The sequence below is a fragment of the Varanus komodoensis genome, unplaced genomic scaffold (assembly GCF_004798865.1).
Source record: "Varanus komodoensis strain SLA01 unplaced genomic scaffold, ASM479886v1 scaffold3, whole genome shotgun sequence".
NCBI lineage: Eukaryota > Metazoa > Chordata > Lepidosauria > Squamata > Varanidae > Varanus > Varanus komodoensis.
The window spans coordinates 57,222,016-57,366,194 of NW_025335761.1; the positions used below are offsets into that span (position 1 = coordinate 57,222,016).

At 46.3% G+C, this 144,179-nt stretch overlaps 1 protein-coding gene and 1 long non-coding RNA gene across 2 annotated transcripts; one reads left to right on the top strand and one right to left on the bottom strand.

The window, feature by feature from the left end:
• Nucleotides 1-25,895: 25,895 nt before the first annotated feature.
• Nucleotides 25,896-87,337, bottom strand: NUDT14 (nudix hydrolase 14). Its single transcript, XM_044437246.1, has 5 exons — nt 87,169-87,337; nt 60,502-60,545; nt 41,064-41,128; nt 35,258-35,495; nt 25,896-27,293 (listed from the first exon to the last, which is right to left on the bottom strand). The coding sequence occupies exons 1-5, from the start codon at nt 87,247-87,249 to the stop codon at nt 27,047-27,049; spliced, it is 675 nt and encodes a 224-aa protein (XP_044293181.1). The 5' UTR covers nt 87,250-87,337; the 3' UTR covers nt 25,896-27,046.
• A 2,301-nt stretch (nt 87,338-89,638) lies between these two features.
• On the top strand, nt 89,639-97,256 carry LOC123026972. The gene is made up of 3 exons (XR_006415425.1): nt 89,639-89,649; nt 95,645-95,649; nt 97,134-97,256. It is a non-coding gene; the product is annotated as an uncharacterized LOC123026972 (long non-coding RNA).
• Nucleotides 97,257-144,179: the final 46,923 nt, after the last annotated feature.

The window sequence follows — 144,179 nt, forward strand, 5'->3', positions numbered from 1 at the left end:
ACATACCTCACAGGAAGGTTGTTCAGATAAAACAGAGAAAACGGGGAACACCGTGGAAGCTGGGTATGGATCCCTTGCAAGAGGAAACAAGGCAGGATATAAACCGAATCAATCAAGTAATTAGACAAATAATAATCTATATGTGGAAGTGCTTGGGTGCGGGAGGTGACAAGGGAGGACGTTTCCTCCCGTTGAAACACCGAAGGGAGTCACACCTCAGATTGGCATGCAGATGAGCGTGCGAAAGCCCAAAGACAAATAAAGGCCCGGTCTAACAGGACGGGCACCGACGAGAGGGAGGGCCCTGATCAAAGCGTCTCCTGTCTACTGGTGGCTTGAGGCGGGCAGGAAGACTGCCAGGGGTGCTCCTCCACTGTGGCATTTTCTGCTAGATCAGTCCCTGAGGCCATCTAGCATCTTTGCCTTCCGGGGGTCAGGGCAAGCACAGGGAAGTTTGTAGATCAGTGGATCTTTTTCTGCTCACCAAGGCGCCCCTCCTCTCTCCATCCCTTTCCAAGGCCACAAAGCTGACCTTGGGAGAGGAAGCCCTACGGAGCATCCAGTAGCAGGTGAGGAGTGGGTGTCAATTCAAGCAGGGATTTCCTCTTCCGAGGCTACACAGCTCTGCTTACGCCTCGGGGGTACCTCCACCCACAGTATCCTGTGGCCTTGTGGGCACAGCCTAGAGGCCAAAGGCTGCTCTCTAAGGATGCAATCCTGCACATCTTTAGGCGGAAAAGGAGCTTTTTTCCTGTCACACGTAGGATGCAACATGCAACATGTCCTAAGGCCGCTGGCCGCTGTAAGAGGGCCAGAAAAGGGGCCTACAGCTCCCAGAATGCTACAGCCGGTCATGCTGGGAATTGTGGGCCGCTCTCTGTCTCACCTTGCAAGGCCTTGCGCCAGAGGTGTACCGCAGCGGGTGGCTGTACCCTGCCTCCGTCCAGTGCTGAGGGGACCCAAATTCCACTTCAGGACAAATTACATACAGGCTTTGGGCATTATGTGTTACCTTTTAAGGTGCTCCAGAAGCGTGTTTCTAAGCTGTTTGCAGTGCACACTAAACAAGAAAGACAAGTATCCAAGAAATGATGACCCTGTAACAAAAGGGCTGTCATCAAAATGAAGATCCTGGGCAGCCTTGATAAGCTTGAATGCTGGGCTGAAAGCAACGGAATGAGACTCAGTAGGGGCAAATGTCAAATTCTCTACCTAGGAAAAAGAAACCAAATGCATCGATACAAAATAGGGAATACGTGGCTCCGCAGAGCTGAAAAAGACCTTGGAGTTGTTGTGGACAACAGGCTAAATATAAGCCAACAATGTGATGTAGGTGCAAAAAGGGCAAATGCTATTTTGGGATGCATTAACAGAAGTATTACCGTATTTTTCTGTATATAAGATGCTACTTTTTCTTAAAAACATTTATTTAAAAATGAATGTGCGTCTTATACACGGGGGGAGGGGCCACGGGTGCACTGGTTGGGGGAGACTGGCACATGGGCGGGGGGTGGCATGTGCAGGCGAGGGGGTGGTGAGTGCGGGGGGCAGCGAAGTGGCATGCGTGTGGCAGCAGCTTGTTCACTGGAGATGGGTAGGAAAAGTGGGGGGCATCCTATATATTGGGGCATCTTATAGACAGAAAAATACAGTACTTCCAAACAGCAAGAAGTAGTAGTTTCCCTATGCTAGTCAGACCAAACCTGGAATACTCTGTCCAGTTCTGGGCACCAAGATTTAAGAAAGATGCAGAAAAATTAGGGTCCAGTGGAGGGCAACAGAAATGATCCAGGGTTTGGAAACACTGCCCTTTGAGGAGAGACTGAGAGAACTGGGCATGTTCAGCCTTGAGAAGAGAGGACTGAGGGGGACATGATGTCCCTCTATAAGTATCTCAAAGGCTGTCACAAGGAGGAAGGTCAAGATCTCCTCTTGCTGATGCCAGAATAATCAATTCAAGTTGCGACAACCCAGATTCAGGCTGGACATCAGGAAGAGCTTCCTCACTGTCAGAGCAATACGACAGTGGAACCAGCTGCCCAGAGCGGTGGTGGGCTATCCCACACTGGAGACATTCAGAAAGAAGCTGGACAGCCACCTGAGTGGGATGGTGTGACTTGGTGTCCTGCAGCAGCAGGGGTGGGGGGGTGGACCTGATGGCCTTCATGGCCCCTTCCAACTCTACTCTTCTGTGATTCTATGATAATCTGTAAAATGTCACAGAAGACAAGAATTAAAGCCATCTGCTTTCCAGACTGACATTTCCATCAATTCATGATGACATTATAGACTTTGCCATTGACTTTGCAAAGGGTCTGGACAAAATTTTGCAGGAGTGCTGCTGACCCTTAAGAAAACAAAAATCACAACTACAGAAGAACTATTCAACTTTAAGATCACCAGTGAAGCTGTTGAAGTGGTAAAATATTGTGTATGGCTTGGCTTAGTCGTCAATTCAGGGGGAAACAGAAGCCATGCAATTTGAAGAGGACGACGATTTGGAAGGGTAGCCATGAAGGACCTAGAAAAAAATCATCCCGTGTAAGGGCATTTTACTGGCGAACAAGCCCAAGGTCATCCACACGGTTCGCTTCCTGATCACTCCGTATGGATGTGAAGCTGGACAAGTGAGGAAAGCTGACAGAAAGAAAACCGATGCATTTGGAACATGGTGCTGGAGGAGAGCTTTGCAAGAACCTAGACTGACAAAAAGATGAACAAGGGGGTCCTAGAGCGAAACGAGGCAGGACTTGTCCTAGAAGCAAAAATGATGAGACGGAAGCTGTCATACCGTGGGCATATGATGAGAAAGCAAGACTCGTGGGGAAGACAGTCATGCTAGGGAAAGGCAAAGGCCAAAGAAGAAACGGAAGGCCAAATATGAGATGCATCGACTTACTCAAGGAAGCCTCCGTCTTGCAACTGCAGAATCTGAGCAGGGGAAGGTTGGTAGGTGGCATTTCTTTTTTACCCATCCTCGCTTCCCAGCAAATGCACGCAGAGACATTTCTTCCAGAGCTAGAAGCAAAGAATTCCAGAAGTGGCGGTGAGTCCAGCTGGAGGACGAATAATGAACGGCAGGGCGCTTTTCGGGGGAGAGTAAGTCTTTCTTTGGCCCAGCATCCACGTTCTTGGCAAATGTGAGTTGCTGGAACACGGATGCTGATAACATTTTCAGTGATAACAAAGGTTTTCAAGGTGCCACAAAATTCTTTGATGCAGATGCTGATAGAGTGTGTGGTTGCGTCCTAATTCAGCTTCAGATACATAGGTGCATGATATAAATCTGTTACCTTGTTTCTGGGTATCAGCCTTCATTTGCGGGAAAGAACCAGAATTCTCAGGAGATTTTTGTATGAATGCAACACCATTTCCTCCCGTTTTTGCTTTACACAGGTTTCTACCACATTGTTTTCTCCCTTTGTCTCATTTGATTTAGGCTGCAAAGTTTTTAAAAGCCAGGAGCAAAATTGCTGAAAGTGCCAAGTACACAGAGGTTGTTATGGAAATAAACAGGGATTTGTTTTTGGCTCATTTGATCTCTGTTCCCTGCATCCCAGCCTACCAAATGCTGGCAATGAAATGTTCACATAAAAAGGAAAAAAGGGGGGAAATGATGCTGAAATGTACCTTTTACACCAGTATTCTGCAGTGTCGCAATGAAAGTGAAGCAAAACCCAAGTGCATTATAGCGGTATGAGTTTCAGTGGCTGATGAACAATGACAGCTATGAAATAAAATACTTTGTCAGGTGTGATGCAACAGATGAGGAAACCAAAATAGCTCAGCTAAGCATTCTTTCTAGAGGCTCCGTTACACATGGTTTCTCACGGCATGCAATGTCAGTCCTACTGCAGACTCTCTGACAAACGCAACCAGTTTCTCATGACCGGATTCAGTTTCTGCAGGGTTTCCATGCATTCAGTGCCACGGAAGACAAAGCAGAAGCACTTGAGAATAGAAGCTGTGCTGGATCGGACCCAAGGCCCATCCAGGCCAGCGCTCTGCACCCACAGTGGCCAACCAGCTGCGGACAGGATCCCTCCAGCGGGATGGGTGCGAGGCCTCCGCCTGCTCAGCTCGGCAGCTGGTGTGTGCAAGCAGGCCATTTCGGGTGAAGGAGGAGCACATGGCCAGCAAGGCTAGTGGCCACAGCCAGCCTCCTCCCTCATGAATCTGCCCTAGTCAACCTAATATGCATGACACGTATATCCAAATGTATGCATATACATCCCACAAAGTCAAAGTACCATATAATGGCGCCAGAAATGACCACTGTTTTGTCAGGAAGGTCCCTCCAGACTCACATCCTCCTTCCAGCAGCACCCAGAACGTGTGTGCAGCAGGGCACCTGGCGGTCCATCCCTGCTCCCCAGCTTCCTTAATCATTTGCCACAATTACTCAAGCGTTGTCTTTGTTCCTCCGCTCTGGAAGCTCTCCATAAACTAATAAATCAAAGCAGAATGCACATTTAGACCAACAGCAGCCCTCTCTTCTTTTTCCTCAACCATCTAAAACCGCAGCAGAAAAAGAACACGATACACACTCATGAGTGCTTGCAACAAGAACGTCGCGCAACTGGCAAGCTGTAGCCGCCCAGAGAGCAGCTGCAGAGCATGGAAGAGGCACACTATGAGTGGGCACGCCGGACGCCATTCCCGCCCACCAACCTTCCCCCTCCGTGCCAGGCGGGCGAGAGGGCTGCCGCTTGCGCAGTGCATGGGGCCCGGTTCCTGCCGAGCCCCACACAACCCTGGGCGCCCTTGCCGGGAACTTGGCTCAAGGCCACTGGGCAAAGCGGAGCGGAGCCCCGGAAGCCAAGCCCAGGGAATCTGGTGGATTCCCACCTAACGGAATCCTCACTCATCCCTAGATATGAACCAGCAAAAAGGGGCCAGGGTGTTTTCCTACTGCAAGACTACTCCAGCGTTATGGTTCCACCACCAAGAAGGCCTTTGCCTGCCATGGCAACGTGGAGGTCTTTATGGGACCAAGGTACTTGATGTGCCAAGAGTCAACCCCACCCCAACATCAGAACACAGCAGGATCCCCGTATCTGCTGTCTCAATTACCGTGGTTTTACTAACCGAACTTGACTGTTGCCCCTCCACATTCGCAGGGTTTGGGGCCACAGGATCGCCATGAAAACGGAAAAAACACAAATATATCTAGGGAACCCTGCAAATATCTCTGGAAAACTACGCACTCTGTTCAGGGATGCCACACTTCTTGTCTTGGTACTAGCCGGCCTCGCTCACACGGTCTGTATTTCACCGGGCATGAAGGCTCTAGAGACACAAAGACTCTAGGGCTATTCATGTTTTTTCGCTAGAGACATTCCTATTTTTTCCCACTTTTGCGAGGCTCCTACACTCCGAAGACCTGCACATGTAGTGATCGCCACTCTGCAGTCCCAGGTGTCCACTGTGGGGCTTGCAACCTACCTCCACGGATATGGGGATCCTGCTGTATATAACTTAAAGCTCTCACCGCTAGTGACTAAGTCCTAGAAAAGTCAAGTCCAGGTTTTAGACTGGGGGAAATGCATAAAAGCTGGGAAACTGCCAAATGGTTGGTGGTTGGGGAAGGGGCAGGGGCAGGGAAAGGGGGCTTTGCCTACTGTGGACTCTGGTGGCAGTGGGGGGCGGGGGGGGGCAAACAAATTGGGACCTCCGCAGGGCCAGCGGTTCAATATCTTTGGACTACCGAGAGCCCCACCATCTATTACCAGGACCAGCCCTGCCACTAGGCAGGGTGGCGCCATTGCCCTGGGTAGGAGAAGCTAGAGGGGGCAGCGAGGCATTGGAAGAGAGCGCGGTGGGCCAAGCAGCCCCTTCCAAACCCCCATCCCAACCTGCTGTCTTCCGCTGCCGGGGAGGATGCCGTTCCGTTGCCAGCATTGAGGAGAGATTCAACTGCACTTAACCTGGCTTGTGTACATGGAAGGGGAGAGGCTGCCATCTTGCTTTTTGCCTCAGTCGGCAAGATGCCTTGGACCAGCCCTGCCCCCGATCATTAGCCATGTTATGTACAGTAGGTGGAACTTGGAGTCCAACCAATGGACGCTGCGCTCAAAATCTGGGCCTTCTCCTGAGTGCCAACTCCAAGGGTGGGGCTTTCTCTGTGGTGGCCCCATCCTTGGAATGATCTCCTCACTGCAGCCCACCTGGCGCTAACCCTGGCATCTTTTCAGTGTCAGCTTAAGACAACCTTTTATGCGGAGACTTTTAAAGATACACTTTGTTATCCACAGACTTGAGGGGATTACCCATCCTAGATGTTTCATTACTGGAGGGCCATTTTTCGTCATATGTTTTTGCCTATTCTTAATTTTTAATGTGCCTTCTCTTCTTTTGATAAGGTTTTATGGTACAGGCAGTCCTTTGGTTACAAGCAAGTTCTGTCCTGAAAAAACTGAGATTTGTTTTTAAGTTGATTTTGTATGTAAATTAGATCAAGAATAGCTGGCCCTTCACACTCATGGGAGTTGGAAGTGCAGGACCCCATGAAAATGGAAAAACCGCAAATATCTCTAGCCGTCCCCCCACAATTCACCAGTGCCTCCTCTTTGCCGCAAGAAAATGTCAGAGTTTTCCCTCTTCAGCTGGGCAGGGCAGGAAGGCCTGCTTTGGAGGTCTCCCTCTCTTTCCCTCCCTTCCTCCCTCACTCTCTCTGGAGATAACGATTTCCTGCAGTATTTTTTGATTGGTAAGGCTTTATGAGTTTGTTCCTAATAACAGTTTGTTCCTAACTCTAGTGTTTGTAATTTGGAGACTGCCTGTATTTGTATCCTATGGTATCGTATCATATCATATCGCATTATGTTTATATACTGCTGTAAACTGCCCATACAGTTTTGGCTATGGGGCAGTATTGAAATGATTTAATAATGATTTATTATTATTAATAATAATAGTATTAATAATACATCTGATAGTATATATACAATGGTAAATACTTGTGCACACATGCACATGGAAGGAATGAGTTTGAGCTTGTCAAAATTCCCCAAGCTTCACTTCAAAACACAGTTTGGCTTGTTCTCATTTTCGTTTGCAAACTGCTTTTCAGTTTGAATGGGGATAGTAAGTTTTGAACAGAGAAACTGTGCATCTCTGTGCACATTTTTCCCAAGTGCGCACTTTTCCTCATTGATTAACACATGTTTTCTGAACAATGCACATCTCAAAGTGCATATTCTCTCCCCTGACCCCATTCTGCATTTTTCAAATGCAACTGCAAGTTTGGGAAAGTGAGAACATATCATGAACAAAACGAACTCCCATTTGCACTTAGGGGTCTGAACGAGGCAAGTTGGAACTGCTGTGAACTGAAGAGTTCTCATCCGTCCCTGGCCTGACTTCTGCCACTGAAGCACTGCGCCACTGGGTGCTCCTCATGACTAGCAGGGCACCAGGACGGCGTCCCTCCCTCCCCACTGCGCAGGGAGAGTGCGCTTTGCAGATCTCAAGGGAAGGTCTGCCCATGGCCAAGGCACAGCTTTGCTGCACAGCTCGAATCAGAATTAAAAATGGTGGTTTCACTCAGCACTTAACAGAATAGTGTATTATCCAGCAATTCCCTTTTTGTGGCAAAGAGCAGTCTCTGAGGATGCCTGAAAAGTAAGTTCAATCCAGTTGAGGGTCTTGACTGCTGGAGTGGCCACTTGTGGATCACCAAGACGTGGACCACCTTCTGGCGGTTCTTTATCTTCATACTGGGCTAGGACTGGTTCGTACTTCAGATAAAGAACATCTTCAGTAATTGTCAGAAAGTCCTTGAGCAACCCCGAGGGTGTGGAATGGGCTTCCACGAGAGGGGGCTGAGGCCCCAGCGGTGCGGGTGTTCAAGGACAGGCTGGACGTCCACATGGTGGGCATGTCATGAGCGGAGCCGGCTGGTGCCGGAGGTCAGACTAGATGGCCCGGGAGGACCCTTCTGACTCACTCTGTTTCTATGTTTCTATATAACCCTTCAAATTGAGGACTGTCCCCTGTAAACAAGGGCCCATGACCACCTTAATTAAAACTACTGCTTGCCATTTCTGCCACTTTTATTTTCTGACATAGCATAGGATATTGGCATCTGAACAGTAGATAACACTTGTTGTATTATGCTAAAGGTTCCTGGCTCAAAAGTATTGGGATATTTTCCTTTTGGTTAGGACTGAGCCTACTTCCCTTTATATGTCTCGGTGGCATGGATTTTAGCTTTAGTTGTGCATTCTGCTCTGTATACTTCTAATTTTTGTGGCATAAGAGAGCAGGGAAAAACAGCTACAGATGTTTGCATGCCACTCTTTCTCCACCCCTGACCAGGAAAAATATTTCCTGAAGAAGTTTGTAAAGGTAGCATGAATGGAGAAAGGGATAAGGATGTAAACATCTGTGCAACTTCTGTTTCCTCCAGGAGAGCTGGAGAATGTGGAGGAAGGAAGGAGACTAAAAGGATGCATGGAGACAGTTAAACTTGTCAGTCCATGCATCTCCTGGCAAAGGTTTGCAGCAAGGAATGTGAACTGGAGGTAGATTGGACAAGCAACAGGCTGCCCCTGAAGAACATGTTTGAACAGGAACTGGAAGGCATACCTGCTCCTTGCTTCTGGGGAGTATGAATGTTTCAGAGAAATGCAGGGGAAGTATCTGGTCAGTTCTTCCAGGATTGATGGGACACAGTTCTGGAACGGTTCTTAAATCATGTCTTCTGCCTTGGAAAGATTTCTTTAAAGAGCGGTGGCAGGGCACTAGAGCAAAAAGGGGTGACGTGGGTTTATGTGTATGTTGCCATCAAAGTATAAAACACTTTACAAAATAAGACAAAAGGGGGAGGAGATTACAAACGGCATCGCAGTGGGGAAGGCATGTGAGTTGTTAGCCTAAATCTTTAACCATATCTTTACTGTTCCTAAATTGTATTTGCACTGGCTAGAGATGTTGAAGAAATCTGCAGTGGATTCAAACGAATTCAAATATCTATGATTCTGACCCACGGACTTGCAAACTGGCTTTTCCTGAGTCTGGATTCCACAGAATCACAGACCATTTTCCTTTTGCTTTTACAATTTTGCACAAAATGTAGTTGTAGAAAAATGTGAAAACATTTACACAATGAATGGAAATAACCATTTTCCCCATAGACTAAATCAGGAAAATGAATATTATGGGGAGATTGCCACATTTTTTGGAAGCGAATTTGCATTAAATGCATTCCTATGCATTTCCACTTTGAGTCAGTGAGCAGGTAAGCAAATGAAAGGTGCCAGAAAATCCACCAAATACAGACAAAATGTATAGTGCTATCACTACTACTACTACCAATAATAAAATCATGGTAACAGTGCAGAATAGCAAGAACACGCAGACCCTTCAAATCCCACATCTCAAACTTGTTGGGATATAAAACCCCCAAATATCAATTGGTGAATAAAGGAGATGTGTCTACAACACAGCATGGTCCCTGGGCCTGAGAGCCTTCATAAACAGAGAGTTTGCTCTGATTTTTGTTGCTCAGAAAGCCAGTTTCAATACTCCAGGAGTAATTGCAGTATCTGGGTTTGAGAGCAGATAATATTGCTTGGAGCGGGATGCCACAGCCCTTGGCCAGGAGAAGGAAAACTGCCAATGGTTTCAAAGACACCCTCACATTTCACAAAGTGCGCATCAATGAGATAATTTGGGGTTTCTGATTTTTCTGCAGTTGGTGCTGTCTCTCCCTGTCTCCCATGCCTGGCTTCTCTGTAAATAAAAAAGACAAGGCAGCAGAAATTGTAGCTCAGCAGAGTCAAGCCAGTTCGGTCTCCCTGGCGGCGTTTGCTTCCATGCTTCCTTGACGGCTTTGTCAGATCCAGCACTTAAGATGGCAGACGAGACAAAAAGCATCCACTCCAGCCGACAAGCGTAAATCAGCCAAGGCAGCCCAGGGCTGGCCGTCTGGTGAGGGCTGCGCTGGCTCCCTGAAGGCCTCTAACCCTCTGCTGCTTGGATCTGTTTGGCTTGAAAGAAATACATATAGGGAAATGAAGGGAGGAAATTCCCAAAGTCCCAAACTTCTCCACTCAACGCACACACCAGCGAGTGAGTGGCATGATTACCTTGGATGACAGGAGCTCTTTGGATTCTGTCCGTGCATGAGACTGGATTTGTTCAGCTGATTGAATTGGGGTAAAACCTCGGAGGCAAACGGGCAGCAGGAATGAATTAAATCCCTTTCCTTATCAACAGTATTTTGTGTGCTGTCTCCAGAATCTGTGTTACACTCCTGCCTCATTCACAAATGAAGATGCTTATGGCTGAAATGAAACCATTTCACAGTAATGTTTTGAACAGCACTAAACTTGCTTTGCCTTGTTTCTGCAGACTTGCTAAAATGCTCAGCTGGTCATTATGGGTCTCACACTCATTTCCTTTCTCTTCTCTTTTGTGATGTCATCCTATAGCTATTTCCGGTGACCCAGCACTGTGACCTCATCCTGTGCACTGCGTGATCTCTGATTGGGTGGCATCTGCCAGGTACCTAAGACGAGAAAGACTGTCCTGATAATTCTTTTAACATCCTCACTGGCATCATCACATACTCAAATCTGTGGGGAACTGCAGATGCTGCTGAGAGGATTTTCACTATTTATTTCATTTCTGTACGGCCCCATAGCTGAAGCTCTCTGGGAGGTTTACAACAACGTTGTAAACACTTGCGCCTCCACTGTGATGCTAATTCGTCTCCTGCAGGATCCCTGAAAGAGCAGTGTCGTTCTGTGCCATCAAGTTGCCTCTGGCTTGAGGGAACCCTATCAATGCAGGCCCCCAAAACGCCCCCTCCTTGCCAGCCCTGCTCAGCTCTTGCAAGCGCGAGGCTGTGGCTTCCCGGAGCGAGTCCATCCATCTCCTAGTCTTCCCCTTCTTCTCCTGCCTTTGACTTCCCCTGGCATGTCTTCTCCAGGGAGCCTCACCTTCTCACGATGTGCTCAAAGGATTGAGCAGGATGACATATATGTCCTTTCTAGGAAGGGAGAAAGTATCAGCAGGAAGAAGCAGTAGAAGCCAAACAGCATTGAAAACACTGAGGGATTGCATCTTGACGTTTTCAGGGAAGACTGTAGGCCCCACTCAAATTCCTAGCTTGACATGGCAATCAGAACAGCAGAGTATTTTGCACAGTTCTTTAATATATTTAATCATGAGACACTGTCCCATTTCTGGCAATCCCTCTTCACACAGCTGCTGGATAAGACAGAGCGACCATTGTACAATGGCCCACCCAAAGCTCTTTGGAGAGGCTTCTCGCGGGTCAGATACAGCAGGGAGGGAAGGGAAAGATTAATTGTAGGAGCTGCCTTTTGCTTACACAACTTCATCCTAACAAATAGATCTGACTAATCAACTAAGGCACAATCCTAACCATGTTTAAACAGAAAAAAAAATCCTCAGAAACCTAGCATGCTTCAGGCAGCCCTGCTGCGGGATGCTATGCTGGGTGGAGAATGCAGAGGTGCAGCAGGTTTTTCCTACCTAAACACACACAAAGTGCCACAGCCCTACCTAAAAGTCCTATTGTGCTTCTCTGGGCTTCGGAAATGTGACCAGAAATTGCACATATTCGTAGGGCTGTCTTCTTAGGTATATGGTCTAGGAACTGGAAAGCTGAGAATCACAGAATGCTGAACTCTAGAACCAATGTGGTGCTTTCCTTACACGAGGGGAACCAAGGAACCCCATTTTTGCTCACAAAGCATGCAAGCCAGTCCATCTGAAGTCCAAAACATGTGCATGTAGCTGCCGAAAATATTTGCCAGTTGTTGCGTGTGCTCACACTCATCTTGTTCCTGATTCCCTGTTCAGTTTGTGCACATTTAAGGAACATTCCTCAGCAGACGAATCAGTCCCCCCTCCCAAGTCTATTAAAGAAATTTGTACAAATTCGGGGAGATTTGCACAATTCTCCCATTCATCTCTGCTTGATTTGCACACCCTTCCTGCACAAGCCAAGTGAGCAGCAAAATGAGAATTGGAAAGCCAACAATATTTGGAAAATGCTAGCAATCTCAAGCAGATAATTTGCCTGTCCCTATTTCTGCGCTTGTCTCAGAATTGCGGAATGCACACTACCAGGAATGTCATCATAACCATTAAATTATTATTTTTTAAGAAGCATTCCTTTCAGCATAACAACAGCCCAGGTTCTTACAGAAATTGCATCACTGCATGAACCCTGCCACGGAAATGAAGATATCCCATCGTCTCCTGTGACTTGCTTTGATTTGGAGAAAGCAATCGTTCAGTTCCTTTAATAATTAAAAGGCATTTGAATGTTCTAAGCCTCAAGAAAGAGATAAGCTGCTTTCTTAGTACCAGAATTCAGATTGGTTTAATAAGGCGCATTTGTGGAATATGTCCTTGGTATTTAATAACACACAACATTTTGGATTTCTTGGGAAGAGAATGAACTCATAAAGCAGTGCATCGCCCCCAGATTAATATTTTAGCTTAAACAGTCTATAGAAGATAATTGTTGAGCTCTTGTTGTGAATCAAGATTGGGCTTGATTAAAAAAAATGAATGTAGGAAAAATAAAGCTGGCATTGCTTGCTCGGACAGATAAAATCCATAAGCATCTCAGCAGTTTAATACTGCAAGGGAGATGCAGAAAGGAAAAAATAGCTAGGGTGAAACACGAAACCCATAATTAAGGACTGCCTTACATTGCATGGAATGCATTTCTGGCTTTTTTGTTTTGTATCTTTTGGTTTCTGAAATCCCACCTTTGAATTTCCAGTGCCGGGATACAGATGTGTGATGCACACGCCACCCTTTTCAAATGATGAGGCTTTTGCCATGGCTCATTGGGCTGGAGGCCTTGCTGAACTGCATATGGATGGTCCATGGATGGGCTGAATCCTGCATCATTTGAGGCCACCGAATCGCTCTGGCCGGAGGCTCTCTCAGGTTCTGCAGCGCTCGGCCAGCTGACCTTGCTGCCTTCAAAGTGCTGTTCATGTTTTGCTAGGAATAATAGGGCTGGATCAAGATGAAGGAAAAGGGCAACTTTAACCTGCCCGGATGTCATCTCTAGCGACTAATTCTGACCAAGTCAGGCCCCATATACTGCAAAGAGGCCCTTTTAGAGTTTCTACGTATCTGAAAGCCATGGTTGCTTTCATTCTAGTGCTTAAGAGGACAGATCTAGGACTCCAGCAATCTGGGCTCTAGTCCCGCTCAGCCATGGAGCCAACTGGGTAAATCTGAGTTAGTCACAGACTCTCAGCCCAACCTCCCTTACAGGGTTGTTGTTGCAGGGATAAGACTGAGAGCAGCAGGAGGAGAATGATGTAAGCTGCTTTGAGTTTGTTAAAAAAGAAAAGGGCAGGATACAAATCCAATAAGTAAATAAATAAATCCCACGGCCATGACCTGACAGCAGAAAAAAATACAGAAAGGAGACTGTGTGACTCATTTGGAATTTCTGCCGCATTGTCTGGTGCTCATAAATGGGGCTACTTTGCTCCACGGCCATTGTTCAAGACACGGGCAGCTGAAAAATTGATGGAAGTTAATCCAATTATAAGCGACACATGAGATGATAGTGCTTAAACCTTTCAGCTGATGATGCAGGGCCCAGCTCTTCCCTTGCCCTTCTGCTTTCCAGATGTGGGCATGAAAACAGACAAAACCATCAGGTATAATCTGTAGGTGGCCGAGGGCAAAGGCCAGTCTGCAGAAGAGTTTCCTCTCCTTTCCTTTCCTCCTGAGCTGCTGCCCTTCTGCCTTTCCCATCAGCGGAATGCCACACACCTGGAAACATCCAGTGGGAACCCCACCTGGGACAGCACCATTTCTGGAGGCCACAGCAGGGAGGGAGGGCCACAGGCCTTGCTGACACATGTGGCCCTCGTGGGGCCGCCAGGTGGAGATGCCTCTTCCCCCTTTCACGTGATCATGTCCTGGTGTTTGGCAGAGTGTTTCACCGCTTCCTCAGGGGTGAAATGCTTCTCCTAAGACCTAGTTTCTAGCAACCAACCCCTGTATTTTTAGGGCAGGGGTCGGCTCCATCTCTTTGGCCATCGCACCTGTCCCCTTGCCTTTGGAGACCCTACGGAGCTTCCCCAAAATTACACCTGGCTCTCAGGGCCAAAGACATGTAGCAGAGGGTTGTGTGTGTGTGTGGAAAGGACACTTCCTGTGTGTGGAAAGCAAGCATGTCAGGGAAATGCGGGTGCCGCCACCCCAATCCACCCCGGCAATACCATCCAGGCTGCCAGAGCGCCCAGCAGGCACAGAGAAGGAGAAGGAAGGTTCCCGGATGGCTATTGGGAGGCGTCTCGCTTTCTTTATCGCTCCTAAGAGGGTTTGGGCATGTGGGTGATACGGTCACCGCACAGCGGTGGAAGCCACCGGCTCGCTAAGTAACTGATCATCCTGCTTACAGACTTGAATTAAAAAGCTTTGCCGATCCATCTTGGGGTCGGACAAAGGGCCAGGCGCTGGGATAAGCCCCGAATCGCCACCTGGCAGCCTGGCAGTTTAAAGCTCCTCTTTCCCCCTCGCCTGTTGTTATTCCCTCACCCCTCCCGCCCCCAGACCTATTAAACAAATGCTGCCATGCACTGCAGCCAGCAGCCACACAGGCAAGATGGTCTCCAGCACAGCAGTGGCAGGGGAGCCGATCAACGGAGCCACATCAGACAGGGATGGCCGCTGCTTCTTTAGCCACGGAGGAGGAAGCGGAAGGGCACCCGGGTCGTTGCTCCTGAGCCGCAGAGGCGAAAGTGCAGGAGGGAAGTGGGTGAGCCGCTCTGCCCAACTTGCTGCCCTTCAGGTGCATCGGACCACTGCCCCATCGCCCCGAGAGCCATGCTGTGGGGCTGAAGTGCAGGTGGGCGGCTCTGGAGCGGGGAGAGGGCAACCGGCTCCAGATGGGATTGACAACCCCTGAAGGAGCAGGCTGCAGCCTGGTGGTGGATCGATCATGGTCACCGTTGGACCAGGCCAATGCAGTCAACACGGGCTGGCAGCAAACCTCTCCAGGGTTTCAGGCAGGATCATCCCATCCTCCTCTCCTGGATAGCAGCTCCAGGCTGGAAGGGCTGGGCGAAGGGCAGCCCTTCCATTTCCTAGCCGCGCGTGTGCAGCCTCGTTTTCCACTGGTCTGTCTAAGATGGATGCATTGGCTGCCATGCAAGGATGCTCTGCATTGGCGGCTTGTGGCGGCTGCTTCCTTGTATTTATTTATTTCATTTTTATACCACCCAATAGCCGAAGCTTCCTTTTGCCTGTGAAGGGCCATTCTAGCCTCTTAAGAAAAAGAAATCTCAAAGGGATAAAAAGGCCATCATTGATCAGGGAAAGAGAGCCCCAAACAGGCCCTTTCCCTGGCAAATGGGGAGGGTTGCGTGCCGGATCTGAGGCTGGCGGTGGGGGGTGGCCAGGGCCAGCCTGCTCTGCCCCGTCCCCCAGTGTACGAGCCCGGGAGGCGTCTGCAGGCCACATCCTCCCACCGCCGAGCTCATCTGCAGCTGCAAGGACAGCTCTGCATTCCCTCTCCCCTCCTCACGAGAGCAGGTGCAGCAGCTGCGGCTGACCGCAGGGTGGCCCGCTGGATGCCCTCCTTTCCCACGGAGAATTGGCCAGCAGCCGCTCTGTGTTCAAAGCAACTGGAGGAGGTCTGAGAGAGCGAATGAGAGAGAGAGAGAGAGAGAGAGAGAGTCCTCTCCAGACAACTGACATGGCCTTGAGTGCCAAAAAGCAGCAGCTGTGGCACACCTGCTCGAGGGTTGGTGGGGGGAAGGCTTTCGGAAGGTGGCAGGTGGCGTCTCTCACCTGCAAGGCCTTCTGTGCGATGTGGGCGGCATTCACGGCCAGAGGGGGCCAGCCCTTCCCTCGGGGGAGAGGGCACGTTGAGTCTCACTGTACGGCGAGAGCCTTTGGGTGGGCTCAGGAGAACGACTGGGCAAAGAAACCCCCTGGGAGCAACCTCATGGGAGCCGGCCCTCCTGGGCTGAGCGGCCCCTGTGGCACACCAGCTGTGGATGAGCACATTCTCTTGCCTCTGCCACGGGCCAGTGAGGTGTCCTCAGCCAAGTCCCTTTGCCCCAGCTGCACCCCCATCGGCAATACGAGGGTGGCGACACGGAGGTAAGCGCATGTCCGAACAGGCAGGGAAGGCTCGGGTGTCAAGCAAGCAACAAGCAGCAACCACGAAGAGAAAGAGGCAGCCACACCTGGAGACCACAGTGGGGAGGGTATTTATTTATTAGATTTATATCCCTCCTTTTTTTTTAAGAACTCGAGGCAGCTTGCACCTTTCTCCTCCTCTTCCTCCCAGTCTTATCCCCACAACTACAACCCTGTGAGGCAGGTTGGGCTGAGAGTCTGTGACTGGCCCAAAGCCACCCAGTTGGCCCCTTGGCTGAGCAAGACGAGAACACGGATCCTGCAATCTTACCCAGGACCCCACTCTGGCCCTCACTGGGGTTGCCCAGGGGCCTCTTAAACTGGAACTGGCCGTGGCTGCCAAGCCTCTCCCCAGCCCTCTATCTTCCACCGAATCATGGCCAACCAAGACATTTGGTTGCCTAAGTCAAAGCAGCAAACGTCCTCTCCATCACCAGCTCAGTGTAACTAATATTCAAGGGCAACCAGGTTATTTTGACAACTGAGGCAGAAAACCCCTCAAAAAGATAATGGCAATGAATTAAAGAGCTTGCAATAGGCTGCCCTTTCAGGATATCCAGAGCCTGAGGCAGCCCTGAGGCCTCCTAGTGGCAGGGCCATGCAAGTGCCCCCTTACGTGCCTGATAGAGAGGGCTCTGGGCCATGAATGCACAGGGCTTTAATCTACCCCAAGACTCTTTGTTTTTCTGGCTGCGACGGAATACCCCGGCCTTTTAGCTATCAGGGCTACAATCCCATATCTTACCACTCACTTCCTCCAGCTTGATACCTTTTCCAGATGTGTTGGACTACAACTCCCAGCATGCTCCACTGGAATTTACCTGACTGTCCAGTCCCTGTGAACTCTGAAGAATTTTGAGTAGTCATCCTCTGGATTGTGCAATTTACGGCAACTCCCTAGCCCCTGATTGTCTGGCTCTTCATCTGCTTCTGCACCAAAGACAAGGCCTCTCCTCTCCTCTCCCCTCCTCTCCCTTCCCCTCTGACTATTACAGACCTGGGGAAGGGAACTCACCAGAAAAGAATTCTTGCAAGCCATTCCCCAAAGGGGAGAAGCCAGGATCATGTCCTGGGTTCTTTTGCTTGCTTGCTTGCTTGCTTGCTTGCTTGCTTTAATCTCTTGCAGCCATAAGACATCGGGGCAATAGTGCTGGAGAAGGGGGCAGAGAAAAAAGGGAGGTTTAACCCTTTCCCACTTCATTGTTTTCCTGTTGAAAATAATTGCCTCCCCAAAGAAATGGAGTCACTATTTATTTAAGCTGTTTCCGCCTCTTCCCAGAACTTGGATGTCTCATTTTCCCTGAAAAAGGAATCCACTGTTCTGAAAGGACGTGGGCTCAGTATATGTTCATTGTTGGCACTCTGGGTAACTCATGTCTCTTTGGGTATTTGTTCTGATTTTGTGTTTAGATTTTGATTGGGAGAACAGGGGAGTCCTGCCCTCTTTTCAGTCCAACTGTCCCTGTTCAGTGCTGACTCCACTCCTCTGGCAGATGCTAACAACACACACACACACACACACACACACACACACAGCGAGCGAATGAGCGAGCACCTGAACATGCAATGGATGGACAGATCCAGTGCATTTTTTGTAAGAAAAAAGGTGCTGGAACTCACATCTTGTTAATCTTTTATTTAAAAAATTATATATTCAGTTCTTAACATAATTTTAATTTATTGTATCAAGCAGCCCGCATGCACCGTTTTAATGATTTTGCCGCTGACCTGCTACGCTTGACAAGGCGATTCAAATCCACATGGACCAAACAACAAATTTTCAAAAGTTAATTTTAAAACTAGGAAAATCCGTCGAAAAAAGGTGCCGGAATGCTGTTCCGGTGCATTCTATGACAAAAAAAGCACTGCACAGATCTGTTGGTTTCATCTGCTCATTTTCCAATCTTACATTTGATTCATCTGGAACATTGCGAGATTCTTCTTAAAAGTTTGCATGAAAACTCAAAATCCCATTTGTACAAGTTCCTCCTAAAATGTGTGTTTGTATGCATGGTTGCCTCATGCATATTTATTTTGCAAATAATTACCCTAATGTAGTGCAATTCTGAATATCAGTTTCTTGATGTACACATATTTCTGATTGGGGAACTTCATTGCAAAATTCAGAGAAGTGCAAATTTCAAAAGATAACTGGGTTTTGGTTTGCCGAGTGATTTGAAAGCGTAAAGTTAGGCAAGTTGGCATTCAGAGGCGAACTGAACGAATTTCTCTCCCTTCCCCACCAAGCAATTCTATATTGTGCTGCCAATTATCAGTGTGCATTTTTAACATTTAGTTGTATTGTTTTACTATTTAAAACTGTTCTTGGAGGCCCCTTGGCATTACAAAGCAAGATAAACGTATCAAAGCCCATCAGCAAAAAGTATCCAAATTACACGTGCAGCTTCAAAGCCCTCCCCATGTTCCATAGTTAAGAAAGGCAGCTTTGTGCCTTGGCAAGATTTATCTGTCTTTGTCGGGAAGGGAAGAAACCGCAGTCCAGCCGCCGGAGCACAGGACGTGCCCCGTTGCTGCACTCGCCAGCCCAGCACCTGTCGACTGTTTGGAGGAGCATTGCAGACAGTGCCAGGTGTGCTGTTTGCAACGGATTTTATTGCTGGGCGTGCTGCAGATGTATTTTTAGGGTGGCCCAAGACACCAGCCCCGTCTCCTGCCCCAAGACGCCTGCCCCAAGGATTCCTCAGATGAGTTTAATGTGTGGGTCCTTCTCTGGCTGGTCTCGCCACTGGGCCTGCGCTCACGGGGAGGGTCCTGCGAGGGGCAAAGGACGTGGTCTTGGCCGTCAGGTGAAGGGGGTTCGGTTCTGCAGTTGCAAACTACCATGATGGCCAATTGCAGCTGGACAGAGAACTCCACTGGAGTGGGAAATTTGGAAGGAGGGGCACTCATCCTGGAGCACCCCATAGCCCCCAAGACTGTCCAAAATTCCAGGGAGTGGGGCCGAAACTCTAGCAGTTTTACCTCCGCAAGGAGAAGGTCACAGGTAAAGCGTCATTGTCTTAGTTGCTAGTCCAAGGTCAAGGCGGCCCCAAATTCTTTGCAGCACAACATGGACAACTATTCTGTGACTGGGAAAATTCCTTTTCTCCCCACAGTCACGGAGAAGATGGAGGCGACGCCTGCGCAAATGCTGAGAAGGATTCCACCGCTCTGTCCCTGCGAACCTGGTTCCACGGCACCGTGCCCCCGCCTTCCCCATCTGGTGCCCTCCAAATGCGCTGGACTGCACGCCTAGGGGCTGGGGATGATGGAGGTCGAAGTGCCAGATTGAGAAAGGCTGCACAGCAAGCTTCGGTGTCTGCCTTTTCCTACTGTGCCTCATGGGACCTGAGTATATGCAGAGGGCCAGCGAGGAGCGATGGTCGAGAGTGCGGTGCTGGGATTCAGCCGCTACGCATTTGGGCCCCACTCGGCCATGGTGCTCACGGGCCGGCTTTGCGCCAGTCACTCACTCTCAGCCCAACCTACCTCACAGGGTTGTTGTTGGGATGAGGAGGAAGAGGAGGGAAATTTTGTAAGCTGCCTTGAGTTCCTTGAAAGGGAAAAGGCAGCATATAGAAACATAGAAACAGAGCACGTCAGAAGGGGCCTCCCAGGCCATCTAGTTTGACCCCGGCTCCAGCCGGCTCCACTCACGACATGCCCATCATGTGCATGTCCAGCCTATCCTTACCCTCACTGATGGGGCTTCAACCACCTCCAGCAGAAGCCCATTCCATGCCCCAGGGGTCCTAACCATCAGGAAGTACTTCCTGGCATCCACCCTAAACCTTGCTTCCCTGAGCTTTGCTCCATTGGAGCGCCTCCTGCCCTCCAATGCAGGAGGGAAAAGGTCGTGTCCCACCTCTGCGTGGCACCCCCTCACACAGCTGTCTGTCGCTAACAGGTCCCCTCTGAGTCCCCTCCTCTCAAGGCTGAAAATACCCGGCTCCCTCGCTCTCTCCTCATATGGCACACCCTGCCACCATAAATACGTAAAATAAACGAATGATAAATATACAGCACAAAACACCTGCATCCCAATATAGGCACCTCCACTTGCTGTACATGGATGTGTGATATACATTTGCGCTCGTGATCAGTGGGGCCTCACCTTAATTTTCAGAACTGCAGAAGGAGCTGCGTATCTAGAACACCTTCCACCAAGAACCTCTGCATTGATTGCCCCCTGTTGCTGCCTGCATCACACGCAGATGCCATTTCCACGCATAGGACTAGGTTTTGTGTGTGTGTGCCTTAACACAGGCTGAGATATCCTGGATATTGAATTCGGCAGAACAATGGTGCACACCAGAACAGAGGCACAAAAGGAGAATACGGCTGCACCTTGTTGAAGGAGGTGAGAGCTGGAGCTGGAAAGAGGCAAAGCCCATTCTCAGCGAGCGACAGGTTCAAGCCCCAAAGGGTCAGGTAGCAGTTATGGGGGAAGCCCTTTGTTGCCAGACACCCTGAGGGCCTCGTAAGGTAAGGTGACCTCTTGAGCAAATTCCTTTGGGGTCCCAGAGCCCCCAGCATGGAATGCAAGCTGCAGATAGGAGTGGCCAGTGGCCAACTGCTGCATTCATTATTTTAGAAATGGTTCTTCAAAAGTGCAGTCTATTCTCACACCCAAGGTGCTGCTCACAATCCCGCCATCTTTAACGAGGGTTCATTTTAGTCTGCCTGGTTCAAGTCTGGTCTGAAGACGAAGAGCATGAGGAAGAGAGAGCATGTTGCCCATCCGTGGTTAGCCTCCACCCTTCGGGACATGCGACTCACCATAGGCGAGTTTAATGCAAACCGGCGCCCCTTTTAGTCTCCCTTAGGGGCTGAGGTGTGAGAGGCCACCTGAGAGAGGGGCCCTGGCTGGGTGCAGAACTGGGCCATCGCTTGGGCATGTCAGGGCATGCGAAGAATCCATCCGGGGGTGCGAATCCACCCACCGGCCTGGCTCAGCCCCCTGACGCCAGTCCGCCTTGTTGCAGCCGTGAATCCGAGTGCCTGGTGAGCACGCCACGGACCCCTGTGCAAACACTGCAGAAGCAGCGCCCCTCGTGCGTCCCGTGGAAGAAGCTTGCCCGACTCTGCAGAACTGCGTTGCAACACCAGGTAGCCCTTTAATCTTTGCCACTCATCCTTTAGCGCTGTCTAACTTGGGAGCAACATTCCCCAACCTGGTGCCCTCTTTTGGACTGCACTTGCGAGCATCGCTCTGCCTGCTCTGGAGAGCCCTGGGCAGGGGAGGCTGGTTAGCATGTCCGACCATGGAGGCAACATGAGGAAGCTGCATGTGCCAACAGGACCATGTGCAGCGCAGTGGAAATTCATGCTGATAAAGCCCGGTAAAATTACGCTCGTCTTCAAGGGCAAAATCATAAATATTAAATATACTTCAAGATGAGCCCAATTAGGATGTTAATTAGAATAGGAACAAATTTTACCCTTATTAAAGATTGACGGCTGGCAAGAGTGTGCTCAGCAAATTAGATTAATTATGCAAAATAATGTGCAATGTGGAGATTTCAAAGAACTAATTATAAGATGAAGGATACAGCTGATGGGCACAAGCCGCGCATTCTTCTCCCCACACAAGACATTCCTGTCCCTTTCTGGGGGGCTCCCGTCTGTGTTAAAGAAAAAGGCTTTGCCCAACAGCTTGATTGTGCTCAACATTTGACTCCCCTGATCGTTAAGCTGCCTCCGTGGCAGGCTTACGGGCAGACTTGGCAAACGTTCTTTACAGAGGAGACTGGAAGCGCCACAGCAGCCGTTCACCCATCCTCTCGGTCCTGTGCCGGCATTCAGCATTTGCAAATCTAAGGAGACCTAATTATGCTTTGCAAAAAAAATTCTACTCTCAGATGCAAGGATCTGTAGTTTTGCATAACATTATTATTTGGCATACTCTGAAACAATGTAGGGTTTACCGTATGCTTCCAAGGCCCCCCTGCCCTTTTATTTAATAAAAACATCCCAGGAATCAAACCACTATTGGTGGCCATTTGGTCCGGCTTAGGGAATAGGGCCTGTTGAGAAAGAGGTTGCACCAGGTGGCAACAGGGCGTGAAAAGGAAATGCAAAACTGAAAGCATGAAATGAAACAAAAATAAGAGCAGGAAAGTAAACTAGAGAAGGGACGCTAATCTCAGTCAGTGAAATGAAGGGTGATTGTCCAATGTTTCCAACGAAGGTGCTGTCATGGGGTCAAAGAAACACTGGCAGGAAAAGGTGAGAGCTGTAATGCACAGGCAGGGGCTGGGATGGGTCTCCTGCCTACAATTCCCATCTCTAGAAAGTTCTGTACAGGCACAAAACCAAAATATGTGTGGCTCAGAGAGGAGCCATGAGGAGCCATTGCAGCCATGGTTCCAGGTGTCCTAGCAGCCTTCCCCAACCAGATGCCTTCCAGATGTTCTGGTCTACAGCTCCCATCAGTGCTGACCATGGGCCTTGTTGGCTCAGCCTCATGGGGCTTCTATTTTACAGCAGTTGAGGGCACCTGGCCAGGAAGCCCCCAGCATTTCAGGGTAGATGGAAGAGGGTGCTTATCCCGCAGTGCACATGAATGCAACTGCAGACGCATGGAACAGCTGAGCATGGCCTGTCCTTTTACTGTACATGCTGAAGCTGGGAAGATTCATCTTAAATGGAGGAAGCGCAGTGCCTCAAGTTGGGCAGTTCAGTTTTTCCGTAATATCTGCAGCCTAAAGGAATCTCTTTGTATTTACTCCAGCAGAGGAACTCTGATCATTGTGATGCCACTGAATTTTGGAATTAGTCAACTCTCTGGGTGAAACACATCCCATTCATAATGCTCATAATGCTTGGATCGATGCATTGTGAATTTGGAAACGAATGCTAGATTTCAAGCATGTGTCATAAAGTGGTCCACAGATTCCTCTCCCCAAATTTTCAGCTGTTCTATCACTGTGGTCAAAAACACCCTTGAATCATTCTCCATAGCTGCCTCTCACTCTGAGGAGAGGGGCTCATCTTTATTCTGGCAACTGGCAATGGCGGGAGAATGTCACATCCCATCATCACGCAAGTGGGGCATGTGAACAGCAGCAATAAAGAGGAGGCCTAGCCTGAGGGCGCTTGCCATGCTGCATTCTGCAATGCCAAACTACAGCTCCCAAGATGCACCTTGATATTGCACATGCCCAAAACCTTGTATTCAAGGAACAAGGGTTTGCAATGGAAAAGTTTTGCCTGCGCTTGCATGGCCCAGTTTGCTCCTTTCCAAGTACATAATGAACTTAGCCTTTGCTAAGTAAGTCTGTAAATATATTTTTCAAGGCACAAGCGTCTGTGGACTGCAGTCCACTTCATCCAATCCATGAAGCATTAGCAGGAAGCAGAGAAACTAATTGTAAACAGCAGAGTCATATGACAATGGAATGCAAAAAGCAGAGATTTTGAGAATTCAGTTAAAACTGTGTGCAAGGGCCACTCTCAAGAGCATTCACAGGTGATAACGTAAGTGTTCCAACAAAGGAGTGGTGAGAAATGCTTCTCGGCAGGCATCCTCTCACAAGACCGTTCCTACAAACTTTTCCCATCCGAGAACCACATTTGGTGCAAGGATGCTTTAATTAAAATAGCGTAACGACCTCCCTGCACCGGTCTCAGGGTCAAGTAGCAGTACAAGGCCTGGACAAGGGTAACCTTTGCCTGTACTCACTGCAGCTCTCACAGAAGTTGTGCTCCATGTGCGTTAATCTGAACTAAAAGAATCTGGGGCAGTGTTGCTGGACCGACACACGGATTGGCTTAGTAAACACCTCTGGCTGGAAACGAAATATTTTCTGAAACATCCTTTCCTAGATCCCTGCACCAGTGTATGAACTTTTGGCCTGGGGCACTGCAGTGCCCCCGCCGTACCTGGACAGGTGTGCTGAGCTTTCAGGAGCCTTCCACAGCCAGCTCTGGGCCAACGTCTTCACCTGAGCAGCTCCTCAATTTCTACAAGCTAATTTGTGACTACTGTAGTCCATGCCTCTAAGCTGCCGCCCCAACAGGAAGCAAACAGATTCCTAGGAGAACGTAGCGTTGCTCAGAACACAACTCTGCTTGCTCTGCAGGGTGAAGGCATTCTTTGCAGCGATGGGTATGCAGAACAGCCTGTGTCGACCTGGCGCCCTCCAGATGTGCTGGACTAGTAGGGATGCAGGGAACACATCTGGAGCACATCACATGTGAGTGGGAAGGCTGGTGTGGGCGAAGCTATTTGTATGGGGCTTTGCTGACGCAGAGGTGCCATATATTGGCTTGAGGAGGAGGGCAGGATCCAGCGCAGGGCTGTGGCATGACAAGCCGTCGGATACTGTCCCAGGTGCACGGGCTCGGTGGGCAGCGTTGCTGCAGCACGCTCGCCTCTCGGACTGCTCTGGAGATTGGCTGCCCCTGAACATGCATTTTAAATTGCCCTGCTAGCCACTGCTATGGCCGTTAATGCTAGCCCAGCGGGCAGGGCCACATGACACAACACCCCACGGTGGCATTTCGTAGGATTGTCATGGTGTTTAAGTGTGGTTTGTCTTGCCATTAGAAAGCACAAGAAATTCTGTTCTGGGGTTTCGCTGTACCACAATGGCTGGCTGTGTCGTCTGAAGCTGGACAGTGCAGCCCATCACGCCAGGAGGCCAAGCACAGGAAAACATCTGGTCAGTCTGTCGTCGACTGCAGCTGCCAGAAGCATCCCTGCTCCAACCACCGCAAACTATCACCCACCCTCGCAGCCCCTGTTCCGCTCAGCTGGTTGCTTGCTCCCACCTGGGAGGGCCTGTGCAGGCAAGAACGAGGGAGGATCTGGGCCACACGAGGACACTCCCTTCTCGGTGGGTCCGCCTGACCCAGGTTCTCCCTTCTTCCTGGCCCAGGTTCTTGCCTGCCCGCGTGCCTTTCGTGGGAGCGGGAGCGAGCCAGGGGGCCCACACCGTCTCTGCACTGCCCTCCTGCTTGGGAGAGAGGTGCTCTGGGAGGCTCCGGGATGAGGAGGCCTTTCTCTCCCGCAGGGGCAAGGAAGAGGCTCCCAATCCCCCTTCTCCTCTCCCGCTGCAAAGAAAGGCACCTGGCACTGGAGAGGCAGAGCTGCCCCACCCGAGAGGGGCCAGGCACGCCACTCCTGCTCCGACCGCTTCTGCGCCCTCGCCGCTGCCTGATGGGGCCTGCGCTCCGCTGGCTCCACAGAGGCTGGACTTGGCTGCAGTCGTGGCTCGAAGATGCTGCCTGGAGGACCGAGAGGGAAGCAGGTGGGGGCGGGAGAAGAGTAGCTGCAACAGGCCTGCTCACTGGCTGGGCAGATTGAGGGTTAAGAAAAATGAACCATGGTCACCATGCAAGGTTAGGAACATAGAAACAGAGCGAGTCAGAAAGGGTCTCCTGGGCCATCTAGTCTGACCCCTGGCTCCTGTGGCGGGCATGTGCACGGTGGGCGTGGGCTGGTGAGGCGGCACCTGCGGGGGTGTGGCGAGGTGGCGGCGCCCGTAGGCTCAGCAAGCATGGTGCGGCGAGGGGAGTCCAAAACCTCTGAGGCGGGCCAGATCCAGCCCGTGGGCCGTAGTTTGAGGACCATGGTCTTAAGGAAGCACTTGCATGCAGCCACTGTGAAAGCGTGCCCAGTGGCACAGAGCTGCAAGGGGAGGGGGATGTAGGTGGGAAAACTGGTTTCTTCCAGTCTTTCATGCGGAGGAAGAAGTGAAAATAGATATAAAGAAACAAGGCCAGAGTCATTTTAAAGTAGTTTTTAATTTATGCAGGAATGTTTCCCAAGTTCTAACTCCCTTGCTATTTAATATATACATGAAACCTCTGGGAGATGTTGTGCACCGTTTGGGGTTTTGGTGCCTCCAGTTAGCTAATGAAGTCCGTTTCTCCTTTCCATCCAGATTCAAGGAATGCCAGTGTTGGTGCAGGACGCTATTGGTGGCTCATGGTGTTGATGCACTCGATGAGGGCAAGCAAATTATTTCTCCATTGAGCCCTGAGCTTTTCAGATAGAGATGCCAAGAACTTCCGTGTGCCAAGCACATGGTATGGTCTACCACCAACAAGAGCTGGTAGACAGGAGTAAAATTGGCTGGGAGGAAGTCAGGCCAGAGCTTCTCCCAAATACGTCAGAAAGGGGCATGGTCACTTCAAAGAACATTCTAAGAACAAGGTGGATGGGACAGAAGAGTCACAGGAAAGCCGCCACAGCCTGAAGACGTGAGAAGGGGCCAGCAACAAGGGGAGAAACTGAGGGCACAGAGCAGCATCTGCTACGCAGAAGCCAAACTCTGACTCGGGAAATCCCAAACTATGGGCCAGGGAATGTCTCCCATCTGCTCCTTTTTGGCCTCCTACCCTTCAAAAGGCACGACCAGATTGTTCATTTATGGAGACAGGGCAGAGTTCACCTGAGGGTCAGTGTCTTGCTCCTTCCTAATGTAGGAGGAAGCATTTCTACTGACGGGCCTGCAAGGGGTGAGAACTCGGTAGTTCTCTTTTGGAGGGAATGTACGAAAAATCTCCATACTGGCCACGCAAAAAGAACTGTTAGGGAAAGCTCTTGGGACTGGAATTACCTGCCAGGCTGTTACTACCTCGGGGTAATCTCATTCTGCATTCCCAGACTTGGCGGCTTTGATGGCATCCAGGGCTGTCTTCCATCCAATGAGAATAAAATCAAGGTCATCCAAGCCCATTCCCAGAGGTGGGGGCTGTGATGTGATGTGTGTGTGATTTGGGCAGTCCCCTTAAATGGTGGCAACAGAACAATATCCTTCCAAAAGATTCAGGTTCTTAATTTCCATTCTTTTCTTTGTGAATATTTCCTAAAGTGGGTCTCTGAAGTATATAAACCCAGGAAGATTGCAAATCTTTCTCCCCTCTCCAGTATCTACTCTTGTTTTCCTGGCAGCTTTGGAACAATGTTGGTCTGGAACCACATGAAGCTTAAGATGAGGCCAGTTGTTTTAGGGAAAGTCTCATCAAATGCAAAACTGATGGAGTCATGCAGAGGTATATTCACCACCTCGATCAGTTCGCCTTCTTCTGGTCGGCCACCTCCTTCACTGACTTTCATCTCATCAGTTACCTCAGCATAGAATAATGTCTGCTTTGATCCTGTCACACCAACTCCAGATCTTTAGGGATGAAAAAGAAAGAAAAAATGAGTATGAAAACTTTATATGAACATCTCTCAAGACAAGGAACGTTCCTCAATTGAGTATAATCAAACCGCTTTTCAGAAGTAAGATGGGTTGCTGACAAAAGTAGAAGCCCCATGTTGAATTCCTGTGCTTCCCTACTGTAATGTGTACTACAACATTCCTGCGTATTCCAGTAATTGAGCTTAATGTTTTCTTGCTTCTCTGGTCTCTCTAAAATGGGCAGGGTGGGAGGAACTAGACCAGTCTTTCCCAGGTTGGTGCCCTCCAGATGTTTTGGACTTCAACCCCCATCAGCACCAGCCAGCATGGGTAATGGTCAGGAATGCTGGGAGCTGAAGGCCAAAACATCCTGAGGACAGCGAGTTGGAGAAGCCAGAGCTAGGCTGCCATTTTTAGCAGCAGTCCCATGCTGCCTTGTGGTTCAGAGAAGGAGCACTAGACTGATCATGGGACCAAAGAATGTTCCCTGGGAAGAAAGGCTACCTTGATTAGGAAAAAAGGCAGTTAAAGGAGGAGATGCTAGAGGTGTCTAAAGTCATGCATGCTATGCACCTAGGGTAGAGTGAAAATGGGTTTTACTCGCATTTGCACAAGGCTGGAACACAGAATCATTCAGCAGCATTAATTTCCAAGACAAAAGGAAAGACCTTTTCACACCATACCAAGATAAAGCCATGATACCGACTTCCATAAGATGGCAGAGCTTTTGGAGGGTGTTCATTCACAGGCTGCAGTACATTGGGAATGACGAATCATTATGGTGCTGAACAACATGCAGTGCTGGGAGCAGAAAACTGGGCTAGCTGGGCCACTGCCCTGATCTAGGGGGGCTTTCCTTGGGTTGATGCTCTTATGCTGTGCAGCCCTGCAGCAAATTCGCCCGTCACTGATCTGTCGTTGCTCTGAGTCAGTATTATGAAAATGATATACAGGCAGGAGGCCTCTCCAAAAGCTGCATTACAGTGAAGTCCTTGCATAATTCAGCACTCATGTTTAAAAGTAGCTTTATAGAAACATAGAACCAGAGTGAGTCAGAAGGGGCCTCCTCGGCCATCTAGTCTGACCCCCGGCTCCAGCCAGCTCTGCTCATGACATGCCCACCATGTGCATGTCCAGCCTATCCTTGAACACCCACACCATTGGTGCTCAACAACCCCCCATGGAAGCCCATTCCACACCCTCGGGGTCTGAACTGTCAGGAAGTGCTTCCTGGCATCTAAATGGAACCTTGGCTCCCTGAGCTTTGCTCTGTTGGAGCATGTCCTGCCTTCTTCTGCTGGGGAGAACAGGTCTCTACCCACCTCTGTGTGACATCCCCTCACATACCTGTATGTTGCCAACAGATCCCCTCTGAGTCTCCTCTTCTCCAAGCTGAAGAGACCCAGTTCCCTCAATCTCACCTCATACGGCATCCCCTGCAATCTGACCACCAACCTTGTGGCCCTACACTGCACTGACTCTAACCTGGCTATATCCTTTCTGTAATGATGGTGCAAAACAGAGCTGCCAGGATGCTGACGGGGCCTGGGCGTTATTCTCATATAACCCCAGTCCTCTACCAGCTGCATTGGCTTCCCATCTAAGTATGGGCTCAATTCAAGGTGCTGGGTATTACCTATAAAGCCCTAAATGGCTTGGGACCAGGATACCTAAAGGAACGCCTTCTTCCCTATTTGCCCTCCTGCCCTCTGAGATCAGCAGCAGAAGCCCTCCTCTGGGAACCCTCTGTGAAAGATATTAGGAGACAGAGTACCCGGAGGAATGTATTCTTTTTCTTTTAAAGTGGTTTAGGTGAACGTTCAATTGGGTACACTGAGAAAGTATTGCACTATGCTCATAAACAAAGCTCCAAATCAGGGTGCATTCCAAATCCATGCACACACACAATGAATGGGCTGATGAGCAATTCAGGTAATTTTGCAATGTAATTTCTTCGGACCTTTGCACCGTCCTGAGGTTATAAGTGGCAGGTGCAGGAAAAACACACAGACAGACAGACAGAACAGAAGCAATTAACACAAAATTGTATTGTATTATACTATCTGCAGACAGGTGTACAGGCAGGTGATCGCCCTAATTATAAAGCAGTTCATTGTACTACAGCCATTTACAACAGTGCAATGAGGTTAAAATGGTAGTTAGCAGTGATGTCAGCACAGAGGGGACTTCCTTAACTTGGTGAGCTCCAGTGTCTTGGACTGCAACAGCCAGCATTCCCAGCCAGCGTGGCTGCGGCTGAGTGCACATCAGGTAAGACCAGACTGGGTGCACGGTATGTTACTGCTGGAAAACATCAATGCAACCCTGCTTGTTCAATGAAAAGCAAAAGAGAGGCCTGGCATAGGACCTAATGCTCTTCTGCAACGTGTTCACAATTTGGGCAGTGGGGTCTGTGTCCTCACATGCTCCTTGGAGGCACAACTCTAGCTGGAGACAAGAAACACTCATCTGGGCACCAGGCGTGTCCCCTGCATCATCATGGCTGAACGAGGGATCTACAGTTGCTCTTCCTTCAGCCTCTGGCCACATCTGGCCACCAGCACGGCCATCAAAACAACATGCCAGATCGAGAACACATGCATTACCCCACAGGCGTAAATGCAGATCTCCCAGCATCCTCTGCTCCGTATTTCCGTCTGGGTGTTGGTGACCACCACTTGGGGATTATTGCTGGATTCGATTGACGCGCTAGCCAGGCGTTCAATAGTCCAAGTGCGGAGGGGCTGTGAGGATGCACACTCTGGTCCTGTTCACTCCAGGCCTGACATGAACTGGAAGGTCTGAAGAGCTTTGCTGAGCTGTGCTAGAGTCTTCTGTGCAGCTGGGAAACCTGACTGCACAGAGTTCCCAACTTCACAGAGGACTTAACTGCTTTCAGCCAGATGCTGGTGCTACCTTCTGTCAAACTTCCCATGCACATGGCCACCTCTCCTCCACACAGGGCCCTCTGAGCACCTGAATTTAGCAAAAGAAGCCATGTAATACCAAGCTTGGAAGTTCTCACGGATCCAGCACTGTTCCTGGAAGGCCTGGGGATGGTGGCAACCACAGGGCCCGTGGTCGGCTGCAGCCTCCCTTGGGGCAGGAAGCCTTGGCCCCAGCGGTTCATGCCTTGATCGCCTTTTGTTGCAACACGCTGCACGTGAGGCCGTCCTTGAAAAGTATTCAGAAGCTAGTTGGACCATAAGGAAGGAGGGTGCCGAAGAACTGAGGCCTTTGAATTGTGGTGCTGGAGGAGACTCCTGCAAGTCCCTTGGACTGCAAGGCGATCAAACCGGTCAGTCCTAGAGGAGATCAACCCTGGCTGCTCTTTAGAAGGCCAGATACTGAAGATGAAGCTCAAATACTTTGGCCACCTAATGAGAAGGAAGGACTCCCTGGAGAAGCCCCTAATGCTGGGAACGATTGAGGGCAAAAGAAGAAGGGGGCAGCAGAGGATGAGGTGGCTGGATGGAGTCACTGAAGCAGTTGGGGTGAGCTTAGGTGGACTCTGGGGGATGGTGGAGGACAGGAAGGCCTGGAGGAATGTTGTCCATGGGGTTGCGATGAGTTGGACGCAACTTCATGACTAACAGCAGCAGGTTACAAACACAGTGCTGGACTTTTGTTGGGAGTGCGCCGCTTGGCAGACTAGAAGATACTGGTCCTGCAACCAACTCGTTTCTGGGAACTCCTGAAGATGTTGGTCCCAACTGCTTTGGATCCAGGATGTCTGAAGGACCCCCTTCTGCCACACAAACCTGTCCATTATTCAGCATTGTCCTTGGAGGCCCTGTTCCATGATCCACTACCTAAAGCAGCCAGGTTTGCGAGTACTTGAGCCAGAGCCTGTTTGGTAGCTGCTTGCTGAACTTCTCCTCGAGGGAGCTGAGATGGGCTTCTTCCTCACACCGGTTCAGATGGGTGGTGAGGAGTGTCCCCTTGGGCTTTTTATACTGTATCATGCTTTTAAAATTGGAAGTGGCTCTCAAATTTTACTATGCGGGGGATCGGGATGCGGTGGATATCTTTTTTTCTTGGTTGCAGAGGAATATTTAACCATCCTTTATTGCATAAGATTCTCAGTTCCTGGTAGGCAATTTATAATATCAAATAAATTCAGGAAAATGTGGGGCACAGCGCTCCAGGAAACTCTCTGACCTTTTATGCATCCCTCATTCCCATCACCGGAAGAGCGCAGGTCCACACACAGAAAGTGGTCTCCTGGCACTGATGTAGCCACAGCACATTTGTGGAATGGTAGATGAGATCCCCAGGGACAACGTCTAATCTGATCCGAGGCATGTCTCCTCAGAAGTAACTCCCACTGCATCCAGGGAGGATTCTTCCCAAGAACGTGCAGCCACTGCTGCCTTCCGTTTGCTCTGAGCAAAGCACCTTTTCGCCTAGCGTGCTGGTCCTCGGGTCTGACTCAAAGGAGCAGTGAGATGCCTCCCCTGTTCCACTCCCTTCCCCCAGCAAAGGCTTGTTAATCCAGCAGGAAATGCCATTTGCCAGGATTGACAACTGTGAATTTGCATTTAATTCCCAGTTTCTTTTTTTCTTCTTTTTTAAAGGCATGTCCACCTCAACAGAGTTGTCAAGAGAAAACGCAAGGAAAGTTTTCTTTTCTTCTAAAGTTGCCGCTTCTCCATAGATTTCGACATGCATCTCCAAGTATGACAACAGATGCTTTTTTCACAAGGCTACAATCTGGGGAGGCAGAAGGCTTAGAGCACATTTTCATTTTAGATTATTTAATTCTTGACATTTCCTTAATTCCAAATACTAGGCACATACAACACACAGTTGGCTTCTCCTCTCCATTCTGCTTGAAATTTCCACTTAAAAACAAATATTAAATCCCTTGTAAAAGAGCCTTCTTATGACAACAGCAACAGTGGGATAACAAAATGTATCCCCAAATGCATCTATTTTTTGTTTGTTTATTTCCGCTTTTTTCAAAGCCCTGAGATAACACCCCAAGGTCTAGAAAAGTGTTCTGAAAATTAATTCTAATATTTTTCTATTACAATATTAATATTCTAATGATTCTTAGACGGGCTGAGGGCATGCTGTACAAAACCGGATAATAAAAAAGTAACTCTCCCTAAGGGAAGGTATCCGACAGGTGTGCTACAAATAACCCAGAAAATACAGTACATGAAACCCTCATTTCTGAAAAAGAAACAAGCCAGTCCCAAGCCAGGTGCTCCCCTGACCTCCCTGAATCTGGCAACAAGCATTTCCACTTGTTTCAGGTTACTGTATTTTTCCGACTAGAAGACACCCCCATGTATAGGACGCCCCCCACTTTTACCGATCTCCAAGCGAGTGAGCAAGCTGCTGCTGCGCGTGTGCGCCCGCCACCTCCCTGCACACGCGGGCCCACACCAGTTTCCCCCTCTGGACGTGCACATGGTGGGCATGTCGTGAGCGGAGCCGGCTGGTGCCGGAGGCCAGACTAGATGGCCCGGGAGGCCCCTTCTGACTCGCGCTGTTTCTATGTTCCTCGCCTCCCCCCCGAGCGCGCCTGCAGTTTCCCTCTTGCCCCCCCATGTATAAGACGCCCCTCCATTTTTAGGTAAATATTTTAAAGAAAAAGTATTGTCTTATACATGGAAAAAGACGGTACTTTTAGAAGCTCAAAAGCTCCCCTGCATACGAGGTCCATCTCGCAAAACAGGTAAACACAATGTGACACCACTGCAGAGAATGTGGCACTGGGGCTGCAGGAATGTGTCTTTGGCATTGTCAAGGGTTCTTAATTTTAAAAAATAGCAGAAAAAAGGGCTGCAGGTAGTCAATGAACAAGTGAAGCCCTGCGGGATCAAAGCAAGGGCCGGCCTAGTCCCGCCGTCTGTTCATGCAGTGGCCGCCGGAAACTCACGGACAGGACAGGGATGCAACAGCACCCTCCTACCCATGTTCCCCAGCAACTGGTGCACAAAGGTGTAGTGAGTTTTCCCCACAAAGCAGTTCCTGCTTAAGTGGGACGTCATGCCATCCCATCTTCCCTGCCCTCTGCTAGCTAAGAAAGAGTGACATCACGGCACTGCTGTTGCATTAACCACCACTGTTGCGTCACAGCACAGCTACCGGGTAGTGACATCACAGTGCAGTTAAGTGCAGGGAGCAGTGGGGGGGGGGGGGGGGGGGGGGAGGGGAAACGCGACACAGAGCTGCCATTTTTGGTGGCCGCTTCATGCCAAACGGAACAACTTAGCTTTGCCCGGAGGGGCTTTGCACAGAGTCAAAACAGAAAAAGAAAAGCGTTTCAGCGATGAATGGTAAAGGGGGCATTGTTTGCCTTCTCTTTGTGGGATGAGGCATTGTAGCTCCTGTCTTAAAAAAGGAAGAAAGACGTCAGCCTGGAAATGGAGGCTTGCCAGTTACTTAACAGCAACAGGTGAAGGTAGGTGAAGACCCTCCTTTTCAGGCTCCCGTTGAAGCCAGGATCAAGCCTTCAGAGCTCTCCGTATCCTCCTCTTTGGTTTGCTTTATGTTCTATGGGGGATGTCGAGTGACCAGAGAAGGCCTGGGCAGAGCCGAAGTTCAGATTCAGTTCTGCAGCATGTCCAATAAGGAAGACAATCCCCCAAGAAAATTGCTCGGCAGGGGAAGACCTGATGACCTATTTATACCCTGCCTTTCTAACAGAAAATGGCACTTGCAGTACACCTGAAACGGACTAAAACAATCAAGCACAGGAGGACGGCAGAGAGGGAACTGCTCTGGCTTCCCCGGGAGGCATTGCAAAGCCTGGGACTAGACACCGAAAAGTCCTTCTTTCAGCGTTGCCACCTCTGGCCGGGACCGTCCCAGAAGGTCCTCTCCAGAAGACCTCAAAGACCAGGGAGAAGGTGGTCTGCCAGCCCGTTCCCAAGTCTTTTAGGGCTTGATGGGTCATTACCAGTCGTTCAAGTTATCCCTGGAAAAGGCAGGTTGCTTACCTGTAACTGTCATTCTTCGAGGGGCCACCTGTGCATTCACACCTTAGGGGTGCTGGGCTGCGCAGTGCCTGTAGCCAGGAAAGATCCAAAGCTCGCAGCACCCATAATGTGTGATGCACGGAGGCCACGGCGAAGAACAGACTGGCAGCCAGGAGCAGCTGCAACAAGGGGGTCACATGCTCCCTGCAACCAGCCGCAGGCAACCATCTGGCTGCAGCACCCCAGCCTGGCTGAAGGTTCTGAGAGTGGTGAAGCGGTGGGCTGGCACACAGGCGACTGGGGTCCCAGCCCCGCTCAGCCAAGCAGCTCACTGGGCGGCTTTGGGCCAGTCACAGACTCTCAGCCCAGCCTACCTCACAGGGTGGTTGTGGTGAGGAGAAGAACGAAAGGAGAAGAGACATGCTTCCCAGAGAGGTATGCCTGGTGCCATCTATGTTATCCTTTCAGCGCCAGGTGAAAATCTTTTTATTCTGCAGTCATTTTAATCACTGAGTCATGCAGGATTGTTTTAATTCTTAGATTTTATTATCTGTTGCTGCACCAAGAGGCTAAGTTATTGCTCAAACATTGACATTTACCATACTTGGCTCTTCTGTTGCGCAAGTCTGGCCACTACCTATTATATGGATTACGCTTATTTGTTTCACCTGTTTACTATGTCTTGAGGTCTGTCGTATTAGACAGTCTCAAGACAAATGGCATTCCCTTCTTCCTGCCCTCACCTCGCAAGCTCTTCTTGTACCTGTCCCTCCCCACAGTTGATGGATGCCTTTTTGTGGTCCAGAGTCCATTAACCACAGGTCACTGGTTACGCGTCGCAGTGGCCCACCGGGGGTTCAGTAATCATCTCCCATTTCTTGCCTGCCCTGGACTTCAGTTGAAAGGGATGTCCAAATATCTGGCAGGCTACCAGATCTGTTTGGGTGATGTTCTGCTTGGTGAGCTTCATGAAGGGTTGGCCTGCAAAGTGGTCCTTGAAAGATCAACACACTCAGATTTACTTACCTGTATGAAGTAATTCTCCTCAGCCTGTCCACAGGCACCTCATAGCCACACTCTTCTGCTATCTCTGTGCAAGCAATTTCTTCCAAAGACAGCTCTGGCTTGTCTACAATACCGGCACAGAGTTCGTACGTTACTCCTACAGAGGCCGGCAAGCCATCCGGTAGAGGACACCAGCCTTCCCGCGTTTTGCCTTCGAAGTCCTGAGGATGGTTCCGCTCCATTTCGCACATGTAGACGGCTGATAAAGAACAAAGAGGAAACTCAGTCACTTGCCACCTCTTGAGGAGAGGTGTTAAAACTCTTCCAGACCCAGGGTTGAATCCAGCTTTGGAGAAGCCCTGCAGAATACTGCTCAGTAATGGGCAAGGCTGAAGGCAAAAGAAGGCAGGCTTAGAACACCAAAAATATTGAAGCTTAAAGCTCTTGTGGCCAGCAATTCAGCTGTACCAGCAGCATTTCAGACTTTTAGGACAGGGCAAAAACATGCTGGGGAAGAATCCAGTGATTGCCCATCAAGAAAAAGGGGCCGGGGAAGGATGCGTGAGTGTCTGAAGAACCTCCGAGGGTGTGATTTGGCCCAAGAGCGCCAAGTCCTGCAGCCCTATTTCAAGGCATGGGTTTCACACGAGGACATGAAAACTACCACAGCAGCAAGAAGCTCTGCTGAGCACGGAGCCGACGTGCTCAGTCACAGGCCCTTTGTGCTTTGCATTTAAAAAAAAAAAGCATGGTGCACAGAGCACACTTTCCAACATGGGTGCGAATGACGAAGTCACTCCTGACACAGGGCTCAGGTGTCCATGAGAACGTTCACCAGATCCTGGACCACCTTCCCCCACCGCCTGCACACTGCTGCTGGTTCTTTGCCAGGTGAACTGGCACAAACATAGATCCTGCGGGGTCTCAACTTCATGGCTGGAGGTATTTCTAGATGGAGGAGCTCTTCATCCAGCCACCAAAAGGCACTGAGTGGGTTTAGATGACATGATAACCCAACTCAACCACTGAGGATGGGTTGAGTGGCTGTTGCTGGACCACAGGTTATCACACTGCCTGAAAGCAGCTACACTAGCAAGCAATGGCTTCCTAATTGTGAAGAGAACCCACGATTTGTTCCTGGGTTATTAACTGTGGGTTGTTTACCATAGTTGTTATTTCAGCAGGGTTCAGAAAACACAGTATCCCCATTTCAAAAATAACCCATGGTTCACCAAGAATGCACATTGAAGGCACATTTAACTCTTGAGCATGCATTAGCATGCTTTCCTAACTCAGTCATTGTGTTGGTGTTCTTTGGTTCTTTTTAAAATCAGATTTTCTGTATTAAAGAAGATGAAGGAAGAAATGGTGGGAAAAGACAGAAGGGTTATGAGTCGGAGAGGGTGATGTCAGATTCCCCCTGCCCCCATCGATGTCAGTGACTGAGACAAGGAGAGGGTCTCATCCAGAAGCACACCCAAAACTGCTGCTCTTAAAATAAACCACAAGGAAGCAGACCTGTCAATTAGATTGTTAACTCTGGATAATGGCTGAGGGTTGACGTTTCTTCAAGCAAATGGAAATATAGAAAGCAGAAAATTGGGATTCGGTGAAGATAACCAAATAATCTAGGCATGATCCTGTGAAAATTTAGACAGAAAAACGGTCTACAACTCTCAGCATGCCCCAGCTAGCATGCCGGGCGTTGTGGGCCTTTTTTCTATCTAAATTTGTAGGGCTGCAGACCATTTATCCATCCCTTTCATTGAAATCTATTGAGCAGAGCCACTTTCAGAATGCCCAAACATCTATTCAGGTAGCAAAAAGTTTTAAGGAGTCTACACAAATAACCTGACCTCTTTAACATGGCTTGCATATTACATGTCTCACAACTGAGTACACAACTAGCAAACCATAATAGCTGCACTTAGAAGGCACTGGAGCCCTTGATGTGTGGAAGAGAGGGGCTCATTTGCTGCTGTTTAGCACAACTGAAGGCATCTCAAAGGGTTTCTAGCATTTCATTCCTGCATATTTTTCCCCAGCATTCTTCCTATTTGGGGAGCAACTTCTGTTTCAAGGCAACTTCCATTTGTCCGCCAACATGAAGATTTCACAGGGTCCATGGACACTTGGTGGGACACTGGAGGGTACATAATGTACCATGTGCACAACGATGAGTGTTTCAGCCTGTCAACTCAGCTGCTGCTTCGGCAGAGTTATGAAAAGTATGCATGCATGTTCGAAAAGGCCCCTTTTGAACATAGACTGCCCACTTGCCCAGATTGCAGAGTGGAATTTGCAAAAGACCTTTTGTGTTAATCTATAAACAGCTGCTGTGATAATAGTCTGCTAAAGAAAATGCTAAGAGCCATGTAATGACATCAAAGGAAACACAAAGGGTCCCTCAATGTGTGGATAGTACGGATCCAGTCTAGGTTCATAGAATCACAGAATAGGAGAGTTGGAAGGGCCATGAAGGCCATCTAGTCCAACCCCCTGCTGCTGCAGGACACCAAGTCACACCCTCCCACTCAGGTGGCTGTCCAGGTTCTTTCTGAACGTCTCCAGTGTGGGAGAGCCACCACCTCCCTGGGCAGCTGATTCCACTGTCATATCGCTCTGACAGTGAGGAAGCGTTTCCCAATATCCAGCCTGAATCTGGGTCATCGAACAGGTCACCAAAAGAGGGACCACTACTACCAGCAGCCATCCTGACTGGGACCTTTATTAATGCAGCCCCACCACAAGCCTTTAACAACAGCTCGACATGCATAAACTAAGCCGGGAATTTTCCACCTGGCGGGTAAGCAGTAGGCAAAACTGAGAGCCAGTGTGGAGAAGTGGTTAAGAGCATGGGACTGGGACTCAGGTGTCCTGGGTTCTAGTCCCCACTTGGCCATGGAGCCAACTGGGCAACTTTGGGCCAGTCAGAAACTCTTACCCCAACCCACCCTACAGGGGATACGGTTGAGAACAGGAGGAGAATGACATAAGCCAATCTGAGCTCATAAGATAAAAGTGGGATAAAATAGAGATAGATAGATAGATAGATAGATAGATAGATAGATAGATAGATAGATAGATAGATCGATAGATAGATAGATAGATAGATAGGAAAACCATGACCTGCTAAGCTTTTGAGTGGCTCCACTCCTCAGACTGCACTGGAGTGGGCCCAATGAAAAAGGAGGCATTGCCATTTTGTGGTGTCCCTTTGGAAATATTGGTATGAAATCAAGGAGGTATAACACTTCAAAGCAAGCCAAGCAAGCAAGCAAGCAAGCAAGCAAGCAAGCAAGCAAGCAAGCAAGCAAGCTAGTTAGCTACTTATTTTTCAACAATGAATCCTGCCAGACTAATCTGATCTCAGTTTTTGATCAGGTAACCTGTAACCTGATCAGGTAACATGTACAATACTAGTTTCCCTCTACACAGCACTCTTTAAGGCCTCATCTGGAGTGCTACATCCAGTTCTGGACACCACAGTGTATGAAAGATGCGGACAAAATGGAAAAGGTTCAGAGGGGCAACGAAGATGACTGGAAACAAAGCCCTTGTGAAGAGAGCTGGAAAAATTGGACATGTTTAACCTTGAGAGGAGAAGGCTGAGGGGAGACATGGCGATGCCCTTCAAGGTTCCAACTGAACAGCTAGAAAAACTCCCTGACTCTTAGAGCAGCATGGCAATGAAACCAATGTCCAAGGGAGGTCATGGGGAGGCATTCAAAATGCAGCTGGACAGCCATCTTTAATATGGGCTCCTGTACTAAGCAGGGGCTCAGACCTGATGGCCTCTTCCAAGATTCTAGGATTCCATTTTGTAGGCCCTAACTTTGCAGCAAAATGGGTAAAGTAATTGACTCGCAGAGGAGAAACTTTCATGGTATGTCTTCCTAAAATGAGCAGACAAATCCTCATGTGGCCTCTTCTCTTCTCTTCTCTTCTCCTCTCCTCTCCTCTCCTCTCCTCTTCTCGTGTCCTATTGTCTTCTCCTGTTCTTCAGCAAGGATAAAGCCATTCTTTAGATTCTTTTGTCAACAGAAAGGTGAGTGGGTACTGGAAAGAGAGTGTCTTTTCTGCAGTACCATCTTCATGGTCACACCAGCCCCGGATATGCTTTTAATTAAAAACTATGTTTTCTGTATATTTTTACAGCTGCTAGTTTTACACTAAAGTCTTGTTTTTGTTCATTTTATTACTGCATTGTTTCTCTTAAGGGAGTTTCTGTTGTTTCTCTTAAGGGAGTTTCTGTTAAGTAAGTAATGGTCAGAAATGCAGTGCATAAGCCTAGTAGATTCTCCAAATACATGGAAAAGGGCGGGGGGGAGGGTCATGTTATTTGGGTTGAACACTCAAGAGGTACCCAACTAACTCTTGTTGCTGTCTGATGGCCCTTGGAAGGCTGCTGAAGACTTGGACTGGTGTTGGGGATAAAGAAGGGTAAACAAGCTAAGACTTAATCTAGACTTAATCTTAAATCGAGACTTAATCTAAGCACGATGAAGATACCAGGGGTATAGAAATCTCCTTATCTGGATGAAGGAAAACATCCAGTCTTAGAACTGCCTTTCCTCTGAAGGGCCACATGCCCATTTGTGGTCGCTCCTGGCCTTCACACCACCTGTGGAAGCTCAGACGGCAGCCGCGGCCAGGAGTATCTTTCACTGGCTTAGGCAGCAGCAAGTCTGTCTGGAGGGGGCTGATATTGGTTATGCTCTGATGACTTCTAGACTGAATGACTGTAATGACCTTTATGGGTGACCCTGTTCAAAGCCACAGCCCAGAAGCTTCAGCGGGTGCAGCATCCACCCACTCGTGTGACGCCATTACTGTGTCAGCTACCCCTGCGTTGCTAAGTCTAATTTAAAATACTGGTTTTAATCCTTAAAGCCGTGAACACATTGGCCCCACACATTAACTACACCAGCCTGACCACATCCTGCAGTCATCAGCAGATGTCCTTTCCCCCTTCTGGCTGCCAAGGGTGGTTAGGTTGTTACCTATGGGGCACTGCTACTCCTGAGGTGGCCCTGTGCCCGTTTCCATCAGGGGTTTGCCAAGCTCTTTCTTTGCAGTTCTTCAGGAATGCTTTTAAGACCCATCTGTTGCTTTGAGTACATGTTAGTCTTTTACATTTTACTTTCATCTTGCATTGTACTTTTTTTTAAAAAAAACCATGCATGCTGCTTTCAAAGGATTCCACTTTTAAATGGTGCATAAATAGAACTTTAAATGAATAAATAAATAAAAATCCCCCCCACAAAAAAAGAGGATATAGATTTGTGTAACATCGCATATGCTGATTTATAGGCATGGATGATAATTCAGAAATAATGATCACCACTGAAAGAGAAATGAAGCACATTTCAGCACAGAGGGAAGGGTTCTGCCAGGTGACCTGATGCACACTCGGGTTGCTGTCCAGGTGCCTACAGAGCCCCCCCCCCCTTCTCTTCCTCTGAGGGCTTCTCTCCAGGCATATTAAAAAGTCCTTTAAATAGACAGTGCTTGACTGGACAACCCTTTAAATAGGCAATGCCTTTAAAGAGATGGCTGTACTCTATTCCTTTTGGTGGAGAACCACCCTTTCCCCATGAATTTAAGGGGCATCAGCTGACAGAGGAAGCATCGGCCCTTAAGAGAGAAATTTCCCGAGGAAGATTACTGCACTGTAAATTATGAGACATTGACTGCAATTTCCTCTGGGTACAGAAAAAGACACGAATAATGCAACTCTCCGCAGGCCCACCCGCTTTTGAGTGTTAAGCCCATCACAGCTTTGCTTCCTTAGAGAACAAGAACTGACGTGAAGGAAGAAGATTACCTGGACGGAACTGCTTCACCACAACAAAGCACCGCCGAGAAATATTGAAGATCAGAATGGCCACGCTGAGGGAGAAGACAAAACAAAACAAAGCCCAGATCAATGCACATGTTAGCAAACAAAGAGCCGTGTTGGGGAGTCCCGGGTTTTAATGGCTTTTGGGCTAGGCTTGAGAAGGCAGGATGAATCAGGGACAGAGGAACTGTCGGGCGCAGCACCTGTGCCCCCACAGCTTTTATCGTCTCCACCAATTCTGTGGGGCGAGAGGTGGAGCCTGCCAATTCTACTGCACAAGTAGGATCTGCTTGTGCCACGGAGCTTTAATGCTTCCTAGAGGAAGCCCTGAAACAGGTAGAAATGCTTCCTTTGGCACAGGACAGTGGATGGAACTCCCCTGTGTGAGCTGCTCTGACCGTCTCCTCTGCAGAAATGAACACTTCCACTTGTCTGGGGTTGTCCCCAGAGAAACTGCATCTCTGCTCCACGAGTGGTAGGCAGCGTTTGGGGAAGGGAATTGGGGGGCACAGCAGGATGGTGGGGGGATAGCCTCCTGGGTATCACCCATAGTTATTAATAATAGCTGTATGAATGAGCAAGCTATTTTTGAAAAAAAATGCAGGTATTCAAGACCACCTGCTTTTGGAGCACATGTCAGGAGTCTGTTCAGTTGAAAGCTTGTCTACTTGCACATTCAAAAAGGACTGTCTGTGTTTACACAGCCAGGTCTTCAAACAAGTACCAACTACTTGAAAGTGGTTGTGTAAACACATGTGATCCTCAGATTATGTGATTATCAAATTATGTGGCACTAAAATCATCAGACCACAGAGCCTGGTCCAGTATTTGAGGCAGCCAGCAAGGTAATTAGAATGATCGCAAGTTGGAACAGTAAGAAGTTGCAATGGGATGTCAACCGCATAGCCATGCCCTCTCCCCGGATACTCCATTCCCTCTCCCTGTCCAGCCACACCAAACCCATGAATGTGAAGTCAGGTGGGCATTTGGAGCCATGGCCGCCCTTGCTTATTTCTATGAGGCTTCTCTGGAGTACCTGCACTCTCTCTGGGAATCTGAAGGGCAACTTTGATCAGAATGCACAAAAGATTTCGGCAGTCAGTTTGCGCCGGATACGGCAAAGACGCTGAGAAAATTCTTGGGGACAAGAATGTGTAAATAATCACTGACCGATTTTAAATCATCCACCAACATCATCTTATGAATTAATATTTATACTATGCCAACAATTACTAGCAGTATATTTTGAAGCTATAAACAGCCATCTGAACTCTGACACCCTCCAGATACTTTGGACTCTCATGGGCCCCAGCCAGCATGGCCTGTGGGAGGGGTGCAGGTGTTCTGGCCTGTTGGGGTACCCTGATCCAGCCTGTGTTCCTCTAGGAAGCAGGGCTGGGGCAGCAAGGTCACCCCCTCCGCTGTCATCTGCCCATGGACGGCTTGATGGGAGGCAATCCACCACCCAGTCACCATCCCAAAACACTTCCGCTCATCTGGCTTGTGGTCATGGATGATGGGAGCCATGGTCCAAAACATCTGGAGGGGACCAGGTTGAGAAAGGCCGTTATAAACCACTGAGAAGAGCATCTTCTCCATCTACCAGCTGACTCAGACACTCCTTAAACATCAGTAATCACAGGAAACCCTTCATCAATAGGTCTGTGCCGTTACACACGTGCTCTAAGATCTGGAATCTACTGTGCATGACACAAACTATGTGGCATGTGGCAAATGTGGACACGAAGCAAGTTGCTGCAAGACAAACTTTGAGTTCCCTTTGATAATGGCCAGTCCACACCCAAGGCTTTACTCAGAAGTATGTTCTCCTGAGTTCAATCCAACTTCCTCTTATGTACTCAAAGGGTGCAGTTATAAGCATTTGGAGAGGTGGCTTCCCAAACCTCATGTCCCTCAGGGATGTGTCAGGAATCTGTTTTGGGGGAGGGAATCTCCTGGGCTTGACTCCCTGGAGCCTCCTCCGCCTCGACGCAGCCGTGATCTGAGTCCCTGCTGAGCACTCCCGGTGCTTGCAAGGCACTCGCCAGGAGCAGGGCCATGCACGAACATGGTCTTTGGGATGCAAGTGTACTGAGAACATTAAAAGGGGCAGTTTGGTGGCTGCTCCCATGCTTTACAACTCTGACAAAGCTAGCAACTCCTTTGATGTAATTAAACAATAAATTCACCAACTGCAAATGTTCTGTTCAGTATAAAAAAAGTGCATCCACATGAAAGACAGAATAGCATCCATCTGATTAAAAACCCAATTCAGCCATACATCAGCTTAGGTGCCAAAAGCTGGTCCAAACACAAAGTCTTCATCACTTTATTTTGATAAGCCAGAAGTATATATGGCTTCTTATCTTCTGGCCAAAATTCCCCCACCAGAAAAAAGAGAAGAAATTTCCTGCATTCTTTTAATATAGGCTTTATCCTGTTTTCTTTTTGTTTTTCAGCCAGTGTTAATGCCAACATCCTGACAAACACATTTGTTAATTGATATGTAAGATTTCCATGATAGCTTGTTGACTACTTAATACTGAGTTTGTTATCTCGCCCCATCCCAAAGCCTCGGGAATCTGTACAGATGGCTGAATGGCTATAGCTGAAAACCAGTGCAGATAAAGAATATAAAATGCAGTCAGAATTCTAGTGTAGCCGCTTGCCTTTCATAAGGGTGCCCTCACAGGTCTGTGAATGGTGAGGGGTCATAAGATGTCAGCTGGAGAATATATAGTGCTTATTATTCCCATCCTCATCCTCATTATCACTACACTGGATTTACAGCCTGCCTTTTCTCCTCTTGCAAGGAATTCAACATAGCTTACATAGCCCCATTTCATCCTCACAACAACAACCCTGTGAGGAAGGTTAGGCTGAGAGTCTGTGACTGGCCCAAAGCCACCCAGTGACCTTCATGGCCAAGTGGGGACGAGAACCTGGATCTTCTGGGTCCCCAGTCCAGCACTCAAACCACCACACCACACTGGCTCTCTGTTTGAAGGAGCAGCCTCTTAACACACAAAATATTCAGGCTTCTGTATCATCACATTTCAATTACTTTATTTCCCCCACATTTACTGCAGTACCTCTTAACTTCCCTATACCTATTCTGGTTAATCCCCTAGCCTCGCCCCACCACTTCCTCAATCACCATAACATAGGACATTGACCAAGTGGGAGGAAGTGCTCTAGCCCAAAGGCCTGACCAAATGGGAATCCGGGCTCTGATAAGCATGGCAAACTCCGTCCACAGAAGAACCACTTAAAGACCCAGATTGAATATGGTCTCAATGCATACGGGTGCAAACTTCCTGCTATTAGTTGGGATCCAGGGCAAAAGGACCTGGAGCTTTCTATCCTCCTGGTTGGGCAGTATAGAGCCCAACAAGGAGAACAGGTAACTGTGTACACCGTGCCTCTCTGCACAGCCCCTCTTCCTCAGCATGGCTCCTGAAAAGGAAGTAGGCAAAGGAAGAAAAAATGTGCAGGCAGGAGCTGGGCTGGGGGATAAAAAATCCCAGCATTATTTTGAACCATCCAGAGAGCTTCAGCCACTGGGTGGTATTGAAATGAAAATGAGCAACAACGACAAAGAGGGGTCACCAATGGTGAAGGTTAGCCTTCCCCGTAACTGTATCTCTAATAAGGTGGCCATGTGTCCTACTTCGCAGAGAAAAGTCCTCAATCTGGAGTGCTGTCAGAAGACCATCTTCTACTCGAAGGCACCATTGTATTTAAAGCTTTATGAATCAGGTCCAGTTTATTGATGAATGAGTATGATTTGAGGATTAAGACTATGGGAAGGAGAGCAGAGGTCCTGAAGTTGACCATCCACAGTGGACCATCCAGGGACAGCTGACTGGGCAGGTGTACAAAGCACTCGCTCCTTCCCAGTTTGCATGCGTGTTTGTAAGTGAGCAGAGTGATGGCTGAAGCATTAGACTGGGGGCCTGGGAGATCTGAGTTCTAGTTCCAATACAGCCATGAAGCTCACAGGGTGATTTTGGTCCAGTCAGTCTCTCTCAGCTTATCCTACCTCACAGGGTTATTGGTGCGAGGATAAAAATGGGGTAGATAAGAACTATGGAAGCTGCCCTGGGTTTCTCAAAAGACAAAAAAGGGCAGGGTATAAATGCAGTGTAATAGTGATAGTAAAAACAAATCTGCATACTCATGGTGATACAGTCTGAGTTGCATAAATGGCCATCCAACTTTACGCCACACAGGTGAATGGATGCAAGGGATGCATATGAAGATGTATTCGGTATAGAATGTGATGGAGAAATTAGGACAACAGCCCCTCTGTACTTGATCTGAAATGGAAGGAGAGGAGAGGAGAGGAGAGGAGCAAGGAAAGGCGTTCCACTCCACTTATGAAGTATGTTCTCTTTCAGAATGTTGCGTGAATACCTTTTAAAGTACAGGTTTAAAAGAGGAACTCATTCAAAGGGAATAATGTTGGTAACTGTCTAATTGCTGCAGACTTCGACTGAATGTCTATACAGCCAAGACTTTCAGAACTTGATGCTCGAAAAAGCACTTTCAAAGACAGCCACATCCGGAACATCTCCAGCTATTAAGCTCAGGAGTGCATCTGGGGATTCTGCCTAGCATAGACAGCAGCAAATTTAGTTTAGGTTAGATAAGAAAGTTAAGTACTGTGTATATGTCAATTATCTGAAAGTGTATTTTATGCAAGAAAAAGAAAGGTGGAAGCAGGCGTGGGGAATGACACTTCTCTTCATGGCTTCAACATTTCCCCAAATTCTACATCTGTCATCCTTTGGTGGGACAATGTGCTTCTCTTCAACATGGCAATTAGGATTGGACACTCTGCTAGTAAAAAAGGTTTGAATCATCCTATGTATCCTTATTCAGATATACATCCTATAGAATTAAAGAGGATTTACTCACAAGTAAGTGTGCTTAGGCTTACAACCAAAAAAGGCTCATGAAATTAGAATGTGATATTCCAACAAAGAGAGGGAACACAAAATAGGGATTACTTGTAAATGAAGTAACGTGTGTCAACTTATTGAAGAATGGGCTATTATTTTTTTCTTAAGATTCAGTCACTTAAAAGACATGTACAGAACAGATGGGACAATCAGAACCAAGCTGTCGAAGTTAAGGAACAAGATCAAATTAAACTTGAATGAAATAGTGCTTCATTACAAATGTCTCCTCTCTGTGCCATCTTGAGCAAACCGGGAACACTGGAACATGAAAGATTTCTGAAACTTACTAATTTATCTGAGGAAAAAACACACACAAATGATCAATTAATTCAATTAATAGTTTACGTTTACTGAAAACTAATGAAAAGGACCAAAAGGGATTCTTTTCTTCAGAATCATTGACAAATATATTTATTTCTAGAGATTTAAGGCGGTTCATATACTTAAGGCTCAGATAATGTACCTTATTTATTGATCTGAAGCATTTTTGTTGTACAGATGAAAAGGGCTCTTGCAGAACAGCTTACGAAGATCAATATAAGACTTTCATGGCACACAGCAAATCTTCTTTGGACTGGACAAATGCCCATTTGTGTCAGAAAAATGAGAGGGGTAAGAAATATGAAAGGTATCAGGAATAGTAAGGTCTTACCAGATTCTCTGAAAAACCATTTTAGTTTTTTAAGGTCAAACTGAACACTGAGAAAATTTCAATGGGTTTTTTCAAATATTTCCCAGGAATGGTCAAAACACCCAAAACCAAACCCTCTGCCCCACCAAGCAACAGCCACAGCAACCTTGTACCTTGGAGGGGAGGGGGACAACAGGTTACATGGACAGATCAGAACCACATAGAAAAACGTGCACTTATCTGGTGGGATTATCCTCAAGTTAAAATTTAAAAAGCTTAGATATCGTACAATGAATAAAGGAGAGAACAGTGCACACTGCCCCTTAGTTCTTTTGTGAAAGACAGTAGACAGAGATGCTAAGGAAGAACATACGGTGTAGCTGATCACGGAATTGTTGTCATGTGGAGCCCCCCTTCCCGTCTGGTTCCATCTGGGGTCAGTGCAAAGAAGGCTGGGCCTGGCTCTCTGAACAGGAGGATTTTGCTGTTCAAGCCCCCCAACCCCAAAGTCATATACCACCTTGGCTTGAAACCACATAATTGATTTGGTGCTGCCTGATTTCCAGTTAACCAAGATTTCTTCAGGGCTGGAGCTTTGTCCATTGAATGAATGCATACTCGTTAAACATTTATTAAAACAGAAGAACGGATTTGATGTTTCCCATATATTGTAATGGCAACATATCTGGCAACATAATGCACAAAAAGATTAGCTCCAACCAAAGCATTATATTATCAGAATGCCAAAACGGAACACAAGAACAGGAAAAGAGTAGACTTTCCTTGGAATGTATGAGGCCTATAGAATTTAATCTGAAATTAACATCAAAAGATCCTGAACAATAGGTCTCATGTGCAAACATGCCAAAAATGCATACAGCTTGTTTTTGTCCTTGCTGCCTCCCAGGAGAATACAGTAAGTGCAACTTTGTTTCAGGGGCCCTGGGATGCCAAGAACCCTGTGAATCATTTCATAGTGTACCCAAGAGTCAACAGAAGAGAAAGTCCTCTGGTTGGCTGGGTGCTTTGATTTGCAGATGGAGCTCACATACCTGCATAGGCTTAACCATCAAAAAGTAAGGGATGTTTCTGTGTGCCTCCCTCTGGCCTTGGCAGCTCTTCCTCCCCCTTAAATCCTGAACGTTGAGGAGTTCTGCACGTGCATTAGAGGGCTCACGGCGTTCTGGAAGTGCTCGCTACCGTCAGCGATGCCAAAAGTTCACCCAGCAACCTCCTCCTGGGTTACAAGAGAGCGTTCCATCGCTGCCTGGCTGCCACCTTCGTTCAGCAAGTGGTTGTGATACGATGGTGTTGTCATTTTGCATAACTCCACCCTCACAAAAGGCAATTGGCTCATTCAGACCCCAACAGTGCATGAATGTGTTCCTTCACCATTGCACCATCTCTGTTCCTTCGCCTTGTCCTTTGCCTGGAGCTCAATCCTTGCCAGCCTCCGGGCTGGATGGATTCCTTGACTAGTAAGCTCGGCCCGCCTTTCAAACTGCTCACTGTGTGCTCCAGAGGGGCCTTCGCAAGTGACCCTCTCTCCATCTTCCTCCAGCATGGATGATTAATCAGTGCTTGAGGAATTTAAGAATCCATCCAGCCATGCCTATCTTCTCTTTGCACTTGGTCTCAATCCTGCAACTGTAAGAGCTGCTTGCAACCAAGTATATGGAAGCATTTTCAAGTCCTATTCTCTCCCCTGAGCTAGAGGATTTCCCAGCCAATCCTAGAATCTCATTAATAGCTACTACTCCCAGAAAAATACTGAAGGACGCTATTTCATCTTCATAAAGTACTAAAACTGAAATCCCCAAAGTACCAAGGGGGGGGGGGGAATGTAAATTTAGATTCCTTCAACTACTTCTAGGATTTTTTGAACAAATCAGTTCTCTAAGTTAGTTCCCAAGTGTTGAAATGATATGCATATTTGGCTGCATAGATAACAAGTGTGATGGAGACAGCTCAGGGAAGAGAACTCGGGAAAGCCAAGCAAAGATTCATGAGTTTAGACTCAAATGAATGCTTAAATTTTGAAGAAGATTAGTAAGAATGATACCTCTTGAATATACGGTGTGATATATGAAGTGATATTTATCCCCTTTTATCAGCAGACATGAATCAGTTTATGCTGGAGAAAACGCAGCCACCATCTTTGATTATTTACATGCGCCCTTCTTTGCTTTCCCGGGGCTTTAGCCATAATGTCGGCAGGCCCAAGATTAAATGTGTCCACGCTTGTGCAGCCTTGCTGGGTTCATTTGGAGCCCCTTCAAAGCATGTTCCATTCTCCTCTTCCAAAGGCAAACCACATTGCAAATGGCTGCTCGGAGGCAAGGCCAAAAACACTCTGCTTTTCATCGGAATCACAGATAAAAGTGTGGGCAATGGAGGGAGATAATCAGAGAGGTCAAAGGGGCTCTTTCCTGCAACCCATCAAAAAGGACACTTCGAAAATGTAATTCATTATTTAAACCTTTGCACTGGAAAAAAAGAAAAAGAAAAAGATATGAGGCAAGCATATTTCAACTGTCCTGCGCTCGTAAAAATCAAAGTACACAGCACTGTATTAAATCTGGTCATATGGCCAAATGGACATAATTTATTAAATTTCTAAACCCCCTACCAACTGCTGGGGTCATTGTATTTGACTCTAATATAAAATAAAATATGAAATTGTACAAAGGGTTATTGTTTATTTTGCAGAGGTAGAAGTGGTGCTATCCAGGGACTATAATGGCCCTCAATATTAATTTTTATGGGGTTTCATAGACTTGATTTATACGAGTGGAGAAAATTTAAAACGACCATTGTTGTTTGTTGTTGCTAGTCGTGAAGTCGTGTCCGACCCATTGTGACCCCATGGACCACATTCCTCCAGGCCTTCCTGTTCTCCACCATCCCCTGGAGTCCACCTAAGCTCACACCAACTGCTTCAGTATCTCCATCCAGCCACCTCATTCTCTGCCGTCCAAACCAACTGTAGTTTCTAACAACTATAATCCCCCATTCTGTTTGAATACAGGAAACTGTGGTTTGTTTACATCATAGTTGGTTGACAGACTAGAATATTAAACCACACAGGTAAGAAAAGAAGAAAGTACCTATGGTTTCTTTTTGCATCACAATTGCACCATAGACTCGATGGAGACCTCATCCATCCATCCATCCCTTCCTTTAACTCAACCCTCCAAATGTAAGAACAAAAAATACTGGCTCCTATTTGATGTTCAGTATCAGCATAAACTAAAATACAGCCCGATCCTATCATGGGGGAGTTCCTTGGGGAAACCATGACATTCTGGGTTCCCCCTTGTGACACTGTTACCACTTTGGGGGGTGGACATCACAGAGAGACACCTCCCATGTCTCCTCCCCCCCCCGACCACCACCACCGCAGGAGGGGTCACAGCATCTGCTCTCTGAGGTCACAAAAGCAGCCCTGGATGACGTCAGCAAGCTCAACCCTACAATGGGTTCTGGTAGGAGGGGAGTGGAAAAGAAAGGACGGGGCATGCAAAATCCCTTTACTAATCTGGCCTCAGCCATGCCCCTGATGAGTCACCTGCTCTAGCCAGGCTCAGAAAATTAAAAACAGGAGAAGGAAGAAGGGAAAATGGCCTCCATTGCCCCTTAATTTTTGCCAGCAGGAGCCAGGCAGGGCGTAGGATACTCAGAAGTGTCTGAGATCAGAGGTGTCTCCCTAGGGCCTGTTCACATGATTGGGTGGGGATCTTAGTGTTGTTAAATCAGACCTGACTATTTGGTACGTCTGGCTCTCCTTTTCATTTTAACTGGAGTCTGACTGACTACCAGACTTTTTTAGTTGAACACTTGTGTTCATTTGAACACACACAGTATCTTAAGCATAACAGAACAATCCTCTTCATTGTAGGAAAAAAATCATGGAGTGCTGGTTAGAGGAAACATTTTGTATATCCATATTCCTTTAGGATTAGTTATGACCCTAAATGGATGGCAGGCTTGATAAAAACAAACCTGTTTCTCAGGAAAGGCACTGGGGCAGGAAATTCCTTGGGACACCACAAGCAACAATCTCACTGTTCTAAGTATAATGCTTCCAAGAGAATGAGAAGTTACAATAAATTTTAAAATATGTTAGACATCCCATAAGCAGTTATCTTCGAATTTTAAACTACAGCTCCTTAATAATGTACCAGTTTGAGCCGCTTAACAATGTTTTATTTGATCAGCATATAAATTGAGGTGCTGGAGAAGAATTAAAATAAACATGCTGAGCAGCACCATTTCATGTGTAGTAATGGAGAAAATATAGAGTATAGAAATTCAGCAGCAACAACAAAAGGAAATGAACTGTCGGGCCAACTTTCTGTATACAATAACATTGCATTAATGAGAGCATTTTAAAGTGCAATATAAGCTCTGCATTTTGTGTGTGAGAGATACTTTGGCCCTGTCCCAGGATCCACAAGGCAATGAGACCTCATAGTTCAAGACATTTTCTGTCGTGGTGGGGAATTAAATCGGAAACCTATTGTGCTGTAGCTTCACTGAGTTCCTTGTGGATTAATCCTTGCAACACGAGCTGTAATGGCCCTTAACGATCTGTGAACACTGCTTCCCCAAAGTGATATTATGTGAATGCTCTAAACCTTAGAGCAGTGGTCTCCAAACATTCCCTCTTTCCTCTTGGGTGACAATCCTAGCGTGCCAACACCTCTTTCTTTGTATTAGGTCTATTACTCTATTGCAAATTTAAAATAAGGAATCACAGACTGGGCTCCCCCTGGACTGTTCCACTGCCCCAAGGCGGGCAGTACCACCCACTTTGAAAATGACTGCCTTAGAGAATCCAAAGGGGTAGCAGTACTTCCAACAAAGCTTTCACTAGTGCGACCACAGTGGCATCTTTAGAGGATGCTATCTGCTCTTTAGAAGGTCAGATACTGAAGATGAAACTCAAATCCTTTGGCCACCTAATGAGAAGGAAGGACTCCCTGGAGAAGCCCCTAATGCTGGGAACAACTGACGGCAAAAGGAGAAGGGGACGGCAGAGGATGAGGTGGCTGGATGGAGTCACTGCGGCAGTGGGTGTGAGCTTAAGTGGACTCCGGGGGATGGTGGAGGACGGGGGGCCTGGAGGAATGTTGTCTATGGGGTTGTGATGGGTTGGGCATGACTTTACAACTTAACAACAACCACAGTGGCAAATCTGCTGGTTCCAACCTGCAGATCTTATATGCAGAAAGTTCCATCGGAATGGAAATATTTATAATGTGGTGTGTTGGTGTGACACCCTAAACCCTACTTGAGTAATTCTAATAAATAAAAAAATAAGATTTAAATTCAAAGTCAATGTGTGCCAAATTCCAAGTGTGTGGGCACAAACAGAAGTCCTGACAGGTTCAAGCGCCATGAAAATTCAGACACACAGAAAGCTTTCTTACACTAGGTCAGATTATTAGTTCATCTGGCCCTGTATCCTTATTTACAGTAAGGTAAGTAAAGGGCTTGGCCTCCCTCCATCCACCCTCATTTGGAATGGGAGGGGAAACATCTCAGCATCAGGTGAGATCAAGTCCTTCAGAGATGTGGTAGAACCACCTGGCAGCTGCAGCTCTCCATGGACTACTCTCTGAGTTTGCTTCTTATTAGTCAGGACAAAGGTTGGATCAATGACTCATGTGGAAATGCAGGGTATCATGCCCTCTGATGAGTGACTACCATGTTCTCAAAGCTAAGTTTCTGAAGTGTTAAGAATGATGGGGGGCTCCTATTTTTATTCAGAAAATCTTCAAGTACTAGCAAAATTGTGTCATGAAATAGGCTTTAAGCAATGGCGCTTATGTCCATCTACTAAGGGTTGCAATTGCCAATACTGTGAAGCCAACCAGCTAGGTGTAACAGCATAACTTTGTGGATCCCTCTGCTGGCATCTTCCAGGGCAAGGCATGCCAGTCCGCTTGGTGCTAGTTCAAGAACCCAGAGGAACCAGCCTTCAGGACTGTACTCTAACCAGATGGAAATGCCTAAGAGTACCAACCCAGCATGTTCTGCTGGTTGGCATCTTCCATTCATCTTCTGACTCTGTCCAAGCCACACAGAAATGGATGGATGTTGCCCAGCAGTAATCCCAGAGGCAATGCACTTCACTGTTGTCAAGAGCATCCTATATTAGTTTGCAAAAAAAAAAACAGCATATGCTTCCCAGCTACAAATTTATGGTCTCAGAAATCAAGATGAATGACAAATGTAATAATATAACAGGACTCAATCCAGCTTGCATTGTGAAATTGCATTATTTCAGCTCCCACTGATGTTAAGAATATTAAACTGCAACTCGGATTCAAAAAGGAACACTATTTAAAAAAACAAACCCAACCAAACAAAGGTATGATTTCTAAATCAACACGCCAAGGTGTATGTTTATGGGTACAAGCAACAGTCAGTTTTTCAGCATTCGGACACACTGTGGAGCCCAGTGGAAACTAAGCAAAAGCTGCAGATGAAGGTCTAGGGTTGTGGAGGGGCTCCATCCACATAAGGATGGCCTCCATCTTCAAAGCCCTCCACACTACTGAATTTTATTGTGCAATACAAATAGGCTGTAACTTGGAGCAAAGGTGAGACTGGCTGAACCTGGTGGTGGAACCCAATCCTTTAATTAGATGCTGTCAGCAACAGCAGCAAGAAGCACCCAGTGATGCTTCTGATATATATTTCCTTGCATATAAGCAATTGGATGCAATTTATTAAAAAACAAAACAAAACACCACAGCACAACTCAGGACAACATTGCTGTGGTGGGTAAAACCACCCTACTTCTCTTGCTACTGGGTGGCCAAGTCTTCATGGCCCAAGCTTCCAAGGAAGGAGAATGCAATGTGACAGTGCGCATGAAGCGCAAGAGTCCCTTTCTCCATGCATCCTCTCTAGCATAACGAAACCACTGAATTCGTAAGGCAGACGACTGCATGCAGCACACTTTGCAGAGGCATCCGCCTCTCTTTGAAAGTTCACTTAACTTTTGTGCCTCCAAAATTTAAAAAAGGTCATTTCACAGTGTTGAGGACCTTGTGTACATTAATAGGCTACGATGCCAGTTAAATCCATTCCAATTCCAGGCAGTAACACACTGAAATGTCAAAGAGGGGATGGCTGTCCTTGCAGAAGCTGCCTTTCTTGCAGTACCACATCTTTTGATCCACATATTTATTTATTTATTTATTAGAACATTTCTATGCCGCCCCTTGCCGAAGCCTCGGGGCGGCTTACAACACAATAAAATACAATACAATGCAAAAATAACAATATAAAATTAAAATTAACAATATAAAATAAATAAAAATATAAAAGATATAAAAGAAGTTATAAAAGAAGTCGCCCTGGCCAGATAAATAAATAAATATTGTTAACAATTAAAATGACGTTTAAATAAAAAGGTCTTTACCTGGCGCCGAAAAACAAATAATGACGGCGCCAGGCAGACCTCTCTGGGGAGCATATTCCATAGATTGGGCGCCACCACAGAGAAAGCCCTCCTCCGAGTACCTACCCTCCCAATTTCTTTCACGGAGGGTTCCCGGAGAAGGGCCTCTCCTGCAGATCTCAAGGGGCGGTCGGGCATATATGGATGTAAGCGCTCCTTCAGGTAACCAGGACCCAAGCTGTTTAGGGCTTTAGACCATGCCAGGCCTGGTCTCTATTTCCTGCTCATGTTTTCTATCAGCAAAAGAATGCCAACATATACAGAAAGCTCTCTCTCCGCACTTCCTCACCCCATCCCTTACATTGCAGGCTGGTGCTAAAATGCTACATGCAATAAGTGATTTGACTCAGTTTAGGGTTGAGTGATTTGGGGACAGAGGTTCTTGGGTGCCCTTAATCTCTTTGGCCACCATATACAGCCAGAGTGCCTAAACTCCCTGCAGCTCCAGTCACCTAATGCTGGATTGTTGCGTCAATCTAACACGGCCCTGGAAGGACAGCCACTGTGCCTGTACAAAAAAGGTGCAGCCAAAGCTGGACTGAAAGTTGTTTCCAAAAGACAGCGGTGAACATGATATGGCAACAAATCAGATAATTACTTCAGCTGAAAGACATTTTGAACAGTTTCTCTGGCTCATTCCCCTCTACAAAGGCAGGATGAAATTCATTATCCCTGCATCATCCTTGATAAAGAGGTGTCAAGTCTACACTCGATTAGCTTCCACAATGTGGATTGCGCAACGGCCCTTCATAGCTTGTTCAAAATGCCTTTCCTTAATGTTTAACCTGAAATGTTCTGTCTTCAGCTTTAGACGTCGACTTGTTCTGTTCTCAATGGCCAAGTAATATAATTGATACCTGTCTCTTTCAAAGATCTATTTTCATGTTCACCAAAATTACGCTATCTCCCCTTAAGCCTTCACTGCCCAAGTTTCAACATGCTTTGCTCTCATAACGATTCTGCTTGTTTTGTTTTTGTTAAGTTTCCCGGGCTCCTTTGAACTCTCTTCCATTTGGAACAGGTTGATTCTAATAGTAAGAGCCATGACCAGAATGTGAGTGTTGGAGCCCTGCCGCCAGAAAGGGAAGGTGCGAGCCAGTGTGGTGGTGTGGTTAAGAGCTGGGACTGGGGCTCAGACGATCTGGGTTCTAGTCCCCGCTCAGCCATGAAGCCAACTGGGTGACTCTGGGCCAGTCATACGCTCTCAGCCCAACCTACCTCACAGGGTTGTTGTCGTGGGGATAAGATGGAGGAGGAGAATGACGTAAGCTGCCTTGAGCCCTTTGTGGGAAAAAGGCAGGATATAAATCGAAAAATAGATAAATATATTGGAATGACACACTGGCTTCCCAGTGTAGATAATAGTGTATGCACCGTTTCGCTGCTGGTTGGAGAATTCAAAGGATCCAGCCCTGAGACTGGGTCGTCGGTGAAGGCAGAGGCAAATTATAGTATGACCAACTCAGTGAAGTAAAGATGCCTGACCGAGTCCTAAACCAGTCTCTCCCTGCACGTGCAGCTCCATCTCCAGGGGAAGGATTGTGTTCTAATTTCTCCGCATTAATTCTGACATTTGGAAGAGAAGGCCAATTGTTCCACAGAAGTGCTGCAAAGCTGTAGATCGGCTGGTTCTATTCTCATTCCAGATAGTAACAATATGCCTGCTATTCTAAATTAGCCCAATGTGTCCACATTAGTTAAAAAAGAGAAACAAAAAGCATAGTAATACATAAACAAGCTAGGCCCATGTGGAAAAAGGAGTTTTCGGATCAATGCTCCTTTGGAAACACTTCCCGCTTTGTGAGAGAGCGTTTTTCACTATGTGCGTATAGACAAGCTCACACCCCCTCCTGAGCCAATGGCATAGCATGGCTGGCGGGAGAAATCTATATGTATAACAAAATCGCAGCCTATAAATCTACAGTGGTTTCTAAATGTTTACAGTACCTTATTTTCAAACTCCAACCCTGTTCACACCAAAGATGCTGGGAAGACAGTGAGTAAGTCTAGCGAGCGGCAGAACTGTGGCAGTCGCTCTGCATTATTCACGGGCTCTTCTGCACTGACACCATGTGAATTGCATAACAGTCTCCGTGTGGAGAACCTTTATTTTCTTTCTCAAGAGTTGCAGGCGTAATCTGTTAGAATGTGCATGCCAAATAATTGTGGGGAGGGGGAGGACAAAAGTGGACAAGACCACCCGTTTTCTTATCTGCTTCTGCCATCTCCTCCTCTTTTATGCTCTTTCTCTCTCCTTCCCCAGCCAGTGGACTGCCAGGAGGGACAAATAACATTTTTAAGATGTCAAAATGATGGTCTGTAGAGAGCTTTGAAACTAGGCTGAGGGCCACAGGTTGCTCACCTCTGAAGCAGGGGAAACAACTTATGAAGATCAAGGTTGGGCCTGACCCCATGAGCTCACCTCCTGCCTCCACAAATTCTCAACACCAGCTTGCTTGTGTAACAGGCACTGGCTGCCTATGACCACAGCGCTGGCTTAATCTACATAAACATGAGAGATCCTTACAGAGAAAGGTTCCTAACACCCTTTTTAGAAGGAAACACAAACCAACCTGCTGGAATTTTTATTGAAACATGCTTCACGTTTTACATGACTTTGCAAGAATGTGTTTGCACTGCATCGGTTTGCGCCTTCTCACATTTCTTTGCTTCTAATTTCCCTGGGTATTCTTTTGTATATGAAATGTATATTCATGTTTTCAAAAAGCCATGTGTCTTAAGGCAATGTGAAAGAGATGTGAACACTAATGTGGTGTGGTGAGAAAGAGTACAGGACTGGGACTCAAGAGATCCGGGTTCAAGTCCCCGCTCAGCCATGAAACTCAATGGGTGACCTTGCCCACTAGCAGAATGTCAACTAACCTACTTCACACAGTTGTTGTGAAGCTAAAGTGGAGAGGAAACTTGTAAACCACCTTAACTTCCTTGCCAGAGGAAGAAAAGCAAGATATAAATGCAATGCAATAAATAATAAGTGTGTGCATGATAGGTGTCCAACCTGACATGAAAATGCAGTGTTGGAAACATCAAGTTTCACTTCTGCCTCCAAAAGTTGAAGAGATCCCATGCCTTCTCTCCCAGGCCAACGCATTTTCCTGACTTCATGCATGTTGTTCTAATAGAAATGATCAGTAACAAGTACAATCTATGTGAACCTGGCATTCATGGTCAAATAGCTTTTGAATTTTGTTTGCTTAGTGGTTACTCAAATTCAGAATGTTGTGGGCACATTCAAAATCTCTCTTTGCAATCTTAATGTATCATTACTAAAAAAGGAAACGTGCTTATAATATGGACGCACAGCTTAACACACATTGCGTCACAACTAAGATCTCTAAGAAACAACCACCAAGTAATACTCTGCAACCAACCTTCAGTTCCATGAAAAAGAAGAGTAAATAAAGAGGAAAGATTCATGAATGGATTTGCAAAAAGATATAATGGCTTCACTCACTCAGATCTAAAACAGTACAGGCCACAAACGATTTGACTGTCAGGAGTATGTTTTACACAGAAATTAAGAAGAGTTGCTAGTGGTGTGTAGTGTTCACAATATAAATTTCTGATGCTTGTGTTGAGTTTCTGTTCTAGGAGAAGTTGCGCCTGCTCAGAGGATGAAACAGAAATACTAGAGGTTGGAACAATCCTTTCCTCTCCTACCAGGTAGCCTCAATTTTTGGCCACGGGAGTTTTCAGTGCATACGATGTTGCAGACGGAACATTCAGTCAAATGAGCCCCACCGGACCACACCTTCGGTGGCGACCCCACTCCATGGGGGCCTTCCCTGCTTCTTCTGAGCACAGCCTGTGTCCTGGGGACCCAGGGAGAGACGACGTCCTTCAAGGAAAGGCACAGCAGCCCCCCTAAGAAATGAATGCTCCTGCCACAGTGTAATAAGCACGGACAGCAGAGTGGGCGGTGCCGACTTCCAGCAGAGATCTTCAGCCACGCTTCATGGAGGCCATGAGCCAGGATTATGCCCTTCAACCAGACAGCCCTATACCCTAAAATGACGTGCTATAATGGAGTGTCAATGTAACAACATGGAGAGAGCGCTGGATGCGGACCAGGGAGATCTTGGCTCATCAGCCACACATCACAGAATGAGTTTAGGCCAGGTACAATGTCACTGAGAGACTCTGGGGCAGCCACAAGTTCTTAAGCTTGTGCCGATAAGGTACAGAAACTGAGCTAAGTAAATAAATAAAACCAGACGAGCCCATAATCTGCACTTTGGTAGAGCAGCATAACACGGCTGTGCTCAAACAAGGATGCACACGAAACAAGGTAGGATAATTTCAATGCAGAAAGTACTCACAGTGGGGTGTGCTCCAAAACAAAATTAAGTGAGCATCAAGAGGTCCAGATAAGAAATTGGAGGCACACGTGGGGTGAAAAGCCCTTTCTCATTCCTAAGAAATGGCAGGAAATCCAAAGTACGGAGCAAGATGGTTTGGCATTCTCTCTGATGAACGCCGCACTGTGCAGTCACTAAAAAAGTTGCAAGCTGACAGCTGCCACACACGTAAAGGCAACAAATGTTATGTGACCAGAGATGACTGGCGTGACATGTGCACCTTATGCAATCATGTTCCCAGCTATTTTAAAAATGTCCTGTGAAAAAATCCTTTAATGGTGTTGGTACCAAAAACAAAGAAACGACAAACCATCCTTCTGGAAAATAGATCTCCTGTGAGTTTTTCTCTGAAACCCTCTATTTAAACAAGTTCCATCAAGCATTATAAAGCAGTGATATTTATGGAGTGTTATTTAGCAGTGGAACAATATAGGCGTTATTACATTTTAGAACATTAAGTTGTAGAGGCAGAGCAAGGCAGCGAATTTCAAGGAATTCACTCATATGTGTCTTGTTTAATCCTAGATTTGAAACTCTTTTCCCTTGCTGGCATGAAAACAGCATGAACCGAGAATCAATTACTGAAAGCCACGTGACGGTCTCCCATCTTAGAGTGAATCTGGGAGAAGCTGAATGTTTGAGGATGTAGCTGTATTTGATCTTCTGTCTATGGCTTAAACGAATGTGTTATCCCAAAAGAAGATTTTCTCGTCTCCATGGGGCATGCTTCCCAACAGGTTGCCTTTGACAACAGGTTGTGGGTCCCATACAGAGAGGATCCTGACTTGCCATTGCAGAGATGGGGGACAAATTAATTTGGTTACCTTGGGCTGCACATTTGAACAGGAATCAAAACTCAATAATCCTTTAAAATTCATACTTCTCTGAATTTTGCAGGGAAGTTTTCCAGTCAAAGAATGTGTATGGAAATGCATGTATTGGGTAAAGCTTTCATAAAAGAGAGTCCTCAGACTTACTTCCTCAGATTCCTCTCCTTCCCACTCAGTTCTCCCACTCCTGGTACGTATTCCATCAGCCACTATGGCTGAAATCCCAAGGTGCACCATTCCCTATGCCATTTGCCTCTTCTGCACAGGTCCACACACAGAGGCTGGATGGCTGGAGTGGCTCCTACACTTGCACTCCTTCCAGAGGACTCTGTGGTAGTTGCATACCAGGGTTCAGGATTCAGACAGCATGACAAGCCATGGTGGTACAGAGAAACCATAGAACACACCATTGTTTCTTATCATGGATTCTAAAGACCATGGTGAAATACCACGACTAGGTTCAGACTACATGATAGACCAAAAATGGTTAAAAAAAAGTCTCACCATGGTTTGTTGTGCTGTCTGAACCCAGGCACTGTATACCTGTGTATGGTTTCAAATGCTATTGTATTTTATGTTATAAGTCAAGTGGGATGCCACAGATATGGCAAAAAGGCTGCAAATAAATAGGCTTCTAAATGAATACATAAACTCTGTTTGTTGACTCTACAAAATGTTGGCAATGACTGTAAAAGGAAAGGAGGAAAGCAATGTCAAGAGGGGTCAGTACTATAGGGAGATACTGAGTTTGATGGAGATTAGAAGCACTATCCTGGGATTCTAGAAAATCTACTTGTCCTCCCTTCATTTTCCAAATGAATGACCAGAGACAATAAAGGACAAGGTTCTTGTACCTGTAACAGCTGCATACAAACTTGTGATGTCTCTGTGCTAGTTGGCTAGCCTTTCCTAGGGCTGTCTTTCCTAGGGCTGTCTAGTCAGCCTCTCTCTCTCTCTGTCTCTCTCTCTCTCACTTTCAGCCTGTCTCCCTGTGTAAGCTTAACAAAATGGGCCCACATTGCAAGGTTGGTATGAAGCTTGTAACGAGATAATATATGTGCACTCTGAAAAACTGTAGAATGGATTACCTGAACAAAAGTAGGAAAGAAAATGCTTAGTCACCAGATAAAATCCGTGAAATTTACCTGTCATGTGATCTCATGAAGTCCCAAATCTTTGAAACGCCATTCTGAAAGACAAGAATCATCATTAACTATTAGTGCAGCATATTATTTTATTTATTTATTCATTCATTCATTCATTCAATTTATATCCTGCCTTTTTCCTACAAAGGGCTCAAGGCAGCTTTCTTCATTCTCCTCCTCCATCTTATCCCCACAACAACAACCCTGTGAGGTAGGTTGAGCTGAGAGTCTGTGACTGGCCCAAAGTCACCCAGTTGGCTCCGTGGCTGAGCGGGGACTAGAACCCAGATCGTCTGAGTCCCAATCCCATGCTCTTAACCATTACACCACACTGGCTCTCCTACAGTCAGATACCAGGCAAACCAATCAGTCAATCTTATATGCATACACACACGCATAGGCTGCATGCACACAGCACAAGTAACCCTGTGCGATTACCATGGTTTGCAGTTTTTTATCCTGATCTAGTGGGTGGACAATCAGCTGGTTTCTACTTCTACTTCTACATATAATTCCTCATGACAGACCTGAGTCTGTCCGACCCATCATGACCCCATGGACAACATTCCTCCAGGCCTTCCTGTCCTCCAGCATCCCCCAGAGTCCACCTAAACTCACGCTGACTGCTTCAGTGACGCCATCCAGCCACCTCATTCTCTGCCGTCCCCTTCTTCTTTTGCCATCTATTGTTCCCAGCATTAGGCTCTTCTCCAGGGAGTCCTTCCTTCTCATTCGGTGGCCAAAGTATTTATTTTATTATCTATTTATTAAAACATTTTTATGCCGCCCCATTCGCGAAGCCTCGGGGCGGCTTACAACAAGATGAAGTATTTGAGTTTCATCTTCAGTACCTGGCCTTCTAAAGAGCATTCAGGGTTGATCTCCTCTAGGACTGACCAGTTTGATCACCTTGCGGTCCAAGGGACTCGCAGGAGTCTCCTCCAGCACCACAATTCAAAGGCCTCAATCCTTCAGCTCTCAGCCTTCCTTATGGTCCAGCTTTCACAGCCATACATTGCAACTGGGAAAACCATAGCCTTGACTATACGCACTTTTGTTGGCAGGGTGATGTCTCTGCTTTTTAGTATGCTGTCTAGATGTGCCATAGCTTTCCTCCCCAGGAGCAAGCGTCTTTTAATTTCTTGGCTGCAGTCCCCGTCTGTGGTGATCTTGGAGCCCAGGAAAATAAAATCTGTCACTACCTCCATTTCTTCCCCATCTATTTGCCAGGAAGTGAGAGGACCGGATGCCCTGATCTTAGTTTTCTTAATGTTGAGTTTCAAGTTATCTTTTGCACTCTCCTCCTTCACCCACATCAAGAGGCTCTTTAGTTCTTCTTCACTTTCTGCCATGAGAGTGGTATCATCTGCATATCTGAGGTTGTTGATATTTCTCCCAGCAATCTTAATTCCAACTGGTGATTCATCTAGCCCCGCCTTTCTCATGATGTGCTCTGCATATAAGTTAAATAGGCAGGGCGACAGTATACAGCCTTGCTGAACTCCTCTCTCAATTTTGAACCAATCAGTGGTTCCGTGTCCAGTTCTCACTGTTGCTTCTTGACCCGCATATAGGTTTCTCAAGAGACAAGTAAGAAGGTCTGGCACTCTCATCTCTTTAAGAACTTGCCACAATTTGTTGTGATCCACACAATCAAAGGCTTTAGCATAGTCAATGAAGCAGAAGTAGATGTTTTTCTGGAACTCCCTAGCTTTCTCCATGATCCAGCGTATGTTGGCAATTTGATCTCTAGTTCCTCTCTCTCTTTGAAATCCTGCCTGTACTTCTGGTAGTTCTTGGTTCACATACTGCTGGAGCCTAGCTTGTAGGATTCTGTGCATAACTTTGCTAGCACATGAAATGAGTGCAATGGTGCGGTAGTTTGAACGTTCTTTTGGCATCGCCCTTCTTTGGGATCAAAATGTAAACTGACCTTTTCCAATCCTGTGGCCACTGTTGAGTTTTCCAAGTTTGCTGGCATATTGAGTGTAGCACTTTTACTGCATCGTCTTTTAAGATTTTGAATAGCTCAGCTGGAATACTGTCACCTCCACTAGCTTTGTTGTTGCTCAGACTTCCTAAGGCCCATTTGACTTCACATTCCAGGAGGTCTGGCTCAAGGCCAGTGACCACCCCATTGTGCTTATCAGGGACGTTAAGCTCTTTCTTGTATAGTTTGTTTGTTTATTTAAGGAACTTCTATGCCACCCCATTTGCCGAAGCCTCGGGGCGGCTCAAATAAAATGTTACAGTTGTCTACCTAAAAGTTAACATACCATTTAGTATTACTCATAGCACCAAAGAAACATGTATACAAAAATGTATAATTTAGGAGACATACACACACACACAAAATGTGTAGGAATTTTCATGCACACTTCATAAAAATCATGGCGTCCAGAACAGAATTTAAGACTGGAAAAAAATATAAAACTGAGAGAAATCAACACTGACAGATTCATCCATTCTTCTCTTCCAGAGAGTTAATCCCAGCTTGACCTGCCCCACCTCCACATTCAGGATGCACATCCTTACTACCATTTATTTATATTTTGCTTAACATGGAAAAAAGAAGCCAGGTTGTACCAGACAGTGGCAATGTGTTAACATGCCACATTTGGCAGCATGCTGACAATGTCAGGCCATGGGAGAAAGGAAAACGCCATGCCAGGTGTGTGAGCATGGCAAAGGAAGAAACTCAGTTGCTGGGTGGGCAAACGAGCCGCTTGGAAAAGGCAGGCCTGAAGGCAGATGAAGAGAATTTGTCAGGACAACTGAACACAGAACTGTTGGTGGGGATTAGCTGGCTGCCATATTGCCTCAGACAGTAAGCTTCTGAGCTTTATAAGTTCAACTGAACTTTTTCTCTTTAAGGATAAAAGTGAGCTGCTTTGCTGACAGTCCCACAATGGTAATTAAACAACAGTTGTCCCTTAGGGATGGGGTGAGATTTCACACTTTCAAAACAATACACAAACAGAAACTTGGGTATCGTTTGAAATGTGTGCTTCTCCAGATCCTGCAGTGGAGCTGTACAGTCAAAAACACATAAATGAGGGGAGCCCAGTGTCTGACTGGGGCATGCTGGGCATTGTAGGCCTTTCTGTGCTGAAATGTACTCAGGATTGCATGCGCAATCTAGTTGCTGTTGAACCAGTTGAAGTGGTAAAACTGTGCACATGGGTGAAGCAAGAGGCACATTTCGTTTTTCAATCGTGCCTGCTGTATCTCCATCACCCCTTTAGCCACCTGATGTGCCGTGCATTTCTAAGCTGGGCATGGAGAAGCCACTCACAGAAGTGGCTCCCTATCTGGGGAGAATGGGGCAGAAATCCCCCACCACCTCCCCACCTACCTGCGGCAAAGAACCTCCCCCCAGCCATGCACATGCTCCAATGCACAGCAGGCAGCTGTCGATTGCCTCGCACGATCATTTCCTGCCCTCCCCGGACGGTCTCGGTAGAATATCGAGTGCCTGCCCTGTTCCCCTCGGCCCCATTCCCAAGGAGCACTCAGCGCCTTTGCTCGGCACGCAGAAGGGACAAGCCGCTTCATCTCTTCTCGACCAGATGCTTCGCTCCCCAACAGGCCGTTCCTTCTTACATATGGCCACCAGGCACATGCTTAGAAAAATGCATGTTCATGAAGGTGGAAGCATCTTAAAAGGGGGACTCTCCCTTTTCTCATGCAGAGGAAAAATGCCTCTCTTAAATGGTGCCTGCCACCTGCATGAAAACCTCTCTCTATATCCCAGCCTTGTGTTTGAGAATGAGTCCGGGTATGTTCCGCCTTTCCTCCGCTGTCCTTCCACAAGCCAAGCTTGCTTTGCGGGGGTGGAGTGGGCAGGATAGTAACTCTTCTGGGCTTCTTTGCAGGACTGACAGATCTCCAGTTCCTAATTTGTTAGGAAGACCTTTTTGTCCATTGATCAAGTTGCATACCAACTGAACATTGTAGCCCTGCTTGAAACACTTCCGCGGTGTGTTGGTTCAGGTCTAACCTTTCTGGCCCTCCAAACTGGAGTGGGAAACCAGTGGGCCTCAAGATGCTGATGAAGTATTCCCGTCAACCCTCACCACTGGTCACCACTGGCTGTTTCTGATGGGACTTGGAATCCAACCTTATCTGGAGGGGTACAGGTTCCCCATGCCTGCTCCAAATGCAAATTCGGAGGGTCAGAGAGGAGCTCTGTCACCAGCTCCTCCCCTTTCCCATTCTGTCCTTTTGTCTAATGAGCAACTTCTTGGTTTGATCAAATGATTGCTGGCTGTAAATCTGTTCAATCCAAGCCTTAATTTGGTGGATCAGAAATGCTATCTCTGAAGCAAGCCTACACTCATATCTAGGAACAAACCTCACAGGGCTCAGAGGTTCTGAGCAGGCAAGAGGATAACTGCATTGTTAATCTCTGTTTCATGTCATGACCATCGCCTGAACTGCACCAGCTGGCTGTGTGCACAGCTCCCAGGTGGAGGCTCCAACTCATTGAAATGGCACTTCTTCAGGTGTGCCTAGCAACAGCCAGCACATTCCCAAGATGCTTGGAAAGGAGCCACCTGCTAATATGAACCTAATTCTGAGCTCACCTCTGTGTTGAGGTTCTTGGAGCAGTGCCTCTTGGTTCTCTCCCCCTCTTTTCACCTACTCCTTGGCCATGGTTCTGCTGGGCTATCCCAAAAGACATTTTCTCCACATACTTTGAGTAGGCAGCACACTACAATGGAAAAGCTCCCATGTTTGTAGGTTCTTTGATCTATGCTCAAGAAGCTGTAAATAGATTAACAGTCTGCTAGCCTTTGCATGATTCTGCGTCTCCCTCCACACTGATCTGATAGTGCTTGTAAAACTATGCCCTGCTTATCTATGAATAAGATCCAATTTTACTTGGCCCGCTTGCACCTGTCCAAATAAATAAGGCAATAAACAAATGAAACAGTCCAACATCCCATTGTTTGCAGTGGCAGAAACTCAAATGAGCACCATTTGCTGCTAGAGTCCTGGTGTAATGTGATTTGTTCTTGGCCGTATGCAGCTGAGTTTCTGTTGTGCTAAATGCCAGGCTCCTTGCTAACAGTTCAGTACGAAGGTTGCTAATTATTAATAGCAGGTAAACAGTTACCAATGGTTATATAGCTTTGTGTACTTTACAGCACACTAAATCCAACGTGCTTATGGTGATTTTTATCAAGTAATAGGCAAGATCATGGCACTGATTTATCATTCTTCTGTTCAACAAACCTATACATTTACAGTGTAATAAGGAGACACAAGTAACTGGAAACTTAAAATGATATATCAGGGGTTCCAATGGGACCTCCTGCATAGCCCCCAAACGGCAATCATTGCCAGCACAAGCATCTTTATTAAACCTTTTTCTAAGAGCCTCTATGTCTTGGTGATCTGAAGACATATTTAAGCATGGGGTGGGTGGAGGGGGGAGACTAAAGCCTCTGCTAGTATTCACACCAAGGAGGAGAAAATTAAAGAACTTGGCTTATGTTGGGACAAGTCAGTAGCCAAGGCCAATGCTGTTAGCCCTGCATCAACGCAAAATGTAGCCCATATTTTTTAAAAAAACGTTGACTATTTGTAAGTAGGCTTCTAAGGTTCTTATTCTACAGCCTATTTATTTATTTGGACTTTTAAACTTAAAGCAGCCAGTAATTCCACACTAACTGGCTTGCATGCCAATTCTCCAAGGCACTAACTGAAACAAAAAGGTGCAGCATCTTTTTGATAGTGACTCTCCCCAAACGCCTGTTTAAATAAGTCTGTTTTCACCTGCTTGCTAAAGTTAACCAAAGTTAGACTAATGGACCAACTTAGCAAAGAGTTCTATAATGCCAGTCCCACCACTGAGAAGGCCCTGCTACAAAAGCTAAATATGACCACCAAAGAAGAAAGAATGGAAATTAGAGCAGGCCCTTACTATGTGATTTTTTAAAACCAAGGAAGCTGATATGGGACAGGTAACTTTTTGAAGCTAACTTTTTTTACCTGGAAACTGGAGAGACTGTCCTGGATCCACTTTGAAATAAGAGAGCAGACTTGGAAAGAGACAAATGACCTGAGACTTAGCTTCAACACATCAACTAATTCCTTTGCAGCCACAATTTTCAACACCTTCCAGCAAACCTGCTGGCGAGCCAATAGAAGTTCAGGAATGCAGCGGTGCCCATGGGTGGCATGTTGCCTATCCATGTGCTATGCCATTCTGGGTCTTGTAGTTAAAAGAAGCAACCTATAACATGTCCAGTCTCTAGAAGAAGCAACTTTTCTTTTATCTGAGGTCCAGGGGCGAAATGCATGCTTTTCATTCGGAAGGTCCCAGATTCAGTCCATTGCATTTCCAGTTAAGAAGATCTCAAGAAGCTGGGCTCAGAAACATCTGCCACCCTGGAAAGTTGCTCCCAGACAGTGACCAGAATGCTCAGCCTCAGTTTAATGCCACTTATATGTCACAGTGAAGATGCTGCTTCACCAGGCCTTGCAATAAGGCATTTGGGAAGCAATGGGCCATGCAGAGGACCATGGGGCATACAGAAGGAAACGGATGGGGGGACAGTGTGCGTGGGGCGTGAGGGGGTGGGGAAGCCAAGCCATCCTTTGCTGCATGTACCTTTCCATCCCTTTTCTGCCTGTCTGCCCCACTCCCTCTCCCATCAAGTGAACAAGCCATTTTCTTCGTGCATTTTCCATTTCAGCTTAATGGAAATTGATTTCACATCTACAACCCTTTGCAAGCGAAGACAAGCCGGGCTTTCATAATCCGATGGAGACTTCTTTTTGGCCGGCTGCGTTATTAAGGCCAGTTGCCGTCAGGCGGAGTCAATAGCGAGGCTCTGCAGTGACTATGGCGATGCCCCTCCACACTCCGCACCGCCAGGTCAGTCTGAACTTGGTGCGATCTGTGAATGTGCATTCCCATTTGCTTGACTTCACCTCCACATTGTTTTAATTAGCTCTGCTCGGGAGGAATTGTTTTCAGTACTGCTCTGAGCTTGGCCTTCGTGTAAATAAAAAATAATGAGAGAGAAAAAAACAAGGCTTCACCTCCAGTGCCAATCACCACTTAAAGCCATAGGGGATTTTGAACGTAACACACACAGCCAGCTCTTGATGTAATATTGTGAAATTGGAAATATCAACATAAATTGTACATCACAAGACAGAGGCAGCACGTTCGGGCTTGTATGGATTTCTATGCAACAGACTGAAATGAGCGCCTTTCTAAACACCATTACAAGGAGCACGGCTGCATTCCAGTGCCTCCCCAGATGGGAGAAAGGCAACACTGACCTTTTAAGATAAATTTCTCACACTCCAAGTGCAAGATTGTGGGGTGGATATAGCTTTAAACATCGACCCAAGTTAGCTCACAAGGTAGCTGAGTTTTGTACTTATGAGAAACCCCGTGGTGGACTGGGGTTCTCATAAGTACTACACCAGGCGATCTCCATGTAAATACCACCCTGAGCTCCCTGCAGGAAGCATGGGATGCAAACACAGAAAGCGGCAGTGTGCTGCAGTGCTGACTACTGAGACAAGATGGTGATGTCCCACTTTTATGCAGTGGTGTGCATGCAAGCTCTGAGGTGCGGAAGGGCACAAATTCCGGACTTTGGTGCAATATCAGCCTGCTGTCAAGAGCCACATCCCCACCTCTAGTTCTCTCCTCCCCTGCTGCACGGATGAGGCTCTTCAAGATGCAGTAAGATGAAGTACCAAGGCCGGCCTATGGTAGACACTTGCGTATTGGCAAAAAGGAGGAACTGTTTAACAACAAAAGAGGGTACATGCTTGCATAAAATTTGCATATCCTAATTTATGTGCACAGATGCAAACTTAGAACGCATTACAACAATTTAAACAGAAATGCAACATGGAGAAGACTATCCCCAGGTGACCTCCTGCATGGCGATAAGCGACTTTAAGGCCCTGTTGCTCTCCTTTCCTACTGGTATTCCAACTGGACTTGGACTGGGGGGTCTTCACTTAGGAGACTGTCAGGTAGTCCACACAGCCATCCTACTGCAGCTCGCTCTACCAGCAGGCAACCTCAGGAAGCAGATTTAGGGCTGACATTAAAAATGCAGGGTGCACTCCGGTTTCGATGAGCGGGAGCCTCCATCCGCAGCGGCTCCTGCTGATCTAATGCTGAGCTGGAGCAGAGCTGAAGGTGATCTGCAACCTTCTCTGCACTTTAACTAGACAGGTATTTTCAGTTCCCTAGCACTGGTGCTTCAGCTGGAGCAGCTTCAGGTTACCTTGCATCCTGGCTGCTCCTGTTTCTTCCCCTCCCTACCCCCAAAATGGTGCCTCTCACCTCCTCTCCAAGGTTGCTTTCCTGACCTTGCACAGCAGCCCATATGGTTCTTTCCGCACTGGCTACAAGTGGGCAGACTTCAGATTCCTGAATCCAAGGTTGGAGTGCAGTTTTCAGCCTTGGACCTGGGAATCTGAAAAACCCTATGAGACTCCAGACCATGTCTAAGGACTATGGAATCATTCCTTCCATTTATTATTTTTTTAGTATGACTATAGGATCTTCTTCACTGGTTGGCCTAAATACTCCCCCTTCTCACCATTTTATCCTCTCAACAACCCTGTGAGGTAGGCTGGGCAGAAAGTGACAGGTTCAAAGTAATCCTGGGGACTTCATGGCTGAGCAGAGATTAGAACCTGGATCACCTGGATCCCAGTCCAGCCCCCTAAACATTATATAAGAAAGCTTCTCAAAACTTGTGAGTTTGGATCTTATGTAATTTCACTTGGCCACCTTGAACAAGAAAGACAGACAGAAAGAAAGACAGAAAGACAGAAAGGAGACAAACCAGGGTATGAGTATAAATATTTCTCTCCTCTCCTGCCACACACAAGTCACACATTGTAATTTTTACAAACCGTATCCATTCTAGTCTTCAAAGTAAGTGTTATATTTTGGCAGGAGACTGCAAAAAAAAAAAACTGCATCCAGATGGTTATGGCAGTATAGTTTACTGTTCAAAGGTGCCATTTTTTCCACCCATCAGGAGGTAAAACAAACATTTGAGAACACGTTCGTGTATTCAACTGTTAATGCGATACAGTGGGCCAGGCCACTGTGCTCATTGCATCAGCTCACCAGACAGGCACATTAAAACCTGTGATGTGCAACTTAACATTTCCCTTTTATTGTTAGGACAATGTTGAGAGTTTGCTTTGAACCTAAAAACCTAAAAACTGAAAGCCTAAGATTTATAAACTCTTGGTTTACTTTATGGCCATGATGCCAATGCCACAAATAAACCATTGTTTCAGCCCGCAGGGAGCCGTGGAGACAGCATCTGCCCTGGACCAGGGAGTCCTGGGTTCGAATCCCCTTCAGGCACGAAGCTGAAGGAGTGACTTTGGGCAGTCACTATCTCTCAGCTTAGCTCAGTTGTGGGAAGGATAAAATGGGATGGCCTTATCAGCACAGCCCCAACTGAGATGCACAGGATGCAGGTGGAAAGCTTATTAACCAAATATGATGCAATAAGCAAGCAAAGTCATACAGAGCAACTACTCTCCCTATAAAGTCAACTCTATTCCTCAAGAAAGTACACAGTAGTATATTGAAATTGATACCTAAAAGCGGAGGATAGATTGCTGGCACTAGGAAACCTGAGAAGTTGAGAGATTAAAGTTATGACTTTTCTTCCTAACCTCAGTTTGCCATCAGGTCAGCAATGAAATTAAGGTTATAACCCGGGATGCAGATGTGGGTAACTGGCGACCGACACAAATCGATTTCAGAAAAAAAGTCATATCTTGTGACTTTTACTTAACATATAAAAGAGCTGAAGGTAGACATCATACTGCCTAGCTTTATGACCAATTTTTAAATAATTAGTTCAGCTTTTTATTTTTATGGTCCTGATATGTCGTGCCAGACACATTAAGGGGAGTGTATTCAAAAAAGAACTGCACAAGGAGGCAAGTGAAGAGGCGGTGAACAGGGCTTGGGTCCCCACTTTCTGTTTTCCCTGGAAAAACTCTTCTCCATTTAGAGTCAAGATATACCTGCACACAAGCTTGGCTCAGCTCTGTCACCATGGAAGGCAGCACCAAGCAGTCGTTTAACTGGAGTGGAATCATAGATGCCTGACTTAGACTCAACCTCAAGAGGCATGCAGAATGGGCAAAGATTGTGTAACACTGACAGACATTAAAGTAAATAAATACAATCAACTGCATTTTTATACCTCCTTTCCAACAGAGCACTCACTGAAGTTTACCAGTTTAAAATAATGGCTAAATGACATGATAGAACAGAAAAAGGGAATACGAGAGGAAAAGGTAATAAACAAATTTTATCAACTTTACAATGAGCTTATTTTATGTATTTATTATATTTATATCCTGCCTCTTTTCCTTCCAAGGAACTCAAGGAAGCTTACATAATTCTCCTCCTCCTCTCAAACTTATCCTTGTGAAGATGCTTATACAATGGAATTACAGCTGGCGGTTCCGGCAGGCAAAGAGCAAACTGGCAATGCGGCCCTTGCCTCTGCTTCAGGTAGCATCACAGTCAACTAATTTTGTGCTTTCTTTTCAGGGCACAATGATTAAAGGTGTTTTCGAAATGGCAGATGAACAGCCAGATACCAGCTGCCCCAAAGGCCCAGCAGAACAGCCATGTTGCATGTCTCACTGGCCCTGTGACTGTCCGAAGAGCAAAGCTGGGACTCTGCATTTGGAGCACCCGCCCTTCACCCTCATGGCTGGCACAGAAAGAACCCCACAGGCTGTGAATCCTAACCGCAGAGGAGGAGATGGGCAGCTGGGACAGGGAAGGGACAGACTCTGCCTCTATATGCTGCATCCTGGCAGTGCCTCAGCCTTCCCTCCTCCAGCTGCAATGCAAAAGATGACTGAAAACAGCTCGCAGCGTCTTGCAGAGAGGGAGAGGTGAGTTCAGAGGGGTACAAGCAGGCTCACTGGACTGCACTGAATGCAGGTGAAATCAGACAGATGCCACTGGGTAGCAAATGCCGGCACATTATGACTTAAACCACGGCTTCGGAGCAGGATCAGTCCACCAGGGAGAACTTGAAGTTCAGCAGCAGCAACAACACTGCACTTTGGCAAGCCAATGGCAGAAGTGACTAAGACTGGGCAGATTTGGGTTCAAGCCCCCACTCAGCCATGAGGCTTCCTGGGTGATGCCGGGCCAGTCACTACATCTCAACCTCACCTGTTGTGAGAGTACAATGGCCATGTGTGGCGGCTTGAGTTCCTTGGGGTGGGGGAATATATTAATTAAACCAGCATACAGTTCCTTGCAGAAGTATTCACCCCCTTTGGCTTTTCCACATTTTGCACAAATGTGTTACCTGGAACTGAAATAGATTCAATTGACATTGCTACTGCCTGATGTGCGCAAGGCACTCAGCTCTGAAGACGCAAAATATTTTTTGTGGCACAGAAGTTAAGTAAACAAAAGCAAACTGGCACTTGTTGATTGCATAAGTATTCATCCCTTTTGCTGTGACATGCCTAGTACAGCTCACTGCCTCCAGAAGCCACATACTATAAATAGTTGAATCGAGTCCACCTGTGTGCAATTCCAGGGCCATGTAATCTCAGCTTTAATCCAGACCTGTTTCTGGAAGGATCCAGAATGTGGTGGAGAGTATACTGCAAACAGCATCTTGAAAACCAAGTATGAAAACAACTCTGGGATAAAGTTATGCAGAACCACCAATCAGGGTTGGGTTTAAAAACCTATGAACATCCCCCAGAGCCCCATTCAATCAGTCATGATGAAATGGGAAGAATATGGCTTAACTGTGACTGCCTAGAAAAGAGTATTACCCTAAGCTCAGGGACAGGATAAATCAGAGAAGCCACCAATAGGCAAGGGTAATTCTGAACAGGCTGGAGTTCTGCAGATGAGTGGTAGAAAATGGCCAGGGGACAACTGTCACTTGTGCACTCCACAAAGCTGGGATTCATAGAAGACTGGCAAGAAGAAACAAAGCTGTATCAAAGCCCATTTGGAGTTTGCAAAAATGCACGGGGGAAAAGGCTCTTTGGCCTGATAAGAGCAAAGAACCTTTGTGACCTTGATGCAAAACACTGTGTGTGGCACACTTTGCTGCCTTCCTCTGAAACTTTCCCATTTTGTCTGCTTCTTCCTTCAACTGTAATGCCCAGAAATAGACACAGTCTTCAAGATGAAGCCTTACTAGTGCTGAGCGTAGGGGAACTAGTGCTTCGCTGATCTGGAAACGTTCTGTTGAGGCAGCTCAAAATAGCACCTGCCTTTTTTGCAGCCACCTTTAGAGTCAAGAGAATCATGTGCACATCAAGAAATTTCAATGCCAAGTGAGCTCATTTCAGTTCCAGGTTGTAACACAATAAAATGAGGAAAAGTCAAGGGGTAGGGGTGTGTGTGTGTGTGAATACTTATGCAAGGCACTGTAATCTTAAGTACTATGGGTAAAGTAACCAGGTGGAGAAACATGGGTATTGATTCATGCTTTCTTCCAAGTGAAGAATTAACTAGTTAAAGCATGGGAATGAGGGGACATGAAGTGAACTCAGCCAACATCTCTTGTAATCTGTGAGGACTGCAGTCAACAGGGAAAAATCATCTACCAAAATATCTCATCTGCAACAACCTTCCTAACCTCTTTTTTTAAAGGATAAAAGAGGGGAAAGAAGAGAGGGGACCTCTAAAACCATTACAGAGGCAATGAAACAAGGTGCTTTTCACAGATGCCAAATTTCACCTCCAGGTAGTTATAATTATCATGCCTTTTAAAAAATAATGCATTCATATTTTAAATAAGAATCACAACAGTCTTTAAATAAACAGCCTTTCCATTGCTATGTCTTACTTTAAGGCGGTTTGCAGCTCGGCCTCCTCAAGTTCCAAAGAAGCCATTTTCCGCTCACTTGCTTTGAAAGCCATTAAAAGAACTTGATGAAGAACAGCAGCGGGGGGTTAATAGAAGGCAAGGCTTAGAGGCAACCTTTAGATTTCCCCCTAACACTTTCTCACAGGACCTTCTCACAAAAACTCACAAGGACCTTTCACCTCCCCGCCCCAGCCCCTCGACAAAATCAATATGAAAGGACAGATGCTATCAACTCAGCGACTCCAAATTTCAGACAATGCTCTTCATAACCCAAAACAACTGGCCACCTTCTTATCTCCAAAATCCTGGACATGCAGAACATTTATTTCTTTTTAAAGATGAGTAGTTTTGCTAGGAATGGACAGAGCTGTCAGTTCCATCTTCTCTTTATTTTTTTAAATATCAGTCCCTTTGCTCCCAAATATGAAGAACTTGTGAATTTTGGAAAATTCTTATCAAAAATGAACTGAATGGAGATGCTCACCCATGTGCACAAGTGAAATTCAGCAGGGATAGTCCCAGCACGGAGGGGAGCACGTGGTACCTCCTAGACACATAACCAGTAAAGACAAGTAGTCCGTCAGGAAAAAGAGGTAGGAGCCCTAATTCAGCCCCACAACCATGACTGAACACACAGGGTTACAAACCCTGGCTGGAGGATTCTACCGATGTTGGCTTCCACCCTATTTGGCCCTCAAGCTCTTTTTGTCCTGAATACGGAGAACTTTGTGTTTATCAAAAGCAAACCTGAATGTGGAGGTACAGTGTATGTATCTGATCTGAACAGAATGAAATGTTCTCCCATCTCTGGTCTGTATGGGATTCCAGGAAAGAAGGCAACAGTAAGCACATCTTATTGTTGGCTGTCTTACATCCACTATTGATAAGACAGGAGAGCAGATCAGGGCCCAGAACATTACTTCGGGCCACTCCCTGTGTGCATCTTCAACACTTAAGCATTGAAGCATCAAGAAAGCGCAACTCTGCCGAGCAAGCAGCGGAGTAGTGTGCTGCCGGCCACCAGTTCCTGGGAACTTGAGTCAGAGGGGGCTGCTACATTCCTATCCTGCTGTGAGACCATGCGTGCAGCCCATTGCCCACCATGTGAACTGGGCTAGAGGGGCTACTATTTGACTGGGCAAGGGTACTCCTTGTGGCTTGACCTGCTACCGGCTTCCTGCAGTGACCAGCCAGTTGCTTCAAAGAAGCCTACAATTATGGAAGGAAGCTAACTAGCATTCCTCATCACTTGCTCTTCCACCATCTCTGGCAACTGAGAAGCTTTGAGAGGCACAGTCAACAGTCACACCTATTAAAATCCTCTTGACAGACCCATCCGGTGTGAACTTTATATACAACTTGCTCATACCCTGCATGGATCAAATGCAGCAGCTATTCCCCCTTCCTGAGGACCCCATGGCTTTTGAGACCTGGATTTACATATGCACTAGGACTGGGGCGCAACAGTGGTGTGGGCAACAGAACAGGCCATACCCATTTGAGATTACAATGTGGCACAGGGAGAAACCACATTTTTAAATGTCCTACTTTTAAAAATATTTACAGATGAAACATGCAAGGGAAAATTGGTTGGTGATGGGGAAGCCCTTAGACTTCATGTTCACTGTGCATGTACTAAAGGATTCCCCCATGCATACAGTCCCAAAACACACCAGAACATCCTCCCACAAATTTATGAGGATTTGCATGCTCCCTTTCCCTGAAGGCTCTAGACATTAGATTAGGCAAAATGTTCTATCCAGCGATAGGCTTTCACATGTTTACCTCTAAACATTAATTTAAAGTATTCTAAAGTTTAGAACTTTAATATGAGAACCATCATATTGGTACAGGTGAATATTTGTTTTTCGGTGCCAGGCGAAGACCTTTTTATTTAAACGTCATTTTAATTGTTAATATTATTTGCTTATTTTATCTGGCCAGGGCGACATATTTTATATTGTTGTTTTATGTATTATATTTTATGTTGTGAGCCGCCCTGAGGCTTTGGCGAATGGGGCAGCATAGAAATGTTTTAATAAATATGAGAACCATCTTATTATTTTTGTAAGCATTATTTTTGTAAGCATGGATAATATACAGGTACACTTATCAAGAAACCACGGCCCTCTGGCAAATGCAGATTTGGAGGGTATCCAGATTTGCCTCTGGGTTCTATGAAATGACACCAAAGCAATGCAAATTCTTGAGTCTGAAAGGGAATAATTGTTGCTCTTTCAACTTCTTCCTTTAAAACAAACCTTGCCCAGCTACTGGGCAGGCCCAATCCCATGCCCACATGAAAACAGTGTTGCCTACCTGTCATTTTTCTTTAAGGTACCATCATACTGCGACTTCCATGTTGCAGAAGCAGGATGCATGGCATAACATACTGCACAACTGCTACTCCGCAAGTGCTGCGCTGGCCTCCTGTTTTTGACTGGCATTTACAATACTATTTAAAACTCATAAACACAAGCAGTTGCTGACAAAGGTGGCATTTTTCTTTATATGGGTTAGAAGAGTAAATTGACTATGGGCAGGTCAGCTTCCTTTTTCTGGCTGGTCTTTTAACAGCACCATAAACTCACACCACTGGCTGGTGTTGGAGGAGCAAAGCACCTGCAAGATTTGCAGGTGGTAACTTGGGTGAGGACTGTAAATATTTTTCCTATGCTAATTGCCAGATAACAAAGGACAGGTGGGGAAGGTTCATCACCCACCTGGGATTGATATTGTAATTTAAATTAAGATTTTTCTATCCTACCTCATGGAGGTATGAGGGGCCACAAAACATTTTAAAAATGTATGAAAATTGCAGAATACAAGATAGATGAAAAGTCTTCAGTGGATGCATGATTTGATGATGCTGTCCAAAAACCCTCCTCCAAGGCTGGGTTTTGAAGCCCTTCCTGAACATGCAGTGGCAGGCCATCCCATAAACCTTGGGTAGGGCAGTCCTTGCTTCTTGTAGAGGATGCCTGTACCTCCCAACATGATGACAAAGCAAAGGACTTGATGAAAGTCTCAATGGGAGAGGGGAGAAGAAGGCACATGGGGAGAGGTCATGTCAAGGTAGGTCCCAAGTAATGAATGTACTGTGTGGCTCTTGACCTGAGCTATGGGCTACTTACTTACCCTGCTCTCCAGCCTCTTAGATGATGCTGGATTTGCTATAAAGATTTGCTGTATAGGTATTCTGCATAAAGTCACTCTACACACTTTAGATGTATGTACAAAGCAGAGTTTAAAGAGAAGTCCAGTGTTATGTCAACCAATAAGCAGAAAATAACTATAGGAATGCATCTGTGTTCATTTAAATTCTGATAAATTGGAAATGTGGCATCACACAAAGCATACACAAATCATGTGTGTATTGTAAAGCTACACCTGAAAGACTGCTGACTCCCTGCTCTGACTTGCAGCGTCACTGTGAGGCAGTTGGCTCCTTTGCCCTGAGGGTGGATTCATTTCGTTTGGATATGGCAGGTCCCCAGTGAGGCACCCACAGGTACTTCCAATGTCACCTGTGAAGGTTTTCCCAACCTGAAGCCCACAGGCACCCAAGAAGACACCTGCTTTTTCAATGGATGTACATGGATCTGTAGGAAATGCAACCTTCCAGTTATTATATTAGGTATGAGTATACATTTGAAGGTGATATTTCTATGTTACCTGTTCAAATATTGAAAGCATTAGAAGACCCTCAATCCATTGCTTACTAAAAGCTGAGCAGTTCCTCCCCCCAATATTGTAATATCAGTCTTTTGGCAGTCAAAACGACACAGAAAATTAATTTACTTGACCATTTGTTAATTTCCATGAAGCAGGCAAATAACTTAAAAGCCCATATACATCAATAATCATTAAAGACTGTTCCAGTCCAAAATTTATCTGTCATAACCTCCTCCCAAAAAGAAGCAACCATTGGCCATCGCCAAAGCAGACGCCTGAGACGCATTAGTTGGATTGTACTGTCAGCAAGTAGCCAAGTTGGACAAGATGTTCTCAGAGAGGTGTTGTGGTGTCCAACAGACACGAAACAAAAAGTTTTGCAGAATAAGATACAACCTAGCATCCACAGACGCCAAAGCAGCAAACTACTGAAAAGGCTTTTTGTGGGGATACCCACAGCAGTCTCTCAAATGTGCCCATGGGACTCTCAAGTTTCGGGGCCCTTCCCTGGGGATGATGGAAAGCCCAAAAAGGGCCAAAAAAGACCTGTAAGAATTTTAGTTTGACAGCCAAATTTTAAAGGCACAGAAACATTCACCATGCCTCACTTCTGACAATTCAAAATATATGGCGGATGAAACCTATGGAGCTATGTAATCTTAAATCCAATCCCTTCCAGGTTTAACTGTTCCCAGTATAGTAGTAGGGTGAGTAGATGCAAAGGGCAACAGACCTGGTTGTCCTACCTGAGTGAGATACGATGTACCTGACAAAATTCTCTCTTTGGCATCACTAGTGGAAGGGGGATCATCCTGCCCTTAATTGCTGCTTGTACCCGACTTGCAAGAGTGCCCCATGCCCTCTTCATCTTTGTTGTGGCTGAGAAGAAAAATTCGTTCTGACAAAACATGCCATTTACAGAGGCCCCAGTTTCATAAAGAAGTGTTGAAGACAAAGACGTAACAACTTCAGTCGCAAATGTATTCAACTATGCTGTGCTCTAGTTCCAGAGTCATACCTAAACCTGTGCAGAAACACTGCCTGTCATGAAAACCGCACTCTCCTACCCATCCTTTGTTCTTTCCATCCAAAAAAAACGCTTTAAGCCATATAAGGGTTTCACTGATCATAATGTTAAATAACCACCCCCAAACCATTTATTTTTATAGTGTCACAGACGCTACCATCTGAAAGGCAAGGACTTTCCCATAATTCTACTGAGCAGATTCATGGAAAGAACATCACTTACCTTGAGCTTTGCCTTTCTTTTGCCTATAACGTATTCATCACCGCTCATCACATCTGTCCCTGCAAATCCCATTTCCTGCGCTATTCATGAGGCACAGCAACCTGGCGCTTTAGTGATTGGCGCCACACTTTTCCCATGGCCTTCTCACCTCTCGTCTCCCCCGCAAGCACCCCATTCTTATTGTTTATCATCTGTTCTCCCCGGCTGGAAACTGCTGTCAGATGTTCACTTATCCCTAATCTTGCTTGCTGCCTTTGATATTCTTTCTAATCCAACAACCTGTCAACTGGGGCATCAGCCCATGTCCAGGCCAGCTGCTCCATCCCAGGCTCCAAGATTCCCTCTCAGACTCCATACGAAATGTTTAAAGGTTCCTGGCCCAGCAAGGAAAACTTGAAGCAAATAATTAATGCTCTTTTGACCAGAGCTCATGACTTTAGTGTGCCATTAAATGGCCCACCGAAAGATAGTAACCTTTAACAGTTTGTTTAAACTTTGGGTGTTAATATATTAATGAAACTCTGGTCAATGTTTAAGGGACAGGATTGGGGAAATGTATGTTCTTGAGGAAGGCAAAGAGAAGATATTTTAGTACAGAAGAACAATAAAGGAAATCGTATTTTCATACAAAACCTGCCAATTTACACAAAGCGTTCTTATTCACCTGCTTTTTGCTTCATAGAACTAACTTTGTTAGCAAACTTTCCTCATGCTAAGTGGAAAAGAGGAATACTAAGCATTAATAAGTGGTTTTGCTGCATTAGTGCAACTTTAGTGCATTGAAGGAAAAAACCCAGTGTTGATCTTGTGTCTTTAACAGCACTGTGACCTACAGGCATTTAGCAAATGCAGCTTTTCCTACATGGAGCCAAAATGGAGGCAAAGCTTCAATTTTTTTTTTTTTGCCAGGCCACTGGAGAGTCAGACACAGGAGGATGGTCAATAAAATCTGGCAGTAAGTCTGTTGCTATTGCGGTTGTTGTTGTTTTAATATTTATATCTTGCAAGGCAGATCACAAGGTTCTCCCCTCCTCTCTGTTTTATCCTCACAACCACCCTGTGAGGTAGGTTAGGCTGAGAGTCAGTGACTGGCACCAATTCACTCAGTGAGCTTTGTGGCTGAGTAGGGACTAGAACCTGGAAGAGCCCCAGACCAGCATCCCAACTACTATGCTATAGAGGCTTCTAGCAAAAAAACATAAAAGAAGGGTCAGCAAGCCCAGAGCCTGAGGAAACACGTGTGCCTTCGGAAGCTATTTAAAAGGCAAAGCTTCACCACCTGTAACCATTCACATGATGGAGATGCCCACGCAATGGATGGACTTCTCCCTTTTCTGCAACCCTTGAAAGAAGAGGTGTCCCCCCGAGAGGCAGTAGCTGCATTACTGGAAGGACAGTGAGGTGGTCATTGAGGTTCAGGCAGTTGTGCAGTGAACTTTCCCAGTGTCCAAGAGCCAGGATAGCTTCTCGAAGGCGTGCCCAGGCTGTATGGCCTTCCACTCTCTAGGAAGAGCACCAGAGATACTGGCCTTGAAGCTGCTGTCCCCAGTCATTCTGGATTTGAGGACAGCCTTGGGGTGAGAACAAGGCCGTTTGCTTTACCTGAAGCGGCTTCCTTCCTAAGAGGGACATGTGGGAGGCCTGTGCGCATTCTGACTAACTTGGCAACAGTGGGAGAGAAGGGCTTCATAAAACCCATGGCAAGATGAGTTGACTTCTGTTCTCAGCCCAGGGAAAGGCACTTATGTATGGCAAGCACCCAGGCACCTTTGCAGACCCACAGAGCGGGTCCTGACCTTTTGCTCCTGCCTTGATATTTCATAATTGCATTCAGGGAAATGTATGCCATCTTTGACACAAGCGGTTTTGTGTCGTCTTAAGCATCCTTGAATCTGGTGAGGTGCTTTAGCTGGCCAGTCCCTTGAGGGTAATACTCGTACAGCAGCCAATCTGTCCTTAGTGCTAACATGAGTGAGCTCTAGCACAATACCAACAGAACGCCGGCAAACCTATCTGAGTTATGCTGGAGGTTGCTTGTGCTAGTGCAATGAAATTTATTTATTTATTTCAAGCATTTATATCCCGTACTTCTGCCAAGCGCTCAGGACAGCTTACACAATAATTACACAATTTACATTGGTATTAGTGTAAAATTGGTCACTGCATGAGGTCTAATATACTCACATTTTAAAAAAAAGTTCTGCTCCCCATTTACTGACCGAAGAATGCTAACTCCTATTTTGGTGAAGATTCTCTGTAAAGATTTTAAGATCATTGCTCTTAATTTCTCAACAAGCACCAGTGTCTCACTTAGGATAACAAAGTTTATTTATGCAAAAAAACCCAGGAAAATATCTTTTGAATCTCTTGTATTTCCAATGTCATATTTTACATTTGTTTCACTGTACTTTAAACTGCACTGTCAAGAGTTGGCTCATAATAAAAGCATACAGATAATACTACATGCCTCAGATCCTGCTCCACTGTCAGAAATTTGGACATGAATTTAAATGAAACAAAGAGGGTAGGCAAATAGGGAAAGGTGTACACAGATATACTATATTACAGAATGTCACATTCCTGAAATTCACACTGGTAGGCCCAGCTTGTGGTAAAGCAGAACTTCTCCAGGTGTGTCTGTTCCCATCAGAAGGCTGCAGAAAAAAAATCTATGCCTCTTAAAGGTAAAGGGTTACATTCATACAGCACCTGGGAATTCAGAGGATCACTTGGATTCCCAGATCTGAAGTCAGCAAGAGTTCTGAGCTCCAGATCCATGCTCAGGTCAACACTGCTGAAACACCTTCCCCGCCTCCCACTACTAGCTGGTGCAGAGAAACGGTCTTAGTTGCTTCTTCACAAGGGTGACCTCAGAGAAAGGGTACAGAAGGTGTCCTTGGGGTCAGGGAAGGGAGGAGACCAGATCTCCTGGGATATAACAGATCCTAGTAACACGCCAGCCTCCTCCCTCCCTCCCTCCCTCCCTCCCTCATCTGAAACATGCAGCTAGGCAGCCAAACTGACAGTCCATCTAATTTGCAGGGTAGAACAAGCAGAGAGGCAAAAATGACCTCCATGCACCTCTCCTCCCACAAAGGATGCCTGTGATACTGTTTGGGGGCTTATGGCTATCCCCATACAACAGCCTGAAACCCTGGAGAGGCACTGCCAGTCATGATCAACAGCATTGGGCCAGATGGATCAGTGATTTGACTGGGTATAACGCAGCTTCCACTGTTCTATTGCACACTGAGCTGCACTTGAGTCAGGCCACTGGTTCGGCTGGCTGAATATCATCTTTGCCTAGTAGCCATGCCCAGCCCTCAGGTCTTGCTCTTCCAAGCTTGCCCTGCTCTTTCAGATTGTTTTACCCAGAAAGGCTAGAGCCTGGACCTCGAGCCAGCAAGCAGGCCATATACTCTTCCACTGAGCTAAGGTCCCTTCTCTCACATAAATGGATAGTATGTGCCTCTCTTAAAATTCTAGATGAGAGGACACAATCCACAGCTGGTTGCTTGAGTGCTCTCCTTGCAGAATCATTGCTGGACGCAACTCTCTGGAAACATGCAAATGCCAAATCATAAACTGGGGGTAACATAACAGGAAATGTGGATAGACAGTGAGCTAGCAACAATGAAGAGCAAACCAAGGTAGCCTTGACTGCCACACTGCAGTCACGGGGTGGGATTTTGAGCAGATGGAGCCACAAAAAACCAGGCAGAGCTTAAACTGTAATAGACAAGGTTACTGATCAAGCCCCTGCAGGACTGCATTTGGTTGGTGTATCATACACCGTGCAGGCCTGTCTTTTCCATAAGGCATCTGTACAGTACCTTCTGCAGAAACACACAATAGACCCCTGGCAACATTAACCTAAATCAGATCCTCAGTTCTTAGGGATCAAGGGATCTTATTATTTCATCCCTTTGAAACTGATATAAAAGGATGCATTAAAGCTTGGCCTGTCAGCTCCACAGCATTTTACTTTATTTCCCTGGGCAAGATACATTAAAGCAAAGTGGAATAGTGAAACAAAAATATAGCAGTGTTGTATAAGAGATAAAAACAATGCAATACTGAAACAACTTCCCCCGATCTGGTCCCCTGCAAATGTTTCAAAACCCCAGGCAGCACAGAATGGCCAATGGTCACAAATTTGGGGAAACTGGTCATCCAAAACTTCGGGAGGGCAGCAGGTTGTGGAATCCTGCATTTGGCAATCAATTTTGCATTTTTGCACTGCTAACTACTGACATACAGTTGCTTACCCTGTTATATCTCTTTACAGAAGCAACCTCCAAATTTATCAGTATTCAGATAGGAAGCCTAGGAAGAAGGGAGAGGGGTCACTGAAATGGCAAGTTTGGTCCCCCAGGAAAATCAAGTTTGAAGTTCCTATATCCTCTGTATCTTGTGTTCTAAAACTTTATGGTTTGAAAACTATGAGTGGGGAACTTAGGAGAAATATTACATTAACTGAAAGTTTAGGGGAAACCAATTCTAAACTGGCACAGGGTCTTACTGGGGAGAACTTGCTCTTTATTTATTTTTATTGACTGTATATTGCTTTATATATGTATTGTTTATTCATTTTTGATTTTAATGTTTGTAAGCCGTCCTGAGATGCCACGCATAGAGGAGAGCATATAAAAGTTTTGAATGAATAAATAAATAAAATTAGATGTTAGGAGAATTAGATGAAGACCCAGTAGCACAAATTCTCTATTCAGAAAGGGGTTTAAAAGAACGCAAGGGATTGACGTGAAAGGCAAAGAGCCAGGGGCCCTGAGCAAAGAGAGCACCTTGGAATATCTGAGGACAGAACAAGTAAGTATCATAGAAATGTAAATGCTGTGATGGCCACCAATCTGGATGGCTTTAAAAGGGAGTTACACAAATCCATGGAGATGGCTGCCAATAGCTACTGGTTGTGATGTTTGCATTCTACTTCTAGGATCAGGGCAATCAGTTGGTATGTACCAGCTGCAGGGGAACATGAGTGGGACGGTGCTGTTGCTCTCATGTCGTGCTTGCCAGCTTTCCTCAGTGAACAGAATGTGTGAACAGAATGCAGGTCAAGATGGACTCTTGATCTGGTCCAGCACTATGCTTATGTTCTCAAGTGCAGACAAGGAAGCTGACTGGAAGTCAGAAGAAGACTATACTAAACTGTATGACTAAGAAGGTGTTTCATACCTAACTCATCAGTTCAGGGGAAAGGAACAAGGTTTCTTTATAAAGGAAAACGTATCAGTACCCCAATGTTGTACTTGCATTTTAACTTTACAATAGAACTGAGACCACATCAAGGGGTTCTCACAATAGCTATGGCAATTACAAGGCTCGTGGAATGTGGTCTTACGATTGAGGCAGTCCGGACAACAAGCGCCCTTCCTTTAAGCCCGCCTTCTGGGCTTCCCAGAGGCATCTGACCACTTCTACCTTCTTTTTGTGTACTAACACTGTTTCTAGGATTAAGGTTCTCAAACTCCCATGCTAGCATTTGAAATGCCAGAAAAAAGTGTGCAGACCTAGGGCATCTAGGTTTCTCTGCATGAAAAGAGAGAGGAGGAAAAATAATCCAAAGACTTGTGGAATGAAGGGAGCGATTCACTGATTCACTCGGGATGCCTTTAAACCTCCCTACTTGGACGATTAAGAGCACCCTATGGAGGGAAGGAATAGCCTGGAGGGGAAGGTCTATTCCACATTCCTCCAGCCCTGGATGACTGGCCATCTAGCTGAGGTACTTCCGAATGGGAGGGAAAGCTACTGAAGTGCCACCAGGATACCTCATCCTGGCCACACTTGTCTCCTCCAGTTTCTGCCCATTCGACACTCCCTAAATGCCATCCATGGGTTACACTCCTGACTAGGCTGTGGCAGCTGGGTGAGGGTGTTCTACAAGGGGCATTCAATGTATTCTCGGTATCGGGTTGATTTGATATTGATGTGGGTAATTTAATTATTTCATTAGCTAATGACACTATCTGAGGGTATACAGGCAACATTTCAAATAAGTGTGATCATTAGTTCCCTAGTAATCCTCAGTGAAAGACAACCATGATGACTGACGTGGCAATGCTGAAGAAAATCGAGCACCGAGCTGTGATTAAGTTCCTTATGAAACAAGGAAACAGTCAAAAAATCATTCACAAGGAGATGGTGGCCATTTACCAGGACTCGGCACCTTCAATATCTACTGTTCAAAAGTGGTCAAGTGAATTTAAAAGAGGCAGAGAAAGCACTGAAGACGACCCTCGCTCGGGGGGGCCGGTTACTGCCACTACGAAAGGAAATGTGAAAAAAATTGAGAAACCTGTATTGGAAGATGCCCAAATAAAAATCAAAATGTTAGCAGAGATGACAAACCTATCCGTTGGTACCATATTTACTATTTTTCATGACCATCTTAACCTTTCAAAGGTCTGCGCAAGATGGGTGCCGCGAATGCTCATGGCACCTCAGAAACAAGTGCGAGTTGAGTGCTGTAGGGAGTTTTTAGAGCTCTGTGAAGATCCATTGAGTATTTTCAACTGGATTGTTACTGGAGATGAAACTTGGGTTCATCACTATGACCCTGAAAGTAAAGGAGTCCATGCAGTGGCATAAAAAAGGTGCTGACCCTCTGAAGAAATTCAAAGTCACTCCATAGGCCGGAAAAATCATGGCCACAGTGTTTTGGGACTCAAAGGGAATTTTATTGATCGAGTGCATGAAAAAAGGTGAAAACATAAACGCAACATCTTGCACAACCACTCCGCATAATTTAAGAGAAGCAATTGAAGAAAAAAGGCGGAGGAAACTGGCTGCTGGTATATTACTTCTTCACGACAACATGCCCGTTCACATGGCGCGTGTTTCGAAGGCTGCTGTGCGAGATTGTGGTTTCGAAGAAATAAACCACTCACCCTATAGCCCGGACCTGGTCTTCAGTGACTACCTATTCCCAAATTTTAAAAAAGATCTTCGTGGAAAGCGATTTTCCGACGATGAAGAGCTCAAGGCGGCAATTAATGCACATATTTTAGACAAGGAGGAAGGGTATTTTTTACAGGGAATTGAAAAGTGAATTTCTAGATGTAATAAGTGTATTGAAGTTATGGGGGATTACATTGAAAAAAAAATATTTCAATTTATTATTCCTTTTTCTTCATGCTGATACCGAGAATACACTGAATGCCCCTCGTGGCTGTGGAGAGCCAACCATGAAGTCAAAAATTTTTCCAACCTTATAACTGTGCCTCTGAAAATCCTAGGGCCATCCAGACTCTGTCTTGCAGCTATAGATTTAAGACAAAGCCTATGCATGTTTAGAAACAAAAAGGTTCACAACTCCCAGCATTCCCAGCCAGCATGCTGATTTGGGCAATGAGGTTTCTTTCCTGCTTAAAATGCATAGAATTGCACCCATATTCTGTTGCAAGGGCACATCGGTGAGTGTCATCTTAGCTGCAAATGAGACATCTTTCTGTGCACACAGGTACAGCTCTATTTCTGAAGCCTATGTGCTAGCTAAGGCTTTGTAGGCACACGGCTGTTTTGCTAGTGCTCTGGTCAACTTGCTTTCCTATCCCCAATTCCCTTCTCATTGCACAGATTTTCTTTCATACAGTTCTGCCTCAGCAGGGGACACTGGGCTTGCGAAGAGGCATGGAGCAGCTTAGCTGAGCCCCTATAAAACAGAACATGAAAAAGAGCAAGAGAAAACTGGCAGCTTAGAACAGCCACAAACAGGGGACAGAGATAGTGTTGAAAGGATCAGAGCAACATTTTGGTGAAAGGGGAAGTGTGTTCGTGTTTGCACAAAAGTGCATGCAAGGGTGTGGGTGTGCTGGCACTGGAATTGGTTTTCAGCAATACAGAAACCAGTTTGACACGTAGCCAACTATATTCCCCCCCTATGGGCCAGTTGCCAGAAATGGATGACACAAAGGCACCTACGTATTAATAGATAATAGTGGAAGCCGAGCATGCCTGGGTGCTCCAACTGGGTGCATCTCCAACTGCATCTGCACAGTGGTGCAAGAGCCCGTTTGCCTTTTAACCTCAAGCCATTCCCAGTCCAGCCCTGGAGGGCAGGATCCTTCCCCGCTCCCCCCCCCCGTCACCCCTTAAACTGCAGGCTCGCGGATGTAATAACAATACATCCCCTTGGGGGATTTGGAGCCCTGCTCATGCTCTGAATCGCGTAATCCCAGTTATCAGGGTTTTGATGGAAGGTGGCCAATTAAGGAGGAGGAAGCAGGAGTAGATAATCATAACAAGAACTGTACTGGATGAGAGCGGGGATCCATCTTTCTCATCACAAAGCAGCCAAGCGACAGCCTGTGGGAAGCCCAGAAGCAGACCATGAATGCAAAAGCACCTCCCGCCCATGCTCCCAGGGACTAATAATTAATTATTAGTAACAGTTTTGGAAAAGCATGCTCCCTCGCAGGGGTTGGCACTCTGCCCACGCTCAGAGTCACTCCCTCGCAGCTTAGGCGCTTCTCGCTGTATTTCTGCGAACAAAACGGCAAGTCTCCGCAGAGGGCGGGCCTCCTCCCTCCCGGCACCGGCCACCCAGGAGGCCACCTCTGCCCGCGTGCAGAGCGCCTCGCCCCTTCGCAGAGACCCCGGCCAGTGATCGAGCAAGGCCTAAGGCTCGAGCCCCACCGCTTCTGCCGCACTCGCGGGAAGGCCGCTCCCCTCCCACCGGTCCCGCTCAGGCGCCCGCCGAGCTGCGGCCTCGGCGGACGGCGCCCGGCCTCGTCACGCGTGGTGCGCTCGCGGCCGCAGGGCCGGCGGCGGAAGAGGCAGGGCGGGCGGAGCGGCGATGGCGGCCCGCGCCTCCTCGCTTGTCCCGCGGCTTACCTGGCGGTAGCGCAGCCGGAAAGGCCGCAGGTACGCGGAGGCGGCGCAAGGGCCCAGCGCCAGCTCCTCGATGGACTCCATGGCGGCGGCGGCGGCGGCGGCGGCTCGGAGGCTCGCCCGGCGGGAGAAGCTGCGGAGGCCGCCGACGCGGAGGAGGGACCGGCCTCGGGCGAAAGCGAGGCGCTGCAGAAGCCACACGGAAGGACACGGCGGACGGGCGGGCGGGTACGACTTCGCCAGGCTCCCCGCCACTTCCTACCTTTTAGCTCCGCCGTGGGGGACCCGCTGGAATCCCCCACGCCGCGGCCTGGAAGGCCCTGCCTGCTTGTAGGGCGAGGGTTAAGTCAGTGGGTTTCCTCCTCCATTACAGCTTTTCTTTTGAGCTTCATAGGTGCCTGCCCGATCTCCGGAGGTCCTTCTCGGGGAGCCGGGAGATTAGGAGGGCGGCTGCCCAGAGAAGGGCCTCCTCTGCAGTGGCTCCCTGGTTATGGCACATGCTCCCCAGAGAGGTGCACCTGGCGTCCATACCTTATTCTTTTCGGCGCCAGGCCAAAATCCTCTTATTTTCCCTGTGTTTTAAGGTTTAGATTGCTATTTTAGTCGGGGTTTTACTGTATGGAAATGAGGCTGTGCTTTGCTTTGTTGTAAGACCATCCTGAGACTATTTTGTAGAGGACAGTATAGAAAAATATAAATAGGCACTATCGAGGTGCTGAATTCCATCCTCAAAAGAGCTTTGCCACACTGCATCTTTAGTCAGAAGTAAGTCCTAGTGCATTGTTGTTGTTGTTGTTGTTGTTGTTGTTGTTGTTACTAACATTAATTTCAGTGCTGTACCCCACCCCCAGCCAAAGCTCTCTGGGTGGTTTGCAAGCAGTTCATAAAAGAGACAATATGATACAATACCAGTGTCATTAAACCAGTACAAAAATTTAAAAGTTTAAACAAATAAAGAGTAACAAAGAATGACCCTGTAAAAAAGGTTGGATATTCCCCTCAAATCCTGGGTGTTCAAGAAGGTCTTAAAAGGCATTGGTATAAAACACCAACTTAACCTGGTGTTGAAAAGAAGACAAAATTGGCACTAGGCTGGCCACTCTAGGGAGGTTGTTCCAAAGATGGGGCGGCCACAGAGAAAGCCCTTCCCCTTTTTCAACCCTCTAAGCTTAGTGTACTCAAACTGTGAAATTATTATGCTCAATTTCTGAAGAGGATGGTGAGAGCCGCAGAGGGTTTGCTAGTGGTAAACCATCTAACGAGGTCATTAGAGACAATTTGATATCTTTCACATGTTTTGGAGCACATTCAGATATGTTGAATGCCATCATGTTTTCCCATGTTATGTTGGAGCCATGACTGAGGAAGTGGTTATGAATGCAGAAGCTATGTATGTTTGTTTCTAAAAAGTAAAAATGAAATGGTGGCAGAAAGAAGCAATGCCAGCTGGGATCTTTTGAAATCTGTAACCTTCCCAACATTCTGGCAGTTGTTTGAGCTTATATGTACATTTTTGAGCATCAGGTAGTTTGCATCTCCAGTTTCAATCAACACACATTGAACCTGTGTCCCAGTTATCGGAAGTATGGGAAACACTGCATCAAGAGGCCCAAGATTGCAATTTTCAAAAATAAAATAAAATAGGATAAAATCAAAATTGTCAATTTATGGACCTTAGACAAAATAGGACTAAAGTCACCATTGTGTACTTCTGTAGATGGAAGGAGTCTTACATCTCCACTGGCTGGAAACATGCTAGGAGTTATAGGATAACTCCTATCCTATCTAAAGATGCATAGGATTGCATCCTCAGTAATAATTATGCACTGCCACATGCCTGGCTGCATATACTGTGCAGAAGCAGAATAAGGCAGTGGGTGCATAATTCAGCTGATAATTTCTGGAGCCCCTCCCCCTCTTACAACAGATTTCTACTAGTTCTTATGCCTACAGAGATCTGTCTGAATGTGCAAAGAAATGCTGAAATCAAAGAGAGGGCTGTGAGTGTGGCATCAATATTTTGTGTCATTTACAACAGTTACGCACCAAGGATACAACAGGTATCCTTGGTGCATAATTTTATTTTTTATGAACATACACAGCCCTGATCATTTGCTTGCATCTTCATTTATAACCGCGTCTTCATGCAAGGCTCAAGCACACTAAATGTAAGAGAAGGGGATAATTGCAAAATACCTGCAGATTGCCCTAAAAACATGAGAAGATTTCAAATCATCTTTGCAATGACCTCATTACATGGCTCAACAAACAAAACAAAACACCTTGGGATCTCTCAGAATCTTCGGCATTTGGGGATAATATCAAACACCATCAAACCTTTATCCATCTAGGATGAGAATTATCCATGTGAAGCACTTTACATTCTCTCAGGCTGTAATATACACAGTGAACTGAAAGCAAGCATTCAGTGCTAAACAAGAAATATAGGCCGTCTCTGTCCTCCAAAAAGCTTGCTCAAAAGCTGTGGATCCTAGAGTGGAAAAAGGTAACGGATCTTGTTCCCTGTCAAATACACCCTGTTTGCATCCTATGTGTGAATGAGACAGACACATGTTTAACACACCTGTGATTACTGCACATACCTACCACAACCCTCAAAGCTTAAGTCTAGCATGATGCATTCTGAACATTGATTATGTGTTTAGAGTCTCTCCATTCCTGCTAGCTGCAGAGTACGCTGCCTCAAGGAATCCCAGCACTTCTTTCCATAGAATGATCTTGCTGCCCATTTATGGACTGTTTGGAGGAGGAAAAGAGTAGGATTGAGTTCATATCAACCTTTTTGCTCTAGGGGCATAAGGGTGGATAGATGCATCTCACATAGCTGCTCAACATTTCAGGGCATTTTTTCATTCTCTTGCAACTCATGGTTAGGGTATCACTGCTCTGATCTATGAGTAACAAACCACAAGAGTTCAGAAAGGGAAAAAAATGGCCCAAGTATGGCATCTTCTGTCACAAGTAGTAGTTACTTGATATATGGGTAATCAGGTGTTTGTCTTGTAATCACAGTGACGAATCTTTTAATGAAGACCTGAAATTCCAATTCAATGATATCACACATTAAAAGACAACAGATGGCCGGAATTTCAGAATACTGTTTTAGTACAATCAATACATTTGCTAAGTAGTTTAATGCAGTGATTAGCAAACAGTTGTGTTTGTGTTCATCTGTCCTTCCTTTGCTTAGAAAGTGAGTACAAACTAGAGACTTAATGGCTATACCAAATGTGCAACTTCTTTTTAAGGATGTAATTACTACTCTATCAAGCCTTGGGTAGAATCAAAAGAAAAGTCTGTTTTCTGGGCTGCCAAGCCTCTGGAAAAGGCAACAAGGCTTTGAAACAAATAATAATTAGGGTTTGTTTTTTAATAAGCCATTTAAGGAGAATCCTATGCATGTTTATATGGAATAAAAGGCCTATGGCTTCCAGCATGTCCCAGACAGCATAGCCTTGTAGGCCTTTTTTCTGCCTAAATATGCATAGGATTGTACTCTTAAATGGTTAAGATATAATAGGTTGTCTGACTCTCATTTTTAAAAAGTAGCGGAAGAACTATAATAAAATTTCCATTTGGTTTTCTGCCAGGGATGTTTGGTGTTTGATGCTTCCGTTCCAGGTGTTGTGGCATGAGCTATTCAATAAAAGGATATTTTGTAATCCTTAGGAAGGACATTAGTTACCTAGCATTTTACAGTTTGAGGGACATGAAAATATTTAGGTGATGCCACTAGCATTTTGTTTCCTTAGGATGAGAGAGCACTAGAGGTCTGTATTTGCAATGTTTGTTTCATTTATATGTATGCAAAGCATATTGGACACACATTCCTCTAGCAGGCAGACAGTCCTGCAGTGAGTCCCTGAACTCGTCAGGTGTTTCACCTGGTTCAGAAGAACCAAAAGGGCTTCAGTTCCTGGAGTCCCTTCTTCCTGGTTTGAACAAGGCATCATTTGCTATGGTACTTGGCTATAAGGCAAACTGCTTTGCTTCTGAATCAAAGTTAGAAATCTGATACAGGTTTTTTTATTCCAGTTTGAAGGCAAATTATAGCTCACTTTGTTTGGAGGTTGTAGCCCAATCCAGGGAAGAGGGATGGAACTGGAGCATGTAGAGCAGGAAAGCCAGAGGCCCGTTCAGCCCTGGCCTTTTAAAATGTCATGGGCATTAGGTTGGAATCGGGCGTCATGCTAAGCCATAGCTCAAACCACACAGTTTGCAGTTGTTTCAAATAAACCATAGTTAACATTAGCACCAGTTTGTCAATTTGAATGACACAAGGAGCTGTGGTTAAGCAAAAATGGCAACCAAAGCTTCCAAACTTCTGTGCACAGCTGTGCCAAATGTGAAGAAAGATGAGGAGGCACATAGAAGCCCCAAAGTCCACATGGCTCATTCTCATTGCACTAAAATATTCAATCTATCTCTAAATGACTTGAGTATTTTTTTAAAGTGTTTTCCATATCCATGTTAAAATCACATCTAAAATTCAATTTTAAAAACAATGCAATTTCAGTGATGCTACAGGACAGTATAACAGTAGTAAAACGAATGGCATAGCTGCTTTAATGACTAGCCAGGGAAAGCTTGGGTGAACAGGTGAGTTTTCAGAAGATATTTAAAAGATACCAAATGTTCTGCCTCCCAGATTTCATGGAGAAGCATCTTCACAACTTGAGCATTGCTACTGAGAAGGTCTGTCGTTAGAAAATTAGATGGTGATGTTCTGGTCGTTTTGGAGTGACCAGCAAGGCCTCTTCCTCACGATTGCTTAGTCAAACTACCATTAAATGTCGTCCAAGTATGGCATGTGTCGTACTGGAAAAACTGCACATCCATTTCCTAAGCATTGGTCTCAGACCTCATTCCAAGTCATTAAGAAAATGCTAACATTCTTTGACCCCGATTGCCCATCGACAGAGATCAAGCCAGCCAAGCCAACATGAATAAATTGTCTCAGTATCCTCAGAAGCATGAAAACACCAGTCTGCCCTCACCTCCCCAAATCACCCAACACTGTAATAACCACACACTGCCTTTTAGGAAAGGTAAACGTAAAGGTTTCCCCTTGACATTAAGTCCAGTCATGCCTGACTCTAGGGAGCGGTGCTCATCTCCGTTTCCTAGCCAAGGGAGCCAGCGTTTGTCCGCAGACAGTCTCCGTGGTCATGTGGCCAGCATGACTAAACACCGAGGTGCACGGAACGCTGTTACCTGCCCACCAAAGTGGTACCTTTTTATCTACTTGCATTTGCATGCTTTCGAATTGCAAGGTTGGCAGGAGCTGGGATGGAGCAACGGGAACTCACCCCGTTGTGCAGATTCAAACTAGTGACCTTTGGATCTACCAGCCCAGCAGCACAGCGGTTTAAACCACTGCGCCACCTGCAGTCCCTTAGGAAAGGGTATTTGCGTGCAAAATAACTGGCTAAAGCAGAACTGCAGAACATCCAAAGAGGTTCAATGGAATAAAGAGCCCAAGTCTCAGGATGTTCAAAAATATATGTGGTTTTTTCCCAAGAAGAAGGCTACTTCTTGGAATAAAACTGCATAGGTCTTTTTGACCTCTTGAGACTTCCCCTCGTTATTCCATTGGTCATGTGAAATTATCCAACTGCCATACAGACAGAAATAAAAAAGCACAGAAGCATAGGTTAGAATCTGCTCTTAGGCCTATGCAGAGTAGACCACTGAAATGAATGAGGCTTGAGTTCAGTTCAGTAGGTTCTGATATGCCCCATAGGAAGCAGTCTTATACAGGGTCAGATCCCTTAACTAAGTATTCTGAACTCCGATCCATCTGAGCGCCGGATTTTTCCCAATAGGGTTCAAGGCTGGAACCAAGCTTCAGTTTGGTCTATAAGATTTCCTTTCACTTGATGTGGTGTGGAGGAAAGAGGTGCTTCCCTTCATTTGAACTGCAGGACCTTTTTCTCCTACAGTCTGGATGCAAAACCGCAGACCTGTGGCGGCTCCACAGCCACTCTGTGGCGTTTCCTTAGGTCCCTGCTGTGAGCAGGCTTCCCAGCCACACATCCTGGAGGAATTTCTGCTGTGAAACCAGAGATAAGGGGGATGTGGAGGAAGGATTCAATCAGCTTTATGGGGAGTGGCCATTCCCCTTGCCTCTCAGCAAAACATGCAAGGAGCAGGGCAGTGCTATCGGTGCATTTAATCAAAGACACTGATGAAGACTTCTGGTCTGGGGGGGTGGGTCAGGCCCCCCTTCCCATTCTGCATTTTCACCCTTGCCTTATTGGTCTCCTAAGGGGTAATGGAGGCTTTCCTATTTTCTTCTCTTTTGTCCAGTTAGGATAATGTGTTCTTTATTTGTCATTATCAGAACATTTATATCCTGCCTTTTTTCCTCTTTCAAGGAAGTGGCAGAGGCTTATATAGAGCCCCTCCTCTCCCTGTTAGCCTCACAACAACCCTTTGAGGTAGGTTAGGCTGAGAGTTAGTGACTGGCACAACTCCATCTAGTGAGTTTCATGCTTGAGGGGGGGATCAGAACCCAGATCTGAGTTGTAACCCAGCACTATAACCACTAGGCCACACTGGCTCTCTTTAGAGAGAGATTATTTCCCTGTATGGCTAGGTAAGGCACGGGGTTAAAGCTAGCTCCCATTCCAACCCAGGTGCAATTGCTAGTTTTCTTACCCCCACAAAAGCATCACACAAAGCAGCACTGCTGATGGCTAGGAGTGGGCATTGCTAAAATCTAGCCATCTTCCTCACATTTCGGGCGAGTCTTTGCCTCTCTCAGTTATCTGCTATTTATGTGGTAAGAATGCAGGTCTGCACAGCATCTGACTCATCGAGCCAAATGATACAACCCTGTGGTTGCCAGTATAGGAACAATTGGCAGTCTTATCAAGCCCCTGGTGAACCATTTGCCAGGAGGGTCACAGACCTGCCTTGATGGGCGAAGCGCCTTCCCTTGCTTAAGCATGCAAAGTAAAGGGAGGGATGCCACCCGCCCCACACATTCAGCCTCCTAAGGGGTGCTACGTTCCTGGTGCGGGCTCCTCTGCTTGGAGAGCTGCACAGGAAGCAGGACGGTGGCTGCCAGAGCTCCCCTCAGCTGGTGGGGCCCTCGCGTGGGGGCACTTCCATGCTTGCCTGCTGCTGCCTTCTGCTCGGCCCAGGACAGGCTGCCTTGCGTCCTGGCCAGCTGTACTTGCTCTAACTGCAGTTGGCCACAGTTGGCTTCCCGCGTGGGCCGCCGCCTCCCTTTGCCCTGCGCTCGCCTCTGGCAGCTGCAAAGGGCACCGCACCCCCACCCAGCTGCACCTGCACGAGCGTGTGGAGCCAGTGAATCAGCGTGGCCCTCTGCTGCCTGCACCAGCCCAGCCCAGCCCAGCCCATCTGCTCAGGCAGCAGCCGGGTGTTTACCTTGGACACGCAGGAATGTCCCTTGCAGCGCTTCTCCTTTCCTGCTCCAGCTTTCAGCCAGAGCCAGAGCTGTCTGATTCATTTGCTCCTAGTTAATAGTTAAGGCACTTTCTTTTTTAACCAAACAAATGTAGCCTTGATTACTTATTGTTTAACTCCAGGAGTCATGCAGGGTCAGCATAATAATCATAGCTATGCTTCACAGAGAAAGAAACTGAGTTTACTTCTGTGGGGATCACAAGTTCCGACCAATACTACATGTTGCTCGTGCTTGTAGCAAGGCTTACCTGGGGGCTGCATTCACTTCTTCTCACTTTCTGCTCAAAATTGCAAAAGCCTTTAATTACTAGGGGCTGGCCTTCACCAGCACCTTCCCATGCCACCCATTCTGTTCCCCAAATTTTTTTTTTTTGCTTGCTGCAGGAAGCTATCTGGAGAAATACCTGGATGGAGAGTTGTGTGTGTTTTGTAAACAGGCTAGAAAGCTCTGGCCATTGAGAGGTATAAAAATGTATTGGATACATGCCCCAAAGCAACTTTATAGCACTTTGCAAAACCCTCCTTCAAAGCTTCTTTCAAGGATTGGTGCCACAAAATAACCCTCCTCAGCAGATCTTCAGGGTTGTTTCGGGGTGGTCATGTGTGCATGGGCTATGCTTAGTTTTCTAAGTGAAGATAACATGTGGCCATGTAAGCATCATCGAACCCCCAAAGAACCTGCTGTTTGGGGGATCCCCTCAATGCCATTTCCTTTTCCAGCACTGTCCTTGGGGATTTGGGGTGCTCGGATGCGCCACACTTTCTCCTGTGGCTGCAATTACCCAGAAGGAACTGCAAACCTTGAAGGGATTCCCATTGGCAGGAGTTAGTGTGCTTTTAACTGTTCACCCAAAGTGTCAAGTCACAGACCTCCATTTCTGAAGTAGGGTATGCAAGGGCTTAAAATTTTCAATTTTGGCAGAAAAAACTGCAGGTAGATAGCATTATATATCTGTACTCCCCCCTGGCCAAAATGAAATGAAAGAAATCTTTCCAAATCCGACTTCAAAAATGGAGCTTCAAGTTGATGTCTGTGAAACTCAGAGCTCCCATTGGATACTTTCAAAACTGAGGGGGCACCAGGTACAGTTGACTCCCCCCTCAAACCTGAGGGCCCTCCTGCAAAGGAGCAGGGGTGTCCCTCTTCTCAAATAAGGACTTTCCAGGGTCTTGCAAGCCTCCGGCATCTGCCGCTTGTCAGAGAGTTTCAAAGGGGGGAAATCCTTCCAGCCTGGGGTAGATGCCGTTTGTTTGTTTGTTTGTTTGTTTATTTATTTATTTATTTTCCCCCCGATTTATATCCTGCCTTTTTCCTACAAAGGTTTCAAGACAGCTTACATCATTCTCCTCCCCCATCATATCCCCACAACAACAACCCTGTGAGGTAGGTTGGGCTGAGAGTCTGTGACTGGCCCAAAGTCACCCAGTTGGCTCCATGACTGAGCGGGGACTCGAACCCAGGTCGTCTGAGTCCCAGTCCCATGCTCTTAACCACTGCACCGCACTGGCTCTACACACACCAGAAGCCGCCCCCACACAACCCTGCCCATGATACCCCCACTACTCTGTCATGCTAAACTTGTGCAAATCTCCATCATGCCAAAGTTGTGCAAATGTCACAGTAAAAAAGGTGCAATAATTTGTGCACATTATTGGGAGAAGGAGGTTAAGCACGGGCTGCCCTTGCAGGGTGCCGCTGAGACACCTTGGAGGTGCTGCTTGTAACTGCCCAAACGAATGGGGAAAGCCAACTTGATAGTGGACTTTTGAGATCTCCAACAAACAAGCAGCCAACCAAATGGTTTTAAAAGAAGTCAAGCCACAGGAGAGCCCAAAGTGGCCTATGGCAGGGAAGAAGAAAGACTCTGCCAGTTGCCCCCAGTTGCTTCTTGTGGGGGAGTTGCGTGGCCAGCAGTGGCAGCTGCTGGAGAACCACTTGGCAAGAAGGCAAGGTTTTTATTTTTTGCTATTCTTACCAAACAGCTTGATAGTGCTCTGGTTTTACCAACAATGGGTCATGTTGTCTGGGCTTAGATGACAGGACAATCCATGGGTCAAGGAGACCCCACTACAAGCCACAGGTTTTCAGGGTGGTTTGCAAGCCAAAAGTGTGGCACACAAACTGAGACTTCCCGTTGGTGTAAAAGATGGTAGCCTGTTGTGCTGGGGATAGTGGTCATAATACGGTTTTGCTAACATTCACATTTTCAGCCCATACTGCAAGCAAATCACATTGTGCGAGGCTCAGGTTGTTTCATATCAAATTTAAAGGTTTTGACAATTATTATAATATAATTTTTAGGGTGGATTTGATTTAAATCACGATTTTCTGCATAATTTGCATGCATGCATGCCTCACCTGTAGGTAGAGGAACTTCATTAAAATATTCCCAAACTGGATCTCTTTTATGGCCTGCTGTCATTATTCTTTCCTTCAGGGAAAGAATAATGCAATACACCTCAGGCTATACACACAAAGATTCAAAGACTTGTTGGAGTATTTTGCTCAAAAGGTTTGTTGCTTGCCCCTCCCTTCTCAACTTAGCTTCTAGTGCAGATCTATTCCAGTCCCAACATTCTTCTATTCATTGATTTTTTTTTTAATTTAGCACTTAAGAGGTAAGGGGTTGATGCTGTGTACACAGATTTGCACAGGAAATATGAGATTAAGATCTTCTCAACTCTGTATGTTTATTTTATAACATTTTTGCTGTGAAGAAGAGGCATGTGATCTCTGCAGACACAACTCCACAGTTTTAAGAATTGCAAACCCAAGCATCTGTGATAATATCTTCTACATTGAAAAATAGCCCAATAATCTTACTGAACCCTCTGGAAGAACATGACATTATGAATGGATTAATGGAATTTATTTACCAAAAAATTTAAACATTGCATGAATATATAGCCTCATGCTACATAATTAAAAGCTAATCCTTATTTCATTATGACTAAGATTTGGACTATAATGCATTTCCAACAGAACCATCTTTAGACAGACTTTTCCTCACAAAACATTTTATTTTAAAATTCTAATTTAAATACAAATCTGATTTAAATTTTAAAAATCTTATTTTTTTTAAACATTGATTTTTTTCCATCCTGCAATTTTTCCAAACAAAGTTATTGGAACAATTTTCCAAAACAAAATTACTCACTCAGAATTTCATTATGGACTGTAGGGCAGGTGTGAGACACGTCTGGGATATGTCACCTTGCCACTCTGGCAGTACATCTGGCAGTCCCTGAATTTACTGCAGCGGCTACTGAATTTGCCACGGCAGAAGTCATGCCAATTTAGCTCCCCATGCACCTTCTTTCAAAGCCAGATTGCTTTTCTGGGAGGTTTCCAGCAGCTAGGAAATGAGGCTCGTGCTCCCCTGGTTTCATGTTTTCCTGTTAAATCAGTACAAATTTTGCCACTACTGCTACCACCAGTGCAAACACAGCAGCAGCTGCGGCGGGGAAAAATGCCAGAAACTGTAAAAATGGCGCAGTCCTGGGGTTGAGGTGGGGGCTTAGATTACCTACACTATTTCTATGACTTCTAAGCCCCCACCCCACCAAATGTTGGCAGAACCAAACAGGAGAAGCTTTTCCTGTTGATGTTACTTATAACAACCCCAAAAATGAGTGCCCACCAAAGTGTCTTGTCTTTGACATCCCTTCCTTTATGAAATCAATGCATCTCATTGTTGGTCTTCTTCTTTTGCCCTTGACTCCCTCTAGCATGATTGTCTTCTTCAGTGAGTGTTGCCCTCTCATGTTGTACTTTGAGTACAGGAGCTTCGGTTTCATCACCTTTGCTTCCGAGGCAGGTTCTGGCTTGCTTTGATCTAGGAACCGCTTGATTGTTTTTCTCTCTGCCCAGGATATTCATAAAGCTCTCCTCCAGCACCATGTTTCTTATGCATACTCTCTTCCTGTCAGCTTTCTTGTTCAGCTTTCAGACCCATACATAGTGAGAAGCTTTGCAGAAATGATGATGGAGAAAGCCACTTCTGTTGATTTCTGCCCTTTGAGTCACTTTTAAATGCACAGAAGGTGTACCGATATATAGAATGTTGAATATACTAGATACAAGTGCAAAGCTGTAACCAGTTCCCCTTTTACTCAAGAGTAAAACAGACTGTACCTAGTGGACTGACCACTGAGTAACCATATGACAGGAGCAAAAGAAGACAAGCCCTGGGGGATGAAACCAGACCAAGACTCAATCCAGTTCAGTGTTCTGGTCACACAGCAGCCTTGCTCCGGGAACCCTCTTTGAAGGAGGTACAGAGGGAAACTACTTGCAGGAGGGCCCAACTTATGGAATGTGCTCTCCAGAGAGGTCTGCCTGGCGCTGTCTCTTGACTCCTTTCAGCGCCAGGTAAAGACCTTTTTATTTTACTACCATTTTAATAATTATTATCAATATTTTTAGTAATAATCTTACACAGTCACATTTTGTCTTCTTCTATCCTTCTTTTCTTTTTCTTTAGTTACGAATTGTTGTCTATGCTGTGTTATTTTTGAATGTTTTAATTGTATTTTATACCATTATTTTTATTGTTTGTAAGCCTCCCTTTGTTGCAAAGGACAGCATAGACATGTTTTAATTAAATTAAATTAAATTAAACCAGTTGCCCAGGGGAAACTCAAATGCAAATACAAGATGGCGCAGGGAAATCGGAAATTTTCAATTGGTGTTCAATGTACAAATAATCACATTACAAAATGCATTTTCTGATGAAATGTATTGTACAGGGTTGCGCAATTAATGATGGTAATCAATATTCATTTTATGTTTGAAGATAGCATTGTGAAGGTGTTGGCCATTTCTCCATAGACATTCTGACAGCCAGTGGAAATTCTGTATTGCTCGATGTAACATGTCAAGAAGAATGTCAGCGATTTCCTCTTCAAACCACCTTTTTAGTTCAGCAATGGTTGCAGGACGTGTGCGGCATGCTTGACTTTTAAGATGTCCCCACAGAAAAAGCATCACAGACCATGAGATCTGGGGATCTCAGAGGCCATGGAATGTCACCATTGCATGAAATGAAATTGGCGTCCTCGTTGACTTTAGCCAGCAATTATTCACAAAACCGTTGACACAACACGTGGTCATTGGGTTTGAGTTCCCGCACAATCTGCAATGTGTAGGGATGGCACTTCAGCTCATGCAGTATTTTTTGCATGCTTCGTCGCCCCAAATGCAGCGATTACGAGTGCTGTTGAATGGAGCTGCGAGGGCTCCTCACGATGGCAGCTGAACAGCCTCAGTATTCTCTGGTGTGCAGCCCGTTCAAACACCACCTGGGGACTTCTTTTTTGAGGCTGAACCCGTTTCTTTGAAATTATGCACCCATGATGTAATCACATGAGCAGATGGGACACGATCATGATGTCTTAACTGGTAATGATGCCGAAATTCCCTCTGCGCAGCTGTCACATTATCACCATTCTTATAAAAGGCTTTTACAGCGAACGCTCATCGCGCACCACCCCAGTGCTCCATTAGAACTAATGGCAAGGGGTTCCAAATGAAGCTGCATTGGTTCCAAACAATTGCCGACACCCCAGGGTCTCCAACTCATAGTTCCAAAATTTCCCGTTTCTCTGCACCACCCTATGTAAGTGTTTGGGGGCATAAAATCATATTGGGAATTTCTTGTATGTTATAACTGTAATGGCATGATTTCAGTAATGGTTTTACTTTTTGGAAGTTTGCTTATCATACCACACAGCCTGAACAAAGCACATGTATGCATGATAAAACCTTTGCTTGAGACTTTCATTACTTACCTAGATTGTAATTATGTTAATATTCTGAGGCGTCATCAATTTGCTATATCCAAAAACTCGGAAGCCACACTTGCACAATTCTGTTAGTTTTTGAAGTTCACTTCATTGTGCAAGTGCACTTATGACACTTAGAATATCAAATGTGCTACTGCTGGCAAAGGTCGGGACCCCTATTTTATAGCAAAGAGAAAAACCTCTCCACATTTTCACTCAGTTAACTTCCATGTAAACTACTACAGCACGTTGCAATTTGAGATGGGATTATGGATTTAATTTTATTTATGGAGAAGGTGAAGATGAAGATGAAAAATTGCGGGTTTCCCCCTGATGCAGAGTTAAACCCTTAACACTTTTCGGTTGTAAAGAGCAATAGTTTTGTTTAATTGTTAAGCCTTGTTAAATTGTGGAAGTGAACCAACACACATGTCATGCACTATTGGCATGGGAGTTAATATTTGGTGCTAAGCAATTTGAATAAAACGGTGTCCTTGATAGTCTGTGGTGCCTCCCGTATCCTGTCATTGTATTCATGCATAAAAGGATAGGGTCTGCCCTTTCCCATAAGTATATAATCACATTTTCCAAGTGCAGCCAAGGGGAGGGGAGGTATTACATGGGGATGGGGTAGGGAAAGGGGATTTTGAAAAATGCAAAATACAACATCAGGCACTGGCTTTAATCACATTGCAAATCATTAAGACATTAACCTATTACCGTACTCCATTAAAAAAAATGCAGTCCATCTTATTCAACTACCAATAATTTAGAAAAGGGGGAAAGAGAGAGTCTTGAGCCCAGAAACTTGCTACCTGGTTTCCCATTAATGTGACATAGAATTTAAACATGAAAGGCATGAGCTGGTTATGGCCAGGCAAAATAGGGAGATTGTATTTTTCTTTAGGATTCTATAAAATAAAATAGCTAGTACTGTTTCTTCAGTGGGTGGCATAAGTTCACCTTCCTCATTTTAACCTTCACTTTGGGCACCCAGTAATAGGGTAACCCAGAAATGATCTGGGAGGCCTGACCTGCAGGCCACTAAAGGTCCTAGGAGCCAAATGCACAAGTGCCCCATAGCACAGTGTTCTGGGTGACTTGGTCCAGTTGTTCAGGTAGAAGTTGAAAGCATAGAGGGCCAGACAGAAGCTGGAGCAGTGAAAGCCAGTGGTCAAGGGAGAAACAGATGTTTTATGGATCAGAGTGGAACAAGGCAGTATAATGGCTTAAATCAAACATCATGTGAGCAGATGTGTGGCCATGCAGATGTCTCTTTGTTCTGCTTTCCCCTGCACACTCCTGGCACATCTGCTCTGGAGAATCACTGAACCCTCTGGAGCAGATTTGGAGGGTGCGCAGCAGGGAAAGCAGAAAGAGTTCTGCCAACAGTTTCCATTTAGGGAGTGGACATAACCCAATGCTCCTGATTCTCATCCCAGAGAGGCTTTGCGGAGAAAAAGCAAGAGCCTCATACTCGGCCAGTCTATTTCTTGGCGTAAGGCATCTTCCAAGGCAGATTCTGCCCCAAGCCCAGGCCAGAAGTTGGGTGAATCAAAATAATCATTTGTCCTGCAAGACTGCCTGGAACTGACATAGTACCAGTTGCTCTAGTTTCTAACCAAATTAGAAACTGCACAATAATTTTCCAAACCTGATCTAAATTCAGGTTCTTCCAAAGGGCTCTTATTACAGCCTCCTTCATTACCATTGGCTTTTGAACAGATGATACAACTTTAAAAACATAAAAGCTGCAAACTTTCATCATCAATACTGTGCAGTCACAAACCGTATACCACACCCAGCATAACACCTTTTGACTGATAGTGTAAAAAAAAGGATTGTTATGCACTATGAAAGCATGATCATAAACAGTTAATTTAGGTTGAGAAATACCACCAAAATAAAAATTCACTTTGATCTTGCACTTAGAGTTAAACATGTTGTGTCACATGCTGCCTCCAATCAGTGGCAGATACAAAGCTTTTCAGGAAAGATTCACATGTCTAAAAGGCAAGTTGAAAGATGGTTTAGATTTTATTATCCAGAAACCAGATTCCTTTGTTAATTTCAAAGATTTCCTTTCCTTTCCTTCTTTTTTTGAAGACAGCACTATCCATTATTTAGTTTTGTTATTAGGCCTGAGAAAACTTCTGCTGGATATTTCTTCTCACAAATTAAAAATGGTAGGAGGGGATCCCAGTTGGACCTGAAAATGAATATTGGAAAGATCCTAGTTCAGAATGTCTCCCCTTTTTGGTGCCCTCCATTTTGATGCCCTTAGCCAATACACAATAGAAGAGTTTTTTGAGATGAGAAAGGCAACAATTCATGTTAAAGAAAAAAGCTATATGCATTTTTTTCAAGGAGTGGTAAAAATGTCCAGGGCTACCCCTTCATACTGATGAAAAACAAATGTCACACAGGCATCATGATCCAGTGTGGCTGCCTCTTCACTCAGAGGATTACAGGCATCCTATCAAGGTGGGAATGGTGTGAAGATGAAGGTACCTTTGCACTTCCCCACCCTGCAAGACTTAGATGGCCAGTTTTAGCAGATCATGGGCACAAACGAGTTTCAGCAATGGATAGTTCTGTGGCTGCAGCACCTTGCACTGTGGATTTCCTCTGAAGGAGGAGAGCACAAAAGTTGGCTTGAAACTCAACATTAAGAAAACGAAGATCATGGCATCCGGTCCTCTCTCTTCCTGGCAAATAGATGGGGAAGAAATGGAGGTAGTGACAGATTTTATTTTCCTGGGCTCCAAGATCACCACAGACGGGGACTGCAGCCAAGAAATTAAAAGACGCTTGCTCCTGGGGAGGAAAGCTATGGCAAATCTAGACAGCATACTAAAAAGCAGAGACATCACCCTGCCAACAAAAGTGCGTATAGTCAAGGCTATGGTTTTCCCAGTTGCAATGTATGGCTGTGAAAGCTGGACCATAAGGAAGGCTGAGCGCCAAAGGATTGAGGCCTTTGAACTGTGGTGCTGGAGGAGACTCCTGTGAGTCCCTTGGACTGCAAGGCGATCCAACCAGTCAGTCCTAGAGGGGATCAACCCTGAGTGTTCTTTAGAAAGCCAGATCCTGAAGATGAAACTCAAATCCTTTGGCCACCTAATGAGAAGGAAGGACTCCCTGGAGAAGCCCCTAATGCTGGGAACGATTGAGGGCAAAAGAAGAAGGGGACGGCAGAGGATGAGGTGGCTGAATGGAGTCACTGAGGCAGTGGTCCAGTCAGCAGCAGGTACCCAGTTCAGGAGCTGCCGTTTTGATTGCCCTCCATGTTCCTTCTCTGGTGACATTCTGTGGGAAACGAAAGAGGAGGTCCCACTGCTGCTGATGTTCAGTGCCACCAAACAAGCCTCCTTCATGATGGCCCCCTTAAATATGGAGCTGGCCGTTTCTCAACATCAGCCCCGCCTCCTTGCAGATCTCCTCCTAGCTTAGGCTGAGAAACAAATCACAGTCCATTAAGCTTCTCGCCAAAGATATTTTGCTGCTGTCATTTCTGCTGCAGGAGACTGCAGCTTCCCCCCGGAAACCCTCTTGCTCATGTGTCCCACAAGACATCCTCAGCTGGTCTCTTTACAGCTGCCTCCTTTGGCCAGTGCGGGTGGGTGGGTGTGCACAGGTGAATCCCCATCTCTCACGTCACAATTTTTCTGGGAGTCTGAGCAGCACCATTTCCAAGTTTTGGGTGGTCCTCATGAAAGATGCATTCAAGGGGCCCATCTCCTTCCATGAGAGCAGTCTGGTGGTCCCTGGGAGAGCATCCCAGGGAAAAGGGGGTTGCTTGGCATCCCCCTTCCAAGGCCATCGAAAATGTGGCCACCTCGGGACGGGGACTCTCATCTTCCTCTCCCATTCCTTGTGGCTGCCACAGAAAGAGCTGCGTCAACCGGTCTCTGAGGTCACCACTACAGCCTTGGAGGGAGAGAAAAGGGGCATTCCGGTCGGCAGAGAGAGGAGATGGGAGGTCAGGACAGCCTTCCCAGCTCCAGCCCAGCCCTGGGCCACGTGCCATCTCTCAGCAGGCTCAGACACCTTCCTAGAATATACTTTCACAAAAGGCAGATGGAGAGAGGAAAATTGCTTGCGGCTGACTGCAGCTCCACAAGGCACTGGATACTCAAAAGATGAGTGGTTTCCTTCGAAGGGAATCCATAGGATGGTGCTCTGAGCGTAGCTTCTCATTCCTACTGTGGCTGACTCATCCTCATTTTCCTCCTCGCTGCTTCCACCTACTTGCATGAGAGCCTGTTGCCCTGAAGGCAGCGGGGCTTGCTGTTCCTCCCTCAAGTCCCACTACCACCTGAGTCAGAGAAAACAGCTGAACGTGTTGGCTGCCTTAGTGAAGAGAAGGAGCAAGTTCAGGGGCTCTTCTCAGGCCCTCACCTGGCCGAGTCGTGGGTCCTTGACAGGTGCTGGACCATGCCAGCCCTTGACACTGGCCCTGGAAGTTAGCCCTGGAAGAATGACCTCCAACATGCTGCAGCGGAAGAGGCCCGGTGTCTCTCCTCTCACCTCCTTTTGCAGCACCAAGGCAAACAACAATAGGCAGTGAAGTTCCTCTATACAGCACTAAACTGTTAGTGTTGTAAACAGGAGGCTCTTTAAACGGGAAACAAGGGATTTCTTGAAAAGCATGCCCTGTGCAGAAATGTAGCTGTCCAGTCCACAGGAAGTGACTGTTTATGGTTCCCTGTTGGGACCTTTGGAAGGGCATCATTGTGGCTGTAACCTCAGCTCAGGCGTGAAAGAAAGAAAGAAAGACAGACAGACAGACAGACAGACAGTGGAGCAGAAACAAAAATCTAGCAAAATACAAAAACTGCATGAAACATATTAGAAATTTGCTTCAAGAAAAGGATGCTTCAGATTTGCTCAAAAGCATTTCAGCCTTCGCTCCAGAAAAGTTTGGGTTTTTTTTTTAAGGTTGTTACTACTTCTGCTCTTTCTCAGATCTTTGATTTTCTCCAGTACGAGGCTCTTTACCAAAATAGGAGATGGAGAGTTATGTGAACAACACTGGAGGCCTCCTGGGCAGCACTCCCCACACCCTGCAGGGGGTCAACAGCAACAGGGAAGCAGCTCCATCTTGTTTGAAAAACAAAACCCAGTGACATCAGATAACTGGCCTGTAAGTACCGTTGGACGGGCAAGAGAGACATTTCCAATTCAAGCCATGTTCTTTGAAATCTACTGATCCGGTATGTTTTTTTTCTGCAAAATCCGCTCAATGTTTGTGAGAATAACCAGAATAAAGAGCATGACTAAAGGGCAAGAGTTTGCATATGGAAGGTGCGATGGCAACATGAAACAAGGATTGCCACCCTTAACCCATCCAGTGCAGCTGTGCTTAATAGGCTTCAGTTTAAGAGGTGACATTTCCCCCTTCCCTGGACGTCTACACTGGAACCTAACACGAATAACAAAAATTGTAATAAAAAGAAGGGGGAATTCATACCTTCCCTTTCCCATTTGAATAGGAAGAGGCCCCAGTGTCAACATACACACGTGCACACACAAGCTTTTTAAGGTGCACAATACAAAGCTGCACAAACAAGGAAGCCGAAGGCAACCCAGCAGCCAGGAATGGGGACCGACTGATAAAATTCCTGCTGCCTGCAACTGCGAAACTGGGGAGCAGGTGTGATGCTCAGCACCTGGAGCGACCCAAGGCATAGCTGGTGCCGTGTGTTTGGCTGGCTGGGTCACAAGAAGGCAAGTCCGCTACAGTCAGGATCCTACAGTGAATACACTGCATTTCTGTTTCTAGTATTTATTTAAAACGTGCACCCAGACATGTCAATCAGCATCTGCACAGTTTAAGCAAATCCTTTTTAGGTGATTCATAAACAGACCAGATTTCAAAGAAAAGTCTCTTTGAAATTCTAAGGAAGTGGGTATGTGCACCATATTCCCCACCCTGAGCTTTTTCTGTGCGTCACTCACACAAACACAGTGTGCTCAGGTGTCAGCTCCTAGATCATCATCCTCACCATAATCACCACCATCATCCTTTTAAGGGGAAAATGAGATCCTGATGTTTCTTTTGGGTCCTTGAGGTAAGAGAGGAAATGCATGACTGTCCCATGGTCCTTCCTCTGCTCTGAAGTGGCAGCGCGGCCTACTAGTCATGTTTCTCTTGTTTTATTCTTTTGTTTGCGAGGTAGCTGCAGCTGGGAGCAACCTGAGGCACTGGATGATTAAATAAAAAAATCATCCTTTTAATTTTAGCAGCACTATAATGGAAGCGGAAACCAATGGACAGGTTCCCCTTCCTGCGGCAGAGAGGAAGTGCTGACGACAAGATATATTTAGATGTTAACAGCGCGGCTAGTAAATAAATCAGTGCACTGATGTCCTTCAGACGATCTGACGATGTGGGATATGAGTAATAGCTTGGAGGGCTCTGGGTTTGCCATGTGCTCTGAGGCGCGCATGTGTGTGCGCGCATGCATGTGCACTTTTTTTCCTGCCCATCCCCCAGTCCCCCATGGTTTGCTCTGAATGAAATGTGCAGCAGCTTTTGTGATTTGCATGAGTTTTTCCAATGGAGTTTTCATTTGGGAATGTGTTGGAATGGCCTGAGAGGAAAAAATCAGAAGAGAAAATTAATGAGAAAGAAGACGGGGAGGAGGAAATAAGGAATGACCCACCTGTGGCCCTGTGCATGATGGGAAGTTGTGCAGGATGCAACTTTATAGAACTAAGGAAATATGGAGCAACACGCCACCCGCACCTCCAGCTTTCATTTGACAGCTGCGAGTTGAGTGGCAGGATTGTTACAGCAGAAACCGGAGGTGTTCTTCTGTGGGATCTTCCCAGGCAAGCCCTGCGGATGTGGAAATCAGGAAAACACAAGCTCATCAAGGTCCTTCAGACTCTGCTTGGAAGCTCATTTTTCCTTGTGTCCGTATCAACCTGATGTTCTTCTTTTGCATTTTGCCAAATGTTCGAATCAGTTGTGCACATTTTTGGCCATGGAGCAAAGTGCATTTATGTACGTCTTCCCTATTTTCAACCCCTTTCTTGTTCTACACATTGTACATTTTGGAACTTTGCAATGCAAACTTCAACCACAGCTTGTATTCAGGTCCCCTTTTAGTTCTGGGAAGTGGACATTGGCTAAACTTCTGATTAAAATAGTACTGAGATGAATTTCTCTTACATTCCCAGCAAATTCCATTTTGATAAGAAATAAGCATAGAAGAATATAATTATGCAGTCTTACAATATGCATGCTGTATAGCAGATAATATTTGTATCTGAGTTTATGGAATATGTATATTTTTGTGGATTTGGGAAGGAAGGCACTCCAGTAGATCTTCTCCTTTGTCTGATTTAGCTGATTCTCTGTAAAGCTGACTACCAGTTTCTGGGCCCCTAACCCAAGTCTCCCAGTTGCTTTAACAGAGTGCTCACCACAGTTGCCCATTTCGTAGCTCTTATGCTTTCTTTCAGAATCCAACTAGTCTTAGTAATGTTTTGTTTCATTTTTTCCTCTCTGTGACTATTTTTGCCAGAATCACACCCAGCAAACTCAGCAAAGTCTGATGTTTCAGCAGGAACTGAACTGAATTTGCACAGTCAACTTATGACTATACAATTTATACACAATCCCCAGCAGAGCTGCTCCACCACTCAATGTGGGTCCTGGTGGTCATAAACCCTTCCCGTGTCTGGTCAGAATCTTTGCCTGAGCTAAAGCACATTGCTAATCTTCTTTGTAAGCTCTTGAAGGGCTTCCTAAGCCACTACAACTCTCAGCTTTATGGGGAGTTGCTTCAGCCCCTTGACTATATCATTGCCCTGCTTTATACATCAGATAAACTTCACTCAATATTACCAGAAACTGGTGGCTACAGCACTGATGGCCATCATCTATATATCCCAGGTTGGTGCATCTAGGGACTTATTATTTATTTATTTTTCGATTTATATCCTGCCTTTTTTCTCAAAGGGCTCAAGGCAGCTTACATCATTCTCCTCCTCCATCTTATCCCCACAACAACACCCCTTGCAGCTGGGCTGTGAGTCAGGGAGCCAAGGTTCCATTTGGATGCCAGGAAGCACTTCCTGACAGTCAGGACCCCGAGGGTGTGGAATGGGCTTCCATGAGAGGTCGCTGAGGCCCCATCGGTGTGGGAGTTCAAGGATAGGCTGGACATGCACATGGTGGGCATGTCATGAGCAGAGCCGGCTGGTGCCGGAGGTCAGACTAGATGGCCTAGGAGAGCCTTCTGACTCGCTCTGTTTCTATGTTTCCTACAAGCTAGGCTCCAGCAGTATGTGAACTGAGAACTACCAGAAGTACAGGCAGGATTTCGAATAGGGAGAGGAACTAGAGATGAAATTGCCAACATACGCTGGATCATGGAGAAAGCTAGGGAGTTCCAGAAAAACATCTATTTCTGCTTCATTGACTATGCTAAAGCCTTTGATTGTGTGGATCACAACAAATTGTGGCAAGTTCTTAAAGAGATGAGAGTACCAGATCTTCTTATTTGTCTCTTGAGAAACCTATATGCGGGTCAAGAAGCAACAGTGAGAACTGGACACGGAACCACTGATTGGTTCAAAACTGAGAAAGGAGTTCGGCAAGGCTGTATACTGTCGCCCTGCCTATTTAACTTATATGCAGAGCACATCATGAGAAAGGCGGGGCTAGATGAATCACCAGTTGGAATTAAGATTGCTGGGAGAAATATCAATAACCTCAGATATGCAGATGATACCACTCTCATGGCAGAAAATGAAGAGGAATTAAAGAGCCTCTTGATGTGGGTGAAGGAGGAGAGCGCAAAAGTTGGCTTGAAACTCAACATTAAGAAAACTAAGATAATGGCATCCGGTCCCATCACTTCCTGGCAAATAGATGGGGAAGAAATGGAGGTAGTGACAGATTTTATTTTCCTGGGCTCCAAGATCACCGCAGATGGGGACTGCAGCCAAGAAATTAAAAGACGCTTGCTCCTGGGGAGGAAAGCTATGGCAAATCTAGACAGCATACTAAAAAGCAGAGACATCATCCTGCCAACAAAAGTGTGTATAGTCAAGGCTATGGTTTTCCCAGTTGCAATGTATGGCTGTGAATGTTGGACCATAAGGAAGGCTGAGTGCCGAAGGACTGAGGCCTTTGAATTGTGCTGGAGGAGACTCCTGCAAGTCCCTTGGACCTCAAGGTGATCAAACCAGTCAGTCCTAGAGGAGATCAACCCTGACTGCTCTTTAGAAGGCCAGGTACTGAAGATGAAACTCAAATACTTTGGCCACCTAATGAGAAGGAAGGACTCCCTGGAGAAGAGTCTAATGCTGGGAACAATAGATGGCAAAAGAAGAAGGGGACGGCAGAGGATGAGGTGGCTGTATGAAGTCACTGGGACAGTTGGTGTGAGCTTAAGTGGACTCCAGGGGATGGTGGAGGGCAGGGGGGCCTGGAGGAGTGTTGTCCATGGGGTCGCGATGGGTCAAACATGACATCGCGACTAACAACAACAACTCCAGGTATTCCTATCCATTGGCCATGATAACTGGGCCAATGCTGAAGTCCAAAAAGCTGGAGGAGCATCAGGTAGGAGAAACAGTTTTAATGGTTCAGCTTCCCCAATTTGCCACAAAAGATACCCAGAATCGAATACGGCCAGGTGATGACAAGCAAAACAAACTGTGCCTTTAGTCATATTTATATGGGGCTTTCATCAGCAGAAGTGAAAACATCTTATGGGGAAAGCATTAATGCTCAAGAACTATGTCCTGTAATTTAGGCCTGCAAAGCTCTTCCTGGTTTTCCTTTCCCCATCCCCTCTTATCTGCTTATCTAGTTAGCCAAATGCCCATGAATGGCTATGCAGTGTTGCAACCCCCCAGCTTGACTCAGCTTGCTGTTTAGATCTGGTATTTTCAAGCATGCAAATACGAAATTGTGCAGAGAAGGCAAGGATTGGCCTGCTGATGATAATGCCACAATACTGAGTGAGCCCTTTCTGTACTGCTACTCTGAGGACCACATGGAATGAAGGAGGCCACCTCCCAGCTGTCAGGTCTGGCCAACACAGTCTGTCATCTTCTGCCTCTGCCAGCATTCCCCACAGTAGCTATCCTGCCCACACAGGTGAAATGGTTCCAGAGGAAGAGTGAGGCTCATGCATTCGCTCACCCCTGAAAATGTCATTGGTGTCTACATAAAGCTTTCCATTTCTGTTTCAGCATTGTCTCTTTTTAAAATAGCATTTGTGTAGGGAGGGCCAAGGGTAGGATATGAAGGATTTTTAAATCATTTGCATATTGAGAGGGAATAAATAAATACCGCCCCCCCCCCCCGGTTGTTTAGTTGCAAAGTAACCTGACCCCTAAGAAGAGGTGGCAAGATTACACAGAAGAACTATGCAAGAAAGGTCTTACTGTCCCTGATAACCACGATGGGGTGGTCACTGACCTCAAGCCAGACATCCTGGAATGTGAAGTCAAATGGGCCTTAGGAAGCCTGAGCAACAACGAAGCTAGTGGAGGTGACAGTATTCCAGCTGAGCTATTCAAAGACGATGCAGTAAAAGTGCTACACTCAATATGCCAGCAAACTTGGAAAACTCAACAGCGGCCACAGGATTGGAAAAGGTCACTTTACATTCTGATCCCAATGACAGGCAAGGCCAAAGAATGTTCAAACTACTGTAGAATTGCACTCATTTCGCACGTTAGCAAAATTGTGCTCAAAATCCTCCAAACTAGGCTTCAGCAACATGTGGACCAAAAGCTACCAGAAGTACAAGCGAGGTTTCGAAGAGGCAGAGGAACTAGAGATCAAATTGCCAACATACACTGGATCATGGAGAAAGCTAGGGAGTTCCAGAAAAGCATCTGCTTCTGCTTTATTGACTATGCCTTTGCTTTTAAAGAAGAAATTAGGAAAAGGGTCTCTATCTATTTTGGACCAAACACAACTGATTCATGTTGGTTACAGGACCCTTCCTCATCTTACGTTACGCTAATTCCTTTGCCAAAAAAAATCCCTTTAGACAAGGGCTTATCGTTTTGAAAAACTTTTTTACACGCTAGCATGAGGTGCAGTTTGTGAGTAAGAAAAGTGGACCCTTCTCAGGAGGTTCGAGTCCTTGGCAGTCAGTGTTGCGAAGAGCCTATCTCTGCATTTCAGTCTGTTCCAACGGGCTTCCTGTCACCAAACACCATTAGGTATCAGCAGGAAATTGCACATTTATGAGTGATTTACTTCTAAACAAACACGGCTACCCAAACAATAAGTTATTGAATTGGCCTCTTAGCTTTTTAAAATATTCCAGTGAAAGATCGTAACAGCTGTCTCAGCCGATAACTACAGCTTTGGATAAGAATATTGTTGACTGGAGGTATTAGTCAATTGTTTCGTTAAAGTCAAGCGGCATCTTATAGATGCAGAGGGAGGAGGAATAAAAGAAATAGCCTATGGAGGGTTGCCTATCAGTTTCTTTAACACAATATATTTTCTGAGCTACAGAATTAGTCCTTTGGGTGGGAGCTTTATGATTAAAGATCTGTTCCAAAGGTCATATCAAGATTTTCTTTTGAAATGCGGATTCATTCAGTGCTGGTGTGGGAGAGGCAAGGAAAGGGGGAGCCTGAGAAGCAAAAAACTTAAAAGCATTTATAAACAACTTCATACAAAGAGCAATGTGACTAGAAAGCAACAGGGAAAGAGGCAAAATAATAATCGGAAATAGTTCTCAATGGCTAAGAATTGCATGCAGTGACTTAGGGCGTCGTATTTTTAGAGTGAGTTCTGATTTTGGAATATAAGAGATGGTTGAGAGAATTGAATGGATTTGGTTCGCTGGATCGTGCAGGAGCAATTCAAACTCAGTAGCGCCCAAGGAAGCAAGGCGCAAGCAGGCAGGTATTCATTTCTGTCCACCCAAATCTGAAAACTCAGGCAGCATAACAGTTCTTCTGTAAACCAAACCGAATTCCATCACCATGAAATGTTATTAAATTACTCCCTTCTTGCCAGCCTCCATAAGCAGCAGTTGTGCTGGAAGCCCTGAAAATATTGGACAGAGTTTGCTAAAGGTAAAGTTATTTGTCTTCTATTTCACCTGTAGATCTTCTGGTTTCTCTCTCCCTCGTTAAGTTAGGTTTTACAAAAGTTATGGTGAAAATTGAGCAATCAAGGGCAATCGTGCAATTAATCTGATCAATGCACAGGAAGTCACCAGCAAATGGAAATATATATCTCCTTTCAGTGGTAGGTTGATTCACTTAAGAGTATGAAGTGCTTTAATTTTGCTTACATTAAGCTTTGGTCTACTCTACACAAACAGCCCCCTCATGGAAAATTCCATGCTTGAGGTGCTGGTGCCGATCTTCCTACACAGCCTGGAGCCAGAGCATCGAAATTGGGATAGGCAAACAAGCCTGAAGACCACCCCCCGCCAAATCTTTCTCCAGCTTTGATTGCACTCTGGATCAAAGAAGAATTACCTGCATCCCTGGCTTCTTATTTTCCCTCTATTGAGTTGTACCCAATGCTAATCTAACTTAAATCCCATTCATTTCAATGAGTCTACTCTAAGTAGAGAGACCAGGATACAATCCAATGAATATCATGGAGTGATGTGGGTCCATTATATTCAATAATAAGAAATTAAGATGATACAGGTGCAAAATATGATCTGGGTGAAGCCTATTCTTCATGGCTCCTTCTATACACAAGCTGGGGAAGTCTATGTTCTGTGGGTTGGCTTAGAAAAATGCTCAAATTCCATTTTTCCCCAGAAGAACATGGATAATACCAAAGCAAATCTGAGGGAAGTTACAGGACTCTCACTCATTTTTTAAATATTTCTTCCTACGGGGCAGGGATTCCTTGGGCTACAACAGTCATCTGTAGATTTGGTTCCCTTTCCATTGTTGGGCTTCCTCTCATGCTCAGCTCAGAGTTAGGAAGTGAGCTGAGCTGAGAGGTGGTAAGGAATATTCACAGAACTCTGGTTGTGCAACGGGTGTGTTTCTTCCACAGCACAAGTAGCACAAGGTCCACCAGTTCAGTTTGTGTCAGGCACCTACCTAACCACTTGGCTTCATGGCCACGAGGAGGCTGGAGTCCAGGGAGCCAGGCTGAGGAAATCCAGCTGATTCCCACCCCCATGGTGGATTCCTCACAGATCCCTAGGCATTGCTACATACACTCTGATTCAAACGAAGCTTTACAACATGGTTACTGTATGTCTAGACAGGGTCTTAATCATATTTTATGGTTTCAGGAAGATAGAAGAAAAAGGACAGAGTAACAGGACTTTTTCAGTGGCATCGGTTTTTTTATTTTGAAATAATTAAGTTTTTATCATTAGAATCATAACAATATTTCCTGTGATGTTTTTACTGTTTTGAGTCATGAATAATTCAAAAGCTTTCTTTCTTGCTTGCTTTTTTGCGTTCTCTCTCTCTCTCTCTCTCTCTCTCTCTCTCTCTCTCTCTCTCTCTCATTAAAATAATGAGGTATACAAGAAAAATGTTGGCATAAACCTAAGGCTTGAAAACTACCCCAAACAGATACATCATCAGAAATGCTCCTAGGGTTTAGACTTCAGGAAATCTCTGGGAAAAGCAAGCTTTGTAACTGGGAGGTAGTCACACTTACTCCCTAAACCTTACACAAATATAATATTAAGTGGATAACTTCAGGAGAAATATACCCCTAGAAGCCCTTGGACACCATGTTGAGATGTACCTTTCCAGTTACATGCAGCAGCTTCTTGCAGTTGCTATAGAACATGGTGTTACTGTCAGCTGTCTATTATAAAGTTTATTAAGAATGCCAATCGGTGTGGAAAAGTGTCTGTTACTCAACAAAATTAATAGGGTGCACAATTGTTATACAGTTTTTACATCACTTACCCCTGGAATGACCCTGTTGGTACCATTTCAGTTTTCCAAGGAGTGCAATCCACATTACGACCACAATATAGCCACAAATACAAGTAATAATAAATGCCGTGTGAATTATTCATGTGGAAGGATCCAAGTAACTACCTATGCCCTTTTCTTGGTATTCCATTCCCTTCTTCCCTTCCATTTTTCCATTTCCACGCCCCAAATGGCAAGTCAACTTTCATGGCCCCCAAGCTTGGTTGTTGTTGAGGGTTTTTTCCAGTGGGGGGCTGCCTCCTTTGGGTTTTCTTGTGCCACACACAAATTAAAGGTATTTCAGTTCAAAACCCTTAGTGGTTGAATTAATAACTGTTCAAGGAGATTTGGTGGGCAATTTATAAAGATTCATGTCTCAGCTGTATAGTGTTTATTTAGCTGTCTTGCTCTACTGAAGTCTGGGGTGTTTTCTCACAAAAAGTTGATGCTAAACAGGAAAGATTTAAGCAAACACGTATGCATAACCCTCCATGTAAAGATCTGCATCAGAGCTGATCAGTTTTAACAAAACAGCAAAGTTAAATTTTCTTGCAGGTTATCTAACAGTGTCAATGTGATAGCAGATCTAATGATTAACAACACCATCCCTTTGCATACTGACTCAGATGAACGTATATGGCATTCTGGCCTGTGACACTTGTGAGTTAACTGCCTGTTAAATGGAGTCATCTCTGAATTTTAGATCATTATATGAGTAAAGGCAACTGGATCTCACAGGCTTTGTTTCCGGAGTTATGCCGCTTCCCCTTTCCGAGCATGGAAGTTCTTTGTAACCAGAAACCTTGACTTTTATGAAGTTCTTTTATTACATGGAAGTTTAAGTGAGCTGTCTTCAGTTTTCCTCTTTCTAGACAAGGTCATTTTTCAAAAGGGTTTAACAGTGGATTGTCATCATAATGTGGGTCACAAGCATCTAAGCTGCAGAAAAGATTAAGAAAATAAGATGCGACCCCAGCAAGAGAAGTGTTTTTGAACGACAAATAGCATTCTTGATGACTTGTCCACATTCTGGATTGTTAATATTACAGAAGCTCTGCCTGCAATGAATTATATCTGGAAGGGGAGTATTTAACTGCCTTCATTGGCAGATTTATCAACTGTGGCATCCACCCCGGCGAGCTTCTCCTTGGAGTCACGGTGCAACTAAGCCGCTTGGGTCGACTGAGATGGGCTCACAGCACAACACGGCTGCACAGACAGGGGCTTTGGCAACACTGTCCCTGTCTGCTTGCCAGGCAAGAAGTGGTAACCAAAATGGATAGGGGCCATTTAGCAGTGGCGACGCTGGCATCAGGGCTGGCACCAGGGCTCTGAGGGCCTTTGGCAGACATCCTTAATCCTGGCTGCCCTCAGCGAGTGCACCTTTTCATCAGCATTGTCCCCAGCTGCTCTTGTTCCTCATCCTCTCTCCCAGTTTTGCTGCTCCTTGTTTGCTTGGGAAGCAGACAGCCAATGAGCAAGGTAGCCATGGCCTCCCCTCCTCTTCCTTCTCTCAAGCACCACCTTTTGGGCAGGAGCCAGAGGCAGGTGAGCAAGTAGGTTGTAATGGAAAAGAGGAAGAGCAACCCTGGGGGCATCTTGCCAATAGGTCTCTGCTGGGTTTGGGACCCTTGGCAGTTGCCCAAACATGTCTACCCTAACACTGCCACTGAATCATAGACTTACTTAAGGGAGATTTTCTGCAGGGGCCTCCAAAAGCTGGAGCTGGCACTGCAATGGGATTTCTCCTGAGTCCAAAGTTCCATTCTTCTGCCACCTTCCATGGGATAGATATAGATACAGATATAGACTGCTGCCTTGGCAGCTGGTTGAACCACAGAACCAACCTATTCAAGCACTCGTCAACACTTGAAGCGCTGTCACAGAGAAGGCGGCCAGGATCTCTTCTCGTTCATCCCAGAGTGTAGGGCATGGATTAATGGGCTCAAGTTACAAGAAGGCAGTTTCTGGCTAGATCTCAGGAAAAACCTCCTGACTGTTACAGCAGTACAGCAATGGAGCCCATGACCTAGGGAGGGTGTGGGCTCTCCCACACCAGAGGCATTCAAGATGCAACTGGGCAGCCATCTGAGAGCACGGGGTGGGACCCAGTGGCCTTCAGGGGCTGCTCTTCTTTCTTCTCTGCAGCAGAAGCAATAATGCCACAGGCTCTCAGGACACAGGGGGTCGGAGGGAGGTAATTGGGTTTGCCGATCTTGAAACATACCATATTTTAGCCCAGTGCAGCTGACTCTCAACAGAGCAATAAACAATGTTTTCTTAAAGTAATTTGCAGACTGAGGAATGCCAGAGTTCATGAATGAACCAGAGCCTGCTTCCCAGAGAGCTTGCTGGCAGTCGGCACACGTGCCTTTGCCACAGTTGTAGTACATTAGAATTGGAAATAGGATGTTGTTAGCAACTCTTTGCATGGGGTGGAATTTGAATCAACCGCTGTAACTGAATGGCGACAACCGCGCAACATGGAAAGGGCTGCTGCTGGCTCGCTCGAGATGCATCTTTTCCACAGTCGTTAATTCAATCAATAATTAACCTGCCTCTTTGCAGGGCATGTTATCATAGCAATTCAAGTAGAAAAAGTGCTGTCTACCTGAATAATTTCTTAGAGAATGTCTTTAGGGTGCAGCAAGCCAAGTTGCAGTTTGGATGCTACCATGAAGCTTGGTCCATCGAAGCCTCGTCTACACGAACAGCAAAGCCAAAATCCGTGTTGCATCTGGGTGACCAAAAGGGCCTGTAGATGACAACTTCCTTGTGATGCACTTCCCACAAGCAAGAAGGAGACCTTCTTTTCCAAGTCTCTAGCTTTCCAATTCCTCCATGGCAGAGAAGCTCTTGATGGCCACGTTCCAGTGGTGGGCAGACGGCAAGAAGGGACAGGGCCAAAAGAAACATAGAAACATAAGAAACAGAGCGAGTCAGAAGAGGTCTCCCGGCCATCTAGTCTGACCCCCGGCTCCAGCCAGCTCCGCTCACAACATGCCCACCATGTGCATGTCTAGCCTGCCTTCACCGATGGGGCCTCAACCACATGGGTAATATATGGGTGTTGTTATTGTTACTGTTACTGGTACATTACATTTATAACCATTTATATACATTACATTTATATGCATGTGTACCCATTTATATAGATCAATTCAAGCTAGAACTTTCCCTAGAAGCAAAAATGACAAAACTGAGGCTGTCCTACTTTGGACACATCATGAGAAGACGAGACTCGTGCTCGGGAAAGTTGAAGGCAGAAGAAGAAAAGGAAGACCAACTAGGAGATGGATTGACTGCATGGATTGGCTCCAAGGGAGCCACAGTCTTGGACTTAGAAAAGCCAAAGGGGGGCATAAAGGAGAGGACATTTTGCAGAAGACTTAAAAGGGTTGGAGATCACTTGACAACGCGTAACAGCAACATTTATATTCCACCTGTCTTGCGAGGCACTCAGGGCAGTTTGTAAGGTCTGTGTAGGTCTGGAAATAGAAAATACACCTGTTTATGTTAGTTCAAAGTGCTTACAGACAGTAACAGCCTTAAAAGGGGCATTTCAACTTTTTAGAATGGGGAGGAAAATGGTGCAAAAGCTGGGAAAATCCCAAACAACTGGTGCCTGGGGGAAAGGTTGGGAGCATGTGAAGAGGGCTTGGCTATCTCAAGAATCCCAGGGGAGCAGAGCTTCCTCCAGGCCTTATGCCCTAGGAAAGTTTTGCCAGACTTGCTTTCCTCTGCTCTCCGTGAAACCTCACTAATTTCAACATGTTACAACTTGCCATTCCCCCTCAGCAGTTTTATTATCCATTATTTATTTATGTGTTATGTTTTTATTCTGCCTTTCCTCTAAGGAGCTGCAGGCAATGTAAATTATTCTCCCCTGCTCCCCCCCCCCAACTTTTATTTTTACAGCAACCTTGGGAGGCATAGTCGGCTGAGGGAGGGAGGCAGGGAGGGAGGGAGGGCGTCCCAGTGATGGACTCTTGCTCACCCACTGAATTTCATGGCTAAGAGTGAATTTGAATCCAGGTTTTCCTAGTCTCTGCTCATTTTATGTACCTCTTAACTTGTACACCATGTTGGCTCTCAGTTCAGATGCTCCTCATTTATATGGTTACATTAGTTTATTTATTTATTTATTGCTGAGGTTCCACTTTCAAGTAATCACAAGCCACAGACCTTTTTCTTGCAAAACTTTCTTTATTGTTCCCTAGTACAAGCCACCCAGAATGGATCTCTGAGCATGCACGAAGAAGTTTGTTGAACCCAACACGGAGTTTACCTCCAGGAACTCACCTTATGAGCATGCCTGGGCCCCTTTCCCTTGGGAGGGGCTTTCTGAAGGCAAAGCCACCTCCTCTGCACGTGCTGCTGATTCAGTGGAACCTCCTGTCCCTGCTGATACCTTGCCATGGGGTCAAGAATGGGGTGGGGACTGGTCTGCATCTGAGAATTCCTCATCCTCGGAGATCCCTCCCACTGGGGGTACATCTTGGTCATTCCCAGGGACCGCCTGGCTTAGTGAAGCCCCTTGCCTGGAGGAGATCACCTCTGACCTGGCCCATCCTCCACAACCCCGCTGTAAATCTGTTTCACTTTCCCATTCTGGATATTCTGGGATGCAGACAGCAGCCCATGGCGACAATCGCCCAAGGCAGCCAACCTTCTCACTCCCAACAAAAGGTCTAGTCGGCTTCTGTGTGAACAGCCTGCTGGACCAGAAGGGCCTCTGTTGATCCAGCAGGGCTTTTCTTATGTCCTCAAAGCATGAGGCTTCTCATCAACCGCAAAGATCTCTCCGTTCAAATAACTGGCTCCTTTTCCTTCACCAAAGCCTCTGGTTCCCTTAGCATGAGAACAAATGCACGAACTGGGCACCCCGCCTGTGGACATACCTCTTGGCAATGATCTGGCTGCTCTGCCACCATGCTCTTTTAGGAGCCAGGTTATGCTGCTGGAGGAGACTCCTGTGAGTCCCTTGGACCGCAAGGTGAACAAACCGGTCAGTCCTAGAGGAGATCAACCCTGGCTGCTCTTTAGAAGGCCAGAAACTGAAGGTGAAACTCAAATACTTTGGCCACCTAATGAGAAGGAAGGACTCCCTGGAGAAGAGCCTAATACTGGGAACAATAGGTGGCAAAAGAAGAAGGGGACGGCAGAGGATGAGGTGGCTGGATGGAGTCACTAAAGCAGTTGGTGTGAGCTTAAGTGGACGCCGGGGGATGGCGGAGGACAGGAAGGCCTGGAGGAGTGTTGTCCATGGGGTTGTGATGGGTCGGACACAACTTCGCGACTAGCAACAAGCAACAATGTTGCACTTCCTTGTATAGGTCTTGGGGGTATGAACCAGGGTTCAACAGTGCCTGTCCTTTGTGCTGATACTTGCACTGCATTTTATTCTTGAAATACTTAGAAGAATGCAAAACCAGAGTAGAGCCATGAATGCATACACAGAAAAAAGGGGGGAACATAACTACCAAGACAAGATGCACATGCAAAAAACCTATCGATCGGCGATACATTGAACTGGTCTTGACAGTATTACCCATAATATTTATTTATTTTATTTATTAAAACATTTTTATGCCGCCCCATTCGCCGAAGCCTCGGGGCGGCTCACATCAATATACACACACGTGCATGCTCATACACAGGCACACAAAGAGCCAAAGTTCCTGTTAGTTGCTCTACGCCATCAGGTCATCTCTGACTTATGGCAACCCTACAAAGGACGGCCCCCAAAGAATTCTGTCCCTCAAACCTTGCTCCGCTCTTGTAAACTCAAAGATGTGGCTTCCTTATGGAGTTGATCATCTCCTAGTTAGTCTTCCTTTTCTTCTTCTGCCTTCGATTTTCCCAGGCATGATTGTCTTCTCCAGAGAGTCTTGCCTTCTCATGCCGGGTCCAAAATACAACAACCTCATTTTCGTCATTGTTGCTTCCAGGGAAACGTCTGGCTTGATTTGATCATCGCTTGTTCATATTTCTGTCAGTCCAGGGTGTTTCCAAAGCAATTCTCCAGCGCCATGTTTTTAATGTTCTTCCCATCACCGTGTTCTTGCGGACAGCTTTCATCACTGCCCAGTTTTCACACCTATAGGATTTCCAAGGTGTCTCTATGCCTTATTATGCTATATCTATGGAGTGGGCCATGATAGGGGTCTTTGCAAGGAAGACTGGGATACAGAACGGCTGGTTGCTTGCTCGCTTGAAGGCTACGTGATTATTGTTTCCATATTGCCGTTCTCTTCCAAATGCATGGAAGGTCTGTGGGGATGTGTGGCACCAGCTCTCCAACTCCTTGATCCCACAGGCCCGTGTGCGTACAGATGACAGTGCCAAGCCGATGCCTGATTGGTCAGATCAGAAGGGGACTGCCCAGTGGGAATTTCTGGATTCAAACTTGACTGAATCATCAGTATCATCAGAACGTATCCACATAGGATTTTGCATGCAGAGACAGGCGCCGTCCCCAGCACATAACATCCGCTTGGAAGAGCGGTTTCGTTCCATGCAGCATCATTCTAAGGACTGAATTGGTGCCCAGCAGAACTGGCCACTTGGAGAATCCCTGTCATTTCTTTTTTTGCAGTACTTTTTTTATTAAATTTTAAAACAGTACTAAAAATATCAATCATCACAAACATTGGAACTACTGAGTCAGCCCCTTACTACATATCTTTTAACATCCTGTAATCATATTCAGATCCATTTATGGAATCTTAAAAAACATTTTTAGATCTAAACCAAGTCCCGTTTCTCCAACCAATAATTAAAAAAAAGGTTCCAAATTTGATAGAAGTCACTATCTTCTTTCTCCTTCTGCGGTAAGATCAGTCCATCCATTTCTTACAGAGCCCCATTTTCCTTGACCAATGTTAAAAGAAAGACTCTCCAAATTTGATAAAAGTCAATATCTTCTTTCTTCTTCGATAGTAGCTTCAATCTAACCAACTCTACACAATTCCAGATCTTTTCATTTTTCTAATATTAAACAGATAAACTCCTCATTATAATAGTTACAAATACGATCAAATACATTTTTTGCTTACTAGTATTCCAGTCTAATATCCACTAAAAAGGAAAGTGAAGGAGAAGAAAAGTTCCAAGCTTAAAAAAGAACTAAAGACTTTTAACCCAATTTATGTTCACATGTCTAACATCCATTTGGCATCTTTAAGGACATCTTATCTAATCTATTTAATGACAACAATTATCTATGATATCTTTTAAACAAATTTTCTTTAAGCTAATTTATTGAAGTTTCATCTAGCTTACACTTCACTTAATCGAGAGTCCCTGTCATTTCATCACTTGCAATGAAAACAAAACTAAGTTCAACAATATCATGGAAGAAAAAGGTGTTTCTGCCACTGTACACTTGAAAATAACTTTTGTCCCTGTGAAAGTACTCACCCCTGCCTGAGTTTTCATGCATGTTTGAATTTTCTCCACTGTCTTTCGTGGAAAAGTTAAGGTCAGTCCCAGTGAGGACAAACATGGCTGAGAAAAGTCTGGAAGTGCTCTCATTGCTTTCAGTCCAATCCTATGCATTCTTCACTCGGGTTAAGTTCCGATGATGCTAGTGCAGATTCAGAAAGTTTGGATTAGAAAGTGTTGTGCAGTGCTGCTTGGAATGGAAGCAAATGCAGAACAAAACTGCCATCCGCTTCCTGGAGCAGTTTTGCATCTTGGAAAAATGGGTCCTTTTAAACATTACCAATATGGCCCTGGACACAGGAGGATAAATGCATTCATGTCTGTTCAGCCCTTTAATAAAGGTCGGCAGAGGAGGCCAAATAGGTGACAAAATTAATGTGCATCTTGGTCATTTTAGCTGTGAAGCTGTGGGGAAATCCAGTTTATCCCACATCTTAGGTAAGTCCCACAGCCTCTCTTTTTTATCACCATGAAGCTGAAAGCTCTGTCTAGATGAAACCCTTTAACAGAAAACTCAGGGACTGGGTGGGGGAGAGGGAAAGAAAATACAGACATTTATGAGAAATGGTAAGGGAGAATACAGAAATATTCAAGACCTTTCTGAAACAATCAGCAGGTGTTTTGAAAACTTCTTTTTCAAACCTTTTAAAACTGCTCTACTGTGGTCCTGACATTGCTGTTGATGGGTGCTGTTTTCTCCCACAATGCCCACATAAAAGTATGATGTAATATTGCTCCAGGAGCACTGTTGGGAAAAAATGGTGGGCCCCACTGATGGCTTTCTTCCCCATTTCTTGCTGTGTGTGTGGGTGGCGATTTTTCCCAACATTCCCCTAAAACGATGCTACATTATGATTTCTTTTTACATTTCAGAGCGTTTTTTCTAAAAACAAAGAAATCCCAAATCCATGATAACATTAAATAATTTAAAACACAATAAACCCAATCATTAAAGCGATAATCTTAAAGCAATACAATAAAACCAATCATTAAACAAGTAAAAACAAAAATATCTCATTAAAATAACCAGGGGAAGCTGTCAGTACAAGCAATCAGAGGGATGCCTGTGCAAATAAGTGTTGCTGTAGGAAGCACTCCACCCTTGCAGCCTTCCTGATCTCATTGTGGAGATCATTCCATATTTTGGGTGCCACAATGGAGAAGGCCCTTCTCTGCACCACAGCCAAACAAACCTCACTAGGCTGCAGTACAGTGAGCAAACCTTCCCCTCAGCAAGTAAAACCAGGGCAGTCAAATAGGGAGAAGGCAGCCTAATCCTGAGCTGTTTGGAACTGTATAATCCACAATGAGACCTTGCGTTTGGCATGCGAGCTAATGCGAAGCCGACACAGGGTCGCCGTGGGGCTGCTAATACACGTTGCTACCGCTTGCAGAGGCCAAGCAACAGCTAGAAGGGAGTCCCTGTTGTCACCAGGAAATCCCCTTGTTCACTGAACATTTCTCAATGTTCTAATGCTTAGTCTTAGAGCACCGAATAACAGCAAACTTTGACTGCCTACACATGGGGCTGCAAGACTGAGCACACTGTGTGTAGTTTCGCCTCAGCATCTTCTGTCTATTTGTTTTAACACTGTGATGGTCTTTGCTGAAAGTGTACTTTCTCAGGATCCCTACTTGAATACCGGCCTGATGTTTCGACATGAAGCACTTCGGGAAAAAAATCACGTGCTTGCAATTGACCTGTATAGACATGGAATTAGCTCACTGTTTTGTCACCAAGGTGATACCCCACTTTAGTCGAGTGGCTTGAGATCAGCCAAGAGCCCTTCTTTGCATTTTCTCCATAGCTAGAATTAAACTCACACACATTCTGAAAAACAATCTACGTCTTATTTCACATTTAAATGTGGAAGGAGACAGCAGGGACAGTGCAGCCCTCTATACTCCTTGGTGAATTCTGAAGATTAGGGAGGGTTTCTGTCTCCCAGTGGTCTAAAACTGCAGAATAACATTCCATGCCACAACTCAGCCTGTGGAAACCACTGGTTTTTCTGCCTCAGTGTTCCTCATTTGTTAAATAGAAGAACAAATTGGTAGCCCTTGATCAGGTCTTTGTGTAGCTTCGCTGACCAGGTGACATATAGGTACGTGAGGGGGTGTCACACGGAGGTGGGTAGAGACCTGTTCTCCTCCGCAGAGGAGGGCAGGACACACTCCAGCTGAGCCAAGCTCAAGGAGCCATGGTTCAATTTGGATGCCAGGAAGTACTTCCTGACAGTTAGGACCCTGAGGGTATGGAACGGGCTCCCACAGAAGGTGGTTGAGACCCCATCGGTGAGGGTGTTCAAGCATAGGCTGGACATGCACATGGTGGGCATGTCTTGAGCAGAGCCGGCAGGAGCCAGGGGTCAGACTAGATGGCCCGGGAGACCCATTCTGACTCTCTCGGTTTCTATGTTTCTATCTTTTATATAAAGATCTGCAATAGACATTAATTCTTGCATCTGCCATAACTCGCATCCAGGTTTTTCACAAACGCTATTTTGCATTTCACCACCCTACAGCCAATATTTTGTGTCTGGATGTGTTGGGTAGACCTTGAAACTCTCATAAAGAAAGAAACTCCGGAGTGATCCTGCAAGCCAAAAATCTACCCATCTCTGTTTTTGTCTGTGTTTTGACTTATAGGCGCCCACATGGGGAGGCCGTATGGTTATGATGCATTTTCTGTGGGAAAAAAGGAGTTCTGTTCCTCACACTGAAACATGTTCTCCAAGTATTTGCCATTATGATTGTTATTTTAATGGCAGCTAACAGTTCCCTACTACAAGGCCCAGAAGAATGCTAAGTCTGGGATGTTATATTCAGGGGGACGGGATTCCACTACTTGCTCGGCCTCTCACCCACAGCAGCTTTTATTCTAAGCTTTGCAGGCCTGAATCCTGGTGATCCATGATGCTGAACCTACTTTGGGGAGGGAGCCTGGCTTGTATAGAGCTCAGAAGAAAAGCTGCAAAGAAGATTGAGCCGCACCAGCCCTGCATCATGAGGACAGAAAATGATGGCGAGGCCACCAATACAGTTGCTTCCGGCGCCCCTTCCACCACCACCACCACCCGGAACAGCGGCAAAAGACACACATGCTGCTGGACAAGGAAAGAAGCTCCTAGCCCAGGGGTCTCAAACTCGCGGCCCGTGGGCCCATTGCCGGGACAGGTGGGGAACGGGAGAGGGGCCCTGCGGCCTTCAAAGTGCTGGCGGCGCCCGGGCCGGCCGCGGGATGAGCGGCCCCCCCCACCACTGCGGTGGTGGAATACTTGATGCGGCCCAGCCTCACCCAGACTCTACTTCCAGCGGCCCCCAGGTCAGTTGAGTTTGAGACGCCTGTCCTAAACTGTGTTCAGGGTGAGCCACGTCCTTTCGGAACTCCTGGTCTTGGGAACATGCAGTGAAAATGGTGTCACCCCAACATTTCTGTCTACAAATAGGGAGGAGAATTTTAGGAGGCTATCTGCACAGAGCCTTAACTGTGAGGGCTGAGAGGTGCCCACTCCCCATATCTGGGGCCACCCCCCCACCCCAGAAGCTGAAATGGTCAGTACTGTATAGGGCCGCTCCACGCAACCCCAGTGCTTAATGGTCAGGCTTTTGCACTCATGTCAAACATGCATTTGCCAAGAAACAGCTGTGCACACCTTCCTGGCACCAGGGACGGGCAGCATATGGATCACCAGATGTTCTGGCCATCCTGTCAGGGGCTCCTGGAAGCTGAGATCTACCCCCTGCCCGTCCAGGCCCTGCTGGCTAATATCAGGAGTGCAATGGGACATGTCATCACAAGGGGTTGGCGGCAGGTGTGATCTCATCCCTTGCTTTTCTGATAACACTTTCACGGAACTCTTGGGAAAATGCCACCTGAACTAGCATGAAGTCATGCCATTTGGAGATCTGCAGAATAAAAGGGCACATTATCGCTGAGGATGTCTGTTGCACCAAAGTAATTTATACTCCTCCAGCAAAATGCTTTGCACTGAGCTGGGTGCAGCCCCAATTTTCTTGCACCTGCCTCTACTGGAATCCCCTCCTAGAAAAACGTACACCACAGGTGTGGTCCTGCCTCCCGCATGGCCAGGTAAAGACCTTTTTATTTAAACATCATTTTAATTGTTAAAACATATGATCTGGCCAGGGCAACTTCTTCTTCCTTCTCTTTTCTCCTCCTATATTATTTATTTACTTATTTTATACTGATAATTTTAATTTTATATTATTATGTTTGTAACTCAGTGTATTTTTTGTATTTTTGTATTTAATGGTAATTTATTATGTTCTATTGTATTTCAATGTATTTTATTGTGTTGTAAGCCGCCCCGAGGCTTCGGCAAGGGGCAGCATAGAAATGTAATAATAATAATAATAATAATAATAATAATAATAATAATAATAATAGCTGATGCTCATAGGGCTTCGAAGCATCCAGGGACAGGGGAATGACATGGAGGTGGCTGGGCCTGTCACATATCTCACAACCGACATTTTCTCTGCAGGGCCATTGTTCGGCTAAGCTCAACACACTGGGGAAGGGGAGGGAAGGAAGCTGGGGTGCTGACTAGAACTGGCCTAATTCCACAGCCCCAGCTTCCTTGCCACCGGGCACAGCCCTTTCCTCACCTTCAAAGCCAAGTTGTGACCTGGGGTTATTCCCATGCTGGCTGCAAGGGGACAGGTTAGGGGCTTTGCCTTCCGAATTCCAGCTGCAAGATTCTAAGATGATGGCACGGGACTCCAAAGTATCCCATGGCCTTCCAGAGATTGTTGGGAGGCCATGGGATTGTGTCCCAAAAAACATTTTAAAAGACATTTTCAGACACTGAAAACTTCTCTTAACATGCATTTTGTTGGACTCTCCCCCAGTTCAAATCTCAGCTTCTTCCCCTGGGAGGGACCCCAAGGGAGCAGGAAGGAAATGCATCATTTGAATGCATGCCCATAAGCTCCGAAGTACCACGGACTACAATCAGCCATTTCACACGCTAACAGCAGATTGAGGTTTATTCATGCATTGTTGATAACGTACTACAGGACAATTATGTTTTACTTTTTTTAAAGTATATTTTTAACCAAAGGAACAAACACCCTCCATGCTTTTTAATCAATTCAAGGCAAACTATTGTAAAGAAAATCAAGATAGTGCACAGGAAGTGGAGAAGCAATAGGAATTTTGCTTATGTGTGTTCATGGGCATACAAGAGAAGTGAGGAGGGTGGTGGGGATGGAGAGAGAGAGAGAGAGAGACTGGGACCGGGACCGGGACAGGTAGGACCAGCCGTACCTTTATGAAAAGTGAAGTTGCATGGCTTCAGGTGGCTGTTCTTATTTGGCACATCATTTAGTTATTTAATTTTGTATTGTTGTGCTTTTACCATCCAGGAGTGGGGAGAAATGCTTGTAGGGTTTTCTGATCCCAGTGCCAAACCAACTTTTAGAGGAATCCTATGGCTCCTAGACAGCGTGGGAGTGGAGGCAGAGGATTCTTCAGATTCCCTGATCTGAGGTCAGAAACAGGCCTCCAAGGTCAGAGCTGGAATCAGCACTTGGCTCCTCTTTTACTCCCAAGCAGCTTGCATGGAAAGAACTGTTCCAGCTGCCTTTTCAAGGTTGGAAGATCAACCCCGGAGAGGGGAAACAGGGGCATTCTGGGGAGACTGGGGCTTTCTGGGGAGACTGGGGCACTCCAGGCTCCTTGTCTCCCTGTCCAATGTGCCAGGGCTGACACCACTTCTCCCACTCCACAGAGCAGGGTCGTGATCCCCCAGTGCGTTGGACCAAAACCTCAATTGCACCATGGGAGATTGAGAAAAGCAACTTTGGGATGGGGTATTTTCAGCTAGAGATAGAAGAAACAATATTTGAGCTAGCCAAACTCCTCCAAACTTTACTCCAAAGTCTGATTTGGCTCCATCTCATTTTTGTTTCCCTGACACATTTTTAGGTTTGTTCAAACAGCAACAGTGTGCATTTTTTAAAAAGAAAAAAACATTTTTCAAATGTGTTTGGAAGGTCATGGGCGTGCAAACATTTTATGAATAAAGATGCACTCCCATGCAGCCTCAAATAACGGGTTTGCAAGTCTGGGTGATTTGCAACCTGAAAGAAGGTTGCCCTATGACCTCCTTCCGGGAAAGACCTGGCAGGAAGGAGAAGTGCTTTCCACTGCTTTTCCACGGCAAGCTTTTCTTCCATTTACCTCTTCCCCACACGCTGCAGGAGTTACCACAGAAAAGCAGCAGCTTAACTGCCCCATCCAGTGCTCTTCTGCTGAAAACTGCCCCTTGTGAAGTTGCTTCCTGCAAGGTGCATTCATTCTGGGCGCATAAATGCATCTGTTTGTGCTTCCAGGGCCATTGCCGGGCCCTGAAATCAATCCCTTTTCTCTGGTCCACACAGAAACCAAAATGACAGCTCACGAAAAATGAATTGCCTCCCTCACATCTAGCGATCAAAACAAATCAAACAGAAGATCCTCTTGTTTAGCTTAGAGCAGAGCTTGTAGCCTCACCCATTTGGACAAGCATTTTTGGTTGGTGGCACCTGGGCAGGAATTGAGGGAAAGGAGCCTTCCGCATCTCCTCCTGTGGACTTCAGGAGTCCGGCAGCTGCTGAGAGTCCACATGGGCTGTTCCTTTGCAGTTTGGCCACTGACTAGCTTTTCCCTCCCAGCTGGTGTTCACCCTGCAGCAGCTGACTGCCAGCTACCACTGCTTTAGATCTGCCTTGCCCCAGAGCAGCACAAAGCTGGAGCATTACGGACCAGGCAAAAGTAGCCAGGCGCCCTGATTTACAGAGAACGACCCTCTGTTGATTGGCTTCCCAGAGACCACGCTCAGTTTGAAGGGCTGTCCTGTCCCATCCCAGCTTGAAGATGAAGACCCACCAGAGTTGCTGACCGGCACACGGTCACCTGGCCACAGGCTTCCACAGGATGGTGACTTGCTGTGAAGGCTGGTGCCTCCCATGGCCCTGAGGCAACGCATCCACTCGGGGTTTCACCCTGGCCCAAAATAGGTTCAGCACCACGGACAAATGGCCACCCGAGGCACCGCACCTGAGATTTTGCTGCTGCCTGCCATGACCAGTGGTAAGCCCAGAGGAGGGGCTGCTGAGGGCCATGGACTGGCATGCTGGGAAACTGCCAGACAGTGCTGAGCCTTTGAACCTGGAGCCAGCCCAGGTTGATCTTTCCAGGCAATAAATAAACCACCCTAGTTACTTAGACTAGGGGAAAAGCCTCTCATTCATTCATAATGAATATGCGCCACCTCGTCACAACAAAATGATGCTCAAGGCAGCTAGCAAGAGCAGGAACCAAAATTAAAATTAAAGCATTAGTAAAAGCAGATGGCATGGCTTCTGCTTCATAAGCCTTGTGTTTTTATGCACTAGGAGCGGGAGATATTTTTTCTGTCCAGGCCTGCATAGGATTGCACCTTTGATTGGTTAGTTCGAGGGGAAACTCTTTGGAAGATTTGGAGGAGAGATTTACTCTGAGCCAGCTTGAATGGCTGATGCCGCAATCTAAAACTCACCCGCTTGGATGGAGGCTCCACCAGCATCAGAGCGATGCACTTTCCGTGAATGATCTGATGAGCGGGACTGAAGCAAAAGGGCGTAGGATGTCCTTGTTTGCACAGCACTCAAACACCTTGGAAGAGGGGGAACCCACCAGCAGCTTCTCATGCAAAAGAAATGGATAAACACATCACTTGCATTGCTCATTCTGTAGTGACCTCTACTGGGTAATGGCTGAAGCGGTAATGCCCGGCCGACGGCGACATGAGGCAAACCTCTGCGGCATTTCTTATCATTTCTAAACATCATTGCCAACCACCAGGAATGCGCCTGGAATGTCTGGAAGAATTCTGGGAGTTGCACCTACTTGTACACTGGCTGTGCGTGTGTTTGTGTGCATTGTTCCCATGGCCCCATGCTACCTCTAGGATCTAAGGCAGCCAGCCCGTTTTCCAGGTGCTGGGGAACATGGGTGGGCGGGTGCTGTGCTCTCCCATCCTTGTGGACCTCCTGCAGGCAGCCGGTTGGCCACTCTGTGGACAGAAGGCTGCAGGAGATGGGCCTTGGTGTGGTTCTGCAGGGACCGCCTCAGCTTCTTCTCTGTGTGGCAGGGAGGGTCAGCATGCGGCCACTTCCATTGCTGAAGAGGACAAGGGAGGTGCTGTCCGCTGAGCTCGACCACAGTTCTGCCTGGCCCAGTATTCTTGATGCAGGTCAGAAGCAACTCATCGGCTTTCATGCCAGATCCTTCCTTCCTGGAGATCCTGAGGGCTAAAATTGAGACCTTCTGCATACAAAGCCCGTGTTCCACCACCAAGCTATATTCCTTCCACCTATGAGCTCAGCTGACTATGGCTGGAATTCTACAATGTCTACTTAGGCAGAAGGGCCACAGAATTCAGAGGCAGCCACAGAAGAATGCCTGGCTTGAAGTTCGACAAAAACCTCAGCAAAATGCCTTTCATGGACTGCCACCTATCTCAGTGGACTGGGAGCCACCATTTAAAATCCCCAGAATGCTCCACGGGCACACAGGGTGAGGCAGTTTGCGTCAGCGTGGGCCATTTTAAAAGATGCTACTATCAGTTGGCCCTGCTGGGACAGCAGGGCTGACTTGTTGCCCAGAAGTCTGGGCTGCCAAGAAGAAAGACTCTCCTTCTGGCTTCCTAGTTTTCTGTGGAGGACATATCCCACCCCCCACAGTTTCAAAGAGGACACTCCCTAGAAGGCCCTGTGACAGGAGTGGGCAAATTTGGGAGCTCCAGGAGCCATTTTATTCCTCTTATGGGTGAACCTTTACCCCATTCAACTAAATCCATCCACTTGTCTGCCCATTTCAGCCTGTCCTCCACGGCAGCAATGAACTGCAAAGCTATTTTTGACCCCTTTGGTACTCTTCAAGAGCTATGGAACATTAAAAAGGTAAAATTTAAAAGGGTGGGGGCATTACAACTGCATTCAGCACCTTTCTTCCTGTCTTTATTTTTGGCTCTTCTGCATGGCAGTGGGTGGCAGCAGGCTGCAGGTTGCCCCCCTGCCCTACAACATCTTTCTTCTGAATGTGTAGAATCAGCTCGAACACCTTAGAGCCCCTTGCCTGGTCCTGTGAATCCCCGCGTCCCCCAGAGAAAGCCCTGCTGCTGACTTGCGTCAGCCGAGGATTTGGCCTCGCATTTCTAAGCCAGCCTGGCTTATTAGCAGCAAGACAGCACTGGCGCTCATGCAGTTTCCCGGCAGAACGCGTCCTTGTTGGAACTTGCCCCATCCGTGTTTTCCTTCCTTTGATCACCTTTAAGCATTTCCATTTGCTCCGTGGATACGGCCGCCCAGGCTTTCTGCACAGGCTTGCTCCCTTGTTTTGGTGCATGTCTTCTGGAGCACCAAGGCAGCCTTTTGCCGAGAGGGCAGGTCCGAACGGTTCCACCCACCCTGGGCAGAGTATCGCTGCAGGGCCTGGTGGGACTTGGACCGGGTCCTATGGAAGGACAGGCTGGAATTGCACCAGCACAGCACTGCCAGGCAGCGGGGACCCCGGAGGATCCGGGCAGGTGGACCCAGAGGGCTGGGCGATCCTTCCGACAGTGAGAGGAGGTCTTGCAAGCCAACATCTGCCCTTGCCCCCCACTCAGGCATGCATCTCCCAGTGGCCCCCCAGCTGCAAAGATCTGAAAACAGCATGTCGCCCATCATTTAAAGGCTGTTTAAAACGACGGCATAAGACAACCCTTAAAACCAGAAATAGTGAGGCAAAAGCTCTGGCGATAGATGTATCTTCCAGGTGAATTTTTTTTATCAGACATTAGGACCCCTGTACCCACAGGAGATAAGTTCTAAGCCCCCCAGTAGATGCATGAAACTTCAGGACCCCGACAAAAGTGGAAGCACAGCAAATATCTCTAGGGGCTCTCTCTGGGGATGCCACACTCTGTCTTGGCACTAGCCAGCCTCATGCACATGGTTTGTCTCGCCGTGGATGCGAAGACTCTGGAGTATTCTTTCTTTTTTCTAGAGATATTTGTGCGGGGCGGGGGGGGGGGGGGTTAGAGATATATACCAGTGTATAAGAGGACACTTGAAGCCAGAAATAACAAAGTAGACATTGGGAGCCATCTTATATGCCTGACCCAGGCCAAACACCAGAAAAACATCTCAGAATATTGACCTTGTCTTATAGGAGAGTCACCTTCTATACTGGTATGTATACATACTTATTTGGCTAGATGGGGTCACGGAAGCAGTTGGCGTGAGCTTGAGTGGACTCCGGGGGATGGCGGAGGACAGGAAGGTCTGGAGGAATGTTGTCCATGGGGTCGCGATGGGTCGGACAAGACTTCGCGACTAACAACAACAATTTATATTTTCATTTACATGCTGCCTACAACCATAGTCTCAAGGCGGCATACATGGTATAGCACAAGCATGGGGAAATTTGGTGCTCTGAAGAGCTGACGACACATGGAAAACATTGATGGGGGCCCACAGTCAGTGAGGGGTGGAGCCAGAGCCCACAGTGGGTGGAGTTTGCAGCGTTGCAAAGCTATTTGTAAGCTGCCTAGAGAGCTTTGGCTATTGGAGAGCTCTGAAGAGTCATTGTGACCTGTGGTTAGAGAGCTGGAAATTTGGAAACCCACTTGGAAAAGCCGTGAAATTCAGTGGGTGACGTTGGGGAAGTCGCAGACTTTCAACCTAACCTACCTCTCAGGGTTGTTGTTGCCAGAGCAGGTCTGGGAAGCAAGCCTGTGCCAGCAGTAGCTGGCGGACTTCATGGCAGGTGACGTGATGTCCCACCCTCACGGTGTTAAGCACTGAATACCTGGCATCCTTTCTGTGCAGAGGTGCAAAGGGCACATGCGCCACACCTGCGGCCAGAAGGGCTGAGGCCAGTCCAAGCAAACAATGGCATACGCTCAGCAACACAGTGTTCCTGAGAGACCATCACAGCTGGTGGCCGTGTGTTCAGGGGGACGGACAGGGAGCCCATCCATAATCTACATCAAGGCAAGGAGAAGCTTGGCTCTGAACCGAGGGTAAACGACTCCGTCTCCAGATGTCCCAACCACGGATGCAAAAAAACTGAGGCTCAGATAGGGCATTGCCAAAGACACGTTCGTGCTGGCATCTCCGAGACTGCTCACTTAACACTTAGCTCCATCCCTGGAATGTCTAGCATGGAACTGGAGTCGTGCAGTCGCTCCCAGGTTTCAGTACTATTGGAAGGCTCAGGGCCAAACTAGACATTTGCCAAATGAAGGGGAAACAAGACACCCAGCAGCGTGTTCTATGTTAAACAAATGTCTACGTGTTCTTGTCATGTCATATATCAGCTTCACGCAATCGTCAGTACTGCAGGAACATATCTCCTCTCCTAAGATGCATGGACACTAGCTTCTCTTGGGATGTGGTTATCCTTCCTGGGTCGACAGTTCACCGAGCACCTTCATTCTGCCACATTCACCACTGGCTCGGTCCTTTCCAGGACTTGGCTCCCTGAACTTGGCCCCAGCCTCTGTTCCTTCTAGTATCCAGGCAAACAAACAAACCCCACATAGGGAGGGACAATGAATTAGTCCCTCTCAGGTCCATGTCTGCTTCCAGCGTATTCATGCAGAGGTCACTTCCACCTCATTTCTTTATTGATCTGTGGTTTTGTGAAAGCTACCTTTAAAATGTGGATGATACAAATGGACAGAGCGCCTGTGCCCCACTGTTTGTGCTACCCCAAAGGATTCATTCCCAGCGGGAAATGAGCCCTTCCACTTGGTCTGGGTAGCTTTAACAAGCACTTGGGGATGTGATGAAGCTCTGTGGAATCTCTTTTTCTAGCACTCGTGGGCTTCGTCCAGCGCTCAGCCCTGTCTTGGGAAGAGTTGGGAATGAAAAGGCAGCTATTCTGGGTGTGCTCTTCAGCACGCCAACTCTCCGGAGGAGGGCTGTGAGGCCTGGGGAAGGAGGTCTGCGGACAAAGGGAAGGCAGAAGAGGGAGAGAACATCTCGAGGCCGCCTTCTCCAGGTGTTCAGGCACATTTTGGGAAGTGCATGGAGGGAACATGGGGGAGGCAGAAGAGGATTCTGGTCGGATCATGGCATCAGGAGAGAATGGCTAGCCAAGCAGAAGGCCTGCATAGGTCTAGGAGGCTAACCTTCTCCAGAGGGTTGGAGCCGAGAAGCTTCTTAGTTTGGGTTTGGGTTCAACAAACCACTCTGTGCATGCTCAGAGACTCTTCCTCTGTTGGCTATGCCCACACACATTTAAATAAATATTTTAGAAAGTAGTTTTTCACAAGATGCACATTTCTAAACCTATCTATTTTCCAAAAAAAAGTGTATTTTATCCTCCAGTACCTATGTTTTAATGCACATTGCAACTCTTCGTTGAAGTGCACTGAAAAACTTGGGAGAGGTGCAGAATCTGAAAGATGCCTACATTCTGATCCACACATTAGTCCAGGCAGAGCAAATCGGGCCAGTTGGTTGTGAAATTCATAAGAAACCAATTCTTCTAGCATCCTTGTTGTCATGTCATGTTTCTCAGGCAACCCTGAAAGCTGGAAAGTTATTCCATTAGTCAAAGAACAGGGGACACGGTGAACACACGCAATGCATGATTTGAGAGAGAATATAGCAGCACGGTGAACCTTCCTTGGCGTGACTGTGGTCTGTCTCAAGTCTTCCATGGATGATCTTTCCCAGAAGCCCTTGGGCTGAACAGTTACCTAATGTTACTGCCCCACATGCACTGGAATTCCATCAATTTCCCCAGTTCTTTACATGGTGCTGTATTATCCTTAATTCTGTCCTCTGGCATCAATAATCTCTTGTAAACATTGCAGCAGCTTCTTTAGTGCTGGGTCCACAATCAATCAACTTTATTTCCCCTACTAGTCACACAAGATAGGGCTTTAATTTCAGTTTTTAGGTGTTCCACATGACACATTTTCCGACAAACTAACTTGCCCATCAGCACAGAAAAATACAAACAAACCTATATTATAATTTATTTATTTATTTAAAACGTTTGTATGCTGTCTCTTATGCCTTGGCATCTCAGGATGGCTCAGAATCCATAAAACTGAAATACAATAAAACCACCTATATAAATAACATAATTCAATAAAAAAATTACGTAAAAGACAAAATCAAAGCAACTGTTCAGAATGATTAAACTACTAATTTTTAAAATTGTGATTAAATAAAAAGGTTTTGACCTGGTGCTGAAAAGAATATAAACTCAGCACCAAGCGCACCTCTCCAGGAAGCACATTCCACAATCTGGGTCCACCGCAGAGAAGGCCCTGCTCCGGGTAGATGTTCTTTTTACCTCCTTCAGGGAGGGTTCCCAGAGCAGAGCCTCTCCCGCAGATCTTAAGGGGCGTGAGGACATATAAGGGAAGAGGCGGTCCTTCAATCCACCAAGAATGGTTCATTCGAAACTGCTGTTTCGTTTTCATACATTTTATGTACAGGATTCAATCGTTTGTAAACTCCCCATCTGTATTTTTGGGTCAAGAACTCTGAACTCAGAGGATCACAGGCATCCTGCTGAGGGCGGGAGGTGCGTGGAGGTAAAAGCAACCTTCACACTTTTCCCACCCTTCAAAGGATTTAGCTGGCCAATTTTGCGGAACTTTATGCTATGGATTTCATCTAGAAGGCCCTTTTGCTGCTGCTGCCGCCTGTGTGAAGCACTAGGGAGGGGAGAGAAGAGGGCTGGGGTGCCAATTGGAAACAACCTAAGCCGTTGCCCACAGCCTCCTCCCTTCCCACCCCCTGGTATGCCTGTTCCCACTTCTTTGGGTTGCAGCTGCAACCTGGGAGTGGGGTGCCAGTGCGGTCCTGGGGTGCCCCCCAGACAGGTTTGGGAGGCTGCAGAATGGTGGGCCATACTCTGAATCATAGGGTCTTCTTTTCTTTCTTTCTAGAGTCACATAGGCACCGTCAGTCATTCTGACTGGCCCGAGAATATGGATATTGTCTGATCATACATCAGCCATGAAGCACCGTAAGCAGTTGTTTTAAGCCTGAATGAGTAACGAGAGCCAGTTTGGTGCAGTGGTTAAGAGCTTGGGACTGGGACTGTCTGGGCTCTAGTCCTCCATCAGACATGGAGCAAACTGGGTGACTTTGGGTCACGTAATCTCAGCCTGACCCATGTATGTATGTATGTATGTATGCAGTTTTTTTTTTTAAAAAAAAAAAAAAAAAAAAAAAAAAAAGGTGCCGGAACTCATGTCGCCGCCAGCAGTAAGCACTCAGCGCGCGACCACACACACCAATCCCAAGCCGAGCAGCCGGGCGGCACGGCGCGGACACAACAGCAGCCCGCAGGCACTATGTTAATGATGTTTGCTGCTGACTTGCTACGCCGACAGGTGATTCAAAATCACTTCGTAAAATCCATTGGAAAAAAGGTGCTGGAATGCTGTCCTGGTGCGTTCTATGACAAAAAAAGCCCTGTATGTATGTATAAAAGGTAAAGGTAAAGGTTTCCCCTTGACGTGAAGTCCAGTCATGCCTGACTCTAGGGGGCGGTGCTCATCTCCGTTTCCTAGCCGAGGGAGCCAGCGTTTGTCCATAGACAGTCTCCGTGGTCATGTGGCCGGCACGACTAAACAGAGAGGTGCACGGAACGCTGTTACCTGCCCACCAAGGTGGCACCTTTTTATCTACTTGCATCTGCATGCTTTCGAGCTGCAAGGTTGGCAGGAGCTGGGACAGAGCAACGGGAACTCACCCCGTTGTGCAGATTCGAACCAGCGACCTTTCGATCTACCAGCCCAGCAGCACAGTAGTTTAAACCACTGCGCCACCTGCAGTCCCTTTTACAAAAAAAGCCCTGTATGTAGGTATGTATTTGTATACCTCCCAACAGCCAAGGGCTCTCTGGGCAGTGAACCTACCTCACAGGGTTGTTATTGTGGGGATAAGATCGAGATTGAATGATGAAAGCCACTCTGAGTTCCTTGTAAGAAAAAAGTGGGATACAAATCCAATAAACAACAATACATTCCTTGTGTAGTTGCTTGGTACGGGGGAAGAAATATCCTGATTGTATCGTTTTGTAATGCCATCTTCAAATCGGCTGTCCCAATAGCATTGCTATTGTTCAGCAGCGGTACAGTGTTGAACATGCTCCCCACATGTTATACCAGAGAATTTTGCAACATGCAAAAAAAAGGGCGACTTCTTTTATATTTTATATTTTTATTTATGTTATATTGTTAAATTTAATTTTATATTGTTATTTTTGTATTTTATTGTATTTTATTGTGTTTGTAAGCCGCCCCGAGGCTTCGGCAAGGGGCGGCATAGAAATGTTTGAATAATAATAATAATAATAATAATACGGGGTAGCGGCTTCTTGCTTCAGGCTGTCTGAACGGATCTGGGCTAGAGGTGAGGCCTGAAGCGAGGACTTTGGAGAGCGCACTGAGGAGAGACTCCGGCCTATCCCAAGCATCGCCTGCAAGGATGACGTGAGGGTGGAGACGTTCCTCGCCTTTTGCCCCCTTTATGGGTCCATTTTCTCCACTGGGGGGGAAAACCCTCGCAAGGGACCTAGTTCACCAGCTCCAGGGCTGCCAGAACGGTTTCCTTCTTCCGGAGGCAAGCCTGGAGGCTGGGAGGGTTATGAAGGGTGTGGATCCACAGCAGCCTCCTTGCCATAAAACTCCACCCCCAACACACCTCGTTCCCCCTTCCCCAAGGCTGGACGGAAGAAGAGCTGGGCCGTCCAGTCCAGGGCTCCACTCACACACAAGGCAAGCCACCTGCCTGCAGGTTCCCTCAGGCAGGGCAGCCTCTTCTCAAGCTCCCCAGCTTCCAGTTCCTGCAGCCACATGGCCTCTGGCACTTTGGAAGCCATCCAGATGAGCGGTCCTCATTAGTACACCTCATGAAAGTGTCTTCCGAGTGTAACTGTGCACTGTGTGGAAAGTCCTTCCTTTTCTCCATCCTGAACCTCCCATCCATCAACAAGAGGGGCCTTCGTCTTTCATTCCTTAGGTTTCATCTCATTGCATCAAAAAGCAAAACTCCAGAATGATAAATTAAAGTTTGGCACGTCGATAGAAGCAAACGGATTGTATCAAGTTATCAGTAAAGCCCACCCTGCCCCAACATGCAGGCTGGAAGCAAGTCCTTGCAGTTATGGCAAAAGCAAGCAATGCGAGTTCAAAAGAGGCCCCCGAGCCTGATTTTCAGGGTGATAACTCAGGGCTAATGGAGATCAGGTTTGTCAAAAGGAAGGTTTGTCTGAAAAACAAGAACCCTGTTGCCACTGAAAAAGGGGGGAGGTGTCACATTCCCCCCTTTCCTTTCTGTGCCTGAGTAGGGTTCCAAACTCTCAGGATAAAAATAGTTTGGCTATAATTACACATGCTTTGAGAACCTCCTTTTAACCATTGCAGTGCCTTCCATGTGGGGCTGTCTTTGGAAACTGTCCAAAACATTCAGTTGGTCCCCAGATAGAGCTACATGAAAATTCACTGAACCTGGGCATTTTTGCCATATTATGTCAATGCTTTCTCAGCTTCACTGGTTCTCAATCCTTTTCTGAGCCAGTTCATAATGCTGGTATTAACCTTTAAAGCCCTAAATGACTTGGGACCCGTTTAGCTGAAGGATTGTCTCCTACATAGACCTATCAGATTCTTAAGATAAACTCACAGGCCTTGCTCCAAATGCCCCCACCAGGTGAAGTAAAGTGAGCAGCTAGCAGCAACGGGGCATTCCCAGTGGTGGCACCCCAAGTGGGGAATAACATCCCAGAGAGATTCATTTGTCAGTGTTGATATTATCTTTATGGCGTCAGGTAAAGTTCCCTTCAGCTACCTTTTCGAATCATTCTCAAAATCTGACATCTTAAAATCTATAAGGTGTCTATACATTACTGTATAATTTGCAGTAAAGTTTTTGCACTGCTAACTGGGTTTTATCACATTACCCCCTAGATTAAATAGTTTGGAGGTTGCTACTTACTTTGTTCTTGCATTTTACTCTTGTATTGTATTCTTTTGTTTCTTGTGAACCATGCTGAGGACATTTGTGGTTCACAGGATAGCTGATATAAACATAGCAGATAGAATTAACAGATAAACAATTTACAGTAAACGGCTGTGTTGGAACAAAAGGGGAACGACAGTGACCAGTGAAGAACAAGACCAGCCATGATTTGTCAGCACTGCTTCTTGCTGGAAATATGATCCTGGCCAGTCAGGGATCACATAGGCTTCGTGACATAATCCAGTCATGATGCCCTTTAGCTAATTCAGTCTGGTTCTCTGGCAAAGCCATTGTGGGAAATGAAGTCCATTCATTCCCCTCAATTTCAGTGGAGGTAAGGCAGAAGACAATGTCTCAACACAATGAAGAAAAGTATATCACGTGTGACCAGCTAGGTGTGGTTGTCCTTTTCTGTGACTTCACTTTAAAACCGAACCGAACCAAACCCAAAACAAAACACACCAAAACACACCTTTAATTTGGGTGTGGCCCTGCTGAATCTTGGTCCCACAGGCCCAGGTAAGCTTCACAGTGAAGTGTAAGCTTATCTTGTTCACTGCTCCATGACTGTGCTTTTGTTATTTATTCTAAAATGTCTATCCTGCCAATTAGCAGATTCTCCTGTTACTCAACATGATTGTCTTTTCCAGGGAGCCTTGGCTTCTCATGATGCAACTAAAGAACTACCACATCAGTTTTGCCATTTTTGCTTCTGACTTGATGGGATCTAGGACCAGCTTGTTCATCTTTCTGCCAGATCAGGGTACTTGGAAAGCTCTCCCTCAGCAATATGTAAATTAGCATAAGCAAATTTGTGCAACTTTTTTGTCACGTGGTCCTGTGCCCCAGAATGTTTTGATTCTTCGTACTGCCCCTAAACATCAGGACAACTCAGATATGGCAATATCTTAACTCCCCGGACTCTGCTTTTGGAGCAGCCTCGAGTCCAAGTTCCTGGCAAGCATTCTCAGCATTTGCAGGGCTCTGGCCAGGAATGGAGCTTTCTCTGCTGTCTCTGCAGGACCTGCGGCAACCTTGCCACTGCTGCACCTGATGCGGAAGAAGGTTGCTGGTTGCCCAACCTTTGTTCTGTGAGCTTTCACAGACTGCCTCCCGCCTTAGCTCACCTTTCAAGACCAGGCCAGGCATGAAAGGAAGTCTGCAAATACTAGAGGGTTGGATTCCTTCAGGATTTATCCCACCTTTACTTAAAACAACATAATGGTTTCTAGGTTAACAATGAAAAAGAAGGTGACATTTGTAGTTATTCAAGTGACTTCAAAGAAGCCTGGTTCAGATCTGTCAGTTTCAGTGCCTTTTCATTTCTCATTTTTCCAGTCTTAAATTGGGTTCATTCCAAACATTGATTTTTAAAAAAAAAAACTTTGCAAGGAATTTTTATAAATTTTTCCTAATTCATCCAATTTTGATGCAACTTTCCTTAACATGCACATATTAATTTATTTATTAGATTTATATCCCGCCTTTTTTTTCTTACAAAGAACTCAAAGTAGCATCCTTAATTCTCTCCCTCCTGCTGTTAACCTTATCCTCATAACAACAACCCTGTGAGGTTGGTTGGCTGAGAGTCTGTGACTGGCCCAAAGTTGGCTCCATGGCGGAGCAGGGACTAGAACCCAGATTGCCTGAATCCCAGTCACGCACTCTTAACTACACCATAGTGGTTCTTTTTGCAAGCAATTTTCCTGATATGATGTATTTTCCAACATTATTTTCTTGTGCGCATACATATTTGTGTGCACTGTCCCCCAGATGTATTCATTTCTGTATGTATCTTTAACTGGAAAATTCAAATTTGATTGCCTGCTAAAATTCAAAGCGGTCTGAACTTCAAAGGATAACTGAGTTCAGGTTCAAAAGAGTGAGAGAGGGTAAGTTCACATGGAAGTACTACAAAACTAATTTGTTTCTCCTCCCCATTTTGAGACAATCAGATGAAGTTTCCTTGGCTATGTAACCGCAGGTGTGAACGCCTTTGAAGACCCTGGAATAAGTATTGGCTTTGAGTTTTAAATTTTAATCAGAGAGCTTACAAGATGCAGCTAAGTGGAACATAAGGATAAATATTTCTTAGCTACAGTCGCTGAACCTGTTTGAGTATTTACATATTTAATGGATAGCAGATAAAGACTCTGCCGTGCAATGAACGGTTTGCCTGTCAGTGCTGCATCTCTTCCGTGTACCTGATGGTCTTGCAGATACCTGGTTGCACATCAATAATGCATTGGCAAAGACTTCTCACTTCATATGAATAAGTTACAACACACTTCTTGAATTTCCAGGTTACTGGATGCTACTGTTCGCTTTACAACATGGATGATGTCCACTCCCTCACGAGGAAAAGGGTAAAACTTTAAACCAAAGTAAGAGTTCAGCAGCACCTATCCTTGATTCTCCACTGCCACCCAAGACCTTCTAACCACTCAACAATTTGTAATGACCCCGGTACTGTCCCCCATTTAATTTGGGGAACATGGAAGCAAAGGGGCTGGAGGGGAGAGGTGGAACAGAAAGATGTTAAACACCCCCTGCAACAGAAGTGCCAGACCTGTGATTATCACCAACACTACTCTGAACCCTAAAGAAGACAAGGAAGGACTCTATAAACTTGCAAGTGATATGTAGACAGTGACAAAGCATCAGAGTAGTGAGATGATAAAGATACAGGTAGGTTAAGCACCTATGTATGGTGAATAACACTACCATTCTATTTAATTCATTTAAGTCAGCATGTAATCTACCAAATATCAACAGAAACCAATAGAAGGCAAAGGAAGCTAAATGCCAGAAGAGAATCCTTTAGAAACTCAAAAGTTCAGTACCTAATCTCAAAGAAGCTGACAGTTCTTGCATCTCTGATGTAGCAGAGAAACTATGAGTGGTTGAAAGAAACATAGAAACAGAGCAAGTGAGAAGGAACCTCCTGGGCTATCTAGTCTGACCCCAATCTCCACCTGGCTCCACTCATGACATTTCTACCATGTGCATGTCCAGCCTATCCTTAAACACCCTCACCAATGGGGCTTCAACCACCTCCCGTGGAAGCCCATTGCATGCCCTAGGGGTCCTAACCATCAGGAAGTACTTCCCGGCATCCAAATTGAACCTTGGTTCCCTGAGCTTTGCTCCATCGGAACACGTCCTGTCCTCCACTGCAGGGGGAAAAAGGTCATGACCCACCTCTGCATGGCACCCCCACACCCCCACACATACCTGTATGTTGCTAACAGGTCCCGTCTGAGTCTTCTCTGCTCAAGGCTGAAAAGACCCAGTTCCCTCAGTTTCTCTCTCCTCAAAGAACTTTAATCTTAGCTTAAAAAAGAACTTAGGCTAAATCCAAGTCTGAAAAGGGGCTAAAAGCTAGTAGAGTTCTATATTGACAAGGACCAGAGTGCAGATTGGATGAACATGGGAGTCTGCTAGCAAGCAACAGATTCAGTTTGAGCACAAGGTATGTCTAGTTTTAAGTCTTTAATTACAGCTCATAAGCTGCAGTTTAGGTAACAACCTCAGTCCAATTTATGAGTCCAACTTTTAGTTCTGTTTTTAAAACTAGAGTTTCCTTTAGTTCCTAATAAATCAAGGAAGTGCTCACTGAGCCAGGGGCATAGTAAGTCAGACTCTTGCATTCCCTGAAATGGCTCTGACTACATCTCCTCCTCAATCCCCACCCATTGTCATTGCTGTGATAAAACTCTCCATCCTCAAGAAGCACAACAGGCCTAGAGTTCCATTCACTGCAGTTTAATTCAACCCAGTAGCTGAACCACACACGCCCCTCCTTTTTAAAAATGTGAAAACTTCTCCTCTAGTTGGCTTGAGCAGGACTTGCAGAAAGCTAGTTTGGGCTATAAAATTAAAGCGGGCTTGCGGGAGAGCCAGGGGCAGAAGGGGTGTAAGAAAGTAGTTTTAGGGCACTTCTATCACTGCCCCAATCTCCTTGTGCATGAAGGGTTCACCAGGGCTCCAGTTTGTCTCCCGTCCTTTTTAGCCTCTACATAAAACCTCTGTGGGAAGTCATCCAGGGATCCTCAGCATTATACGAACGACCTGAACCTCCATCCTCCACCTGCAAATGCCAGGGAACCCTTGAGCAGGTATCCGGAGGCAGCTTGGAGAGGGATGAAGGTGAAAAAGCTGGAGCTTAATCCAGAGAAGACAGAGGTGCTGTGGATCAGGAAAAGAACTGATCTGCTCTTTTCTGGATGGGGTTGTGCTCCCCACAAAGAATCGAGTCTGCAAGGTGGAGATTTTTCTGGACTCCACATTTTCAGTGGTGGCCAGAGATGCCCTGCTGGCTTAAACTGATGCACTCATTCAGTACTAGTTCACCAGACCCGTCCCTAAGTCAGACCTAGCAGTGTGTGAGGTATCCAGATGGAAATCCATTGGACTCTAGCCTACCTTTCCTGTGCCCGAAGTCCGCTTTGCACTGATTGTCCAGCAGGAAGCGAGTCCAAGCCCACATGCCCACTGTCCAAGTGGGGTTTTGCCTCTGCACACAGGGCTTTAAATGATTTGCACAAAGAATCACACCCTTTGTGTACTTTGCACAAAAAAGCCCCTTGCAGATTCAGTCTAAGCTCAGCTCACTTCCTGGCCAGGACCAAGCATGGGAAAACAGTCTGCCGAGAACAAGAGAGCTGGATTCCAGCCTGAACTTCGCATCCCCAGACAGACCTTCCTTAAAAATTAATCCACGTGTAACTTTCAGGTGCCAGTTCAACTTTTACAAGCCTCTATTGCACACTTCATCTTGGCCTTCAAATGCCTAAGAATGCCTAGAAAGTGTTGATTGTTGCTTTCTACCTTTCTCCCACCTCTCTGCTGAATAAAACATGCTTTAAGATCCCCTTTCCCACATTGATAACACATGAGTGCAAATAAGACACGTCCAAATCAAAGAATGCTGGGCACACGCCCCTCCTTGCCCTTAATTCAGCTTCCTGGAGGGCTGAGGAAGAGAAGTGCCACCAACCATCTGTCACGGGGGGAGCTCTTTTCTTCGGATGAAGCCAGCTGTGAAGTAATCACGCATGTCCTTTTCTTCTTAAACTATTGTCTCCTTCCACTGCAAACCTGATTAAAATCCAGTGCTCAGCATGCAAACAAGCTCTGTGTATCTGTACTCCAACAAAAGGAAAGTGATCCATCTGCCAAGAAAAGATAATCTCAGAATGGGTGGGGCAGACCAGGGTGCAGAGATGTGCTTACCTGGAGGCAGACATGTCTGTGGAGCAATCCAGTGGTGAATTTCGTAGCAAGGTGTTCCCCATGACTGAGTCTTTAGTCCTGAAGAACGTTCACACACGCAGGCAGCTGTGCTGATCCATGCCAGCCAACCAGTTCAAGCAGCTTTTCTCTTCCCT

Bases quoted from the DNA above. Each gene is read 5' to 3' on its own strand.
- NUDT14 (XM_044437246.1), bottom strand. From the start codon at position 87,249: ATGGAGTCCATCGAGGAGCTGGCGCTGGGCCCTTGCGCCGCCTCCGCG. The intron at 60,546-87,168 runs GTAAGCCGCGGG...CTTGTCTTTCAG, and splicing joins TCCGGCTGCGCTACCGCCAG to AATGGCGTTTCAAAGATTTG. The intron at 41,129-60,501 runs GTAAATTTCACG...CTTCTCCCTCAG, and splicing joins TTCATGAGATCACATGACAG to CGTGGCCATTCTGATCTTCA.